The 121,896-nt window shown below is 37.4% G+C and overlaps 2 protein-coding genes across 2 annotated transcripts; one reads left to right on the top strand and one right to left on the bottom strand.

Moving 5' to 3' along the window:
• Nucleotides 1-4,841: 4,841 nt before the first annotated feature.
• On the top strand, nt 4,842-52,923 carry gdpd5a (glycerophosphodiester phosphodiesterase domain containing 5a). Its single transcript, XM_059352164.1, has 17 exons — nt 4,842-5,161; nt 20,704-20,878; nt 30,181-30,284; nt 30,549-30,642; nt 31,163-31,222; nt 31,312-31,410; nt 32,641-32,734; nt 33,734-33,879; nt 36,895-36,977; nt 38,068-38,218; nt 40,023-40,244; nt 41,315-41,460; nt 44,715-44,862; nt 47,902-47,984; nt 49,547-49,561; nt 50,390-50,502; nt 51,602-52,923. Exons 2-17 carry the CDS (start codon nt 20,762-20,764, stop codon nt 51,691-51,693), a joined length of 1,767 nt encoding a protein of 588 aa, XP_059208147.1. The 5' UTR covers nt 4,842-5,161; nt 20,704-20,761; the 3' UTR covers nt 51,694-52,923.
• A 1,771-nt stretch (nt 52,924-54,694) lies between these two features.
• Nucleotides 54,695-77,732, bottom strand: samsn1b (SAM domain, SH3 domain and nuclear localisation signals 1b). The gene is made up of 11 exons (XM_059352105.1): nt 77,666-77,732; nt 76,277-76,389; nt 75,150-75,276; nt 74,667-75,070; nt 70,293-70,370; nt 68,458-68,565; nt 64,694-64,826; nt 63,605-63,756; nt 57,226-57,426; nt 56,466-56,616; nt 54,695-55,275 (listed from the first exon to the last, which is right to left on the bottom strand). Exons 1-11 carry the CDS (start codon nt 77,730-77,732, stop codon nt 55,082-55,084), a joined length of 1,728 nt encoding a protein of 575 aa, XP_059208088.1. The 3' UTR covers nt 54,695-55,081.
• Between the last annotated feature and the right edge of the window lie 44,164 nt (nt 77,733-121,896).

Here is a 121,896-nt window from a genome sequence, read left to right as displayed (position 1 = left end):
TACAAATATAAATATATAGATTTATATTGATTCACAGAAAAACTACAATACCCATGACCACATTATATCAAATTTTAATTCACTGTAAAATAAATAAATAAAATAAAATAAAATAAAATAATATATATATATATATATATGTGTGTGTTTGTGTGCGCGCACGCACACACACACACACACACACACACACACACACACACACACACATTTATAAAAACAAATATAAATATATAGATTAATATTGATTCACAGAAAAACTACAATACCCATCATCACATTATATCACATTTTAATTCACTATAAAAAAAATATATGTATATATATTTATACACAAATATAAATATATAAAGTCTTTTGTTTCTGAGGATTGCTTCACAGAAAAACTACAATACCCATGATCACATTGTATCACAAACGTTTTGTCACTATCATCCAACAGAGAGCCGGAGAACGGTACAGAGCGTCCAGGCGCCCTCTGCTGGCTCAATCACTGACTGTCCACCGAGGAGGGGGAGTTCTCTTTGTGGCCACTAGAGGTCGACAGAGCGCTTACAATAAGAACAGCATGAAAACTGACATTCTCTTTTTACTACTGTTAGTGCTAGTTCTTGTGATCACTGTTACTACCACCATCACACTACCTAATTAAAATCACAATTCTTAACTTACACAAAGGTAAAAAATGTTTCCACTGCATTGAACTGAATTACTGATATGCATGTAAAGATGAGAAGCAGATCTGTAATGACTTATTATGTGCTGTCAAAAACTGTGTGAAGCACACAGTTTTACTGTAAAAAATAAATAAATACGTTTTTCATTTAAAATAAATGGAGAAATAACATAATGTCACATAACTACCCTAAAAATAATAGTAGACCAAAGGACCAAACTAAGGACCTAAAATGACCAAAGGAGACACAGAATTACCAAAAAAAGACACAAAATGACCAAAAGAGACATACAATTATCAAATAAGATGCAAAATTACCAAAAAAAATACATAAAAATGATCAAATAAGACCCAAGTTTACCAAAAAAAGATAGAAAACAACCAAAAGAGATATACAATTATCAAAAAAGACACAAAATGACCAAAAGAGACACAAAACTATCAGAAAAAGACACAAAATTAACAAAAAAATGCGTAAAATTATCATATAAGACACAACATTAACAAAAAGAGACACAATATGGATAAAATTGCACTAAAAGTGATTACTCAGTCTAAATGATTTTTACATTTTAATTTACAGTAGGAAAGCCACTCACTGTAATTTTTACGGTGAAGTTCTGGCAACCACAGCTGCCGGTATTTTACCGTAAATTAAACATATTTTTGTGTATAGTTGTGCTTTATACAACAAACTCTTTTCATCATCTGACCCTAGAGTCAGAAATGAAACTCCACAAAACACATTTTAATTAATTTTTAAAACGATTTTTATGTGTATACATGCACATTTTATTTTGTGCGGGCAGTGCACTTTTATTTATTTTTAGTTTTTGCTGATACTACATTTAAATTTTACAATGAGCGTGAATTGACATGTTTCCACATCGTCCACTCCTGCGGTTTTTTCTTTTCCATTAAGACACAATGACAGGCCCAGCATGCATTTCTTCAGCAGGAGAACTGGTGGTTGAGGGATCGTCCCTGCCGCTGCTAAATTGTTTGGGATTAACGGGATCTGACGTAATGATCCCAGGCCAAGGGTTAATCTCTGACTGCTGGGCCTGGAATAGATCTCCTACAAGACGCTACTCATCTGCTCTACCTGTTCGCCAGGTGTTGGTAATGCAGGGTCTCTCACAGCGAGGTGTAAATCATCCCAACAACCAATTAAAATGAGGAGTGGGAAAACTGCCTCATTATGTTACCACCAGGGGTGTGCCATATCGTATCGTTCATGATAATATCGGTATTTTTTTTTTATGGTAAAAAAAAAATGCATATCATGATATTGGCAACATTCCTACTTCTTTATGTAGTGGTTAAAGTTGTTTTAATCACAAAAAGCTACTTACTCTCTGTCGCTAAACACATGCAGCTTTCAAAATAAGAGCACGGTGTGTTAACAGAATCCACCACAGAACTTACAAGAAGACTGTTAAAATACGATGCCTTAAATAAAACATACAAGAACCTTTATTCTCCTTTACAAAATGTCATTAAAATATGCCCCCGATACCCCTAAATGGTTATTTTTTTATTATTTGCTCATACTCAAGAGTCAAGAGTAAACGTTTTTGTATTTGGCAACTGTTGAGATTTGCACTTCAAACTACATTTTAGATTTTTATTTATTTATACAGACTAAAAAAAACATATTTCTATATCTTTTTAAGTATTTCGTAAAGAATAATCAGCCCTAGTTACCACCTGGGCTTATGAAAACCTTTCAGAGCGCATGTCTGCTCTGTGGAAACTCTCGGTCACAGTATGTGACTTTATAAACCCCGTCCAAACCTCCTCACCTCCGCCCTTGGAGTTCCTCTTGGTACATTCCAGGAAACACTAGCGTTTCCTAGAGATGGGGCCAGTGCCAACCCTCCATGGCGACTTCAACCCCCTGCAGAGAAGTTTAATTAAATTATTTCTCTCTTATTCCCCTTTGATCTCCTCCTCCAGACATCTGCGCCAAAACTGGCGGCACACTTGGTTAACCCTCTGGAGTTTTTGGGGCTATTTTGTTGGTTTTTGACTCCTTTTCATTCTGTCTGTTTATAAACCACTAAAAAAGTGTTTACCATGACATGTTGGTATCATTGTTTTCAGCACAACCTCACCTATATGACCTGATTATTATTTTTTTGACTTACTGGATGTACATTTTGAACACAAAAAAAAACCACACAAGAACACACACAAAAAAAAAAATGAAAACACACATTAAAAAACATAAGAACAAAACATAAAAAATAAAAAAAAACCACACAAAAACATTATAAAAAACATAAAAAAACCCACAAAAACATAAAAAAAACCCACACAAAAACATTATAAAAAACACACAAAAACATTATAAAAAACACACAAAACATTAAAAAAAAACACACAAAAACATTGTAAAAAACAGACAAAACACAAAAATTAAGAAAACACACAAAACACAAAATATACACATAAAAACACACAAAAAATAATTAAAAAACAGAAAAAAAACAGAAAAACTAAAAATTACAGAAAACACACAAAAACACAAAAAAATTACTAAAAAACACACAGATAACACTTAAAAAAAATTAAAGCAAAATTTGAAAAATCTCTGCAACAAAAGTAAAATCATGTTACACTTGGTCAAGGTAGTTTTTACCTTTGCTGTAAAATAGTTGATGCATTAAATTGGACATGGAAACTTGTGGAAAAGCCAAAACTTTAGAGTTCAGCTGACAGCAGGGAAACATGCTGCTGAAGTTTTTACGTTGTGACGTCATGAAGAAGTCGTGCTCTGGTGATTTCGTGGTCTCCAGAGGGTTAAAACACTCTCAAAACACATGAGACACTATCATGTGTGAAATGGAACAAACAAAGCTGGAGACAGCCGACAGGAAGAGGTTCAAGTCTCAGATCACTCCAGATACCCAGTGTCTCCTCCTCCTCCACCTCCTCCTCCTCTCTACATCTATCTCTCCATCTGCAATTTTAATATCTATGGGGCTAAATTTATAGCTTAAGATTTATGTCTGCAGAAAAAAGAATGAAACTGGCTTTTGAGGCTCCACAGAGTTGCTGTGATGTTTGAGTTGAGAAACTATCTTCTCCCCAGACATTAGGTCCGATCTTGTTTCTGGAAAGTTCCTGAAGCAAATTAAGCTGTGTTGAAAAAGATGGAAACTACTATAAAAGGACTAAAAACAGACACATAACAACTACAAAGAAACAACAAAACAACTGCAAAGAGACACAAAACAATATAGGATACAAATAGACTCAAAGTGATGACAAAGACACACAAAACGACTACAAAGAGACACAAAACAACCACAAAGAGACACAAAACGATATACAAAACAAAGAGACTGAAAGTGACTACAAAGAGACACAAAACAACCACAAAGATACACAAAACAAACACAAAGAGACACAAAACCATAAACAATACAAAGAGACAAAAACAACTGCAAAGAGACATAATGATATTTTGAAAAATGAATTCAAAAATCTTCAAAATCGAGGATGCACACCTTCGTGCCATGCGCAAAACACATACGAAATCTGAGGTCAGTCCGACTAACGCACACACACACACACACACACACACACACACTCAAACATTTTTTTCTGTTTTTTTCCCAGATCTTTATTAACAATGAAGGAAATACAGGCATTCAGTATATAAACAAGACAACAACAAAATGTCAGTTACAGTATTTGAAGAATTACATATTATATTATATTATATTATATTATAAAATTATATATTATACATTATATATATGTATATATATATATATATATATATATATATATATATATATATACACACACACACACACAGACACACATATACACATATACAAGCTTTTAAAGTGTAGCAGAGTGCGTTCACATTTCTCATTTGAAATCAACTCTAAAGTTTCAATATAAAATTTCAATTCTATTGTGAAAACATTAAAGTTAGGGAGGGATTTGGAAAACTTAATCTTGTGGATTTGAAACTTACCCATCAGAAGTATAAGCATCAGTAGAGAAACTGCTGCTGAGGTGCATATTTACCTGTGACAGACACATTTTGCACACTATAAAAAGTCCCTATTTGAAAACATGATCCAGTCCTGTTTTTTTCTACACACAGATTATTTTTTACAGTGTGCTCCGCGGCTCCGCCCCCTCCGTGTCTGACGGATTACAGCTTTTAACTCTTCTATGAACAGTGAAGGTGCGTTTTTATTCCAGCAGTAACTATCCTCTGACTTGTTATCTTTATTTATAACGTCCTGTGTGTTGCGTTCAAAGCCGCTGTTCGCTGTTGGATTATTTGATGTCGCTTCACGCGTCACGCTGCCGCTACAACTAACTTCAAACACTTGTGTGAATCCGTAAAGTGCAACAGTGAAGAGACATTATGTCAGCATCCGTGGAAATAACTCACTAACTGAAAGCTACAGACGATCCGACACTGTCCAGGATTTTAAACAAGGCTGTCGTGGAGGTAAGGTGCGTGTTGGAAGGATTATCTTCATATAATCTCACTAACTGTCACTTAGCCACTGTGTTCAATGTGTTTGTGATCAATATGTGGAATTATGTTAACCCTCTAATGCACAACATATAAACACCTTCTAATGCACAACATGGGTAAAAAAAACGCATTTATTTCCCATGTTATTTCATGCTGGCTGTGTGTTTGAATCTCTTTTTTTATTATTAGGCTACAGCAGATCGTTATATTCATTTTTCCTGTCATTTTTTTTCCCTTTTCATATTTATGAAGATGTCTTATTTTTAAAGTTTAAGGCAAGGCAAGGCAAATTTATTTGTACAGCACAATTCAACACAACAGTCAATTAAAACAGGGAAATGGAAATAAAAATACAAATAAGATAAAGTTTAACTTAAAAGAGTTGTTAGAACCACCAGATTATGTTGGAAAATCACATATTTTAACATTTGAGACTTATTAGAGCCACCAAATAATAATTTCCATTGGAAAAAACACCAATTTAACAAAATAAGATAATTAATATTTGTGTCTTCTTTGTCAGGTTTTAAATTGGTGACAACATATAAACACCTTCCTATGCACAACATGGGTCAAAAAAAATGACCCGCATTCATTCCCCATGTTATTTTCTCTATAACCTTTTTTTTTATTATAAGGGATCATTACATCCATTTTTCCTTTCATGTTTTTCCCTTTTCATATTTATGAAGATGTCTTATTTTGAAGGTTTAACTTTAAAAGAGTTGTTAGAACCACCAGATTACATTGGAAAATCACATATTTTAACATTTGAGACTTATAAGAGCCACAAAATAGTAATTTCCATTGGAAAAACACCAATTTAACAAAATAGTATATAGTTAATATTTGTGTCTTCTTTGTCACTTTTTAAATTGGTGAATTGGTGACCCTTTGATGCACAACATATAAACACCTTCTAATGCACAACATGGGTAAAAAAAAAAGACCCGCATTCATTCCCCATGTTATTTCATGCTAGCTATGTGTTTGAATATATTTTTTTATTATTACAACAGATCATTACATCCATTTTTCCTTTCATATTTTTTTCCTTTTCATATTTATGGAGATGTCTTATTTTTAAGGTTTAAGGCAAGGCAAGGCAAGTTTATTTGTATAGCACAATTCAACACAGGGTAATTCAAAGTGCTTTACATACACATTAAAAACAGCAAGACACAATTGAAAACAGTAAAAACAGTCAATTAAAACAGGGAAATGGTAATACAAATAAGATAAAGTTTAACTTAAAAGAGTTGTTAGAACCACCAGATTACATTGGAAAATCACATATTTTTAACATGATTTATTAGAGCCACCAAATAATGATTTCCATTGGAAAAACACCAATTTAACAAAATATTATAGTTAATGTTTGTGTCTTCTTTGTCAGTTTTTAAATTGGTGAATTTGATGCACAACATGGGTAAAAAAAAATTACCCGCATTCATTTAATTTATTTCATGCTGGCTGTGTGTTTGAATATTTTTTTATTACAACAGATCATTATATCCATTTTTCCTTTCATATCTTATGAAGAAAAATAGTTTTTTTTTATTATTACATCAAGTTTACACATGGGTCAAAAATGACCTTGTGCATTAAAAGCGCAGTGATACAAAAAGTGATACACTAAATTAACAATTTGAGTATATGTGTCACTATGTTTGTCTTATTTTGGAGGTTTAACTTAAAAGAGTTATTAGAACCACCAGATTACATTGGAAAATAACATATTTTAACATTTGAGACTTATTAGAGCCACCAAATAATAATTTCCATTGGAAAAACACCAGTTTAACAAAATAGGATAGTTAATATTTGTGTCTTCTTTGTCAGGTTTTAAATTGGTGACAACATATAAACACCTTCTAATGCACAACATGGGTCAAAAATGACCTCGTGCATTAGAAGTGTAGTGATGAAAGAAAGTTTTTTTTATTTTATTTAAAAAGTAAGAAATGAAAACAAAAAATTAGGATGTATGATGATCAAAAACAAGTTATTTGAGCAAAACCTGCAATTCTGGATGACAAAATTAATTTATTGCAAAGATATAGAATATAAAAACTTAGTCGGGTCACTTTAGATCATGTTAACCCATCAAAGGGTTAAATGATGTGTCTTCACTGGGTGTTTTTCATAAGTTTTCATAGATTCAAATGTTATTATGTCCAGTATCAGCACAGTCTAATGAGACCTCCATTAGAGTACATACAGTAGACTATGATTGATATAAAAGATTAAAGGACAAAAGAAATGATCGATTTTCATGTGTTCTTCTGCGTGATTTTTGACTAAATAGTGAAGTCAGTGAGAGTGTTTTTGTTTGTGGAGCAGCTTCTCTGACACCTGCTGCAGCGCTGACCTAGTGTGACACACACACACACACACACACACACACACACACACACACACACACACACACACAATGTACACAAACATCAGAAATGGTTACAAGAACAAACACCAAACTGGATTATTCTGATCTGACTCCATTTCCCATCATGCATGCAATTTACGGAGATAATGAGAAGGTAATGAGATCATTTTTCTGGCTTGGTAAACACACACTAGGAGTGGTGCAATTTCAGTTCTAAATTGAAAATCAGCTTTGATTTCAATCATGGAAATCAAATGTGGGATTGGCAATCAACAACATTTTCCTTATGTGGAACATTACCAATAAATTATTTTGAAGAAGAATGTGAAACTGTAAATGACATGCCAGGGCATAAAAAAGCTGGAAAAAAAGTTGAATGGAAAATTTAATTAAGATTAAAACTTTCATCTTATCGTAGAATGGAGACACTCAAAATGAGGCTTTGTTGGAAAAGAGATAAACAACTACAAAAAGACTCTAAATAACTACAAATAGACAAAACGATATTTGATACAAATAGACTCAAAATAATGACAAAGAGACACAAGATGACTACAGAAATACACAAAACAACTGCAAAGATGCATTTAACAACTGCAAAGACATTAAATATGACAACAAGAGACAATACAAAACAACTTCAAAGGTGCTAAAATTACAGCAAAGAGACTAGAGATGATTGCAAAGTAAATAACACAACTACAGAGAGTTTTTTTAAATGACAAAATAACCACGGACAAAAACAAAACTACGAAAAGACAATTAATTTACAACGTGACACTAAAACACTACAAAGAGACACACAATTAGTTCATAAACTTGAGACAAAAACACCACAGAGAGATGTGAAAGATATTTAAAAAACAACAATCAAAAGAAGTTAAAGAACAGAACTATAAAGAACTATAAAGTCCGTGTGTCTTCCTGAAGCAACTGAAGCTGTGTTGAAGAAGAGAGAAACAACTACAGAAAGACTAAAAACAGACAACAAAACAACTTCAAAGAGACACGAAACAACCACGAAGAGACACAAAAAAACCGCAGAGACACAAAATGACGACAAAGAGACACAAACTGATATACAACACAAAGAGACACAAAACGACCACAAAGAGACACAAAACGACTACAAAGTAGGGTTGTCACGATACTAAAATTTTCAACTCGATACCGATACTCAGGAAAATATTCGATACTCGATACCATCATACTGGTGCATATTGGACAAAATATACAACAATATTGATTTGTATCAATATGTCTGTAATGTGAGATAGTCTGACGACCCAGTGTCAGCTGGGATCGGCTCCAGCCCCGGCGACCCGAGTGCGGATAAGCTGTTAAGGATAATGAATGAATGAATGAATGAATGAATGAATGAGTGTCTGTAATAACAAATAATGGCTGATAATATCGTTTGTGTGATGAATCGGTTGGACTCTACTCACTCAACAGTGAACTAATGAGGCAGACATGGCTTTATTCCATTTTTCTGAAAATATGAACTTATCATTTTATCCTGCATATATTTAAGTCCATGAAAGCTCCGGAGCACGACTTCTTCATGATGTCACAACGTAAAAACTTCAGCAGCATGGAGCCCTGCTGTGTTGTGCTGTGTCTTTTGTGTTTACTGTTTTTTATCATTTCTTTGTGTTTTTATCTGTGTTTTTTGTAATTTCTTTGTGTTTTTTTTGTAATTTTGTGTGTGTTTTTTGGTTTGTTTTTCATGTTTTATGTGTTTTTTTTGTGTTTTTGTGCGTTTTTGTGTTCAAAATGTTGATCCAGTAAGTCAAAATGAAAAAAATAATCCGGTCATATAGGTGAGGTAGTCTTGAAAACAATGATACCAACATGGCATGGTGAAGATTTTTAAGTGGTTTATACAGGCAGAATGAAAAGGAGTCCAAAGGGTTAAATTTCCCCCACATATATAGATATATATATATATATGACTGAGTGTCTGTATGTCATGGAGGTATTTAAAGGCTGAGTAATTGACCTTTAGTGGGTTTCTATGAAGCCGTGATGTCACCATCTCTGCAAAGCAAATGCATCAAGCTTTAATCACATTGGTGTGTCTTTTTGTCTCTCAGATCTGATTAGCAGAAGACATATCTGACTTCCTGTTTCCATCTGTATCTGTAGCATCCTGCAGCGCTACCTGCTGCGTCTGTCAGCCTGCTATCACCTTTAATAACCCTTCATAATGCTTCAGAAGAGGCAGGTGTTGCTTGGCTGATGATATGTAAGGCAGCAGAACATGGTCTCACTTTAACAAGCAGTGTGTCTTTTTTAAAGTAATTTAGCGTTTTTTCAGTCCTTTTGTCTTTTTTAGTAATTTTGTGTCTTTTTTTTTAGCAATTTTGTGTCTTTTTTTAGTAATATTGTGTCTTTTTTTTTTTTTTAGTAATTTTGTGTCTTTTTTTGTCATTTTGTGTCTTTTTTAGTAATTTAGTTTTTTTCCGTCATTTTGTGTCTTTTTTTAGTCATTTTGTGTCTTTTTTTTAGTCATTTTGTGTCTTTTTTTTGTAATTTTGTGTCTTTTTTTAGTCATTTTGTGTCTTTTTTTTGTAATTTTGTGTCTTTTTTTTGTCAGCTTGTGTCTTTTTTTGGTCATTTTGTGTCTTTTTTAAGTAATTTAGTTTTTTCCCTCATTTTGTGTCTTTATTTAGTAATTTTGTGTCTTTTTTTGGTCAGTTTGTGTCTTTTTTAAGTAATTTAGTTTTTTTCCGTCATTTTGTGTCTTTTTTGAGTCATTTTGTGTCTTTTTTTGGTCATTTTGATACTGCCTCCAGCGGCCCCCAGGTAATTTGACATTGCATGTATCAATATAGTTCAATTTTGCGCTGTGATCCTTGCCCCACTGAGAAAAATTGGAGTGACATTTACTAAAAATATGTTAGGCAAGTTTTTCCACATAGAAAGAGTTTGTAATCTTTACTCAGGCTGTTTCTAAGTAACATTTATTTTATAGAACCACTTGTTTTTTTTAATGAAAATACACAAGTAAATTGCAGATTCACTGATGTCCCTCAATTACATTTTACTTGGAAATATCAACTAATTAAGCCAAAGAACTGGTTTAGTGAATATTACTTGGATTCAATCAGAATCAAGCAGAAGCGAATGTCTTATGAGCACTTGATGGATTCAGGTTAGCACATAAAAACATCAGCATTCACTGAAATAAAGTCACTGGCTTCAACAGCAGCTTTGTTTCCAGTCCGTGCCCTCAAACTCCCCCTGGGTAATGGGCTCATGGCACTAATGGAAACTCTATTTTTGGCGAAATCCACTGAAAGATTAAGGATACTATTAATGCATGCATATATAAATTTCATGAAGGAATGAACGATTGAAGCCTGGAAAGAGGCGACAGTGACCGAGATAAAAGGCTAATAATAGACACATATGGCAGAGGCTCTGTGGCAATTAGTTGGCTCAGACTTAGTGGATTATTGTATTATCATTCAATGAGCACATGAATCCAACTGCAGGGACAACTGAGACACAGCGAGGGGGAGGGCTGGGCGATATGTCCATATAAAAGATATATCGATATGTTTTTAAATGTGATATGGCATTAGACCATATCGCATATAACGATATAGTTCAATTTTGTGTTTTTTTTAAAGTAATTTAGTGTGTTTTCAGTAATTTTGTGTCTTTTTTTGGGTCATTTGTGTCTTTTTTTTTTTGTAATTTTGTGTCTTTTTTAAAATAATTTTGTGTCTTTTCTTTTAGTAATTTTGTGTCTTTTTTGGTCATTTTGTGTCTTTTTTAGTTTTTTTGTGTAATTTTTGGGTCATTTTGTGTCTTTTTTTTTTTAGTAATTTTGTGTCTTTTTTGGTCATTTTGTGTCTTTTTTTAAGTAATTTTGTGTAATTTTTGGGTAATTTTGTGTCTTCTCAATCATTTTGTGTCTTTTTTAATAATTTTGTTATTTTTTGGTAATTTTGTGTCTTTTTTAAAATAATTTTGTGTCTTTTTTTTGTAATTTTGTGTCTTTTTTTAGTTTTTTGTGTACTTTTTGTGTAATTTTGTGTCTTTTTTTTGTAATTTTGTGTCTTTTTGGTCATTTTTAAATAATTTTGTGTCTTTTTGGTCATTTTGTATCTTTTTTAAACAATTTTGTGTCTTTTTTTGGTAATCCTGTGTCATTTTTTAGTAATTTTGTGTCTTTTTTTTTTATTTTGTGTCTTTTTTGGTCATTTTGTGTCTTTTTTTTTGTTGTAATTTTGTGTAATTTTTGGGTCATTTTGTGTCTTTTCTCAGTCATTTTGTGTCTTTTTTTTTTTTAGTAATTTTGTGACTTTTTTTGTAATTTTGTGTCTTTTTTGGTCATTTTGTGTCTTTTTTAAGTAATTTAGGTTTTTTTCTGTCATTTTGTATTTTTTTTAGTAATTTTGTGTCTTTTTTTTGCTCATTTTTATACTGCCTCCAGCGGCCCCCAGGTAATTTGATATCGAATGTATCGATACAGTTCAATTTTGCGCAGTAGAAATATGAAGTAGCATTAAAAATAGCATAAATACTAAGAACAACAAGAACGAAAACATGAGTAAATGTACATACAGTATAGTCATCATTTATAAATTATACAAAAAATAAAATACATTCACTGCAAATTATTTGTTTCTTACCAAGATAAAAAAAAAAATTAGATTTAGAAGTGTTAGATAATTGATCTTGGTTTAAGAGTTCATTTCTTATTTTAAGCATTCAGCATGTTTATTTTCTAGATTTAATAATCTTAATTTAAGAAATCTTGTCAAGGTAAATTATCTGTCCATGCAGCAAGATAATTTCCCTCAGATTTAGTGTTTTTATCTTGTTTATTGACACTCCTTAATCACTTACAGGATTGAAATTCAGAAAATCAACAAATAAAATATTTGATATTTATGATTTATAATAATAAATAATATTAATGTAGAATATTTCTAAAGCTTGATTTTGGAAAGCACTTGGTTTGATGAGTGTGTTTAAGCGAAACCAGAGTCATATTTATTTTTGTTTAAGATATTTATTTTTATTTAAATGTGCACTTTATTGAGCTTTGATTTAAAGAAAGGTACTCCTGTTGTTATACAGTATTTATGTTCACTTAAATAAGTGGTTTCAATAAAACTACTTGTGACACGTCATATTTAACTTTGACTGAACATTTGCTCTCACTTTGTGATAAAAAATATCTATATTTATATCATATATATGTTTTTAGTATAAAAAGTATTATTATAAAAGATACATTTAAATTTTGATAAATAAAATTATTAAAAAGTGTAGATCTTAAATAAGTGCTATAGGATTTTAAAACTCAAAATTACATGTGAACGATAAAAAAAATGAACCACCTATGTGTTGTTAGTAAAATATAAGTGCTTAAAAACAGTGAGCAAAAAAAATAGGTAAATGCCATAAAACCATTAAGTTACAATATAGACACAATAAAAAAAACACACATAAATTCTTAAAAGCAAACGTAGGTTGTATTCATTCCCTTAATTGAACATTACACTTGGGTTGTTAAATCCACAATATAATTAAGATACTACATAATTAAAAAATAAAAAAATAAATACTTTATTGAAGATTAAAAGATTGAAAGAAAGTTAGGGTTTTTATGGGTCAAACAAACGCAGGACTTTGACTGAACATTTGTGCTCACTTTGCGATAAAAATATCCAACATGGTCTCACAGGAATCCGTGAAATAGCCACCGATTTGCTTAACTCAAAATTTGTGGAATAGCCACGGAATCACTCAAATTTCCATGAAACTGACATGGATTTCATATCCCGTGGCTATTCCAACATACAAAGTGATTATGTACATTCACTGAGTGAATATTTAGAAAATAAAACATTCAAAATATTAATTTTTTCACTAAAAATGAGAGAACTGTCCGCCATGTTTTTTGTTCTGACCGCCGGAACCTTTAAAGTCACGTGACTTGGAGCAAACCAATAGGAAAAAATATTAACTTGCATTGTAGCGAAATCCGTGTCACTTTCACGTAAATTTGAGTGATTCCGTGGCTATTTCGCGGATTCCTGTGAGACCAGGTTCAAAATATCGGGATATATATCGTATATCGATATTCAGCCTAAATATATGGGGATATGACTTTTGGTCCATATCGCCCAGCCCTAGCCAGTCACCAGGTTACTTCTGGAAGCTGTTATGGAGGTGAGGAGAGTAAAGTCCTCTCAGGTGAATGATAGGTTCATGAGAGGGAACTGGTCTGAAGCCAGCTAAATGAGAGGCCACAGGAGAGAGCTTTGTTATACAAGAGGAGGTTTGTACAGGTGAATAGGCTGAGTAATATTTGGAGAGCTCTGCAAGCAGCTGGCTGGAAGTGCAACAATAACAGAGGCTTGTCCTGAAACAGTGGAGGGACAATACTGTGTGTAAGAGAAACTAAATAAAATACAATATATTCCATTAATAGGTCAGCTAACACTGCTGACTCTGTGCAGCCCACATACTTCAGCAGAAATCATTAAAACATTAAACGTACACTACAACCAAAGTGTTATCTTATCGGGTAAATCATTCAAATTCACATTCACTGAGGTCAAAAGCTCTTTAGTCTATCGTAGTCGGGATTGTCTGTGTGTAGTTCTTCACAGGGTCACTAGAACGTGTGTTGAAGATATTCCTTTAGAACATGGGTCTCAAACTTGCGGCCCGCGGGCCAATTGCGGCCCTTGTGACGATATTTTGTGGCCCCCACCTTGATATGAAAGTTTAATGTGAGTTTTATATGAATGGCACTTTACCGTGTTGTGTGTGGAAGGTCCCTTTATTGCGCAAGCAGGAACTTTGTTTCACTTGTTTCTATGACGACGTTAACAAAAAGAAAGGCAGCTGCTACCGGACCGTTTATTATCTGCTGTGTTGTTGTTACCGCAAGAAGTGGGAATGTTGTGTAATGTAATTTTTTTTCTTTTTTTGGTCATTTTGTGTCTTTTATAAGTAATTTAGTGTTTTTTCAGTCATTTTTTTTTTTTTGGGGTCATTTTGGCTTTTTCTGGCTGCTCTGTAGTTTCAGCTCACAGTCTACCGGCAGTGTGTGTGTGTGTGTGTGTGTGTGTGTTTTTTGCTGCTTTGCTTCTCCAGTTCTCGCTTTCTGCAAGATTATTTATTTTTACGCCTTATTTCCCCCTCATGTCATTCAGCCACACATCCACTGATTTTATGGTCAATAGACGAGCTGCTGGGGGTCTCTGGGGGCTCCGCTGTCCCCCGGCTCGTAGCCAGATCACCGGCGTTACAGCAGCGAGCGGTAGCGGGGCTAGTTGGTAGATTAGACTTTTGCCAAATCCTGTTGGAAGCAAGGCTAAAACATCCTTTTTGGTGGTGAAACAGGAGTGTAAAGTCAAACTTTGTTCTTCTTTTAAAATAAACTTAGGCTCTAAACTATCTAGAACACTGTCTACAGCTAGATCCAAAGAGAGCTTCGCGTCTGCTGCGGCCATGTTGGATCTGTAAGAAAACTACAAAACTACAAGCTTCCGTCTGTCCAGTAGTACGCGTCTTGCCGTCCCTCCCCGTTCTGTGATTGGATCCCTAAAACAGGGCTAAGAAATGGCCTTAGATTCAAGACCCTTTTGCAGTTCGAAATGAAATCGAGCGCGCAAGGCAGAATGGGTATACCCAGGCTAGACATTTCCATCAACTGGTTCAGATCAAATAAACAAAGCTGCATAAACTTACTTTGGTCAGAAGATGGCAGTGTGACGTGTTGCTGTAGGCTAATCCGTCAGTAAACAGTAGTAGAAGAAGAGATTGAGCAAGAGAGAAAATATAATTTAAAAAAGGTTGCTAATCGGACAACTTTGGCCACCCATGAGAGAAAATATGTCTTCGGGAATTAAATTAAATTGGGCAACTTAGAATTGTTCTTTCATGTCAGAGCGGAAATCAGTCATGAGTTAAATGTCCGCTACTTATTCTCAGAACTCATTAACTATTTCTCAAAAAAGACAACAACAACAAAACACCTCAACTGAGCGTAAGATTAAAACTTTTATGCACATTTTTGAAAGTTTTTTAAAAAAATGTTGGTGTTACCATCAAGCTTTTCTCATGCAAATCTACAAATTGTACTTTGAAATTCGTTGATTGAAACACGGCTTGTGAAAGGGTGAAAGGATCCTCTAAAACTCCCTAAAGCAAACTCTGCTTTATCTTCTTTTATACTCTGAATTGGACCATCATTTACAAAATAAACATCATGCTGTTTTGAAGAAGACTTAACCCTTTATTGGGCAAAGAACTATATTAGGGTTCAGGTAATATTTTGAGAAAAAAGTTGCAAATTTACTACATTAAAGTGGCAAAGAAAAAAAGTTGCAGATTTAAGTGATTTAAAGTGGCAAATCTGTGTGAAAGAAGTCGCAGATTTACAAGAAAAAAGTGTGAAAAAAGCAACTTTTTTCTCCCAGATTCACCACTTTAAATCTCATAAATTGCACATTTTTTTCTCGTAGATTTACCACTTTAATCTTGTAAACTTTTTTCTCAAAATATTATTGTTGTATGTTTTTTTACACATTCTGGCAGTATGTAATATCCTCCAATATTCTCTAGGGTTGAAATTTGGAAATTGCCAGTATTTCAATGAGTGCCCTATTAAGGGTTAAGAAGAAGAAGAAAACTATGGCTTGAGGCTATAAACTCATTAGGGAATTGTTTACTGAGGTAATGAGTCCAACTAGTAGTGGGGTCATTTTCTCATAGACTTCTATACCATTGGACTTATTTTTGTGCCCTGTGGCCCATTAGAGAGAATGCAGGTTTAACCCTTTATCAGGCAAAGAACTATATTTGGTAACTTCAGGTAATATTTCGAGAAAAAAGTTGCAAATTTACTAGATTAAAGTGGCAAATCTACAAGAAAAAAAGTCGCAGATTTAAGAGATTTAAAGTGGCAAATCTGTGCGAAAAAAGTCGCAGATTTACGTGAAAAAAGTGGGAAAAAAGCAACTTTTTTCTCCCAGATTCACCACTTTAAATCTCATAGATCTGCAAATTTTTTCTCGTAGATTTACCACTTTAATCCCATAAACTTTTATCTCAAAATATTATTTTTGTATGTTTTTTTTTACACATTCTGGCTGTATGTAATATCCTCCAATATTCTCTAGGGTTGAAATTTGGAAATTGCCAGTATTTCAATAAGAAGAAGAACAAAACTATGGCTTGAGGCTATAAACTCATAAGGAAATTGTTTACTGAGGTAATGTGTCCAACTAGTAGTGGGGTCATTTTCTCATAGACCATTGGACTTATTTTTGCTGCCCTGTGGCCCATTAGAAAGAATGCAGGTTTAAGGCATTTCCACATTGGCTTCATTTTTCCAAACCCAGACGTTGCTGCTTTAAAAAAAGCTTGAAATCCTGCAGCAATAGAGGAGTGAAGTGTCTCAACCTTTCTCTGGGCCTAGTTGACGTCACGATGATCCAACTCTGTGACCATAGCACCGTGTTAGAAAGCCACAGTGAGACAATAGGCCAACCTGGCTGGAATAAGGCCCCTGTGATTTCAGCTCCAGTTGGCCCTTGTTCCAGGACAAGGTCAGGATGTGAATGCTGGGAATCTGCCAACGCCTCTAACTCTCTGGCCAGGGACTTCCCATATAATAACCAATCAACAGTGAACGGATGCAGATCTGCAAGGTGGATCATAACAATTTCCCCCTTTTGAAGATTATAGATTTAAGTTACCAGTGAATCCGAAGACAAACGCTCCCACTTAACCCCTGAGAAGACCTGAATAGGAAACACTGCTCAAGTACTATACAGCATGTTGCACACAATACCCATATTGGATTGCATTTTAACACAGCTATGGAGTATGTAGACACTGAGCCAGAGAGCAGATAGAGTTAGATCAAAACCTGATGGGGTTTAGCTTGTGTTTTAGCCATATGTTGCACAAGAACCTTCCCATAAAACTAGCGTTCGTGAAGCAACCATCATTGTGAAAAGACACTTAAATTCCTTTAAAGTTATGGAGTTTTTCATTCACTCAAGCCCTCAAGCCTTGCTGCCTTAGTGCCAAACACAGACTATGTAAATAATGTACGTAGTCACCGTGACATCACCCGTTGGTTTGTGGCCCGTTGGAAGCATCGAGTTTAGCGTTACACTTGTCGCCATCTTGTTTCCGATACAGGAAGCAGACCATATTTGGACTGTGGAGGAGCAAGAGGGATCTGATCACTGACTACAGCCTCTCTACACCTCAACCTGACTGATTCATGTTAGCATTAACTGGGATGTTAGTTTTAGCAAAAACCAAAAACAAAATGTTCGTTACTTACCTCTGGAAAAAGAGCAGCGACTCCTTGGAGTGTCTGTTAGTCCAACTAAACGCTGAACAAGACATTTTTACTGAACAAAACGTTCAAATAAACTGTCATTAAGTGAAAATACAGTGAAAGGGTCAAAGTTATGAGACCAAACTGCTAAACGTCCCCTTTTATATCTATATAACATTTTATATAACTTTATTGACACGTTGCCGTGGATACACATTGTTCTGCTTCTTTCCTGATGACGGCTCGCCTTGTCAGTGACCTGTCAATCAAAGGTAGCCCCGCCCCAAATCATACAATTCTTTATCTTCTATTTTCTTCTAAATGGCGCCATTATTTACACTATTAAGATCAAATTGTCTTAAAGAAGATGTTTTTTACTAGGGATTGAATACAAAGTGCAGTCCTAAAAAAATTTAAAAAGTTTTCTCATTTTGTATTGAAATGAATGGACCCAAATGCTTCTGCGCCCCAACACCAACTGAAGATAGAAGAATAGTCAGAATGGTCATTTTCGGTTATTAATAATCCAGTAATACAGAAAACCTTAATAAAATACTGTATGAAGAAGAAAGCCCATAATTCTGATTGTGAGTACATGTTATTTCAACCACCGTTATATCTTTAAATTACAAATAATATGTTTTAATGTTGTTGTCCTATATATCAGCTTGTGAGTCAACAGTTTGTTTCCATCATTGCCTTTCTGAATCTTTGAAAATCTTAAAGTGACATGGAAACAGAGTGTTAGCTGTTAGCTGTAGACAGACACAGTCAGACACAGATTTAGCCCGGTCCCCCTGTCATGTTGTAATTTCTCGGCTCTGTGATAAGGACAAAGGGACAGTTTGTTTTGTTAAGGGCTGTTGACCAGGAAACACGACCTTATCTACCTCTATCTCACTGCTGTTCATTGCAGCCTTTTATCAAAAAAGATACACAATAAGATGTGTGACATTTTTCATTTCCTTATCCTCATTGTCCGGTCCAGGCAACTGGTGGGGCGTACTGCGCCAAATGGCTCTGTTTTCATAAGTAGTGTGAGGATCAGGGGTGGGCCTGTGAAATCATCTGGGCTTTACAAAGTCGTTGTCTCTCTGAAATGGATGAGGAGGCCTTGTGTTTTGACACAGTGCTATTGTCATTCTGACTATTTTCAAGAGTGTGTGTATGTAAATATCCATAAACGGAGGGTAAAAACTTGGAAAGTGTCCATCCTTATCTTCTCTGCCGTGTCTCTGAGTGCAGACACTGACAGTAGTGGCAGCACCATTCATGAACTAAGCTAGGAAGGCTTTCTTAAATGCACAGTGGGGTGTTCACCTGCACGTTAGCTTAAAGCCTATCAAGTATGTGTACTTAACCCTCTACTGTCAGTCAGCTATATGTAACCCAACAATGTTTAAGAAAGTCCAAAAGTCATGCTAGCAGTTCTGTGAGGATAAACTAGGGCTGCATGATAATGGCCAAAATGATAATCACGATTATTTTGATCAATATTGTAATCACGTTTATTAATCAATATTATTCATCGTGTTAGGGAAAACATCTGTATTTTTATTGCACTACTTTTAAACAAACAATAGGAACAGTTTTTAATGTGTACACAGAGTGTCCGGTGCTTGTTGTAAACAAACAGAGATCGCTAAGTGAACACCTCCTGCAGCAGCAGCACACTGTACTGCTACAGAGCTAACTGTTAGCCTGTTAGCACATACACACTGTACTGCTACAGAGCTAACTGTTAGCCTGTTAGCAATTTGCAGACTGGATGCTAAGTGGATTAACATCCCCTCCGGCTCTGCAGCTTGGAAAGACTGCTGCAGGAGGAATGTGCTTCAACTTCAACTTCTTACTTTTCGTAACGAGCCGCCGCGCCCCCGATGATTCATCCTCTGGGGACCATGAATATCTGTACAATTTATTTAAGCAATCCATACCAAATTCACTGAGGTGTTTCAGTCTGGACCACCAAAGTGGTGAAATGGTATTCCCATACATATAGAGATGCTGATAAAAACAACAACAACAACAAACCAATGATACTGTGAAAGTCAACATTATCTCAAAAGTGTCACTCCTGCAGGGCACCAACATAAAGGCGACATGCTTAGGCTGGGAGCTTTTTCCCAGTAGGCCTATCCAGCTTTATTTTTAGACTTTATATAAGTAACACACTGTAGCTTACATGAGCTTCAATTAGCCTATGTAATTCCATAAGCTACCCCAGACAGAAATGACCAAAAAATGCTACAAGAAAAGTTAAAAAAAGAAGAAAAGAGCCATAAGGGTCCCTGAAAAAAAGAGGCAAGACAGAACACCATCTCTTTCAGAGAGCCATGAAAAACAATACCTTCTGTGCCAAGACATTTTTACCTGCCACCAAGGCAACGAGCTTTTCTTAGTTTGAGAGTAACACACTGACTCCATCCTACTCTCCGCTTTGTACTGCTGTTAAAGAATCAAGTCATTCCCAAAGATAGCTGCTGCCTACCTACTGAGGCCTATTTGTCACTTTTCCCAAGTCATAAATCCTCATGACGGTAAAGCATTTACCATATTATTATGTCTGTCCCAGACATGACTCACTATTGAATACTGTGTTGACTTCCTCTCTCAGGTGTTGTGACTCCAAACAAGGCCCAGGACCGTCAACATATTCATGGTGTTTTGTGAAAATATACCTTAGCAGCAACATAGCGTGACATGGCATGTTTATGAAAAAATGTAATTGTATGTATAAAGACTGACGTAGATATCTGAAAGCTGGTTCTGTTTAGTAACTCTTTGATCTTCTCCAGGGTTCCCAGTCCATTGTGGGATGTTAACTGACTGGTGGCGCGTTGAGGCTGAAGGAGCATGGTGAAACACCAACCCTTACAGGTCTATGAGAAACAGGTCTTTGTGTCCTTTGTCACTGGGATCTATGGTTGCCGCTGGAAACGCTACCAGCGTTCGCAAGAGGAAAGCTCCAGGGTAAGACCACTGACCATTGAGTATGAATGTCATGATGATATAAAAAAAATATGACTTTCTTGGTGTACTTATATATAAACTTAGCAATACCTTTTTATTACTGTTACAACCTTATTGTATTAGTGTAGTGCTGTTATTATTGTATAGTATAGTGTATTTGTCGATGCAAGTTGTTGGATGATCAAATGATCCATCTTTGATTAAATTTGCTTGCTGTTTTGATTTTTTTTAGGTACTAGTGCTACTATTTTAGTATTAATACAATCCTGTTTTTAATACCCTACTTTGAGAATGGTCAAAGTCTCAAATATTAAACGTCTAAGCGGCCATTAAAGAACTTTGCCTCTGCACACAACAGGGGAAAAAGACATTTTTGGAATAACCAGAAGTCGCTGTTCACACAGATTTAGCCCTGATCTTCCACTTGCAGATAGTTTTTAGAGTTCCCTGACAAAAGCCCCAGAGGCAAATTGGTGTTGGCTTGGCGCTTGCAAATTGGTGCTTGAACAGTTTTAAGGATGCGAGCCCAGTCACGCCAATGCATCGCAGACATATCCAAGATATCTAGAAGGCCAAATATCTGGACCTACACAAGAAATTAGTTGAGGGGAAAGTTTGTTACAATAGAAATGTTTCTGTATGTGTTGCAGCTGAGACACGGACCAAAGTTGTTGTTGCACCAAGAGGAAACAAGTAAATCAATGGATTTCTTGAATACATATACTTCATAACAATAGGGAGTGAGAGTGGATCAGGAGCTGGCATTATGCTATGTATAGGCTAAAGCTAGCACTAGCTTAGTTAGCAAGGGATATCTGTTATGCACAATGAACAGCTGACTTCTCAGTGATAAATCAAATGAGAAGAGGGGTTATTTTTCTATTGACTTTCATACAAACTGACTTCTTTTTGTAACCAGTTGAGCCTCCCCCTGGTGGCCATTAGGTAGAATGCAGATTTAAGGCACTTCCACATTGGCCTTTCTCTTCAGGCCCAGAGGTTGCTGCTTGCTTGAACAAAAAAATATTTTTTGTGCATGGTATTGTGTCATTTCCCAGGTCACACCTGGCATGTTTTTGTGAAAAATTATAGTTTGGAGAACTCATGTAATGTGAACTAGGCATAACTCCATCCCCCCACCTCCACCCTCAAACCCCTGCACCAAGCTAGCATGTCTCCAAGCCTTTACTTTGGCCTTTAAGTGAATCAGTCTTTACACTAGACAAAGACACAGTGTCATCTTTCAACTGCTTATTACACTTCAGCTGTAAGTTTAGAAAATGGTTATTAAGTTAATCATAGCTGCTTAAGCCATATTATTTACAGTGCTTGTGCTGTTTTTGTTCACTTGAGAGGAATATAATTCACTGGGTGGACTCGTGAAGGTTGTAATGAGGAGAACAAAAAACTTGATTGATTTGCTTACAGAGGACTGCGTCTACATTTATTGTCTTAAACCTTAAGAGCAGTCCTAACAGGTATTCTCATCATTATTTCCATGTGTGCATGTTGTGTTTGGCCATGATCTTACTGTGTGTAGCAGAGCAAAACACAGGCTGACAATGACACACACAGTCCTGCTGACACTGCACTGAAACCTGATCACACCTCAGGAATAAATGAACTATTTTCTGTTCTGTGGTTCTGAAGGCCAGAAAATAGGTCAGGCTTTGTGAAAGGCAACACAAGACTACACAACAGTAGCCCAGAGTACATTCAGTCACTTTGATTATGGCATCACAGGCGCCTTTTGTGCCCCAATTTTTCCCTGACTTGTTTCTTTCCGTACCATGTCTTGTATTGTACGACTGTAATTACTTCAGAAATAGAACATATTCAGTCATTACAATCATTACAAGAGCTCATAAAGAAAGACAATTTTGTATCAAAATCAAAACTCATTAATATGAACTAATTTTGTATAACATGTATTATATATTGCACAAAAAAAACAGAAAATATCCCAGCCTTACCTTTATATATATATATTTATATATATTTATATATATATATATATATATATATATATATATAGAAGCATTGTGTTTAATCTCAATACAAACCTGATTTCTTTTTTAGTTTTATTATATATATATTTATATAATATATATATATTTCATTAAACATAATGAAATATGTATATACATATACATATATATATATACATATATATATATATATATATATATATATATATATATATATATATATATATATATATATATATATTATATATATATGTTTAATGAAATCTTGAGATTAAGAGGTAAAAATGAAACACCAAAGTACGGTTTACATCATTTCAAGTGTTAATTGTAAAAAAAAGAAAGTTTTATATATATATATATATATATATATACATATGTGTATATTAGTACAGTGTTTGCATGGTATCTAATGGATTTGTAGCTTCATTCATTTAAGCTTTTCTTTACTAATTATATAGGAATTACAGGAATAAGTACTTGTAGAATATACTTTAATTAGAAAGATTGTTTAAATCTATTAGAAGTTGATGTTATCCCTTTTTTCTTTTTTTTTTAAAACTGAATTCCTTAGTGAGTTCTCTACCAGGGCCTAGTAACTGGGGAAACCGATCCTTACAACACAGCCAGTAGCAGAAGCAGTGCAGTGTGTGGATGTGTAAAGCAGAGCCAGACACCCAGCTGTGTTGGATACCCACTGGGCAGCCACAGCTACTGCTGCTGCATGTCTTCTTTATCACAAAGAGCCAGTGGCTCTGCCGTAAATTAGACCATTTACTGAATGTGTGAGGCGGGCGCTGATGATGTGCTGACCAAGAGGAAAAAAAAAATCACACAGCAGCCTCTTTCCCCTCTCTGTCTCCATATACAAAGCTTCATGTAGTCACACACACAGTGCACAGTGCACATAAGGGAGAGGTTAGTATTCATGCACTGAAAGCTGTCTGTTTACACGGCAACACAGGGATGTGGGACTGATGGTGTTATTAAAGGCAGGCTTTTATTACAGCGGGCAGATGACAACATCGATGTGTTTTTGGGTTTCAGGCTCAATGTTCTCTTTTTATATCATGGTTGAAAAACGTAGTTGTTAATAATTAATGGCACACATGTTCAAAACGTGGCTGTTAGAAACGGGCCAATTTCTTGGGATCTGGTATTACTACTTGCAGCTTTCTTGAGAACAGCTGATACAAACTTCACACCCCAGTTCCTCAGGTCCTGAGCAATGCACCTGCCAAGACATAGTTGCATCCCGCAGCAATGCTATAGAGCCTACATGTCATATGCTAAGAGCTAGCTATTTGGGACCAGGTTATTTCCTGGAACAACAGTGTTCACTCTGAAAGTTAAATAGCTGACTTGAAATGTTTGAGTTAGTTTTCATCTGTTCTTTAGTGTACTGTAGGGAGTGGCTTAGGGTTAGGAGATAGGGTTAGGACTTAGGGTTAAGGGTTAGGATTTAGGGTAAGGAGATAGGGTTAGGAGTTTGAGTTAGGGTTAGAATTTGGAGTTAGGATTAGGTAATGGATAGGAAAGGGGTGGCAAAACAGAAGATTGTTTTGCCACGTGCATGGGCACTACCTAATCCTTATATATTTTAAAATCTCCCTGTGTGATTCGCCCATATTGTTTGGTTAAAAATGTAATAAATAAAAGGGTTAGGACTTAGAGTTAAGGGTTAGGAGATAGGGTTGGGGTTAGGAGTTATGTTTAAGTGTAAGGAGTTAGAGTTAGGGTTAGAGAGCAGTACCCAGCATGCTGTTCAGTGGTGTAACAATAAAAAAGGGACTCCTCACAATACACTACACATTATGTACATAATGCACAATTAATAAATATGTCCTGTAGATCTCAAGAGCTCACACTTGACACTGCAAGTGTATGATCACCCACCAAGTGTGAAGTCAATCAGATAAATGGTTGTTGAGAAAACGAGACAACGGAGAGACTTATTCCATATTAGTTATACATGTCACCATCCCATGAATTATCATCCCAGTGTGTCTTTATGTCCAAGCACACACAAAAATAACTCATGTTACTCAATTTCCACAGAGAACCAAATGTATAATCAGTGGTTGAATTCTACTATTTGAGTTATATTTTGCGCTACCATTGCACGTGTCAATACTCCTGAAATTACAAATGGAGGACAAACAAAAGCCAGAAAGCTTCTGAAACCAGAGTTGTGTCCTGTTGCCTACAGATTCTGCATTTAAATGCAGATGCCTGTTTGTAGAGATTACTTTAAATGTCACATATGCATACCTCATATTTGCATAGCTGCATACTCTATTCACCAATGTGAACTTGCTTAATCAGGGTCCATGTTCGACTGACACTGACCTTGTCTGAGACAGGCCTTTCTGTACATGATTTTTCACCAGAGGAAAGAAGGGATAGGGCCCTCGTACGTGACTAGATCAGGATGTATGAATGCTGTCACAGGTTGTGTAGCAGCAGTTCTAATTGGAGAGATGGAAAGACCTTTGAAGGCCGTGTAGCACTCAGGAGAAAGAGTCAGATATCACACAGCTAACCTGAACATGACTTGTGGAGAATTAAAGTCAGAGGGGCCTGCTAAAGAAGAAAAGATGATACTGAGGTTACTCACACTTGGATGAAATATGATAAACCTTCAAACAGCTTTTCTCATCGTCTTTCAAAGCAAAGATTTACAATTCTATAGATGCCATTTAACTGTGAAGTATTCCTTTGAAACTAGTGCAGTGCCGTAGGAAGTATGTATTCGTATAGTGGGAGATAAAGTAGATTTTTCAATTATGGCCAAATGAGGTTGTGTGTGAAAGTGGGATGTACAATGAGGTGAAACACTCTTGCTAGTGTAACATTAAATAACACAGAAACGCTAGCTGTCAGTTAATAAAGTTTTGTTTTTACTGTTTCCAATGGATCAAACTGATGTGGAAGAAAGGGCTTAAATCTCCGCTTAGCATGCTAATGGTGAGATAGCACATTACACAGTATGCTGCACTAAAAGTACATTAACATGAACCCAATTGGCTGATATACTATATTGCATGTAAGTATCTCATATCAAATGATTATGGGCATTACGCTAAGCAACATGAATGTCATCACTGAATTACATAGTAATGCAACATAAGAAGTGAATAAAGCTAAATCTCCGCTTAGCATGCTAATCGCACTAAAACAATGTCTGCAACTCCATAAAACACTTACTTTTCATAAGGTACCACACCATCCAGCACATACACATTGAACATTGATATTCGCTGGAAACTATTTGAATATTATTGGAAAATCAAACCTTGTAGCGCACTTTAAAACTCCTAAAGATAGGTAGGCTAATAGACTTACAGATGAGATGAGCCAGGGTGGAAATCCAGAGTGAATTGTGTTACTGACCAGGTGTAGGCCTATCACACAAGGGGGCGGAGCTCCACTAAAAGGGGGCGGAGCTCCACTAAAAGGCGTCAGATCGGAAACAATGCAATGCTGCACAACGTCCTACGTAAATAATGAAATTTTGAAAAATGAATTCAAAAATCTTCAAAATTGAGGATGCAAACCTTCGTGCCATGCGCAAGCCACATACGAAACGGTCAGAAAGATATTCTACACACACACACACACACACACACACACACGCTTCTTGCTTTATAGATAGATCTCTCATTGCATTACGCCATTCAAGCCAGTGTTCAAAATCAATGTTTAGGCCTGCTTTTATTGAATTTAGAGGATTTTTGCAACATTTTTATGAAAATGAACAGTTCAGTCTTTAGGCTTTTTATTTGTATGTCAACTTCAGATTTCACAAACTATTGTTAAAGAGTTACAGAGTTGCATTCAGTGTAATCCTTATTACCAACCATCATTCACAAGTAGTCCTTGCTGGTGGAGGCAGCATTATAGTTACATAGTTACTGAGGCTTCTCTTCACCATTTTCCTCACCAAGGAGATTTCCTCAGCCAGGGATTACTTGATCTGTTAGTCACAGCCTCTCTCTGACCCCAGCCATGACCCCGCCTGAAACCGGAATCCTAACGGGGACGTGCTCAAGGCCGAGCTAAAGTTGCCTGAGCAGCAGCCCACTCGCCCTCTTTAACTAAGCTGGTTGTTTTATTTTTGCTGCTCTTGCACGCATACAAATTACCTATATTTGCTGAAATAAGATTTAAAAGATAACCATAATTACAGTGAACTAATTTGCGATTTTTGAGGAATGAAAAATAACTGATTGTGTCATGTGTTTGTTGTAAAGTAAGGCAAGCACAGTATCAACCATAGACTGGATATAAACAATGGACATAGTCACCGTGGTGTCACCGGTTGGTTTGTGGACTGCCCATTTAAAAGCATCGAATTCAGCGTTAAGGCTGTTGCCATTTTGCTATACGTCCAATAACATCTTTGTTTTTTAAAACCGGGAGAGACCATATTTGGACTGGGGAGGCACGAGCACAGATGTATCTAAAAATAAAATGTGAATGCTTAAACAAAAATGTACTTTAGCGTTACTTACCAGAAAAAATTAACAGCCGACCTTGGAGTGTCTTTTAGTCCAACCGAACACTGAACAAGACATTTTTAAATGAACAAAATGTTCAAATAAACGTTCATGAAGTGAAAACCCACGGTAAAATGGTCAAAGTTCTGAGACGAAAACACAACAAACAGTTTAGATGTACACAGTGCAGTGGATACCCATTGTTCTGCTTCTCTCATGATGACGCCTCGCCTTGTTAGTGACCTGTCAATCAAAGGTAGCCACGCCCCAAATCATACCCCGCTTTTTCGTCCATTTTCTTCTAAATGGGACCATTATTTACACAATTAACATCATACTGTCTTGAAGAAGACTTGAAACTAGCGGCTGAGACCATACTCTTGCCAGAGGCATTTGAGGTAAAAAATCAAGTGAGAAGTAATCTCATTTTGTATTGAGATAGATAGGACCAGACGTCTTTTGCAACTGCCATTGGCGACCCCCGTTGGTAAGGCACTGCTAGGTTTGCTGCTCAGACCCGGAAGTTGTTGCCTGGTGTCAACAAAAATGCCCCAGATTTACATGGGGCAAAACACTTAATGAAGACACTGTCTGGTGGGTGTCACCTGAAATCTACCAATCTACCAAACACCTCATCTCTGAAGGAGGCATATTGATGGCCAATTTCTAATAAAAGTTAAAACAATCAAGAATTTTGTTCAATAAAGGAATGTCAGAGTTTTATAATCTGATGACTTTTTCAGAAATTCTGTGAACTACCATTTATTTTCCAGTGGTGTTCTGATTATACACCTCCATTGCAAGAACACTGTTTTCTGGTTTTTCCAACCAGCCACCACCATCAGCCCCACAAACAGTAACAAACAACAGGTGTTGTTCGATGTTCAATGTGATTATATACTGCCTTTACATGGTGTTTTCCCCTCTGACTCTCTCTTTGTGTTGCTGGTGAGCTGGCTGAACAAGAGTCTGTCAATGAGTGTTCTTGCACAGTCTGACCTATCACCACACTGCTATCACTTATCCACTGTTCAATTAGCAAAGTAAGATGAAAAATATAAATTTTTGCAATGTACTCAGCCAATCGTCCAATTGGCAAACCCTAGTGGAAACAACGATGCAGAAAACAAGGACAGAATCATATAAATTACTATGTTTAGGAAAATCAATGAACTTGCTTTAATGGGAAAAGCTGTGTTTCTGTAAATAATTGTTGAATCCATAAAACTCATATCAGGTCCACTGTTGTTTGGTGTGCAAAGTGAATGGACAATGTGACTCTGGCTCAATGCCTCATAGGCATGTACAGTCACCTGACCGCTAGGTAATTCTACAACAATTAAAAACAACCACTGGTACTTGTCATATCCATACTGGCATGTTGTTACTGGCTGCATCAGGTTAGAAGATATTCCCTGATGCATATTCATGCACTCTCCATTCCTGGCTAAAAGTGAAACCTTTCACTAGTCGCTCTGTTTAGACTCAACTGGCTCCCTCAGTGCAGCCATTTGCTCTTTACCTGCACACACATCTAATTATCTCCCAGCCTCTTACATAAGCTGCTGGAAATGGTGAGTCCAGGCACGGTGTGGCGCAAAGCTGATCAATGCTCAACAGGATCTGTTGACTGGCCTATCATACTTTACACCTCCCCTCACATGGCATTAGCTGTTAATCCTGTTAACTACTGAAGGGAAGAGTCCTTGAGTGCTGCAAAAGCTCTCCTCTGTACATTTGTTCCACATGTCAAGCCAGAAGACAGTACGGTGGGTTAGAAACCTGCCAACAAGAAAACATGAATGATGGAAAGGGATCTCTGGGAATTTCAGTGCAAAGATACCATGGTAACGATCACATATCATCACCTACTGCAAGATGTAAGCAAAAACAAGCAGATATAGAAACTGACTCCTATAAATACTATAGTTATAAATCACCATATATGCCAATTGGCATGAAAACCCAAACAGATGTCCTTTGGCTCATGACCAATCTTTCCACAAAGTCTTGTGCAAGTCTGAGAATCCATTTGGAGGGTTTGCACCTTACCATGCCCCTTTAACCAATGGGCATGAACACACACACACACACACACACACACACACGACACACGCACATACACATACTTGACCTCCATACCTAATTTTAGCCTCCTAGGGTAAAAATTGTGGCCACCAATGGGTGGGAAGTTTTGGTGCCTAAAGACTTTAAAAAGGCAGCAGAAACAAGCTGAAAACACTGTATTTACATATTGTCTCCTTATAAAAAGTAAAGTTGCCTATTTACCTAATAACAACAGTTAGAGAGCAACATTGGCATTCATTTGGAGTGTGTGACCAGTCTGACCAACTGGTGAATAGTCCAGTCCAATTTCTTCTTCTTCTTCTTTTAATCTCCTGTTTTGGTCTCCACCAACTCCAGTAGAAAGTATCTGGTCTTCAACAGCTTAATACAACATCATGTTCACCAGCTAGTTTCTATCTTTTTCTGTTGGCTGTTTGTTGCTGGGCGAGTTGCACAAAACAAACCCTCTTAGGCCGCTTTCACAACCCAAAGTTTAGTCCGTTTTTTATCGAACTGGTGTGGTTTAATCCTTCTTATGGTTCGTTTGGTTGCTTGTGAACCACACAACAATTCTACTTCTAAGAATTGTCACTAGCACTTATGTTGCACTAATGACTCTGATTGCACTATACCTTGATTGTTCCCCTTTTTTCCTGTAAGTTGCTTTGGATAAAAGCGTCTGCTAAATGACTAAATGTAAATGTAAATGCAGTGAAATCTAAAAAGGTACTCTTTGTGCTTTGTGTTTCAGTGGGAGTGTACATGGTTCATCCTCTTGTGCAGTTCTTTCTTCCTGCTTCTCTTTTGGGCCTACTTCTGGTTGGTGGCTCAAAATGATTTCAACGAGTTTAACTGGTGAGTCAGTTATCCCAATAAGTGGCTATAAGCTGTTAGTGACTAGACTATTTAATAAGGATGGAACTCAGTTGTGGCTGTAACAGCAGAATGGCAACCAGACCCACCAACATATTTTCTTAAAATGTCTAAAGGGGTAATGCCATTGTATTGTGTGTTCTTGGTGTCACCAGGCTACATATTAACAGAAAAGTTCTTTCCTTTTTGACAAGTATTAGTTTCATCATCAGCATAGATATCTTACCTGTTCCATTCACACTCCAGGTCGGTGTACAACCGCTCTGGAGAATGGAGGGATGAGACGATCCCCATCCTCGCCTCCACCACCGTGGGATTCAGCTATATCACATTCTTAATGGTAATACACTGTAAAAAATGTTTGTCGAAATTACAGTAAAACATTGTCAAATTGCATCAGAAATAGGGCGTAAAATTTAAAATTGTGTATCGCCTTAGTAGACACTTTTAATTACCTTTTAAAAACTTTTACTTTTACTGTCTTTTACTGTCTGTATAAATTTAACATTTTCATGTAAAGTTAATGGATAAATACCACTGAGACCATAGAGTCATTATGAGAACTTGAAGGTAATAAATAAAGTGAGAAGTTTAAGTTTAATGGAAAGTTAATGGATAAAAACCATGATGTCACAATGACACAATTACCCTAAAAATAACGTGAATATTCAGTCAAAATTACAGTTTTTGCTGATATTCACATTTAAATTTACGGTAGAAAACCCACTCACTGTATTTTTATGGTGAAGTTCTGGCAACCAAAGCTGCCGGTAATTTACTGTAAATGTACTAACTGGATGTTATTACCTTGCATATTGAAAAGTTCCAGTATAACTGACTTAACTGTGCTTGTTTTTCAGATTTTAGCCCTTTTCCACATATCTTTGGGCCAGCAGCTGAACCTCTACTGGGTTCACAAGGTGCTGTGATTCACATCTTACATTTCTGCCATGGACTTGCTCCACACACACTTGAAATAAAATCTGACTTCATCATTGTGTCTCTTTAGATTGGAGTGTTGGCTACGCTGCTCACCACTATTTCTGGTGTTGTTTCTGTTGATGACGTATGGGGAGATGAGTGGGACATCCTGCTGGTATCTCTGCAGGTTGGTAATCAGAATGACGTGATGTGTAACCTGTTTAGTTCTCCACTTTAGAATTTTAAAGTTTATTTCATTCTTCACAGTTTTACTTGCGTTGTTGCCACTCTTTATGCTAAGCTAACCAGGTGCTATTAACCCTAACCCCTAGCTTGGTTAGTATGCTATGTAACAGACATATATTAGAGTGTTACAGTAATCTAAAAGTCTTATATGTAAATGATTGTAAAAATCTAAACTTTGGCCTGTGAATGTCAAACACTACTGCATGGTGTATTTACTATGATAAAGCTTTCTGACTGAATCACCTACAAGATCTTTTTAACTCTATTTCTTCTGTAACACACTAAGCAGAAGCTCCGATCATCACTCTTACATATTTCTGACACATTTATTTAGTAGAAGTGGGGGAAATAAAACGATACTGTATAGTTTCACCATATTTTGCATGGCAATATTATATCGAATTATGGCCGCCAAGTGTGGGTATTTAGCGTTGCAATGGCCACCAGGCTGTCAGTATTTTCGCCTTTTTTGTTTTCTTCCGGAAGCCGTAGTGGGCTCACTTTTACGAATACACTGGAGATACTGGTATCATATGAAACTATTAGAACTAAGGAATCTTTAGGCACCTTGTGCATTAGGATATCGTGAAAAAGACACAAAATTACCAAAAAAAAATAAAATGACAAAAAAAAGACTTAAAATATAGAAAAAAATTACCTTAAATGACACAAAATGACCAAAAAAGACACAAGATAACCACCCAAAAAATAAAATGACCAAACAAAAAATACAAATACTTTAAAAATACAAAATTGCATAAAATGACACAAAATCAGGAAATCGTGTTGAGACGTTGTCGAAATAACGCTGCAAAGTTTGATAAAATGCTGCAGTTGTTGTCGTCCAACATGTTTGATATCAGTTCAGTTCAGTTTGACTGAACACTTTGTTGGTCAGTCTGTGGGTTTGACTCTCATTGTGGAGTAATAAAAAGACTGAAGTGAGATGAATAGACTGAGAATTTTCTCTTTTTTTACAAAACAATTCTTGATTTTGTGGACACAAAATGCAGTTAAACAGTTTAATCGCAATATATATTGTATCGTGACTCAAATATTGAGATAAAATCATATTGTGGGGCCTCTGGGGATTCACAGCTTTATTTTAGTAGTGCTGTAACAATAAATGACCAGTTAACACCAGTGTTGAATATTTGTGCTTTGTTACCAGGCCACAGCACCTTTCCTGCACATTGGAGCTCTGGCAACAGTCACAGCTATCAGCTGGTTGGTGGCTGGATACGTATTCCGCAGAGAGAAATCCAGTAAGTGTTGCCTTGTATTACAACTAAAGATCCCTGTCATCACTGTAGGGCAGATTCTGGCTTTATTTGGCAATACAGAGTCACTTATATAGAGGACTGGAGATCATTTTAGGATTGTATAATGAATAAAGCTCTAGTTTTAGGCACTATTACAAGGTGCTATTAAATAAAAATAATTTTTCATTTAAGGAAGGCTGGTACTCTCTGGTACTCCAAACAGATTGGCACTATTAACCAGTGGTGGATGAAGTATTTAGATCTCTTACTTCAGTAAAAGTACTAATACCACACTGTGAAATTACTCCACTACAAGTAAAAGTCCTGCATTCAAAACGTACTGGCGTAAAAGTACAAAAGTATCAGCATCAAAATGTACTTAAAGTATCAAAAGTAAAAGTAATCCTTTTGCAGAATGGACCCACACAGTTTGTTTTATATATTCTAAATATATTATTGTATTATTATTATTATTATTATTATTATTGATGTATTTGTACAAGCACCATTTTAATTTTCTCAAGATAGGGCTCATTTTAACTACTTAATATACTGTTTAGAGGATTAATTTATAATAATAATTGCTAATCACTGAAATTGATCTTTTTTTTAATGTTAAATCTTGACCTGGAAAGTAACTAAAGCTGTCAGCTAAATGTAGCGGAGAAAAAGTACAATATTTGCCTCAAAATGTAGTGAAGTACCACCACACAACAATTCTACTCCTTAAATAATTGTCACTAGCACTTATTGCTCCACTAATGGCTCTTATTGCACCAAACCTTGATTGTTCCCCTTTTTCGCGTCTTGCTAAATGACTAAATGTAAATGTAATGGAGTAGAAGTATGAAGTTACTTAAAATGGAAATACTCAAGAATAGTACCTCAAAATTGTACCTAAGTACAGTACTTGAGTAAATGTACCAAGTTACATTTCACCACTTCTATTAACCAACACGGACAAAGCTAAAACTGTCTTGTCATATTACTCGTCCCTCTCAGCCTTCCAGACGATGTTGTTGCTGCTCTACATCGTGGTCCTCCTGGCTCTCTACCTGGCACCGCTCACCTTCACCTGCCCCTGCATCATGGACCGCCACAGCCTCAGACCTCGGCCAGACATCATTGGCCGACGTGGAGCTCCCATGGTGAGTTTTGTTAATGTGCCAGATCTCCCTGTCTGATCCAGTTAAGTGTTCACTCGTGTGCGCAGATGGCACTATGTCCCCCCCAGGAACCTGGTCTCACAGGAATCCGTGAAATAGCCACGGAATCACTCAAATTTCTGTGAAACTGACACGGATTTCGCTACAATGCAAGTTAATATTTTTTCCTATTGGTTTGTTCCAAGTCACGTGACTTTCAAGGTCCCGGCGGTCAGAACAAAAAACATGGCGGACAGTTCTCTCATTTTTAGTGAAAAAAATCAATATTTTGACTTAGTTTCTGCATAAAAATGGATTTTGATCACATTTCTAGCAATAAATATATGTTTTATTTTCTAAGTATTCACTCAGTGATTGTACATAATCACTTTGTATGTTGGAATAGCCACGGGATATGATATGTTATTAACTTGCATTGTAGCGAAATCCGTGTCAGTTTCACGGAAATTTGAGTGATTCCGTGGCTATTCCACGGATTTTGAGTTAAGCAAATCCGTGGCTATTTCACGGATTCCTGTGAGACCATGTTGCCCCCAGATTCATAGTGGATTAATGTTCCGTTAGTTTATTTGTTTATTTATTAGGATCCCCATTAGCCATCACTCCGTTGTGGGAGTAATGGCTATTCTTCCTGGGGTTCGTAAACAGGACACAATTTAAATACATAGCATAAGCATACAGAGTAACAATTAGAATCTAGAATCTCTGGCACTTATAAGAAAAAAAACTACAATATTGAATTCAATAATTTACCAAAAAGTGGAATACCGATTACAATTCAAATAAATGATTAAAAACAGTTTTTTAAAACATACAAAATCAATACTTGGCTTATGAAACAGAAAAACAAAAGCTAACAAAAAAAACAAGAAGTCAGACCCTTTACATTCACATTTCTAAAGTAATCTTTTTCAGTTTTTTTTTAGTTTTTTAGTTAGACTATTTACATTGCAGCGCACATAGAGAGTCTGGCAGCTAATGGTGTGTTCAAGGTCTACACAAATGTCAGAATTTTCTAAGTTGTTCCGAGCTCCAAGATGCGACTTACGGTAAGAACGTGTTACACCCACCTTTAAAATAAAAGCAAACATGTCCCTTTCAAAATAAGAGCACATGGATGTGTTAGCAGAGTCCACAATAGAATTTACAAGAAGACTGTCAAAATATGATGCCTTAAATAAAACAGAACCCTTATTTCCTTATTCAATAATTCATTAAAATATGCAATGATTAAGATGGAATAGTGGCATTAAAATGTGCGAGAGGCACCAAATTTAGGCTTTTAGGGCAAAAATGTTCTCCAGGGGAGCGTGCCCCCGGACACCCCTAATTTATTATTATTAATAATAATAATAATAATAATAATATATTTTATTTGTAAAACAGAACCAACCAGAAACAAAATAAACAAAAGACTTAGAGAAAACTCAGACACATTCAAATCAGCAGTAGATAAAAAAGACACAGGTAATAAAGTACATTAAAGAAAACAGCTAAAGGAGGAGATTAAGGTGCAGAGACAATAATAAAAACATCTAGGGACAACCTAAAAATGTTTTGGTCCCCAATCATAGTCTCAGAAAATCCCGTGGGAAACACTGGTTCTAAAGGCTTGACAGACTGGACAGACAAGAAAATTATCCATCAGTATGTTCAGGGTAATGAAAGGAGGAGAGATGTTTTTGGGTCCTTCATTGAATCAGCTTCAAGTCAGTAAATATGTTTGGTTGCACTGGGAATTTCATGTACAAACCTATTTTTATTTACATAAATATGTTGGTTGTTGTTTACACTACAGTTCATTTAAACTTTTTTGAGTTGAAATCATTCGCTGACAGCTTCGTCCCCCCTAGTTCAAAATCCCATCTGCGCCCCTGTGTTCACTGCAGTGACCGGTTAATATGCTAGGAATTCATCTGAAGGACCGAGTGATATTTCTTATGTTCCTAAGTGCATAGACTGAATATGAGCATGACTCTGCACTATATTCCACACAGCAGAGTGGTTTCCTGCTGCAGTACATGAGCCTGCTGCTATCAGGCTCAGTGAGCTGTGAGGCAACAACACACTGAACTGTCATTTCACAGCTGGGCAAGCAAATACTGTTCCAGATGACTAGCTATAAACAAATGTACAGTGGTGTTCAGAGCTGTGTTTTCCTGCCCTCTAAAGGCACACACACACACACACACACACACACACACACACACACACACACTCATCACCTGGCTTTCACCTCGCTGCGATGTACTTCAGCTGTATGGAGGTTTTAAATAAATCATAGATGGATGTCAGCTGTTACATCTACACTGTACTATCTGAATTATTCAGATATTACTATGTTGTAGGGCTGGGCGATATGGATATATAGATATAGATATAGATTTAGGCTGAATATCAATATACGATATATATCCTGATATTTTTATCGCAAAGTGAGAGCAAATGTTCAGTCAAAGTCAAATATAACATGTCACAAGTAGTTTTGTTGAAACAGTTTATTTAAGTGAACAGCTTTAATTGACTCCATTAGCTGGCTGTTTGTCTTTTTTAATCTCAGAATCTTTTAGTATTGTGGTTACCACACATTTGACATGCTGTTTTCATTATAAATGACTGAAGCATTGTCATTTTTGGTACAAACCTTTTAAAGTCTTTTGCCCAAATCGGTCTAGCATTTTGGTTGCAAAGGCTAATTCTCCCTGTGGAAATGTTATTAGTTAAATTATCATTATTTTATTCTCTTTTGCCATACATAATTTACATAAATAAACCAAGTGAGTAGATATGCATGGTAAATAACTTACTACTGCCTTTAATGTTTCATTTTTTTTGAAGGGCAGAACCAATGGTAATCCTTCTATTTTTCTTTTCTTTTAGGTTTTTACTTATAACCATTTCCCACTAATCATGCTTTTCTATTCAAGTGTTCTTTTATGACTCTATCACTTCCACTTGATGCCTCAGTGACTGACAGTCGTGTCCTCTCTGCTCTAGCTGGCCCCGGAGAACACCATGGTGTCCTTTAACAGAGCCCTGCAGCAAGGAGCCAGCTCCCTGGAGGCAGACGTCGCTATCAGGTTATTATCCACACCTGAATAACACTTTTAATCCTGCTGGGGGATTACTCCTGAATTTAGTGTGCTCTTAAATTCCACAGCTGAGATATAGGTTGTTTGGTGGAAACATTAACATGAGATGAATGCAGCTAAATATTACCATGTGAGAAGATTATCAGCACATCTCTGCTTTTTGAATGTTAGATTTTATATAACAACATATATATATATACACAAAAACTGTCATTAAGTAAAAATACAGTGAAAGGGTCAAAGTTATGAGACTAAACCGGTAATCATCCTTTTTTACATTTATGTAGGCCTAACTTTATATATAACTTTATTGACACGTTGCCGTGGATACGCATTGTTCTGCTTCTCTCCTGATGACGGCTCGCCTTGTTAGTGACCTGTCAATCAAAGGTAGCCCCGCCCCAAATCATATGATTCTTTATCTTCTGTTTTCTTCTAAATGGGGCCATTATTAGAACTATTAACATCGAATTGTCTTGAAGAACATTTTTATTGGCAATTGAGACCATAGTGTTGTCCTTAAAACATTTTCTGAGGTAATAAATCAATTGAGAAGTTTTCAAATTTTGCATTGAAATGAATGGACAGATTTTTTTTGCAGCCAAACTTAGCGCCCCCTGCTGGAAGTTTCGGTAGAATGCAGCTTAAGTCACTTCCTGGTTTGCCTCCCTGCTCAGACCAGGAGGTTGCCGCCTGGACGAAACGTTGCGAAGAGGCACATAACCAGTCCAAGTCGGACCAGTAAAGTCTCAAGTTAGAACCTCAGGGAAGAAAAGTCAAAATTACCTGAAGCACCAAGTCACAAGTCAGAACTGCAGTAAAGAGCAATTCCACCTAAAAATGAAAGGACAATTTTTGTGAACTTACTTACCTGAACCTGAAAAGAAGGACAATTTGAACCTGAAAAAGGAAAGAAAAAATTTTAGTTACTACCTGAGCCTGAAAAAGGGCAATTTAAGTTCAGAGAGATAACCCAAATAGCCATGCTCAGGATGGCAACCGACAGACCCCTAACCCTAACCAAATCATAATTTAAGTTCTTAAGAACAACATGTTCTGCACATTTTGTCTCCTCCAGTGTGGACGGTGTCCCCTTCCTCATGCGAGACCGAACGTTGAGACGGACCACAGACGTCAGTAAGGTTTTTCCAACCAGACAGTACGACGACGCCTCTTTCTTCAACTGGACAGAGATCCGCTCTTTAAACGCAGGACAGTGGTTCTTGGAGGTACTGAAATCCACTTCACATCTACTCACCCTGAGTTCACTACATCATTCACCATATTGTCACACTGTTAAAATAATCGCCTAAGTCATTTTTTGTTAAAAGTGGGTTTTTTTTTGTCTAAATCTTCTCCTCATAGCCACCTATGGTAAAATCACCTACATCCTCAGTTGATCAGATCATGTGATTTTACCCCTTTAAGATAATGGCCTATGTCAAGTGTGTGACTTAAGCAGATTTATTATGCCTAAGTGAAAATAAAATGTGACTTAGGCAATCTTTGAACATGCCTTTTTGACTTAAGCAAGATATGGTAACACTTTATTTTGAAGGTGTCTACATAAGAGTGACATGAGCGTGTCATAAACATGACATAGGATGTGTCATGAACATTAATGACACTTTGAAGTAACATTAATGCTCATGATACTTGTCATGTCATTGTTACATATTCTGGTAAATTATAGATTTTTAAACAAATGTATATTTATTTTTATAAAGTTTATTAAATATTTATTGTATATAAATGTGGGGAAACCATGACATTTTATATCTGGATGCATTACAGTAACAAATTTGTGAATCAAAAATATGTTCAAAAATGTATAAAATATTATTTTAGCACAAAACAATGAATTGTGCCTCATTATGGCTATATTGTCCATTCATATAAAAGTGAAATATATTTAGCTTAATAAAGTATGTCCTTATAATCCTCATAGTTTAGGCTGGCTTCATGAGAATCACCCAGTTACTGTAGTTAGACTTTATAGAGCAGAATACAGAAGAATATATTTATTTGAACACAGTGTCATGTTCACTGTAAAAAAAGATAAACAATAGCTACTCAATAAAATTTAGGCAACAGATTGCACGCAATATTATTAATTAAATCTAACTATGTTACAAGTTGAGTTAATAACAACTTAACAGGAAGTGCTTGTCGATTAAAAACGGACTAATTCTATTGTGTTGGATTCATTCAAAATTCTCTTGATTTAGAATTACATACATAAAGATTATATTTAATGTGATCAAAATAAGTAGATTCTATCTCAAACATTTTTATATTAAAGTTACTTAAACCAGCTATTCTCAACCTTGGGGTCGCGAGATGATTTCTGGGGGTCGCCAAATCATTTTAGAAGTCAGCTCTGTCTCTACTGAGTTAAAGTGTTCATGTGTTTTAGTCTTTTTAGTAATTTAATGTCTTTTTTTGGTCATTGTGGTTTTTTTTTTGTCATTTTGTGTCTTTTTTTGATCATTTTGTGTCTTTTTAGGTCATTTTGTGTATTTTTTTTTCATTTTGTGGTCAATTTGTGTCTTTTTTGGTCATTCTGTTTCCTTTTTTTGGAGATTTTGTGTCTTTTTTTAGTTATTTTGTGTCTTTTTTTTGGTAATTTTGGTTTTTTTTGGGTAATTTTGTGTCTTTTTTGGTCATTTTGTGTCTTTTTCTTGGTCATTTTGTGTCTTTTTTGGTCATTTTGTGTCTTTTTTTGCTCATTTTTGTCTTTTTTGATCATTTTGTGGTCAATTTGTGTCTTTTTTGCTCATTTTGTTTCTTTTTTGGGTGATCTTAACTGTGCGTGTGAGATTGTGTTCAGTGAGGGGGGGTCACGGACAACATGCATGTTAAACTGGGGGTCGCGACTCAAAAAGGCTGAGAACTACTGACTTAAACAACTGCCTCAAAATCAAGGACACATTTCTATTTAATACATTTTATCAAATATATTAAGTAAAATGAAATGGCTACAGAATCATTTATTACAGTGTACCATCTCTGTGTGTGCCTCTCTGCTTCCAGAGCGACCCCTACTGGACAGTAGACTCCCTGACAGGGAGAGACCGGAGCCGGATAGGCAACCAGACGGTTTGCAGCCTGGTGGACATGCTGCGTCTGGCGAACCGGGCCAACGGCTCGGCGCTGCTCAACGTCCGCAAGCCTCCAGCGGAGCACCCGCGGGCCCGGAGCTGGTTCATGGACACGCTGTGGGCCGTGCAGAAAGCAGGGATTTCCCAGAAGAGGGTGAGGACTGTAGGTCCCTCCATAATAATCCTTTGATCACTTTAAATGTGCTGCTTGTAGTGCTGTAACCCCAGTAATATTATGAGTACACAAACAAATCAGAAATCTCTGCAGAAATATTTGTGTCCTCCTTTGTTTACTGTGATTATGGCTTTATGATACTTTTCTTCACTGTATAAAAGGTGTGTCTAAAAACAAGATAAAAACACTAAATCTGAGGGAAATTACTTTGCTGCATGGACAGATAATTTCACTTGACAAGATTTCTTAAATTAAGATTGTTAAATATAGAAATAAGCATGTTGAACACTTTAACTCTATGGAGTTTTATAGGGCTATTATGTCCATTTTTGAATCCTTTTCATGTCTTTTCGTGTCTTTGTAAGTCATTTTGTGTCTTTTTTGGTCATTTGTGTCTTTTTTGTGTCTTTTTTGATCATTTTGTGTCTTTTTTTAGTAATTTTGTGTCTTTTTGTGTCTTTTTTGATCATTTTGTGTCTGTTGTTGTGTTTTTTGTTGTAATTTTGTGTCTTTTTTTTGTCATTTTGTGTCTTTTTTTAGTAAATTTGTGTCTTTTTTTGGTCATTTTGAATCTTTTTTAGTCCTTTAGTCCAACATAAAATGTTGGAGACTCCAGAGGGTTAAATAACAAATTAACAAGATAAATTATCTAACACTTCTAAATCTAAAGGTTTTTTTTATCTTGGTAAGAAACAAATAAGTTGCAGGTCACTCTGCTCGGGCCAGTTCATCGCTGCTAGCAGCTTTAATTTATCTTGTTTTGAGAGTAAATTTCTTATTTTAAGCATACATCATGCTTATTTCTAGATTTAATAATCTTAATTTAAAAAATCTTGTCAAGTGAAATTATCTGTCCATGCAGCAAGATAATTTCCCTCAGATTCAGTGTTTTTATCTTGTTTTTAGACACCTTTTCTGCAGCGTTCCAACATCATATTGATATTTTAAACTCGAAAGCAGCACGATAAAAATGTAACATCTCCAGATATGAAGCATGCGCTGCAGTCTGTGTGACCAGGGTCTGTCTATGTCAAATGTGTCTCTGTCAGGTGACGTGGACCCCCGACACGGACAGGGGGAGGGTACGAGGGCTTCCTCAGACAGCAAACGAGAAGCTGTCAGTGGAAGAGATCAGGCAGAGAGGAATCACAAGCCTGACCCTCCACTACAGCCAGGCCAGCCACAGAGACATACAGTAAGAACAAAAACCATGAGGGAGATAAAAGGGAGCCGAAAGAACAAGTGAAGGAGCATTGTGGTGTCATGTTGACCTAGTTATGGGAATAGTTTCTTTTCAGTAAATTAAAGTTTACCTTTACTATTGCTGTATACACCGTAAGAAATAATCTCTTAACCTCTTAAATAGGGCACTCATAGAAATACTTGCAAATTCCAAATTTCAACCCTCGAGAATATTGGAGGATATTACATACAGCCAGAATCTGTAAAAAAAAAAACCAACGGACCTGGGGGAGGGGGGTCATATTTTGAGAAAATGAGAAAAAAGTTAAGTTAAAATTAAAGTGGCAAATCTCCGAGAAAAAAAATTAGATTTATGAGATTTAAAGTGGTGAATCTGGGAGAAAAAAGTTGCTTTTTTCCCACTTTTTTCTCGTAAATCTGCGATTTTTTTCGCGCAGATTTGCCACTTTAAAGATTAAAGTGGCACATCTACAAGAAAAAAAGTGGCAGATTTATGAGATTTAAAGTGGTGAATCTGCAAAAAAAAAGTTTTTCCCCCACTTTTTTTTCTTAAATCTGCAACTTTTTTTCTTGTAGATTTGCCACTTTATTCTAGTCAATTTGCACCTTTTTTCCTCGAAATATTACCTCCCCACGCCCGGGTTTGTATTTTTATTTTTATTCATATTTGGCCCTAATATGCCGTCATAGTCAAGTTCTCCTGGTACAAGTCTTTGAAGAATAACTCTGTTTGTACAACTGTTTCTTGCAGATTTTTTAAACCAAATTTTTCATTTTTAAATTGGAGGTCCAGGTCAATAATGTTAATATTATTATATTATTATCATACTGATTGGTCAAATGACATGGGGACCTCATTTTGATATCCACTGAAGTTACCAAATATAGTTCTTTGCCCGAAAAGAGTTAAATTTAAATTTATATCAGCAAAAACTGTAATTTAGAAGGAATATTCCCGTTATTTTTAGGGTAATTGTGTCATTGTGACATCATGGTATTTATCCATGAACTTTACATGAAAATGTTATATTTTTACAGCAAAACTGTGTGTTTCCTACAGTTTATGACAGTAAAAGTAAACGTTTTGTGCTATTCTTTGATTTATGGTAATTAAAAGTGTCTACTACCGTGATGTAATTTATACAAACATTTTTTACAGTGTATATGGAGTGATATCAAATTAACCAATCAATCTACAAGTATTAATTTATCATATTAGGTCAAAAAAAGTTGTATAAATCCCTTTGTTTCTCCACAGGGAGCTGTGAAAATGAGCCTACAACTTCTCACTTTATTTATTACCTTCAAGTTCTCATAATGACTTTATGGTCTCAATCACTAGTTTCAAGTCTTCTTCATTACAGCATGATGTTCATTTTGTAAATTATGCTCCCATTTGGATTAAAATAGATGATAAACAGGGTATGCTTGAGGGCGGGGCTACCTTATAAATGGCCAAGGTGAAAAATGTCTGGATGGTCTAAGATAAAAAACGGCCAAATAAACTAATGGGTGACATCAGTGGTTTTGACATGAAGAAGCTGATGAATCTGTGGAGATGGAGCAGTGATGGGGAGATGGAGGCAGGATGAGAATCATATTTTAAAAGTGGCAGCAGCAAGACGATAGGCTGACAGAGTAGGCGTGTCTTTGTGCTACAAGATAAATGTATGAGAAGAGCTGATATCATGACTGACAGCCCAAGAAAATGACAGCAAGGAAATTATGAGAGAGTGGCAGGATGGAGGAGAAATCAAACTATATGCAACAGAATAGTGTTCCTGACTGAACTTTCACTAGAGCGTTGTTTGTTTACAAAACAGTTGTTATTTATGGTTAAAATAAGCTAATCCACCTCATCAGAACTCTCCAGATTTTTATTAAATTACTATTACTAGTGCAGGCCCCGTAGGAAGTATGTATTCGTTATAGTGTGAGATAGGCCTGGGACGATAGCAAATTTTGCTGGACGATATATTGTCCCACAAATTATTGCCGATAAACGATATTATTGTCAACATGATAATATATCATAATAATGGACACCCTTTCAAATACAATAAACTTTTATTTCTCAGTGTTTTTTACCATTGTAATTGTAATTTTAAGAATGTTTAAATATCCTAAATAAATAAAACAAACATTTTTTTTTGTTTTTTTAAAGGGCAGCATTTATTTTGCGATGTAGCAAACTCCACTTTCTGTGAGCGCACAGCGTTTATATTTACTTTGTCGACCAGTGTTGACTGTCGGGACGAAGGCTCTGCATCTCCAGGTGCAGTTTTTTTCCCCAGCTGGGAAAACTGGGTCGGGTGGTTCAGCTTTAGATGGGCATGCAAGTTTGTTGTGGTGGCTTTTTTTGTTGCCACCACTTTTGAACAAATTCGGCATACAGGCTCGTCCGTGTGTTGATGGGCTCACCTTTTTCATTCGGTTTGAAACCGACATATTCCCACACCGGGGCTGTAGCATTTGGCTTTGCAATCATCTTTTTTCCTGGCGTTGCTCCGCACGAGGCTCACCTGCTGCACTCTGTGTGTAGCCAATGCTAGCAGCCCAGCCTTCCCCACAGAGACAAAGAGCCTGGATGACTGGCAGGAGGGTTCACTTCGCTCATTCTGCTATGGAACAAAAGCGCCCAGGTGCTGAGATCGAGCACAGAGTGAACCCTCTTGTCATCCAGCCTGCTTGGAGGCAACAGACGAGGAAAACAAACACGCATGTGCATGGCGATATATTGAGGCCGGCAAAATTATTGAGTTCATTTAATTTATCGTGCGATTAATTGATTTATTGATTATCGGCCCAGGCCTAGTGCCAGATTGTATTTTGTAGCTAATGCTAATGCTTCTTGCTGGTGTAACCTAACATAAGACAGAAACGCTATCTTTACGCTATCAACGCTGTCCGTATTATGCTTAGCTGTCAGTTAATAAAGTTTTGTTTCTACTGTTTTCAATGGATCAAACTGATGCAGAAGAAAGAGCTTAAATCTCCGCTTAGCATGCTAATTGTGAGATAGCAAAAATTAAAATAAACACACAAACAAGCCAGAACTTTAGAGTTCAGCTGACAACAGAACTCGACGCTGCTTCGTTTCTACGTCGTGACGTCATGAAGAAGTCGTGCTCCAGACTCCAGAGGGTTAAAGTGACAGTTTTTCTGTGTTGAGAGTCAAAGGAGCTTAAAGGGAGAGGACATTTATTTATTTTTCTCAGTGTTGACATGTATATTTCCTTCCCCCAGGGAGTATCTGGCCAATAACGTGAGTGTGACGGTGTACCCGGTGAACGAGCCCTGGCTCTACTCCATCCTGTGGTGTAGCGGGGTGCCTTCTGTGTCCTCTGATGCCCCCCAAGTCCTCCGAAAGGTGCCTTACCCCATCTGGCTCATGGTAAACAGCTCTCTCATCTGACACACACACACACACACACACACACACACACAGACAAGGTCAGGCAGCGAGACGAGAGGACAGCAGGAGAGAGGACAGAGACTGACGAGGGCCCAGCAAGACTTGAGGGCAAGGACGCAGAGAAATATGAGGGAGCTCAGCGGCAGACTTCAGCTCAGCGTGGTGTTGGAGAACAACAGGACCCTGGGAAAGAGTCAGGTTGAGACAAGGGCACAGATCTGGAGTCAAAAGCAGCTGTCTGGCCGGCTTTTTCCCTGAGTCAGGGCCTTGTGTTCGCTTCGGGAGGCGTGCGTGTCGATGGGGACCTCCGGTGGCTTTGACTGGAAACTACTGGTAGAAGAATTATTCTTAACTGGCTTGTTGCGTGCAACAAGAACAAGAACTAAGCGGGGTGAGGCAGCTTTTAGTTATTTATTCTGCTCCTCACCTGTGGAACAAACTACCTGTAGATCTGAGGTCAGCTCCTTTAAATCAGGACTAAAAATACTATTGTTTACTGCAGCGTACTCTTAACTTTAACACTTATCTGCTCTACTCTACTGCCCTTACTTTATAACTACACTATAACAGATTGCTGTAAGAAAACGGCCAAATTGTGACAGTAACATAATGTTTTTGATTAAAAAGGTATTATACTGTAGAAAACAATGCATTCTGGGCAATATTTGTAGGTAGCTTGCAGTTTCCCATAAAATATAAATATATATATACACTACTGGTCAAAAGTTTTAGAACACACCAACTTTTTGTGCACATTTGCAACATTTAAAATTCTTTATTGAGCATAATAGTGTTTTGAAAGTTAAAAAAAAGATTCAAAATCACATTTTATGTTGGACTAAAGGACTAAAAAAGACACAAAATGACCAAAAAAAGAAACAAAATGACAAAAAAAGACACCAAAAGACACAAAATGACTAAAAAAAGACAGAAAATGACTTACAAAGACATGAAAAGAATTCAAAAATGGACAAAATAGCCCAAGACTCCATAGAGTTAAGTTGTTAACCCATTTCTTGTTCCCTGAAAAAGGCCTACTTGTATAATTCTGAAATGTACATTATTTTCCAGTTTTGGTTAAGCTTACCTTTTTTTATTTACCTCTGGCAGTTCACCACTTACCTTTGTACCCTTTCAAGCTGTTCATTTGACTTGAACTGCTTGAATTTCAATACAAAACTGGAAAAATAGGGGTGTTCTAAAACTTTTGACCGGTAGTGTATATATATATATATATATATGATATTTTCTAAGTCTCTTCTTGTCCACATTTTTAATGGCTGTATTTTACTTAACTAACTCATTCAGTATATGGTATATTAAAATTACTGAGGTTACAGTGAAGACAGCGCTTAATTCATAGTAATTGGCTTTCAGACAGTAATATGCTCTATTTACAAAAAATGACTGCATTGTATACTGCAACAATATTGCAACTAGCTTCAGCACTATACTGTGTTTTAGTCTACTGTAAAAATAAATGAAATGCAGTATTTTACTTTAATTCAGTATGTGGTTTTATCACAGTACCATAGTGTAAAGTAGATAACAGTCAAGGAACTTTAAAAATAACAGTAGAATGCTGCCAGTATTTTACTGTTAATTAACAAGACAATTGTTTACAGTGTACACAATGTTTGATTTGTGCTCTTTATTCTTTTATCTATTTTCTTATCCTGCTGTATCTTATTTTATCTTATTTGTATTTTTATTTCCATTTCCCTGTTTTAATTGACTGTTTTTACTGTTTTCAATTGTGTCTTGCTGTTTTTAATGTTTATGTAAAGCACTTTGAATTACCTTGTGTTGAATTGTGCTATACAAATAAACTTGCCTTGCCTTCAGAGTGACCCTTCAATAAAGACAGTTGGATTCAGAGTATCAAACTTTTAAGTTGAATTTAATTAAAATCTTGTTCAAGAGGAGCGTTTAAATCATGCAACACAGCCAGTAAGGTTACAGAGAAAAAGGCTCACATGATAGTCAAAACTGTTGGCTTCTATGGCTCCTATAGTGGAGGTTTCCAACGTCTAGCTGACCTTTCTGACACAGATGATGTTATTCTCAGTTCCCCAAAGTCAAAGGTACGGTCAGCAGAAACACGTCTGGTCCGTGTCTGACTCCCCCTGTCATGTGTACTTCCCTTTATCTAACATATATTTAACCTTAACCCTTTGATGCACAACATGTAATAACCCCGATAATTTTGTGTCATTTTGTGTCTTTTTTAAAATAATTTTGTGTCTTTTTTGGGTCATTATGTAATAATTGGTAAAATTTGGGGGTAATTTAGTCTTTTTTCAGTCATTTTGTGTCTTTTTTGGTCATTTTGTGTCTTTTTTTTTTTTTAGTAATTTTGTGTCTTTTTTTGGTCATGTTGTGTCTTTTTTGTGTCATTTTGTGTCATTTTCTAATAATTCTGTGTCTTTTTTTGGTAATTCAGTGTATTTTTTCGTCATGTTATGTCTTTTTTTTGGTAATTCAGTGTATTTTTTGGTCATGTTATGTCTTTTTTGTAATTTTGTGTCTTTTTTTGGCCATTTTGTGTCTTTTTTTTCGTAATTTTGTGTCATTTTGTGTTGTTTTTTTTAGTAATTTTGTGTCATTTTCTAATAATTCTGTGTCTTTTTTTGGTAATACAGTGTATTGTGTCTTGGTTTTTTTTTGCAAAAAGGGATTTTATTCAAAAATGAATAAAGGAAAACATAAAATTAGGATGTATGATGATCAAAAACAAACTAATTGAGGAAAACCTGGAATACTGAATGATGAAAATAATTTATGTCAAAGATATAGAACATAAAAACTCAGTCGGGTCACTTTAGACCATGTTGTGCATCAAAGGGTTAACTAAGCCTGCCAGCCTTAAGCTGAAACACTGGTCTGATGTAACCCAAAGCCAGTATCTCCACACGCAGCAGGCAGGGACACATTTGCTTAATATGATTAAAACGTTGGAAAAACCCCAGATTAATACAAATTTTTATAACAACTACTTTTCTTTTTCTTCTCTTGCAGAGTCAGAATGCTTTCGACTTCATCTGGATCACTTCAGATCTGGTCTCGCTCGCTGTAGTCATAGGGATTTTCTGTTTTCAAAAGTAAGTACTGTACAGTTTGGACTGTGATCGTGATGAGTCACAGACCTGCACTCACAACTACAGACAACATGGTCTCTTTGTGTTCAGTGTTTTAAGCAAAAAAAAGTTTGGCAACAAGTTAGCTTGCAGATCCGTAAAGGATCAGTTCACCTAAATTACAAAAAAAGCAAAAAACAATGACATTCCTATCTCATTTTTATGCCTTTAGTAGTATCTAAACATGCAGATAGTTGGTTTTATTTGTCCAAATTTCACCCAAAAATATTAGATGACAATGAACCCTTCATTAGGTCCTCTTCCCCTCCTCTAGCCCAGAAATGACACATTTGTATGTGACCTGAAGGCCACCATAGTTTGTTACACACTTGGACTGATAGAGTATTCAGTTGGTTGTAATCTGCAACCTCAACACTAAATGCCAACACAGTACACCTTTAATATTTTAATTTAACTGTGTAAGTGAATAGAATTAGGGCTTAACCCTTTGATGCACAACATGGTCTAAAGTGACCCGACTGAGTTTTTATGTTATATATCTTTGCAATAAATTATTTTCATCATTCAGTATTCCAGGTTTTCCTCAATTAGTTTGTTCTTGATTGTCATACATCCTAATTTTTTATGTTTGACCCATATCCATTTTTTTAGCTAAGTAGCTTGTTAAGCTAACTACTTCTAGTTAGCTTAGCAAGCTACTAAGCCAAGTAGTTAGCTCTGTAATAATCCAAAAACTTTTTTTATTCATAAAGTATGAGAAGCAAAATGGAAATAATGATCTGTTGTTATCAAAAACAAGACATTTAAAGAATACTTGGAATATTTAATCATAAAATAAGTTGATATCAAAAGATAGAGCACAGAAACAAACAGCAGCATTAAATAACATGGGAAATGAATGTGGGTCATTTTTGACCCATGTTGTGCATTAGAAGGGGGTCAATATGTTGCATCAAAGGGTTAAAGGCACAATGAGTAGGAACACAACACAACATTCAAAGTTAGCTCCTTGACGGCTCAATGACACCAGAAAGTTTAGAGATTTTCATTCTAGCTAGCTGTTAGGTATCACATTTAATACCAGACGGAATAATTTTGTGGGGCTTTCTGAGTTCCGAGACTCAGAAAAAGAAAAAGAAAAGGGATAATACAGGCAAAATAAATCTTACTCATTGTGCCTTTAATATCCCATAGATACATATACATATACATATATACATCAACATGTTTTCTTTACCTCAATATCAATTTTACAACTTAAGCATACATTCAATCAAATATGAGAGCGCTGGCACTTATCTGAATGTATTAACAGTGGTGTTGAATGGCGTGCACAGTGTTAACAGAAGCCTCTGAGTCTGTTTCTGTTCATTCTACTCATTCTTTCTTATCTGTGTTTTGTCTGTTTTCCTACTGTCTTTCGTCTTGTTTCTCCTCCGTGCTATAACCTCTCTTTGTCCTCTCTGTCCTCTCTTTCTCTCTACCTCCTTTGGCATTTACACTTTGTCCTGTGCTCTGCCTGATCTGCATGCAACCTTCCTCCACTGCCCCCTGGCATCTGTCAGCTATCATATGATCAGGTAACTGCTGCGACTGCCTTGGCCTTTGTTTCTGCCTCCTTGTCTGTCCTTGTGCATTTTCTGCCCGACACCCCCGGGGCCCCTTCCCTCCTTTCTTCCTTACTTTCACTGCACTTGTTTACCTTGTGTTTATCAGTGTGCATCAAGGTTATTATAGTTAACGAAAACTAACGAAATAACGAAAACTAGAATTGAAAAAACATTTTCGTTAACTGAAATAAAAATAAAAATGAGAGTTTTTTAAAAAGGATAACTAACTGAAACTGTATTTTGTGGTTACAAAACTAACTAAAACTATAGTGAAAATATCCTTAGTTTTCGTCTTTGTCAACTTTTTTCGTACGTAAACCTTTTTGGTTGATATGAAATCTATTTAATCTATTTGGTTTTATGACTTAATAAACTTATTGGGGCTGAGATGGATCAGACAAAGGAAATAAAAGCAAAATTAATCGTGACCTTTCTGAATATCGCACCAAACAAATACCCCATTACAAAAAAAATAAAACTAACACAAAAACTAAACTAAAACTAAGCATTTTCCAAAAAATAAAAACTAATTAAAACTAGCAAAATCCCTCTAAAAACGAATTAAAACTAACTGAATTTAAAAACAAAAAATGACAAAGAAATTAAAACTAAAACTAATGAAAAATCCAAAACTATTATAACCTTGGTGTGCATTCCATTTAATTTATCTATCATGTTATGTGTATCTGTAACTTAAAGTCTGGCACCATAATGAATAATGAATTGTATTGACACAGTGTGAATCACTGCCTCCACATGCTTGTAATGTTATGTATGTGTGTGTGTGTGCTGTGACAGGTGGAGGATGAGTGGGATGCAGACCTACAACCCAGAGCAGATCATGCTGAGCGCTGTGACCCGCCGGGCCAGTCGGGACGTCAACATCATGAAGGAGAAGCTCATATTCTCAGGTGCTTGTTTTGTTCTGATAAACTTCCACTCTGCAGTCTAAGCAGGCCGAGGTAGCAGAATTAGATTAGAAATATAGCAAGTATGGGGATTAGGACAGGCCAAGTGACACCTGGATCTAAAAAATACCTAGGTTAAGTCATGGTCTCCTAAAAAATCTTAAAAAAAAAAAAAATGCTCTTCTCTTCTTCAACGTAAAGCACTCCTGTAGCGACTACAGATGGCTCTTAAAGTTATGTACCTACTTGATTCCTGTGGTCGAGTCTAGAACCTTCAGGTTTAATGCACTTATTGTAAGTCGCTTTGGACAAAATCGTCAGCTAAATGACATGTAATGTAATGTAAAAAAAAATGCATGCAAGTTTTATGATTCTACCACTTGGGAGTGCCAAAGTTGGAAATTTCGAAATTCTTCACATTTAGCCGGTGCCTAAATTATATCGCGCTTTTCATACATATAAATGCAACACAAAGTGTTTTACGAAAAATAAGAATAAAAACAGACAATAAAAATGACAAAACCCACCCCTCCCATCCCCACATACACATCTGTATGTACACATAGTACATAGTACAAAGTACACACTTTAGTACAAGTACTGGTCTTGAAACAGGAACCACTTCAGATTTCAACACAACACCTGTATTTTGAAGTTTGGCCACACAAGTTAGTACTGTAGGTAAATATGGTTGTTTCTCCCGCTGTCCTAGTCATTCTCTGCAAAGTCGAGCCGTTTACGCACGTTCTTCTGGGCTTTTTAATAGCTTAAGACATTTTAAATCCTGCTTAAAATGAACATTCAGCGTGCTGTTCATTGTTTGTTTACATCCGAGTCCTTCCAATATGGCCGACATCCGGGTAACTGGCTACAATGCGCTGTGTAAAACACTCTAAAAAGTGCCAGTCAGAGCTGCTCTGATTTTTCTTTTTTTAATAAAAGCCTCCTTCAAATAATAGCCTGCCCCTATTATTAGCCGGGTCCCAAACTGATTTTTTTATTAATAGAAGCCCCGGCTACTATTTGAGGAAATACGGTATGTTAAATGTGTTGAGTAGGGAGACTATGGCTTCATCAATAATGTTTCTATCATCTTTTTCAGAAATCAACAATGGGCTGAGCAGTACAGAGGAGCTGTCTCTGTACCCTGAGAACGGTTATGCCACTTACTCTCATGGACGCCTCAGTCCCTGAACACAACACGCTGCTACAGCTGCCAGATCTCCCATGTCCGTTTGATTTCAGAGCTTCACTCACTGGATGTTATTTTCCTATCAGAGTCAAAAAGGAGCACAACGACGAAAGCAAGTGAAACAGTATATTAGTAAAGTTATGACAGCACGGACACCAAATCTTGTCTAAAATATGGACAATTAAACTTATTTGGCCTATTGATTCATCACTTTTAAAGTATCCGCTTGCTTATATGCAAGTTAATGTAATATATGTATGCATGTAATATAATTTTGTATGTGTTTTTTTGAACGAGACTGCCAGTCTAAGCCACATTCCTCCGAAATAGTTCACCGTTTACCTTTAAAGTTGCTGTCAGAAGTCATTTTTCTTACTTTCAGTGTTATAAAAATCTTTACTAGGAACTCATGGCTGGCTTGTCTCTGTGTTGTCATCGTGTAAAAGGTCAGCTGACCAAAGAGAAAATGTCACATGATGCGCCCAACGCTATTTCCTCCTGAACTGAATCCATTTACCAGGTGAAACTGGAATTGGAGTTTTAAAACCATGTTGGAATCATAATTTAAATACGACATCATCATATAGTAACATGACTCCCACATTATTTCAGGCTAAATTTGGTGATATGAGTGGTGATTGGGCCCAAAATCCATTTGACTATCATGAGAACAAATCTCCGTCTGTTTGCTTGAGTGACCTTCTCAAAAGTAATTCTTGAGCTGATAAAAGCTGTAATGTTATTTTTTTCCACGTCATGTATTTCACTGTTGTTTTATAACAGGAGTAAATGGGTTATGTAGTGTTCTGTACTATAAACTGATGTAAATATGAGTTGTTTTTTTAATGGTTTGGTTATATCAATTGTATATTTCCTGTTTTCTTTCATTACTATTATTACTGATGTCTTCTTTTAAGTGCGAAACACACAATAGGGGCGACTTGGAAACTTAATTTCTTGCAGTTTTGTGGGACGTGGAGGGGTTTGGGGAGTATTTTTTGTGTTCTAATCTTTTTTTTCTGCCTCTTTTCTGTCATGCCATGATTGATTTGTTATATAGTTTTAGCTACTACAACTTTCACTTGGCTGCCTTTTTGTGAAATTCATGAACTGGGAGAATAGTTTAGGATATTTTTTGTCTTTAATTTAATAATAGGGAGATACAATTCAAGGTACAACTTTAGCTGCAGACGTGCAGACTGTTCAATAAAAGTGATCTGTCCTCTTTGAAACGTGTGCAGTTTGTCTTTTGTGGAAGATTTGCAACAAATCAGTCTACGACTCAACACTCTACCAATTCTTCCGTGTTTATTTAAGTCGACTAATCCTCCCGGAGATTTGGTCGCACATACACTAAAAAAGGTTAGCCTGGGTATACCCAGACTGCCTTGCGCGCTCAAATTTAATTTCGAACCTCCAGACGGTCTGGCAACCAAGCCAGTTTCGTAGCCCTGTTTTAGGGATCCAATCACAGAGCGGGGAGGGACGGTGAGACGATGACGCGTACTACTCGGCACTTGGAAGCTTTCCGGATCCAACATGTCTGCTGCAGACGCGAAACTCTCTATAGCTGCAGATGGTGTTTTAAATAGTTTAGAGCGAAAGTTGAAAGGCGAAAGGTCTCTCGGCGGCTCCGCTGAGATCACCGGCGTTATGGTAGCGGGGCTATTAGCGTCGCTAGCGGCTATTAGCGTCGCTAGCAGCTATTAGCGCCGCTAGCGACTAATAGCTATTAGCGTCGCTAGCGGCTAATAGCCCCCCCCCCCCCCCCCCCGCAGCAGCTTGTTTATTGCCCATAAAATCAGTGGATGTGTGTGGCTGAATGACATGAGGGGGAATAAAGCGTGAAAATAAATAATCTTGCAGAAAGCGAGAACTGGAGAAGCAAAGCAGCAAGCAACACTCTCTCACAGACACACACACAACAAACATCCATCTCTGTTGCTCTACTACGTCATCTGGTATAACTGATCTGATTGGCTAAGAGCTACCTACAGACGCTTTGATAGACATTCTAAGCGTCCAATAAACGGCTCCGGAGGATCGTAAACCACACCTCCTCTACGGAGAAAAGCATTGAAGGTGTCCAGACCTAATCTCCAATGAGATTTGGTCTGGTGTTAGCCAGGCTAAAAAAAGGTATCAAATCGTCCGGTTTTCAAATTATTCGGTAAAAACACGCCCAATGTTATCCTATGGAGAGGCTAGAGTGGATGACATCATAGCTAGAGTGGAGAGGGAGACAAAAATGTGTCAAAAGAATAAATTTGGAGACTGCGCTCGAGGCTGAAAATGCCACATTACAGAAATAATTTATAAAATAGAAACATAGGAAAATTTGTCTTCTCACTCACATTTGTCTGCTAAAGCTGTCAGAGTTACAGTTTGGACGTAGGACGCACAAATGCGCCACCAACACGCACCCACAGCCTCATAGACCGTGATGTAAAAAAAGGCGGGAAAATTTCTGGTGGAAAGCAGAGGTACCAGTTTCTTCTGATTGCTCTAAAAAAAACACACTTTTTTTCATTTTTCTTCACAATCTCCTCAAAAAATTGGAAATTGTTTCAATTTTTTCAATACTGTCTGACATTTTATACAGGCTTAACAATACGGGGCAGTTACTTTATAATGTCACATCCAAATGATCATCATCATTTATACATGTTATGATGATTCTGATGTCAGCTACAGTAAAATATCATTATGGCAAAAAGATTGATAAAATCTTTTATTTTAAGAAACGAACATCTTTCAATTTACAGACACAGCAGTGAAATTACACGTTATGATAAATTAAGCTGTTGCAAGAAATAAAAAACATTTTTTAAATATTCACAAGTCATCTCATCAGCAGCATAAGGAATAAACAACATGGTCTCACAGGAATCTGTGAAATAGCCACGGAATCACTCAAATTTCCGTGAAACTGACACGGATTTCGGTACAATGCAAGCTAATGACAGTCATATCCCGTGGCTATTCCAACATACAAAGTGATTATGTATATTCACTGAGTGAATATTTAGAAAATAAAACAGATATTTCTCGCTAGAAATGTGATCAAAATCCATTTTTATGCAGAAACTAAGTCAAAATATTGATTTTTTTTCTCTAAAAATGAGAGAACTGTCCGCCATGTTTTTTTGTTCTGACCGCCGGGACCTTGAAAGTCACGTGACTTGGAACAAACCAATCGGAAAAAATATCCATGGAATAGCCACGGGATATGACTGTCATTAACTTGCATTGTAGCGAAATCCGTGTCAGTTTCACGGAAATTTGAGTGATTCCGTGGCTATTCCACGGATTTTGAGTTAAGCGAATCCGTGGCTATTTCACGGATTCCTGTGAGACCAGGTTCGGAATAAAACAGGAGGCGTATTCTGCTCATGAAGCTGTCGTCTCAGCCTGCAGAGGGTATTCAGAGATAAAGTGAAGGTCTGTGTCCTCTGTGCTGTTGTCGGGGCTGTCAGATGGCATGTGGCAGCCGGAGTCTCTTGGGCAGTTGTTCATATCTGCCTTCGTGTTCACGCCGGGGGTCTCGGCCTCCTGATTGGCCTCATTCTCCAACTGACTCTTAGCTGTGAAGCAGAGAAGACGTGTCGGTTGGATGTACTGTCCCATAGCTGAATAGCTGAGCAGTAAGTAATCCTTTACAGCTATTATTCCCATGCATTTAGGGCTCAACAGCCTATCTGTCTGCAGCTACTATCCTTGTGTGTCCTGCTCTATTCTCAGTAACACTCTTTGGGGTTATCCTGTTAACCTTAACCTCTTCAGCTGTGGCCCGGATACCCTCCCAGTCTTATCTACTTGAGGTGCAATGTCACTTGTCCCTTTTCCTTTTATGAATTTAAATGTCTCTGCATGCACTGCAAAAAAAAGGTGCGTCTTAAAACAAGATAAAAAGACTAAATCTGAGGGACATTGTGGTGCTGCATGGACAGATGATTTCACTTTGCAAGATTTCTTAAATTAAGATTGTTAAATCTAAAAATAAGCATGTTGTACGCTTAAAATAAGAAATTAATTCTTAAAACAAGATAAATTATCTAACACTTCTAAATCTTAAGTTTTTTTAAACAAATTATTGTCAGGTCACTCTGCTCGGGCCAGTTCATCACTGCTTGAAGCTTTAATTTATCTTGTTTTAAGAGTTAATTTCTTATTTTAAGTGTACAACATGCTTATTTTTAGATTAATTTAATTTAAGAAATCTTGCCAAGTGAAATTATTTGTCCATGCAGCAGGATAATTTCCCTTAAATTTGGGGGGCAGGAGGGGGGTTGTCTACATATTTTTCATTATTATTATTATTATTTCAATTTATTTATTTATTATTTTCCTTTTTCTTATTTTTCAACACTCAATATTTTTGATATGTTTGGTTGGTAGTATTGCCATTGTTATTTATTTATTCATTTATTTATTTGCTTATTCATTTATTTATTCATTTTTTTCTTTTCTTTTCTTTTCTTTTCTTTTTTTTATTTGTTGTTTGTTATGCTACACTACCGTTTTATCTTCTTTGTTGCTGTTGCTATTATTGCCCAATTGATGCTTGCCACACCTGCTTGTTTGTTTGTTTAAAACTAAATGGAAAAAACAATTAAAAACTGATCACAAAAAGAAAAGATTTAGTGTTTTTCTCTTGTTTTAAGACACCCCTTTTTTACAGTGTGTCTTTTCTCTTTTTTTTCCCATGTCATAAAATGTGCGTGATGACACTGTCCTTGTATGACCTTTTCTGTTCAGTTTTCCCATTACATACAGTGGAGCTGCTGCAGGGATTGGACAGCGGCGAGCAGACGATGCCGGTGTTCTGGATCAGTCACATTCAGCCCCGTCAGGTGATGCTCCCTCAGCCTCATCAAGTCATCCACTGTTTGGTAACCGTTCAGCTGCAGAGACGAGAAATACTCCTGGGGAAACAAATGGGGCAAAAAAATGGCATTTAGAAACTGAGGGAGCACCCTGTTGTTTGGAAGATGATTATAAGATGATTGACATTAAACCTCTGAAGTCCAGGAGATTTTGGTTCAAATGTGTCAGCTTCCTATGCATTCATTTCTGTCTCTGTTCAGCATCTTTCAGTCTGTCCTTACATCACATGCATGGCTCCTTTTTCTCCACACAAACTTGGCTATCAGTCAGATTTTTCATTTTATTTTAATTAAAGTATAAAATTGCCAGGAACCCAAAATACAAACAAAAGACACAGGTGTCTATGGAAATGTACCTTTTTTTTTAACCATTTATAAACACAAAAACAGCAGAAAAAATAATAAATAATAAAACTACAAAACAGTGTTTGCACGTAAATTAAAAATAGTAATAGTTTTCATTGTAGAAAGAAAATTCACATTTTAAAAATGGTCTAGAAACATAAATGTCACACTATGAAGGTCCCTATGATGCACTTTCAACTGGCGTTCTCAGCTTGTCTACATATTATATATAAATAAAGTTATTACTGTAAATTAAACATGTGTATTTTCAATAAATAGATGGACTCCAGAAGGTTAAAATACCTCCATACTGAGACGCTTCAACACTTCCTGGACTGTTGATTTCTGTCTCATTCTGCACGTCTGTGTTTCCTTTGGTGTCTCAGGACTCTCCGTTGTTAGCGTGTCCACATAAATGAACTTGAAGTTTCCCATTTTGCCATTCAGCATGCCTCTCCATATTCCCATGGGGGGCTTGGCGATTATGTCAATCACATCTCCCACCTGAAAGAGAGTTTACTTTAGTTTTGTGGGGCATGTACGACACACATTCATCTTACAGGTGCATCTTAATAAATTAAAATAGGTCCCCAAGGAGGAGCTGGACGTTGTGGCTGGGGAGAGGGACATCTAGAATGTCCTGCTTAGCCTGCTGCCCCCGCGACCCAGCCCCGGATAAGCGGAGGAAAATGGATGGATGGATGGAAGTTTATTTTTGTCAGTAATTCAATTATTTAAACACATTATATAGATCCATTACACACAGAATGAAACATTTCATGTCTTAATTCGAAGAATTGAATGATTTTGGCTGGCCAGGTTTAGTCTGAATTCTTGCTTTGTTTTACGAAACTGCTGACATATCACCTGCATTTCTCCAAAAAATAAAAATAAAATTAACGCAGCAGTCAAAAAGAAAGACAACTGGCCAGTGATTATATACAGGTGCATCTCAATAAATAAGTATATCATAGAAAAATGTATTTATGTCAGTAATTCAATTAAAAAAGGTGAAATAACACATTATATAGACCCATTACTCACAAAATGAAATGAAATGAAAAATTTCATGTCTTCATTTGTTTAATTTCTTCTAATTATAATGATTATGGCTTACATTTTATGAAGACCTAAAATTCAGTGTCTCAAAACATTGCAAAATTACAAAAGACCAATTTTAAAAAGTCTGTTTAATATGGAAATGTATGTCCATCTAAATGACTCAATACTTGGTTGGGGCTGTTTGACTTGAACTACTGGAAATTGACTTTTACATCATATTCCAATGTATTGAGATGCACCTGTATATAGACAGATCGTCCACTGGTTCAGTAGTACAATTAACACAAATACAAGTTAAAAATGCAGCAAAATACAAATGCATTTTTCTTTTAGCAGCCAAGAAAAAGTAGAGTAGAACTGATATGTAAAGATAATTTATTATTGGGAGGTATCTGTGAGGAACCGTGGTGCTTTGAGCTAAATGCTAACATTCTTACCATAACAGTGCTAACATGCTGATGTTTAGCAGATAGAATCAACATCTTACCCTAGTGTGCATTACTAACATTTACTTATTAGTACTCAACTCAAAATAAAGCAGAGGATGATGGGAATGTGAGGTATTTCTAACTCTGACCTGAAGGTGGCGCCAGGGGAAAAGAAAAACAACATACTGCTATTCACCCTAATGGGGACGTGAATGTCTGTGCCACATCTCAAAACATTTCACTCAAATGTTGTGATAGTCAAATTAATCAGTCAGCTGATTAATCGGGCTGATTAATGCCAGTTATATAATCAGCATCAGCTGATGTCTGCGCTCACAGACACGTCTGCAGGCAGTGTGGCTGCTGTAGACCACTACACATCACTAACATTACTTATTTATTATTTATGTAAGTTTACAGTCCTTGTGGAGTACTCCGTGTATGAAAATACTGTTGAATCTCGAATCATGTATCATGCAAATCATTCAAGATGTATCTGAGGCTAATGTGAGTATTTGGATGTTAATTAGACAAAATAAGGGAGTATCTTCCAAGTATTTTTTTGTATAAAATGACTTATTTATTGTGGATGTATATATATACATATATATATATGTGTGTGTGTGTATGTATATATATATATATATATACATATGCATATATACATATGTGTGTATATATATATATATATATACATACACATGTATGTGTAATCATGTGTGTGTGTATGTATGTATATATATATATATATGCATATATATATGCACATATACATATGTGTATATATATATATACACATATATATGCATATATACATATGTATATATACATATATATATTTATTTATTTATTTTTTGGTCATTGTTTATTTGGTTCACCCCTTCTTTCTTTGAGAGGGAGAGAGTAGTATTTGCTCATTTTGTGTGCTTGCTTGCAAAAGCACACTAACTACTATTCACAGGTCTATTTCTTCTTTTTATTCTTCCGTTTCTTCTGTGGTGTTTTTTCGGTCGACTACTCCTCCCAGAGTTTTGGGCGCACATACACAAAAAAGGTATGAAATCGACTGGCTCGCCCATGAGAGTCTAGAGTGATGAGGTCATTACGTAGAGTGTAGAGGGAGAGAAAAAATTGTCAAAAAATACATTTGAAGACTGCAATCCAGGCCGCAAATTCCACTCTACAGAAATAATTTATACATAGAAACGTAGGAAAACGTAGCACCAACAGCCTCATTGGCTCCCATATTAAAAACGCAGGAAGATTTCTGAAAAAGGGAGATGCAACAGTTTTTTTTAGATCGCTCTAACAAAGCTATTTTTTCATTTTTCTTCACAAAAAAACATGTAGACGTTGAGGAAGAACTCAGGATGCTCAAAGTGAAGTCGGATCAATGATAGGTATTATGGTTTTGCCAAAAATGCTTTCTGTTCGTGGCCAGAAATTCCAGTCTGTCCACTTCTGGCTGCTGTCACTGTTCTGGAACATTCCGTTGATTGCTCTGCTCTGATTGGTCGACTCCACCTGGCCACCTGGTTGCTTAGCTCCCAAAGCCCCCCCCCCCCCCCCAACACGGACATTGTAACTGAAAACAGTTTGCGCTAACTGAACAGACATGTGCTGTGTTCCAATCCCCATACTTCCCGTACTCACTATACTTAGCTTGAGTATGCAGGGTGTTCCGATTCCGATCGTGGTGAAAAGAAGTGTACCTAAAGGACCCGGATGTTGTACTCATAACGGTCAAAATGCTGAGTGTGGAACGATGTACACTATACGCACTCAACGGCCGCCATCTTGTCTACGTAGCGGAGGAGGCGGAGCCAGGCAGAGCCGCTCAGCTCGAAAAAAATGTTTGTAATGGCAGCCGACGACACCGGCGCATTTTCCACATATGCTGCGTTAATGGAGCCATATTGCCGGATTGTAGAAGTAAAGATTAAACAACACAAAGGATAATTTTTTCGCCGTTTAAAGCCGGAAGTTTATTCGCGGGTGACGAGCCGCGGCGGCCGTCGCAAGCGTCATTTCCGGTAAGTGCATCACGGAGTATTAGATTTGGAACAACACTCACCTGCTGAAATCTGTGTACTTTGTGAGTGCGGATAGTGTACTGCATTTAAGTGTACTCATGGAAGTATGGGTATTGGAACACAGCAATGGTGTTTTTTCATTAAAACACGAGACCTTATAACTTGACCATACATTGTCCAATCTGCCTCAAATTTTCATTCATCACTGACAAGTTCTACATAACAATATTTCATAAAGTCCCACCCCTTATGCTTTAACCACGCCCCCTTTCATAACTAATGAACCGTTTGTCCCAGAAACTTGTATAAGGTGTCAGATTACTCGGCATAGAGTAAACTAAAAGGGGGAAAATGGGTGAATTGTACCCTTACTGACTGAACATGTATTATGTCCTGACAACCCAATAAAGATACATATGAAAAAAAAAGACTTATTTTTGTTGCTGTACTCCACTGCAGCTGAACAAGGAAACACTCAAAGGAATCACAGAGGGAATTATGTACTAAGATGACTGCAGCTTTAGAAAATATCGATATAATATTGATTTGACTAACTCAGACTGCTCAGTCCTCATATTAACTTTAAAAAACAACATTTCAATATGTTTTCAGATAGAATGAAAACTGTGATGGTGTTCCTACATTACTTGCATTGAAATCCAATCAGAGGACTTTTTTTGCCAGTAAAATGTCAATGTTACAAAAAGTCTCAGGAATCACTACAGTCAGTAGGAGTCATCATCTGCGGACCATGAATGTGGGCTCAAAGTTTCAGTTAATTAAATTCCATTCAATTTTATTTATATAGCCCAGAATAAAAAAATCACAGATTCCAACATTAATTGCAAGAAGTAATTTTGTGCATTTTTACACAGCACTTTTAAGATTTCATGCTCAAATGCATGTAGTTGTACTGAGGGCCACTTCAAGTGAGGGTGCGGGCCGTATGCGGCCCCCGGGCCTCCAGCACTTTTTTAACTTGGGGTCTTGCAACATTCTGACATTATAAAAATGTTTTTTTACACATTCTTTTTTTACACATTCTTTTTTCTCGTAGATTTGCCACTTTCAATCTCGTAAACGTTTTTCTCAAAATATTACCCCCCTCCCCCGGGTCCGTATGTTTCTTTACACATTCTGGCAGTATGTAATATCCTCCAATATTCTCTAGGGTTGAAATTTGGAATTTGCAAGTATTTCAATGAGTGCCCTATTAAGGGTAAAGAGTCTATGTGTTCAGTACAATAAAAACACAGTTCAAAGGCGCCTTTGGTGCGGATCTAGCAGGCAGGAGGCTCCCGGATCTTGGTGTGGCAGCTAAGGTGTGTCTCTGTTGACTCACTCCTTGCCAGTAGCGCCAGATACCGCGGCTCAAGCTTTAAGCAATATTTCCCCCTGCTGGCAGACACAAATGTATAAATGCACACACTTTTAACCCCTTTATTGGGCGCAGAACCATATTTGGTAACTTCAGTGGATATCAAACTGGGTCCCCATGTCTCTCTGTTTGGTCGTAGAACCACATGGATTTCTTCCAGCTAATCAGCAAAGATCAGGCTACGTCACAGACGGTGACACCATGACATCTGACCAATCAGTATGATAATAATATAATAATATTAACTTTATTGATCTTGACCTCCAACGGAAAAATGAAAAATTTTGAAAAAAAATCTCATTTTATTCTTCAATGACTTGTACGAGGAGAACTTGACTATGACGGCAAATTAGGGCCAAGTATGAATAAAAATAAAAATAAAAATACATACAAAAAATAAATCTGCAACTTTTTTTCTCGTAGATTTGCCACTTTCAATCTCGTAAACTTTTTTCTCAAATTATTACCCCTGTCCCCCGGGTCCGTATGTTTTTTTACACATTCTGGCAGTATGTAATATCCTCCAATGTTCTCTAGGGTTGAAATTTGGAATTTGCAAGTATTTCAATGAGTGCCCTATTAAGGGTAAAGAGTCTATGTGTTCAGTACAATAAAAACAAAGTTCAAAGGCGCCTTTGGTGTGGATCTAGCAGGTAGGAGGCTCCCGGATCTTGGTGTGGCAGCTAAGGTGTGTCTCTGTTGACTCACTGAAGCCTACCCGTCCCACACTCAGAGTACAGGAACAGACGGGTTCTTTTTCTCTCTTTAACGTCGACACTTATCTATCATCTGTCACTTGTTGGACAATTCACCGTGGGTGGAGTTCGGCTTCCTCCCACGGCCAAAGTCCAATCAAAAGTTTTCGAAAATGGCAAAGGTTTTAATTTTCAACATATGCTTGGTGTTGGTAAGTGCTTCCTCAGTTTGTTTTGTATCCTAATACGAAAGTATAACCGACAAAATGTAACATTTAACTGTCGTGTTAACCTCTAACGTGTGTCAATACAAATGAGTATTACTATAATGTAAGTATTTGCTATTACAGGGGCACTGTTCGTTAATTTGAGCAATCTTTGGCTCGTTAAACCTGTTTGAACTGACTTTAAAGTCGACTTTGTGCTTTAGATTTCTTCCGGTGTGGAGTCTTGTTTTATCCCGGGCGATCAGTACGCAGTTGTTCCGAGAATAATAAAGAGTGGACAGTTAATTACAACAGGTATTCACTCATTTTTTTGTCGAACAATTTATATTGTAGCTCCATTATGGCTTGAAATATTTCCAGTATTGGCTTTTGCGTAGTTAAACTTTCCATCTCTCTGTTTTCAGCTGATTTTGCCAACTGCGACACACAATCGATGCACTTCACTTTGGAGGACCCGAAGTTTATAATGTCGAATAATGGAGAAATACACTCTACGAGGGTTATGTCCGTGCCAAGACATGGGTGGAAATTTTCTGTGTTGGTTCAGGACAACAGTGGACTGAAAAGAGAGATGATCGTTCACCTTGTGCCGTAAGCTAATGCACGATTGAAACCTTTCATAGCAAGTTTATACATGTCAGACTGTAAAAGTATCTTTTTTTCTCCCTTTACAGTCGAAGAGGAATCAAGATCTCACGGAAAAACTTTTGAGAATGGAATTACAGCGTGCCTGGACGTGCTGCCATCGTCAAAGAGGAGGTTAACCCTAACCCTAACCTCATTCCAGGTATTGGGCTGTAGTGGGAACAGCCTTATAGTTAGTTGATTTAACTTCCATGAACTTTCCACACGTGTTTACCTTGAGTTTGAGGGATTCGGTGTCATACGGACTCGGCACAAAGTCTGTATGGACTCTGGCTCTGCCACAGAACTGTCTGGTGTAGGATAGATCGTCCTCCAGCCTCAGACTGTCCCTGTTACTGGAGCAGCCCGACCCACTGGTGACTCCACCTGGGGAACAGCAGACAAACAAGAAGGTTCAATAAAGGCCAAGCTCATTACTGCATTCATTTCTACTTCTACTAGTTTTCTAATTGAGTCGTCCACATGTCAATAAAAAAGTCTGAGTCGAGGCAAATAAATGGTAATGACCGGATACTAGGGTTGTCAAAAGTATCGATACTCAAAAAAGTATAGATACTAAAACGTTGTATCCGGATACAATACTCATTTTCAAAAGTATTGAGTATCTGAAGCTTGTTATCATAGTTGCAGTTCCTTTTTGCACAACTGTTTTTTATTATAAATATTTAACTCTATGGAGTCTCGGGCTGTTTTGTCCATTTTTGAATCCTTTTCATGTCTTTTCGTGTCTTTGTAAGTCATTTTGTGTCTTTTTTGGTAATTTTGTGTCTGTTGTTGTGTCTTTTTTAGTTATTTTGTGTCTTTTTTGTTTCTTTTATGTGTCTTTTTTGGTCATTTTGTGTCTTCTGTGGGGTTTTTTTTGGTTATTCTGTCTTCTCATTTTGTGTCTTTTTTGGTAATTTTGTGTCTTTTTTGGTAATTTTGTGTCTTTTTTTAGTCATTTTGTGTCTTCTAGTGTATTTTTTTTGGCCTGCTTTGTTTTCTAGTCTGGATATGATGAAGAAGTCATGCTTTGGAGCCTTTGGAGACTCCAGAGGGGTAACCTGTGGTTCTGTTAATTTTTACATGTTGCATTTTTCTTGTTGTTAAAAATTTTTCTGTTAAATTTTGGGGTCTTTGTTTTTATCCTTGTGGTATCGAAAATGGTATCGAGTATCAAATATTTTCCTGAGTATCTGTATCGAGTTGAAAATTTTAGTATCGTGACAACCCTACCGGATACCTACCGGAGTACGAACAAGGATTGCATAATAGATCATGTTGTGGTGTGAAGACGCTTGGCTGTGGGCCAGAAGGTGCTTACTTGAGGAGCTTTGTCCACTGTTGAGGCTGTAGAGGCTTTCCAGAGAGTTACTGCACCGCCTGTGTCCTTTATTAAACGCACGCCCACCACCAACTTCCCTCTTCTCTGCTTCATCTTTCTGTGTGTTTCCAATCTGCACAGAGAAAAAAAAACACCAAGTCCCATTTTCATCCTGCTTTATATGCTCTCGGTACTCTGTCATTCTTTATCTGCCGCTACAGGCAAACAAAAGAGAAAGCTAACCAACCAGAAAGCTGAGTCAGGGCCCTAAGCTGTTTGATTCCTCATGTGACGGAACAGCTCAATATCCCAGTTTATGCTGGGACACGCAGCTCCTCTGGCAGGCGAGATACTTAATCCTGCAAGAGTTGCCTTGCTTTTTATAGCTGAGACCTAGGAGGTGTGTGGTGAGCATAATCCCCAGCTACCTGTGCTCAGCTTTTAACTTCCTCTTCCTGTACAGGGACTTTCACACCACGGACCATATTTGCAGCAAGCGTAGTGTCTGAAGTGTAATATTGTGGATAGGCTGCACTTAAACTGCACAAGTATGCAACTTATAAAACACATGATGTGATTTGATTGCGTTCTGAAATTCATGGGCGGATTCTCCTCAAGCTAAGGAGACCTGGTAATAATTAGGCTTAGTTTATGAACTGAGCACAATTAGGAAAAATTAGTTGCTCATGTGTTGCTCAATCTCTTCTCTGAGATCAGTTTGAGCTTCTTATATTCGTATCATTCTGTGATCATTTGTTTCTGAATTACTTCTCCTAAGCCAGTAGTTCTCAACCTTTTTGAGTCGCGACCCCCAATTTAACATGCATGTTGTCTCACTGAACAGAATCTCACAGTTCAGATCATACAAACTCAGTTGATCCGACGAATTTTGGACAAATAATGAAGCAGACAACAACTAAAACATCTCTCTGTCTGTGCATTTATATATATATTTTTTATATTTTATTGTTACTTTTAATCTAAGTCCTTTGCTATAAGTTTAAAGGTCCATTTTGACCTCCTGAGTGTGTAACAGTCAGCTTCAAGCCAGAGACTCCTTGGAAAGTAACAACTTGATACTTTGGGATTTGTCAGAAAAGACAAAAAATTACCCAAAAAGAAATCAAATAGACCACAAAATGACCAAAAAAAGACACAATTTGACCAAAAAAGACACAAAATGACTAAAAAAGACAAAATGACCAAAAAAGACACAAATTGACCACAAAATGGTCAAAAAAAGACACAAAATGACCAAAAAAGGCATTAAATTACCCAAAAGACTAAAACACATTACCACATGAACACTTTAACACAGTGGAGACAGAGCTGACTTAAAAGTTATTTGGCGACCCCCAGAAATCATCTCACGACCCCAATTGGTTGAGAATAGCTGTCCTAAGGGACCCTTAGGAGCAAGAGATAAGCTAAAAAGAGACACTAAGACAAAGGAGGTTGAGTTGAGAAAACCATTTGAGCAATACTTGAGAAGTGGATAAACTGAGGAGATCTCATAGTTGTATATGCCCCTAATCACAATTATGTCTCTGTTATTTTAAAGGACGATTGTTTGATGGACCCGTTTGGCTCGTGTATTTGAAACACAAGAACATCATGGAGTCATCAAGTGTTGGCGTCTTGCAGCTACATGGAATCAAGTCAAAGGACCAACTCTTCAACTTTGTCTATGGGGAAATCCTGAACAGCATCCAGAAATCTCTTTAACAACTTCTAAGTTGATCCCACTAGGGTTATCGGTTGGTGCCACACATGTATTTATCTCTAAAAAACTGTTTGTAGAGAAATAAGTTAGGTCTTTGGTCTTTGTGATTGTGTTTTGTTGTATAATGGGGGTCAATCAGGGCTTGTTTTGTTCTCTTAATTTCAATTATTTGGCACCTCCACCTCGTCCCATTCCTCCCAGATTGTTTGTGAACCTTTTTCTCACATTTTCTTTGAACCATTATAAAAAATATAATTTTTTTAATTTAGACTTCACTTTGACTCCTGCATATCTTTTGGTTGTTGTGTTGCTCTCCTCTTCATCCTTTCAAACATAGACATAGAGAGACATCTCAAACAATGTCAACTTTATCATTCAATGACAGTTGTCTTGATGGTTGTATCAGTCATATGAACACCCTTCACATAAAGCGTTACCATAATATGACAGCTCACTCACTGATACTGATCTATGTCAAGATCAGTTTATACCTGTTATCAGTTAAGTTGTCTGTGTTATCTTGCAGGCAATTGTTAGAAAAATGCAGCTAAGCTAATGCATGCATGTATGGAGCAACAAGAGCTCCTAGTACAGGAAAATGTAATAGCTTTTGGGTATTTGATTGCGCACAGAAAAATTCTCCTCTTATGGAAATTCTACCAGCCGCCTTCCTTTAAATCCTGGCTACATGATTTATTATTTCTACTTAAACTGGAGAAAATCTAATTCAGCCTTAGAGGTTGTCCCGAGAGGTTTTACTTACACTGGAAACCACTACTTGGCTATGTCGATAAACTCCCTGCTACTGAAACGGCCCCCTGATTCCACTGTCCTTAGATATAATGCTACACACTCAGGCCAGTCCAGGAACGATGGGCTGATGTGTTGAACACGCAGAGACGCAGGCAGAAAACGTCCTATGTTACACTTTTTTCCCCTCTTTTTTGTGTGTATATGTATGTATGTGTGTATGTGTGTGTGTGTGTGTGTGTGTGTGTGTGTGTGTGTATGTATGTATGTATGTATGTCAGGCGGCAATCTCCGTGTCTGAGCATGGAGGCCAACCAGGAAGTGCATTAAGCCTGCAATTCACCGAAAATTCCAGCAGGGGGTGCTAAGTTTGGCTACAAAAAAAATCTGCCCATTCATTTCAGTGCAGAATTTGAAAACTTCTGACTTGATTTATTACCTCCGAAAAAAATTTCAGGTCAACACTATGGTCTCAATCGCTAGTAAAAAATCATCTTCAACACAATTTGATGTCAATAGTTCTAATAATGGCCCCATTTAGAAGAAAATAGAAGATAAAGAATCGTATGATTTGGGGCAGGGCTACCTTTGATTGACAGGTCACTGACAAGGCGAGCCGTCATCAGGAGAGAAGCAGAACAATGCGTATCCATGGCAACGTGTCAATAAAGTTATATATAACGTTATATTGATAGAAAAGAGGACAGATTAATGAAACAAAGAAAGTACTCAGAGGAAACGGCATATTATAACTAATAAATGTGTATTTGGAGATTTAAAAAAATCCTCCTTCAGCCCCCTTCATTCCCATCCTCCTTCCAGCCACCAGATCACCTGACTGCCCCGCCCATCTACTACACACCTGTTCCCACATCTGCCCTGTACTCACCTGGCCTTCCCTGCTCACCTGCATCTCATTCCCCCATCAGCCTCTCACTATATAAACCACCCAGGCTCCATTCATCTCCTGCCAGATCATCAAAGTCACATCAAAATGTCTGCAGAGAGCTCCTTTCCTTTTACCCAGCCATATTGCTGCGTTAACACAAATCTGTAGTGATTTTAAAACCAGGTCAACCAGATCTGTCAGGTGCTGCTGGACTTTTAGTGCCAGTTTTACCACCCTGTGTGTAAAAGTGATTGATAGTTTGCAGCGTGGCAGAGCAGGTGTGGTTGACAGCTGTGTCTGGGTGCTAACAGATGTTATTTCATTAGGAGGGAACCACAGTGAATGCAGGGTGAACTTAAAACAGGCTGTTTTAACATAAGCTCTGCAGAGTGAGTGACATACTGTGATGAGTGTCAGCGCTGTCTCAGGTGAGGCCTTGACGTGCTTCCTGTCACCGTGTGAGGTCTCCGTCTCCCTCTGCTGCATCAGTGTGGTCGCAGCCGGATTCTGCTTTAAAACAAAAAAACCCACTGTGAACAGAGGGTTTGGTTTGGAGGATAGATAGATGGATATATGGATGGATGGATGGATGGATGGATGGATGGATGGATGGATGGATGGATGGATGGATCGAGGGGTGAATGGATAGTTGGATGGATGGATGGATGGATGGATGGATGGACGGATGGATGGATGGATGGATGGATCGAGGGGTGAATGGATAGTTGGATGGATGGATGGACGGATGGATGGATGGATAGTTGGATGGATGGATGGATGGATGGATAGTTGGATGGATGGATGGATGGATGGATGGATGGATGAATGGGTGGGTGGGTGGGTGGGTGGATGGATGGATGGATGGATGGATGGATGGATGGATGGATGGGTGGGTGGATGGATAGAGGGGTGGATGGATAGAGGGGTGAATGGATAGTTGGATGGATGGATGGATGGATGGATGGATAGTTGAATGGATGGATGGATGGATGGATGGATGGAGGGGTGAATGGATAGTTGGATGGATGGATGGACGGATGGATGGATGGATGGATGGATGGATGGATGGATGGATGGATGGATGGATGGATGGATGGATGGATCGAGGGGTGAATGGATAGTTGGATGGATGGATGGATGGATGGATGGATAGTTGGATGGATGGATGGATGGATGGATGGATGGATGGATGGATGAATGGGTGGGTGGATGGATGGATGGATGGATGGATGGATGGATGAATGGGTGGGTGGGTGGATGGATAGAGGGGTGAATGGATAGTTGGATGGATGGATGGATGGATGGATGGATGGATGGATGGATGGATGGATGATGGATGGATAGTTGAATGGATGGATGGATGGATGGATGGATGGATGGATGGATGGATAGGTGGATGGGTGGGTGGATGGATAGAGGGGTGAATGGATAGTTGGATGGATGGATGGATGGATGGATGGATGGATGGATGGATGGATGGATAGATAGATAGATAGATAGATAGATAGATAGATAGATAGATAGATAGATAGATAGATAGATAGATAGATAGATAGATAGATAGATAGATCCCCGAAGGGAAATTCGGTTGTCACAGCAGTCTGGTATTTAAGTACAATAAAATACGGAACTAGAATAATTAAAACAATAGAAAAAGAAACAGAATAGAACAGGACACTTAAGAAATTAAAATGAAGATCAGTTGGTAGGTAAGGTACAGTGGCAAGATGATGGTAATTGTACTGATGATATGATGGTAATAATGTTATTTTGACTATATAATAACACCTAATGTAATGCTCTGCACTTCATATTTTTTTATATATTTACAATACTGTTTTAATGCATACAATGGCACTGAGTTGATGGTACAGTGAATGAGTGACATGACATGAATATACTAAGTGCTGAGATGATGTATCTTTTCTATTTACTATTTATTGATATGAGATGATGAGAATGTATCTTTTTATTTACTATTTATTATGCTTTTTTTATGAGTCCAGTATGTGAGTGCATTGAATTTCGTTGTATTTCGGTGCAATGACAAATAAATCTACTCTAATCTAATAATAGTTGTATATCACAGTATATAGTAATAATAGTAATGGCATCAACAGTATATTTTTATAATAATAACAATAGTAGTAGTAGTATTAATTATAACATAGCAATGGGAATGGATGGGAAAGTAAAGTTCCTAGATGGTCAAACTGGCAGATTGTCAGTTCTCTTACCAGAGCGTTTCCGTTATCCTGTGGCTTTGATAAAGGCGACGGCTGTCTGAAGGCGTCAAATCTCCCAAATCTGCTCAACTGTTTGGGCAAAAGAGAGATTAAAATGTGTGTTTTCTGATGACAGATGGGCACGTGTGTGTGTGTGTGTGTGTGTGTGACCCCACAACATAAACACTATGTGTTTATTGCTTGTTTATGATTTGTGTCCTGAATTAGGTTAAACCCTGGCAGCTTTCCAGCTCTTAGATATGGTGTATTTTTATATCCTGAGTCAAAATGTTATGGCTTATATTAGATGATCATATTGACGATGATCTTGTACTATTTATTTAACATAATAAACATACACTACATAAGAGTGACGTGTGCGTGTCATAAACATGACATGGGATGTGTCATGAACATTAATAACACTTTGACATTAATGCTCATGACACTTGTCATGTCATGTTTCTGACAGGCTTGTGTCACTCTTATGTAGACATCTTCAAAATAAAGTGTTACCATATCTTGCTTAAGTCACAAAGGCATGTTCAAAAAATTGCCTAAGTCACATTTTATTTCTCTTAAGTTACATAATTTACACACAGTGTTATTACTATGCCAATAGCCATCCTTTGTTACATCCTTTGTGAGTAAAATGATCAATAAATGTCATATGTTACACTTTGGGTGAAGTTTTTTGTGTTTCCTGCAAAACTTGAAAAAATGTGTTATGCGATTATTTTAACAGGGTGACGATATGTATAAAGAATTCCACCCTGCTTATTAATTATAATCTGCTGATTGATATTCTTCATTAAGGGTGAGCCTGAAAGCAATGAGTCATTCCTTCCTTGTTTGCCATTAGCTCCAGTTTAGCGGTCATTCAGCGCTGCCCTGAACATCTGCTGCACTGACTCCTGGCTCCTTCCCAACACTGACCGTTAGTCAACTGAAGCGCCAGTCACGCACCAAGTGTTGGAGGAGCAACTTTATATTGTTTCTGTCACAACTGACAAACATGAATATAATTACTATTTGTTTTGCATTGTTTCATGTTTGCCTTCATATGAAACAGGGTCCCTCTGTGACCGATGTGATGATGTCCCACAAACAGACAGGAGATTTAATTTGGCTTTTTAATTTGGTTTTTACTTGAACCATTTTTAATTATTTCTTTGCTCATGCATGTTAGTGTTACAACATCTCTTTTATTTATTTATTTGCTACTATTTATTAGTCTATTTATATACATATGTGTGTGTGTGTGTATGTGTGTGTATACATATATATATATATATATATACATATATATAGGCAACATAGGCCATCAGGCAACATACCCATTTTTGTCCTGTCAAATTTCTACAATGCATGTTTTTAAGTGATGCAATACTTTAAAAAAGAGGGAAGAGTATAGAGAACCAATAGCAACGCTTTAATTTGTCACATGACCTCCAGGCGGCCATATTGAAACCCTATTTTGCAGACTTTTCCAAAGGAAACAGTTTTGCCATTTTGCACCACAAAACATCACTCAAAACGTCATTTCCTGGCCCTTTTCCATTTGGGAAAAATATATTACTACTGATAGGTGAGTAAACCTTCATTTTTGATAGTTTCATACACTTAGACTGTTCAAGACATTAATTTCAATGGGTCGTTGGTTCAATGGTACAATGTTTCCTACAGGCAACATTCAGACAAGAAACCGGTTAAAAAAGTTCCTTTTATAATGTTTTTAAATGTAAATGTTATGTATTGTACCCTTTTGAAGCTACTGAATCTTTTACACATGTTTATTAAATAAATGATATTAAAATTAATTTTAAAAACGTTATTTTTCACTTGTGCACCGTTATGGTACAATGTTGCCTACAGACAACAAACCCCAAAAACTTCCCAAAAAAAAAAGAATTATAAAAATTCTTCAGATTATGTTTATTTAGTCTATTTTAAGACAAAAAAAAATAACTCCAAACATTTTTTTCCTAACTGCCATCATAATGCATACCATAGAGGGTTAAAAAAAAGGTAAAATTCCCCAGCCAAGTCCTTGTTCACTTTTACAGAGGAGGAGGTTTCTGCAGCATAGATTAAAACGGCCCAGAAAATCACTGGCACCAACGCCCGAGGATACTAAAAGACAATATCTACCCCAGTAACACTCTGCTGCTGTCCACCAAGCAATAGAGAAGTCTCCACAGAGACTCTAAACCCTGAACCTTGACTCATTCTCTCAGACTTGACGGAGCGAGACAAAACGGACTGGCCTTTAACTGCAGCAGCCGCTCATTTATCTTCCCTGGATCTCTTTGATGAACTCTGTCTCTGAGGGATTTCCATTATTACATGTTATTCAGGGAGAACTTCATTTTCCACTTTCAGCAGGATGCTCAGAACCAACATGTTCTCACAGGAATCCGTGAAATAGCCACGGATTTGCATAACTCAAAATCCGTGGAATAGCCACGGAATCACTCAAATTTCCGTGAAATTGACACGGATTTCGCTGCAATGCAAGTTAATGACAGTCATATCCCGTGGCTATTCCAACATACAAAGTGATTATGTACATTCACTGAGTGAATATTTAGAAAATAAAACATATATTTCTTGCTAGAAATGTGATCAAAATCCATTTTTATGCAGAAACTAAGTCAAAATATTGATTTTTTTCACTAAAAATGAGAGAACTGTCCGCCATGTTTTTTGTTCTGACCGCCGGGACCTTGAAAGTCACGTGACTTGGAACAAACCAATAGGAACAAATATCCATGGAATAGCCACGGGATATGACTGTCATTAACTTGCATTGTAGCGAAATCTGTCAGTTTCACGGAAATTTGAGTGATTCCGTGGCTATTCCACGGATTTTGAGTTAAGCGAATCCGTGGCTATTTCACGGATTCCTGTGAGACCAGGTTGGTCAGAACACACCAACATGTGTCATATCATCATATCTGTTTGGTTTTCATATGATTATGATATTATTAAACAGCTGTTTATTATGCTTAAGTGGTGCTAATGTTACCGAGGCCGACAATCAAACTAAGCTGTGAAATGTTTTCCCTAAAAGCAATAAAAACAAGTATTAGCTGGAAATTTCAATTACAGTTCAGTTAGTGTAAATGTTCCCTGCAGAGCTCTGAGGTGCAATTAGAAAGTCAGGCCATGCACGGCCCAGTTTAATGACTCTTTGGAGATCTGGGAGCAGAGAGTGAGAGACTCTAATGTTGGTTGTTACTGTATACGGTACTTCGGCACAAAACAAGCTTAACAGGTACAATCTAAATCTACATTATAGGAAGAATTACTGTAAATTAACTTTTTGCCAGAAATGGCAAAAATTGAAGCTGCTGAGTAAAGACACAAGAGTACAGATTTATACATTAAGGAAAGAAGGATACACAAAGTCTAAGCAATAAAAACCCAAAGACCTGAAAATTAGAGTAGAAATGTGTTCTAATAAGTGACTCTTTATATAATAATCACCTTTATTTTGTTGCAAAGCTAATCAATGAAACTATGATCTTTTTTGGACAAATTTGATCTTGCTTCCAAACTTTTGGCCTGTAGTGTAAATAAAATGGAAATACTCAAGTCAAGTACAATTTTGAGGTACTTGTACAGTACTTGAGTACATGTACTTAGTTACATTGCACCACTGGGTTTCTGTATACATCCAACAAGACATACCTGATCTTTAGAAATCACATATATAGCTTCATATTTAACAGATATATTTCTCACTGACACTGAGTTTAACCCTCTGGAGTCTCCAAAAGCTCCAAATAATCCAGACTTGTTGACTCCATCCAGACTAGAAAACAAAGCAGCGTGGAGCCCTACTGTAAATTTACATCTAAAGTTCTGGCTGTAAACTCCATGAGGCCAGTTTCAGTTTGATGATGATATACCAAGTAAAACTGGAGACAAGCTCAAATAGATTTAGTATAAACTGATAGAACTGGATGGAACCCTCTTATATGTTAGATTTGACACCTTTGTTCACATTTGCAACATTTAAAATTATTTATTGAGCATGATAGTGTTTTGAAAGTTAAAAAAAAGATTCAAAATCACATTTTATGTTGGACTAAAGGACTAAAAAAGACACAAAATGACCAAAAAAAGACAAAATGACAAAAAAGACACAAAATGACAAAAAAAAAGACACAAAATGACCAAAAAAAAGACACAAAATGACTAAAAAAAGACACAAAATGACAAAAAAAAGACACAAAATGACCAAAAAAAGACACAAAATGACCAAAAAAGACACAAAATGACTAAAAAACCCCACAAAATGACTAAAAAACCCCACAAAAAAGACACAAAAAGACAAAATATATAAATGGACAAAATAGAGACTCCATAGAGATAACTTACTGTGTTGTGTGAAAGCTGCAGGTCTGTGATGGAGCGGATCAGCTGTGGAGGAGACAGGTCCGACTGTTTGCTGTCCAGTTCTTGTATCAAACTCTCGAAGCGGTCCCACTCTGTTGCCCGGGGCAACGACCAGGTGCCCCCACACATCATCAGCTCGTGTCGAGGCTGCTGACAGGTGTGGTGGAAAGGCGTCCAGGGCTGCGGACACTCAAACGGGTTCCACAGATAATTCCCGAGCCGTGGACTCCAAACCCCTTCCTCTTCTGACTCGTCGTCCACGTCTTTGGCCTGTTGTTGTTGCCGTGGCGACGGAGCAGTTTTAGGGGGCTTCTTCTCCGTTCTCCTCCCCAGGCCGATGCAGGTCAGCACTGGATTGTTGTTGCTCAACATATCTGCCAAATGATCTGACGATGAGCAGATATTGTGGTAAATGATAACAGATTCGGTGGAGTTAGTTGAAGATGATCATCCACAGTAACTCACCGTGATTCTCAGAGGTCCTCCTCCCTGCTGCAGCTCCACTCGGAGGGCCCTTCTTTGTTTGCACCAGGTTCTGTATCTTCTTTAGTCTTCCTGGTTGTTGGAGTGATTCTGCTGCAGCCTCATCGCCCTGTAATAAAGACACAATATCAGCATTCAGAGTACACACACTTAGCACTTATTGCATTACAAAAACAGAGGAGCATATTAGATGGATGTTACACCAACTATGTATATAAAGCAGTTAACTCTATGGAGTCTTATAGGGCTATTTTGTCCATTTTTTAATCCTTTTCATTCTTTATTGGTCATTTGTGTCTTTTTATTGTCTTTTTTTGGGTAATTTTGTGTCTTTTTTTGGTCATTTTGTGTCTTATTTTTGGCCATTTTGTGTCTTTTTTAGTCCTTTTGTGTCATTTTTTGGTAATTTTGTGTCTTTTTTGGTAATTTTGTGCCTTTTTTAATCATTTTGTGTCTTTTTTTAGTCATTTTGTGTCTTTTTTTGTCATTTTGTGTCTTTATTGGTAATTTTGTGTCATTTTGTGTCTCTTTTGTCATTTTGTATCTTTTTTAAGTCATTTTGTGTCTTTTTTAAGTCATTTTGTGTCTTTATTTTGGTCATTTTTGTCTTTTTATAGTCATTTTGTGTCTTTTTTTTAGTAATTTTGTGTCTTTTTTTGTAATTTTGTGTCCTTTTCTTGGTCCCTTTGTGTCTTTTTTAGTCCTTTAGTCCAACATACAATGTGATTTTGAATCTTTTTTTTTCTTTCAAAACACTATCATGCTCAAAAAAGAATTTTAAATGTTGCAAATGTGAACAAAGGTGTCAAATCTAACATATAAGAGGGTTCCATCCAGTTCTATCATTTTATACTAAATCTATTTGAGCTTGTCTCCAGTTTTACTTGGTATATCATCATCAAACTGAAACTGGCCTCATGGAGTTTACAGCCAGAACTTTAGAGGTAAATTTACAGTAGGGCTCCACGCTGCTTTGTTTTCTAGTCTGGATGGAGTCAACAAGTCTGGATTTGGTGCTTTTGGAGACTCCAGAGGGTTAACAGACCTGTAAGTTTGCAGTTTGCAGTAAGTCTGTACTCAAACAAAAAATCCCCTTATCATTCCTGTACTGTGCTGTCATTTCTTGTCTGCTGTGTGGAGGAGATGGCTGTCTTGTTGTCCTGACCCTGCTCACCTATCAGTTTGGCATGAAAAGCACCAAAGAGTACAAAACGCAGGTGTTCTAAAGAACGCGGGGCAGATATACAAGGGCCTTATAAAGGAGATTAAAGATTATAAAGCAGATTAGAGGGAACCGTGAATCTGATTTGGCCGGCATACAAATAACCTCCCTCAGGTTCACTTCACATTCACTTTTACCCTCTGTAACCTCCACAGAAACACACTGAATGAGTCAACCTTAAAACATTATTGTTTACATGTGTGAGCACAGAAATCTGGCTAGACAGAATGTACTTTAACCATCTGGAGTCCAGTTTTTTGATCATTTTGTGTCTTTTTTTAGTCATTTTGTGTCTTTGTGTGTCTTTTTTTAGTCATTTTGTGTCTTTTTTAAGTAATTTTGTGTCTTTTTTTAGTCATTTTGTGTCTTTGTGTGTCTTTTTTTAGTCATTTTGTGTCTGTGTGTCTTTTTTTGTCATTTTGTGTCTTTTTTAAGTCATTTTGTGTCTTTGTGTGTCTTTTTTTAGTCATTTTGTGTCTTTGTGTGTCTTTTTTTGTCATTTTGTGTCTTTTTTAAGTCATTTTGTGTCTTTTTTTGTCATTTTGTGTCTTTTTTTGTCTTTTTTTAGTCATTTTGTGTCTGTGTGTCTTTTTTTTTTGTAATTTTGTGTCTTTTTTAAGTCATTTTGTGTGGACTCTGGAGTCCATCGATTTATTGAAAATACACGTTTTATTTACAGTAATAACTTATATAATTTATATATGATATGTAGACAAGCTGAGAAAGCCAGTTGAAAGTTCAATCATAGGAGCTTTCACAGTGTGCCATTTATGTTTCTAGACCATTTTTAAAATGTGAATTTTCTTGCTACAATGAAAACTATTAATATTTTTAATATACATGCAAATAGACTGTTTTGTAGTTATATTATGTATTGCTTTTTCTGCTGTTTTTGTGTGTGTAAATGGTTTAAAAAAAGTTACATTTTCATAGATACCTGTTTCTTTTGTTTGTATTTTGGGTTCCTGGCAGCTTTATACTTACTAATTAAAATAAAATGAAAAATCTGACTGATAGCCAAGTTTGCGTGGAGAAAAAGGAGCCATGCATGTGATGTAAGGACAGACTGAAAGATGCTAAACAGAGACAGAAATTAATGCATAGGAAGTTGACAAATTTCAACCAAAATCTCCTGGACTTCAGAGGTTTAATCTACTATCAAAGGGCCTTATAGAGGCTTTTTTATTTATTTTACACACTGTATATAATCAATTCTGTGTTTTTCTCATTTGCAGCAGCAGAAGATGAGCACAGATTAATAACCACTGACTCTCACGTGCACTAACATGTGCACAAACATCCAGGTATGTCAGGTATCTACGTGCCGATCTGGCAGCAGGCATGTGGGTACAGGATTACGAAAGATTAAATAGCTTCGCAAATAATTATCATTTGTGGTACTAAAGTGCACGTGTGAATGATTAAGTGTGCAACATATACACTACAGGCCAAAAGTTTGGAAGCAAGATCAAATTTATACAAAAAAATAATTGAATTGCTATACTTTGCAACAGAATAAACGTGATAATTATATAAAGAGTCACTTATTAGAACACATTTTGACTCCAATTATCAGGTCTTTGGGTTTTTATTGCTTAGACTTTGTTTTAAACTCTTGTTTCTTTACTCAGCTGCTTCAGTTTGATCCATTGCTGTGGTAGTTTGTCAGAGATTTGAACACAGTTGAGATTTATTGGGATTTATGTATCCAAACTCTAAAAAGCCAAAGAGCTAAAGTGAATAATGCAAACTGTGATTTTTTTTTTTTTTTTACTTTTGCACTGAAGTTGTGACTCCTCCAAATCTTCTCAAACCTAAAAATCAATGTATACCTCAAGGTAAATTGAGGAAAATGGTTCAATTCAATGAACATAAAGTATTATCATGTAGTAAAAACATCCAAAAATCCAAAGAATCCATACTGGTTTTGAAGAAAGCCATTGTAAACAGAAAATTTAAGATGCTCCCAAACTTTTGGCCTGCAGTGTACACTGTAATAAATTATTCTGTAGTCATTTCATTCAACTTAATATATTTGATAAAATGTATTAAATATAAATGCGTCCTTGATTTTGAGGCAGTTGTTTAAGTAACTTTAATATAAAAATGTTTGAGATAGAATCTACTTATTTTGATCACATTAAATATAATCTTTATGTGTATGTAATTCTAAATCAAGAGAATTTTGAATGAATCCAACACAATAGAATTAGTCCGTTTTTAATCGACAGGCACTTCCTGTTAAGTTGTTATTAACTCAACTTGTAAAGTAGTTAGATTGAATTCATAATATTGCGTGCAATCTGTTGCCTCAATTTTATTGAGTAGCTATTGTTTATCTTTTTTTGCAGTGTACATTTTTTTTAAATATACTATTGCTCTGTTTGCACTGACTCCCATCCCAAATGAGAGAATATAGAGTACATGGCTCTTGTCATATCTTCATGGTAGCTCTAGTGGAAGGTTAAACTTGCCCTGCGGGGACAGTAATATGGTTTTACCTGAGCTGGTAGATCTGTCTGAGTCCTGTCAGAGCTCAGCTCCTTCACTCTGTCATCTCCTGCCGACATGCTGCTCTGACGTGAAGCTTTGCACATCTCTGTAGGATCAATCCAGTCAGTCAGATCATACTTTATCATTCATGTATTGTCAAACATTTACACTTAGTTATTTAGCAGATGCTTTTATCAGGGTTGGTACGGGTGCTTGAAATCCTTGAAAATGCTTGAATTTAAATGTTGTATTTTCAAGGTTTAAAAAGTGCTTGGATTTTAGATAAAGTGCTTGTAAATGCTTGAAATTCTTACTGTATTTCTCTTGCAATCTGACTATATCCATCTATAGACTATAGATAATCACATGTTCAATGTAAAAAATAATGAGTAGCCTATCTGAAATGAAGACCGTTCCTCCTAAAAGTGTAATACTATACACTATATACTATAATAAGTGAAATCTCCCCCTTTTAGTATATAAGTACTCATCTAAAACATGCAATTTACAACAGGTGTAAGATACTGGAAAAGCTTGAAAATGGACTGTAAAAGTCCTTGCAAAATGCTTGAATTTGAGCACTGCTAAAGTGTACGAACCCTGTTTTATCCAAATCGACTTACAGGAAAAAAGGGGGACAATCAAGTTATAGTGCAGTAAGAGCCATTAGTGCAGCAATAAGTGCAAAATAAGGAAGAATTGTGGTGTGGTGCTAGGAGAGAAGGTGCTCTCTGAAGAGCTGAAGGGTCTTCAGGAGGTTTTTAAAGGCAGAGAGGGACGCCCCTGCTCTGGTAGGAACTGGTAGTGTGTTCCACAAGCGGGGAACAGGAAATGCCAAGAGTTTGGATTGCCTTGGGCGAACAGGTTGCAGAGTAGTCTGGGTACCACCAATTTATGTTTTCCGTAGAGGAGGCGTGGTTTACGATCCTCCAGAGCCGTTTCTAGGGCCCTATGAATGTCTATCAAAAGTGTCTGTACGTAGCTCTTAGCCAATCGTATCAGTTATACCAGATGACGTATGTAGAGCGACAGAAATTGATGTTTACATAGCCAGACTAGCCCATCTCTACTTTGAGACTAAAATGCTCAATTCTGCTTTCTGCAGCATGTTCTGACTCTGGCTGCTCTGTAGTTTCAGCTCACAGTCTACTGAGTGTGTGTGTGTGTGTCTGTGTGTGTGTGTGTGTGTGTGTGTGTGTGTGTGTGTGTGTGAGAGAGAGAGAGAGAGAGAGAAAGAGAGAGAGAGAGTGTTGCTTGCTGCTTTGCTTCTCCAGTTCTCGCTTTCTGCAAGATTATTTATTTTTACAAGGCTAAAACATCCTTTTTGGTGGTGAAACAGGAGTTTAAAGTCAAACGTTGTTCTTCTTTTAAAATAAACTTTCGCTCTAAACTATCTAGAACACTGTCTACAGCTAGATCCAAAGAGAGCTTCGCATCTGCTGCAGCCATGTTGGATCCGTAAGAAAACTACAAAACTACAAGCTTCCATCTGTCATCTTGTGTCAGGATGGAGGTTGAGTGGCATGTTGAGTTAGGTAAGGTCTGATTTTTCTGATGTTGTAAAGTGCAAAGCAGCATGACCGGGTAACTGAGGCGACATCACTGGAAAAGTTCAGTTGGTCATTAATCATCAGCCCTAAGTTTCTCACCAGCAGTTCAGTTTTTGAAAGGTTCAAAGTAAAATACAAATGAGATCTATAATACATGAGCAGTGATCTCAGATATTCTGCAAACAATGCCAGCAAACTTCACCATTTTCTATCTGAGAAGTGTTCAGTCTAGCACTTTTATTATTACCTTTTATTTGAGGAGATGAGTCCTTCTTCCTACCTGGTGACATCCAGCAGGTGTAATTAATATTTTTGTCTGCAACAGACAAAAGATGGAGGGGGAGGAGCAACAGCTGATCAGCAGTCACATTGTAACTGTATACACTAATATGAAATATAAGATTAAGGTGAGCTTGAAGTTATGAAATCTGGGAAAAAAGAAAAAAAGAGCACTCTAAATATGAACATCAGTCACTGTGATCATTTTACCAACCTAATGTTTCATTGTCCAAGGGTGATGTTGGCACACATGACCTAAAATGACAAATGATAATGACAAATATTTGAATTTTATAATGGGAAATAAGTTGATTGTAATGACTTAAATACATTTGAGACTACAGAGAAGCTTAACTAACGTACCTTCTATTATTCCTCTTTACTTTGGTGGTGCTCTGTGGGAACAAAGACAGACACAACTGTCAAGCCTTTAGAACCAGTGTTTCCCTCAGAATTTTCTGAGACTATAATGGACTATAATATAATAACCCAAACAAAGTAGGGGGGTCTGGGGGCATACTCCCCCGGATAAATTTTTGCCCTAAAAGCCTAAATTTGGTGCCTCTCGCACATTCTAATGCCACTATTCCATCGTAATCATTGCATATTTTTAAAGATTATTGTAAAGGAGAATAAGGGTTCTGTTTTATTTAAGGCGTCATATTTTGACAGTCTTCTTGTAAATTTTGTGGTGGTTTCTGCTAACACATCGATGTGCTCTTATTTTGAAAGCTACATGTTTATTTTGAAGGCTGGTTTTCTTACCATAATGCCATACGGTGTGTTCAATTTACACTGAAAGTCGGAACTTGGAGCTCAGGACAATGTCGAAAATTCAGAAATTTGTGTAGACCTTGAACGCACCGTTAGCCATACCACATAAACGCCGGACTCTATGTGCGCTGCAATGTAAATTAGTCTAACTAACGGAACATTAATCCTCTGGTTTACAGACGATGTTTGTCGCCTTATGTAGGGAAAGTGGGGGGGACGGATATTATTATAGCTACGGTTATTGTAGCAGGTGTGGAGGTCTATGGTTGCAATGTCCAGACTGAAATATCTCAACAACTACTAGATGGATTGGCATGCAATCCAGTGCAGACATCCAGGAAGCTGAGATGATTCATCTGACCTGACTTTTCATCAGGCGCCCCGAGCCAAGCAGCTCACAGTTTTCATCTATGCTGTGAAATCTCTCAACACGAAGAGAGAGGAGAAAGGCATAAAATGAGGCCTGAATAATGAATCCTGCTGGCTTTGATAATCTCCTGACTCCTCTAGTGCCAGCATGAGACTGTTGGAAAGAATTGTAATCACTTTGGTGAGTTTGTAATGTGGTGAACTTTTCATCTAGTGACGTCAAATCAAATCAAGTCAAATAGCCTTTATTGTCATTATATAGTCAACTATACAACTAGATTGGGAGTGCCACTGCTTTAGGTGGTCTTAAGAGACAAAAATATAATTAAATCGTATCAGTTTCCTGGATATAATAAAAAGAAGTGAAGTATTACACCTTATAGACTAATGTAGTTTAAATATGGAAAAACTTTAATTTTTTCTACACTTTTACTGTGCTTTTTCATCCCTACTACGCTCACACAAACTCTTTAATTAACAGAGTGGGAGTGCAAATATCACTACAAAGTAATCCTACACTTTTAGCAACACAAAAGCTAAATTAAACACATAACAGACTAAATGTTGAAGATAAATTGACTGTTTACATCTCACAGTGTGTGGCGCCATTTTGCTTTGACGTTTTCCACATATTTCCGACCTACTCGGGCTGCTTGGATCCTACCCAAATTCCCGAGTTGGAATCCCGAGTTCAAGGGCCGTTCTATTGCACTTTTCCGACTCGGAGGTCGGATCTTTGCAAGTTCCGAGTGCAATCAAACGCAGCATAAAAGGGTCTGAGCAGGGAGGCAAACCAGGAAGTGCCTTAAACTGCATTCTACTGAAAATTCCAGCAGGGGGCGCTAAGTTTGGCTGCAAAAACATTTCTGTCCATTCATTTCAATGCAAAATGAGAAAACTTCTCACTTGATTTATTACCTCAGAATTTTTTTTAGGACAACACTATAGTCTCAATCACTAGTAAAAAATCTTCTTCAAGACAATTTAATGTAAATAGTTCAAATAATGGCCCCATTTAGAAGAAAATAGAAGATAAAGAATCGTATGATTTGGGGCGGGGCTACCTTTGATTGACAGGTCACTGACAAGGCGAGCCGTCATCAGGAGAGAAGCAGAACAATGCGTATCCACGGCAACGTGTCAATAAAGTTATATATAACGTTATATAGATATAAAAAAGGACGTTTAGCGGTTTGGTCTCATAACTTTGCCCCTTTCACTGTATTTTCACTTAATGACAGTTTATTTGAACGTTTTGTTCAGTAAAAATGTCTTGTTCAGTGTTTGGTTGGACTGACAGACACTCCAAGGAGTCGCTGTTCAGTTTTCTGAGGTCAGTAACGTACTTTTTGTTTTTGTTTTTTGCCAAAATGAACATCCTAGTTAATGCTAACATGAATTAGCAGCAGCTTCTCTCAGTCAGGTTGAGGTGTAGAGAGGCTGTAGTCAGTGATCAGATCCCTCTCACTCCTAAACAATCCAAATATGGTCTGCTTCCTGTATCAGAAACAAGTTGCCGATGCAAGATGGCGATGAGTGTAACGCTGAATTTGATGCTTCCAACAGGCCACAAACCAATGGGTGACATCACGTTGACTACGTCCATTAATTATATACAGTCTATGGTTATTCTGAATGAAACATAAAGATAATTGACTTACAGAACTGATGGATGGATCCGAGCCTCCCCATTCAGTCTTGCACCTCTGCAGTGAAGGGCTGCACTGGTACTTGGGGAGAACTTCCTTGATTGATTGGCGGTATGGAGGTTCATATATGCTTTCTGTGGAGCCCTCCTGGGGAAAGACAAGTCTGCATGATGACAGCAGCCGAGTTCAGACACTACAGTGCACTTAAAGACTAAATATATCCTGTTGTTGAGGCTCATCAAGGAGGAATTGTGTAGAATCAATCATCAGTCTGACTACACAATACAAAATCAATGAAAAGCTTTACATCAGGGAGCTGAACATGTCTTCTAATCTAAAGCTCTGGCTTCGACACTGGTGTAATTATTCTGCATGTACCGCTCGTCACTGTACAATCAATATTCATCGCACTTTGGTGTACTTTCTGTTTTTAATTTGCTCAGTCTGAGAGTACTGCAGGTCAGCAGTCTGCCACCAACACATTGATTTAGTCCAAATGTCTGGCCATGTGAGAAGAAAAGGCTGGATTATGTATTGTGGGAGAAGTACTCTGCCCTACAAAGCCTAACCGCAGTAACAACACAAAGGGTAAAACTGAGAAAAACTGCTTTAACGTTTGGTAATGTTTTTTTAAACCTCTGAAGTCCAGGAGATTTTGGTTCAAATATGTCAACTTCCTATGCATTAATTTCTGTCTCTGTTTAGCATCTTTCAGTCTGTCCTTACATCACACAGTCAGATCTTTCATTTTATTTTAATTAACAAAGTCTAAAGCTGCCAGGAACCGAAAATACAAGCAAAAGAGACAGGTTTTCTGCGTATAATTTGCACTCTGCACATTCTTCATTCTTCATAATTTAAGTTTTATACAGTATATTGTATATTGTTAAATGTCTTTTTCTATTGGATTGTTTATTTTTTATCTTTACCTAAAAGGGAAATAATTTTGTGTGCAATTTTTGTGGTCCGCAGTAACAAAGAAATTTCCCCGCTGTGGGATTAATAAAGTCGAATCTAATCTATTCTTATTGTTGATATGTTTGGTTGGTAGTATTGCCATTGTTATTTATTTATTTATTGTTTGTTTGTTATGCTACACTACCATTTTATCTTCTTTGTTGCTGCTGCTATTATTGCCCAATTGATGCTTGCCACACCTGCTTGTTTGTTTGTTTTAAACTAAATGGAAAAACCAATAAAAAATTGATCACAAAAAAAAAACTGGCCAGCCAAATGAGTTACAGGTAGGTAAGTGATATGACACTTATTTCTACAAGTATTGATGATGTCATTTTAGCTCATAAATCATGATTTGACCTTTGACCCCAAAAATGTAGTTACTGCACACTGGTTTTGCTGTAAAAGGATCTAATAGTAATGCAATAACAGAGTGCAGCAACTACAATGTTGTTGTCTTCTTTCAGCTTTTATATTTTGTTTTCAGTGTAGTTAAAAGTCCTTTACAACTTTATTCAAAGATTTGTGTATAATAGACTTAATACTATAAAGTAATGCTATATTTTAGTCTTAATACAATTTTACCTCACTTTATTACTTACTCACTATCTAGATAATAATTTCCCTATCAAATAAACTCATAATGTCTATTATTCTTGTCTTCACTATTCAACACAATGAAGAAATACAAGGCTACACTGTATCAGTTAGTGAACTTACTTGCTTTGGTTTTGAATTGAATTTTATAGTTACGACAATTTTTATATAATTATTTTTCTGAAATAAAGAAAATTTGAAATCTAAAACTTCGTCACAAGATAAAACAGACATCAAGGAGTTCATTTTTTGTTATAACTCAATTTCGGCCAAAAATGTAGTTACTGCAGTTAGTCTTTGTAAGGCAGTACTGCATGCAGTATTTAAACTGAGCTCACTGGAAACCTATGGGGATGAAACACAGTATAGAAGACGTTCTGCTGGATCACAAAAGCCACTTTTTGTTTCTGCACAGAGCAGTTAGAAGTCCAATCACCTTAACCTCATGTTAACCTTAAGACTGTTGCACTGTAAGCTCTCCAGTCCACACATGTATGTGTGCAAGACATCAACTATTGATAAAAGTTTCAGCTTACATGTCTTGTATTTACAGCATCTTCCCTTATTGGGGAATTGTGCAGATTTCTCAACTTTTACTTTTACTTTTACTTTTTCATATAAAATTACATACATTTATGCCATTTTTCAACCATAACTAATGAGATCAGTTATGAAACCAGTGACACAGATCTGTCATAGTTTGTTCAGGTGAGCAGAACATCTCATGCTGTTATATTGTCACAGTTTTCAGTCCATGAGGCTGATGACATTCTGTTCTGTTTGTGTTGCTATATTTAGGGTTTTACCTGAGAGCAAAGCCCCAAACCTGGCACTGAGTGGCACAGAGAGGTATTAACAGCTACCACTACACTCTGTCACTAAGAATGAACATGTGCCTCCATGTCACTGCAATCAATGTCATCACATGCAACAACAAAGCATTTCACACTGACAAAGTCCGTTTTTTTCCACCAAACTCAATCAGCAGTAATATCTCTTCTTGTTCTATTAATTATCACATTATTGAGTGCTGTTAAGTAAATATACGTTTAAAGTAAATGTACTCTGTATCCTCTGACTGCTAGACTGTTATATGTTGTATCATTACATTACTATTACTATTAAAACATTATTAAACCTAGCACAGTGCAGTGGATGCAAGCACAGCAAAGGAAGAGTACATCTGAGGAACCTAATGAATCTTACAAAGAGGGAAAGTGTTGTCAGTTTTGTCTCGTTCCCCAGAGAAACCGTCTCAGATCCTTGTCAACAACAATAACATCAGCAGCAGTGTCTCCCACAGCGAGTTTACCAGCTCCTCTCAGGCTGCACGCACTATAAACAAGTGATACAAACTTCAAAAGTACAGCAGTTGAGAAGATCTTACCAGTGAGAAGCAGAACAGGTTCATGTCTGAAGGTCCGGACAGAGACAATAGAAAAGACTAAAAGAGGAGACGGGCTGCACACTGTGGAGGGACGCCTCCTTTCACACGCCACCCATCCTCCCGCTCAAACACACACACGCACCCTAACACACCCCTGTGATGCAAAAAGCTCAGGCAGCCCCCATGCTGTCCACAGCCCAATGGCCTAATCCGGGTTTCAAATCCCTCCCGTAATCCAATAGATGCAGTGAGCCATCGCTGTCCAGCGCCGGCCTCGGGAGGAGCCAGGCCGCCCGGGAAACAACAAGACAATAAACAACACATGTAGGCTTTGTTTGGCATGTGTCTGAAATGATTATGATAATGACTTGATAGAGATTAAGTAATCACTCAGTGAGGTTAAACTTGTGGTGAATGAGATTACCATTCACATACATTACAATTAGTCCGGGAGGTTTGGTCACATGCTGTCAAATGTGTTTCCACATGTTGAAGCTTTGCATAATACAGTTTGAAATATGTCTTCTATCTAAAGTTATGCAATCGTGTGTGTGTGTGTGTGTGTGTCACTTTTTTTCCACCTATTTTATTTGAACATACCTAAACAGTCTGAAATGCATGAATTGGGCATCACTGTAAAGCCTCACAGTAGCCGTTTCATTCTCGGGAGAGCATTTTTTGAAAGCTAATTAAAAGAATTAGTGTGATTTTTCTGTGGGTTTTTTTAATGCACGGTAAAATATGGTAAAAATTTAGCACTAAATCCGAGTAACAAGTAGAACTAGAAAATTTCCTCTGGGGAAATTCTGAAAGGGCCACGGGGGCTACTGCCGGTGTGTGTACACTATGATGAGATTCTTCAGAGATTTCAAACAATTAATACTAGTAATGTTATAATACCATATAATATACAAGGAGCACACCTACAACAAGCACTCCTTTTCAAGTATTTGAAAAGGAGTGTGCGCGCTTACGCGCACATGTGTGTACGTGTGTGTATCTGTAACTGTAATAACATCAAAGATCAAAGGCAATCAAAGCAGAGCAATCAACAGAATTAATTGCCACCAACTGCCAATGCCCGGAACAGTGACAGCAGCCAGAGGTGGACAGACTGGAATTTCTGGCCTCGAACAGAAAGCATTTTTGGCAAAACCATAATACCTATCATTGATCCGACTTCACTTTGAGCGTCCTGAGTTCTTCCTGAACGTCTACATATGGGTTTTTTTTAAAGAAATATGAAGAAATAGCTTTGTTAGAGCGATCTAAAGAAACTGTTACATCTCCATTTTTCAGAAATCTTCCTGCGTTTTTAATATGGGAGCCAATGAGGCTGTTGGTGCGTGTTGGTGGCTCATCTGTGCGTCCTACGGCCAAACTATAACTCTGATAGCTTTACCAGAGGATTGTGAGTGAGAAGACAAATTTTCCTACATTTCTATGTATAAATTATTTCTGTAGAGTGGAATTTGTGGCCTGGAGCGCAGTTTTCAAATTTAGTTTTTGACAGTTTTTTCTCTCCCTCTACACTCTGGCGATGTTGTCACACACTGTGACACGAACATTCCATGCAATACACACCCATTATAATCTCAGAATTTCTCCAAAAATGATCATGGTCATTGAACAGGGATTGATAAAAAACTATATGACCTATCGAAACGTGGATTAATACACCGATACACAAGACTTGTGTCTACTGTTTAAAGTTTAAATGGAGTCTCTAGGTGAAATTATGCCGGAGAAGTAGACGTTTAAAAATCTCCAATTATTGTTCTTTTTCGCTCATTTTTTTTTGGCCGTCCCATTCACTTCAATGCAAAATTCATGAAAGTTAACTTATATTAGTGGTATGATGAAAATGATTTGAGGTCAAAAAGGACCCCAGGACTACTCCTATCAGGAACTTTTAGTGCTATTTAAAGCCTCCCAGTTGTAATAAAAATGTTTGGTGAAAATGGCCCCTTTTCTCTAAGCTGTGGTACTTCAGGAAATATCTGTGTTTCACTCTGCAAATCCCCTAAATCTGGAACTGTAAAGCTTTTATAACAGTCATTTCTTTTCCGTCGGTGGTCACAGTGAACAGACTTCTGAAAATAACATTATTACAATGATTATTGATGTTCATGCTCCATGTTAATCTCTTCTTAAAGCCCCCTCCCCTTGTTCCTCTGCAGTCCACTTGTCTACACCTTCCCCAGCCTGCCCGCTGTCTTTCTGCCTCTCATCCGGAGATAAAGACGACCTTTCATGTTGTTGTGATCAGAGCTCCGCTACAGAATTAGGTCAGAGAACGAGAACAATATTTCTCTGGTAATAAGAAACAAAGATGCTGCTTATATTACTCAAGGGCTGTTCTGTTTTCTATCCAGCAATGCAGCTTACATTTCCATTTCTGTGTTTACTGCAGCAAGGATTTATATTATTTTACATATATCAGTGTCAATCAAATCGTATATACAGTATCTTACTATGGATGTGATTTAAGAGCTGCTCCATGCATTTTCCTTACATTACGAGATTCACAATAATAGTCAAAATGGAAAGGCATAGACTGAGATTCCAGGACATTTAGTCAATATGTGTCCAAATTCAAAAACAGCAGATTGTACACTTCCCATAAAGCAACCACTTTCATACACTTCCACTACTTCTGCACTGTTGTTATGTGTGAGATGGACAGGCGGTTTGGTGCGGCGTCAGCAGTGATGCGGGCGTTGTACCGGACCGTCGTGGTGAAGAAGGAGCTGAGCCTGAAGGCAAAGCTCTCGATTTACTGGTCCATCTATGTTCCAACCCTCACCTATGGTCATGAGCTTTGGGTAGTGACCGAAATGAGGTTCCTCCGTAGGGTGGCTGGGCTCAGCCTTAGAGATAGGGTGAGGAGCTCAAACATCCGGAGGGAGCTCGGAGTAGAGCCGATTCCTTCGCGTCAAAAGGAGCCAGTTGAGGTTGTTAGGACATCTGGTAAGGATCCTCCCGGGCGCCTCCCGTTAGAGGTGTTCCGGGCACGTCCAACTGGTAGGAGGCCCCGGGGAAGACCCAGAACCAGTGGAGGGATTATATCTCACTCCTGGCCTGGGAACGCCTCGGGGTCCCCCAGGAGGAGCTGGACGTTGTGGCTGGGGAGAGGGATGTCTGGAGTGCCCTGCTTAGCCTACTGCCCCCGCGACCCGGCCCCGGATAAGCGGAGGAAAATGGATGGATGGATGGATGTTATAGTATATATTTCCTTGTATTTATAATATTTCCTTGTATTCATATTTTATATTGTACTTCATTGTCTCTTGAACTCTGTAATTTGCAAATTCTGACTAGTTTTTAACTTTATTCTATTCTATTTTATTGTATTGGTGTTGTGCTGCTGCTGGAATTGCAATTTAATTAATAAAGTTCCTATCTATCTATCTATCTATCTATCTATCTATCTATCTATCTATCTATCTATCTATCTATCTATCTATCTATCTATCTATCTATCTGTCTGTCTCTGTCTGTCTGTCTGTCTGTCTGTCTGTCTGTCTGTCTGTCTAAAAGCACCTGATGATGATGATGATGATGATGACATCATCAGGGTTATCATATCATGTGTAAAACATGTGGAGTCTCCCTTTAAGGATAACTTTGAAATTAACTTAGATTTGCATGACGATTATTCTGTTTGCAGAAAGGATTTGTAGCATCCTATAATGTAATAATTTCCTGATAATGTAATAAAATGTGCACTTAACTTGATCGAAGATGTAATAAAACCCCAATAATATAATAACTTCAATAATGTAATAAAATATCCTGACTGATATTGTAATAACATAATTTTTGGGGAATTTATTACATTTTCAGGAGGGGTTTTTACTCTGATCAGAGCGTTGTCCCTAGCAACGGTGTGTTACACTTGGCAACGGTCTGGCAACCGAATTATTTTTCTGTTGTTGTTGTTGTTGTTGTTGTCTATCTTGATAAATAGATGGTGGTATTCTGGTAATTCTCCATATTCAATCTTTAAGTTCAGCATTCGTTTTACCATTAGGATATTTTATTACATTAATGGGTTTTATTACATTTTCGATCATGTTAAGTGCAAATTTTATTACATTTTCAGGGAAATTATCAGGAAATTATTACATTATAGGTGCTACAGGATTGATTGTGTATTGCATATTGCATTTTTTAAATACATTTTTTAATATATAAGTATATAAAAGTTGTTTATTGCATATAATAAGGCAAATAATGCATCCAGATGTACTCCACTGATATAAATAAATCAAATAAATTCTTGATGGACACCTTTTACTTTTTGTTTGTTTGTTTGCTTGTTTGTTTGTCAAGAGTCCGGCTTCCTCCAACAGTCCAAAGACATGCAGCTTAGGTTGAATTGGTGAAACTAAATTGTCCGTAGGAGTGAATGAGAGGATGAATGGTGGTCTGTCTCTGTGTGTCTCTATGCCTCTGGGCCAGTGTCAGCTGGGACCGGCTCCAGCCCCCGTGACCTGAGTTCAGATAAGTGTTTAAGAATAATGGATGATTGTTAAATCACAAGCATCACACATGTTAAATTAAAGTAATTTTTCATTCAGTGCGGTCAATTGAAAAGAAGAAATTGTTATTTTTTTGGTGATGGTGTTGCTCAAAGAAAAACCAAGAAGTGCAAAAGAAAAAGTTTACCATTGCTTTGTTATATTTGGGAGCATCAAAGGAGTCTGAAATTGTAGAAATCCTCATTCACAAGGATTTATCATTGTCAGATCTTGTGGTCAGTGTCATGTTTGAACAGTGGACTGCCCTCTGCTGGGACTGGTGAGAAATACAACATTTCACAGACTCAGCAGGCCTTACTTTAATCCTGGAATGTTCCAACCTAATAATCAGCAACGACAAAAATAGTCTCTGTTGCCTCTTTGTGTCCAGATGAGACTGAAGCGTGGATATGAAACAAGCTCTCTTTGGGCATTTTAGGACATTTTTCTCTTTCTTTTTTATTCATTTGTTGATAATTTTTTGGCTGTGTTACAGCTTGAGGTGTGCATTTTTGCAGGAACTTTTCTTTTTATTAAAATTCTTGAAATCCATTGTCATTAACCCTTTGGTAATGTCCATTGGTGCATTTTAGGGCTGCAACTAACGATTATTTTCATTATCCATTAATCTGTCGATTATTTAAACGATTAATCGATTAGTTATTTAGTCAGGCTGATATTTGCATTTTTTACGTGCGTGCGTTAGTCGATCAATTAGCCCATTTCACTGAGCCAACACCAGGCAAGGATCGTTGCAACATCTGCCATTCTCTGGTGAGCTGCTGCTGATAGCGGAAAAAAGAAAAACACATCAAATATGTGGATCATCTGAGGCGCCATCACCTCCAGGCCGATAACAACACACTCATTGCTATCCAACTGTTAATATGTTTTGTTTGTTTTTTAAAATATATTTTATTGGCCATTATTGATAGGACAGAGTGAAGGGGGAGACAGAGGGGAAGACATGCAGGAAAGGGCTCCAAGTCGGATTCGAACCCGGGCCGCCCGCTTACGAGGGCAATGCCTCTATGGTACGTGCTCTACCAGGTGTGCCACCGGGAACGCCCGGTTTTGTTTGTTTTGTTAATAAATGTTTCTTTTTTTGTTTAAATTGAGACTTGTGTAACATTTGTTATCATTGTGTCATTTTCATCATGTAAATGGAAGGAGAAAAGGTAATATCGGCTTCAAGAATCGGGGCAAAAAAATCGGCAGCACATATCGGGGATCGGTTAAGACTGATGTCAAAATAATCCGTATCAGCATCGGCCTTAAAAAACCACATCAGTGGACCACTAGTCTACTCTGATTGGTCAGCATTTCTGGGTCTTCCCCCATCTGCACAACTCTGCACCATCATTGCAGCCAGGAAATGACTGTTACATCACTGTAGCAGCACGTTCTTACAGATATCGTGACGGCTCGTTTAAAGACAGTTTCTGAATATGGGCTGTGTGCATTTGTCCATGAATTGAACATTTTTATACTTTCACAGTATTTATTGAGCACCCAGACTTGCTTTATAATGAAAAATACCACTTTTAAGAAGAATATAGTACCTTTAATATATTTGTTTGACACGTGTAAACTCATTTCTAGCTCAGTCTTATCACTTTGATCACTGTCATTCCTTACATCATTATGTGAACTGTAGTCCTAGTAAGTACAGTATGTAATAATGCTGTTTTAAGCTGCTCCTGTAGATGGCAGTGTCACACCTACTGATTTCAAAGTGGCTCAGAGCTCATGTCATCCGTCATTATGAGCTGAATTATATACTGTTAATATCAATACTTCCTCTAAGTAATGTCAATTAGAAATGTAGGGACAATTTTAAGCTTTATCTTCCATAATGTTAAATATCCTACATGTGTTTATCTAAATTATTCAATATACCTCAGCCTTGTAATAGGTTACAGTATGCAGACTCTACATTTTGAAAGAATGACCGTCATGGGATCTTATATTACTTGCATAAATTTTAAACAATGCAGCAATAGTTATTCTACAAGTTTAATTAAACGCCATAATTCTGCTTGTGACGGCCTGAATATAATATGATTCATCAGTTCCCATTACATGTCTTCCACCGTGTGTAATTATAATATTAAATCACCTTCAAGCCTTTACCTGCTGGAGGAAAAGTTTGATCTCTCGTAACACAGAGTACAAAACCTCATACATGTCCGTCCAAACAGGGGCTGGAGACCACACCTTTGACCCTGCTCCCAGCCGCCCGTTTACCCAGCATTCCTACCATGACCTTTGACCCCAGGACGCACAGAATCGGAGCCCAAAGGCTACGACCTGGTGTCCTTTATGGCGACCTCTTGAACTCTTGACACCCCCCAGTCAAAAAGTGAAACAGTTTGTCCCCTTGGAATAAATGACCTCCATTCCCCTTGTCAAAGGTATGTGAGTACGTTGACCCCGCTCAACCTTTCATTAGCTCTTCCTTTTATTACCCCGCTTCCTCCCTGCTGCCTCGTCAGCACGTCATAGAGCGGGGGGATGGTGGGAGGAGGGAGAGGTGAGAGAGAGAGAGAGGGGTGGGGAGAAGCAGAATGAGAAAGAGGAGGAAAGCAAAAGAAAGAGCAAAGAGAGGGAACGAGATAGGGATGTAAAAGGAGGGCAGGAGATAGAGCCGAGGAGAGATAGATTGGCAGCATCTGCTGCTGCGTTGACTGGACGAGACTCGGTGTCTTACTGTACCGGCAGTGTTCAAGAACATAGATTTCATATCATATGAGAGCAAAAAAAGGGGGGGAGAAAAAATGAATTACAGTTGTTGGGGTGAATAGCTGCATCAGCCGGTAAGCTCTCAGTATCAGCGAGCCTCATTTTTATTAGGGCCACGGGGCAATCGCACCGAGCACTATTGTTATACTGTGGATTTTTTCTTCTTCCTCTTCCGGACGCAATTTCGTCCCGCTACTAGTCCTACAACTTAAAGAGTTGCAGGAGAAATTATATATCAAAACGTGCGGTTTGATCGGGATCGGTGTGCTATTACTTTTCTCTACGCAATACGAATGTTTCACGAAGTAAGTTGCGAAAAACTGTCCAAAATTTTGCATTGAAATTAATGGGACGGCCGAAAAAAATGAGCGAAAAAGAACAATGATTGGAGATTTTTAAACGTCTACTTCTCCGGCATAATTTCACCTAGAGACTCCATTTAAACTTTAAACAGTAGACACAAGTCTTGTGTATCGGTGAATTAATCCACGTTTCGATAGGTCATATAGTTTTTTATCAATCCCTGTTCAATGACCATGATCATTTTTGGAGAAATTCTGAGATTATAATGGGTGTGTATTGCACGGAATGTTCGTGTCACAGTGTGTGACATCATCGCCAGAGTGTAGAGGGAGAGAAAAAATTGTCAAAAAATGAATTTGAAAACTGCGCTCCAGGCCGCAAATTCCACTCTACAGAAATAATTTATACATAGAAACGTAGGAAAATTTGTCTTCTCACTCACAATCCTCTGGTAAAGCTGTCAGAGTTATAGTTTGGGTGTACGACGCACAGATTCGCCACCAACACGCACCAACAGCCTCATTGGCTCCCATATTAAAAATGCAGGAAGATTTCTGAAAAAGGGAGATGTAACAGTTTTTTTAGATCGCTCTAACAAAGCTATGTTTTCATTTTTCTTAAAAAAAAAACATATGTAGACGTTCAGGAAGACCTCAGGACGCTCAAAGTGAAGTCGGATCAATGATAGGTATTATGGTTTTGCCAAAAATGCTTTCTATTCGAGGCCAGAAATTCCAGTCTGTCCACCTCTGTTACGGAACTTTGGCAGTTGGTGGCAGTTAATTCTGTTGATTGCTCTGCTCTGATTGCCTTTGATCTTTGATGTGATTACACTTATAGATATACACACAGCCACACATGCACGTAAGCGCGCACACTCCTCAAGATACACATGCTTCAAACACACACACACGCATGCACATACACACACACACACACACACACACTCACACATGTAACTTTATGTGATTTTAATTTCACACACACACACACACACGCACACACATACCAGTTAGGAAAAAACGTTTGTAGTGTCTTTTTGTCTTAAATACTATTTCTTTATTTCAATAGCACCTTTTCAAAATCAGAGTTACAAGGTGCTTTACAAAATACAACATCATGGAGGCAATACAACAGTTGAGAGAGAGAGAGACAGAGAGAGAGAGAGAGAGAGGGGTGGGGAGAAGCAGAATGAGAAAGAGGAGGAAAGCAAAAGGAAGAGCAAAGAGAGGCGGAGAGAGGGAGAAGGAGATAGGGCTGTAAAAGGAGGGCAGGAGATAGAGCCGAGGAGAGATAGATTGGCAGCATCTGCTGCGTTGACTGAAATGTCACCTTTAAATGGCTTCCCTGTCCTTGATGCCGGACCTCCCTATCTGATCTCCTCTCTCCTTGGGAGTTGTAGTTCTGATGACTTATGTAGGACACAAAACACATCTCTTAGAAAATACAGTACGGTTCAAGATAAGCTCTCAGCAAAAGGAAAAACAATTTCTCATGCCTCCTGTGGTTCTGTGAGTTCGACTGAAATTGACCATTTGAATGTTAGGTCAAAGGTCGTTGTGCCATGTCTGAATAAGGTAATTGGATTTTGAGGCTCGCTGATACTGAGAGCTTACCAGGTGATGCAGCTATTCACCCCCCAACAACTGTAATTCATTTTTTCTCCCCCTTTTTGCTCTCGTATGATATGAAATCTATTTTCTTGAACACTGCCGGTACAGTAAGACACCTCTGAGCACATTTACCTTAGATATGGCTGAATAGCTCAGTCAGATAGATATTTTTTTAAGTGTAGCAATGGGGATTTAGCTTTAGCTGCACTGTAATAAATTATTCTGTAGGCATTTCATTGTACTTAATATATTTGATAAAATGTATTACATATAAATGCGTCCTTGAAAAAAAAGACACAGAATTATCAAAAAAGACACAAAATCACAAAAAAGACACAAAATTACAAAAAAACTAAATTACTTAAAAAAGACACAAAATGACCAAAAAAATACACAAAATTACAAAAAAGACACAAAATGACAGAAAAAACTAAATTACTTAAAAAAGAAACAAAACAAAGACAGAAAGAGACTCAAAAATACACAATATTATTAATAAGACACAGAATTATTCAAAAAAGACAAATATGACTATAAAAGACACAAAATTACCAAAAAAAGTAATTAAAGGACCTTCCACACACCACACAGTAAAGTGCTCATTCATATACATTTTTTTAGTGTAGTCTCATTTGTGTCTTTTGTTGTGTCTTTTTTAGTTATTTGTGTCTTTTTTTGGTAATTTTGTGCCTTTTTTAAGTCATTTATTTGTCTTCTGTGTTTTTTAAAATCATTTGTGTCCTCATTGTTTATATTTTTTCCTCAGTGTGTTTTTCTCCATCAGAAAATTCAATATCTCCTTTTGAACAAAAAGAAGCAAAAATAGAGGACACATTTATTGCGTTTTCATATAAATCTGATGCAGCTAAATCCGCCACCAGGCAAGACAGCACATCCACATCGGAAGGTGGCAGATCTTGTTTACTGTCACTTGACATGAGATGCAGTTGAGCATGTGTAAGAGATAGTGTCTGTTTGTGTGTTGTTTTGGTCATTTTGTGTGTTGTTTTGGTCATTTTGTAACTTTATTTTTGTAATTTTTGTGTCTTTTTTTGTCATTTTGTCTTTTTTTCGTCATTTTGTGTCTTTTTGTGTCTTTTTTGGTCATTTTGTGTCTGTCATTGTTTGTATTGTTTGTGTCTTGTTTTTGTCATTTTGTGTCTTTATTTAGTCATTTTTTTTCGTCATTTTGTGTCTTTATTTTGTCATTTGTGTCTTTTTTTTTGTAATTTTGCGTTTTTTTTGGTCATTTTGTGTCCTCATTTGTCTTTTTTCACGAGTGTGTTTTCTCCATCAGAAAAATCTATCTAAACCTTTTGAAAAAAAAGCAAAAATAGAGGCACATTTATTGCGTTTTCATATAATCTGATGCAGCTAAATCCGCCCCAAGGCAAGAACAGCACATCCACATCTGGAAGGTGGCAGATCTTGTTTACTGTCACTTGACATGAGATGCAGTTGACATGTGTAAGAGATATGTCTCTGTGTGTGTGTGTGTGTGTGTGTGTGTGTGTGTGTGTGTGTGTGTGTGTGGGGATCCGCTGCATTTTGGGGCTCAGTCAGATCATGCTGACATTGTCTCCATGTGGTGGCTTGCCACAGGGCACAGCGGTGCCACACTTGATGTCATTTCTATCTTAAATGTCACTCTCAGTAAGCCCATCACCATCCAGTGGCTCGTGTCCCCGGGGCCACATTCACCCTTCAACCTTACAGTAATGTAGCAAAGAGGAGAGGGCAGCCAGACCTCGTCTCGGGCTCTCAAACGCTGCTGTTTACTCCTCTTTTACATAATCTACTGTGTCACTGTAGGTCGTTAAACTCAAAGATACACTGAGAAATATAATGAGCTCAGTGGACCTGAGAGGCTCCATTGTGTGAGCTAACATGCTCAGATGATGTGTGCTCACCAGTCATACCTCTGGCCCTCTGGTGACCTTTGACCTGGTGTGACCCACGGTCACGAGGTGCCCTTTCATTCCCACTGGTGTGGTGACAGAGAGGCTAATTACCCACACTGTGTGTCTGTGAGAGTCATAAAAGGAGTTATGGCTGTCGGATGACACAACACTGTCATGTTGGTGCTCATTTAGTGGAGCACTATGCTGATGAATAAGGCAGTAGTGGGAGAGCATCAACATGTCAACATGGAAGAAGAATACAATTAATGGAGAGGAAATTAATGTGAAATGTAAAACCAAATGTTTAAGTTAACCCTCTATGGTACATATTATGATGCCAGTTAGGAAAAAAATGTTTGGAGGGTTTTTTTTGTCTTAAAATAGACTAAATAAACATAATCTGAAGAAATTTTATAATTATTTTTGACCCAAAAAAGACACAAAATTATTTTAAAAAAGGGACAAAATTACCCCAAAAAAGACACAAAATTACCAAAAAAGACACAAAATTACCAAAAAAGACACAAAAAACCTAAATTACTTAAAAAAGAAACAAAATAACCACAAAAGACACAGAATTATCAAAAAAGACACAAAATCACACCAAAACCTAAATTCCTTTAAAAAAGACACAAAATGACCAAAACAACACAAAATTACTTTAAAAAAAAGACACAAAAATTACCAAAAAAGACACAAAATTACCCAAAAAGACACAAAAAAACTAAATTACTTAAAAAATAAACAAAATAACCACAAAAAAGACACAGAATTATTTCAAAAAACACAGAATTATTCAAAAAAGACACAAAATTATTATAAAAAAGGGACAAAATTACAAAAAAAGACACAAAATTACAAAAAAAAGTAATTAAAGGGACCTTCCACACATAACACGGTAAAGTGCCATTCATATAAAACACATGACACATGACACAACACTGTCATGTTGGTGCTCATTTAGTGGAGCACTATGCTGATGAATAAGAACACCAACACATCAACATGGAAGAAGACTACAATCAATGGAGAGGAAATTAATGTGAAATGTGAAACCAAATGTTAATGTTAACCCTCTATGATACGCATTATGATGCCAGTTAGGGAAAAAAAGTGTTTTTTTTTTGTCTTAAAATAGACTAAATAAACATAATCTGAAGAAATTTTATAATTATTTTTGACCCAAAAAAGACAGAATTATCAAAAAAGACACAAAATGTTTAAAAAAGACATAGAATTATTAAAAAAAGACAAAAAAAAAACTAAATTACTTAAAAAAGAAACAAAATAACCACAAAAAAGACACAAAATTACAAAAAAAAGACACAAAAATGACCAAAAAAGACACAAAATTACAAAAATAGACACAAAATGACAGAAAAAAATTAAATTACTTAAAAAAAAAAAAAAATAACCAAAAAAAAGACACAGAATTATTTAAAAAAGACACAAAATTACCAAAAAAAGACACAAAATTACCAAAAAGTAATTAAAGGGACCTTCCACACACAACACGGTAAAGTGCCATTCATATAAAACTCACATTAAACTTTCATATCAAGGTGGGGGCCACAAAATGTCGTCACGAGGGCCGCAATTGGCCCACGGGCCGCGAGTTTGAGACCCATGATCTAGATAAAAATTTCCCTATCAAATAAAGTTATGATTTCTATTATTCTTGTCTTCACTATTCAACACAACGAAGAAATACAAGGCTACATGGTTTTATGTTTAAATTCATATATATAGCCAAAGCAGACTGTGGTATAAGTGCAATTACTGAGTTGGATTTTGTAGTATCATTATTTCTCTGAAATAAAGCAAAATTAAAATCAAGGAGTTCATTTTTATTTATAACTCAATTTTGACCAAAAAATGTAGTTACTGCAGTTAGACTTTGTATGGCAGAATAGCTGGTTCATTTATGATGTGATGCTAAATAATGATCTGTATTCTGGAGATATAATGTGAAACAAAATATCACAGCTTAATAACAACAACAAAAAAGAGTCAAAGACACTCTGTTAGAGTGAAAATAATTTGTTCCCTCCTGTGTGAGTGTGTATGTGTGGCCCATGGGTGCTCCACCACCCACTGTAAGAAGGGAGCATCATGATATATGGTCACAATTTCCAAAACCCCTATTATAGAGATGTTTCTTTTGCCTGAAAGCGATTCCAGGAGCAGATTACCTTTCTGCAACACAGCGCTCTTTATGACAGAATGGTAGTAAGTATTGAATGTTTTCTTAATTATCAGCACATCTTGGCTGGATAGACACAGTTCCCTTTTCTTCAGTCAATATCTTTCTCTAAGCAGGCTGACATGAAGTGACAGAGTTTACTTTTCTCCTCGTAAAAAAAACTCAAATCAGAAGAGTTTCTGTGTTTTCATTTCATGACTTAAAGCGTCCTGTGCACTGCAGCAGCACCACTTTATCAAAGGAACAATAATGAAACGCTTCCTTACAACGTCTAAATTACTTAAATATTACCTGGGGGCCACTGGAGGCAGTATCAAAATGACCAAAAAAAGACACAAAATGACAAAAAAAAGGACACAAAAATGACCAAAAAAGACACAAAATGACCCAAAAAATACACAAAATTACTAAAAAAATACACAAAATGACCAAAAAAGACATAAAATGACCAAAAAAAGACACAAAAATGACCAAAAATAACACAAAATTACTAAAAAGACACAAAAAATACCAAAAAAGACACAAAATTACCAAAAAAAGGACACAAAAATGACCAAAAAAGACACAAAATGACCCAAAAGAGACACAAAATGACTGAAAAACACTAAATTACTTTAAAAAGAAACAAAATAACCACAAAAAAGACACAAAATGACTAAAAAATGACACAAAATGACTAAAAAAGACACAAAATGACCAAATAAAGTAAATAAAGGGACCTTCCACACACAACACGGTAAAGTGTCATTCATATAAAACTCACATTAAATTTCATATCAAAGTGAGGGCCACAAAATATCATCACAAGAGTTTGAGACCCATGATCTACATAATAATTTCCCTATCAAGTTATGATTTCTATTATTCTTGTCTTCACTATTTAACAACAACGAAGTAATACAAGACTACACGGTTTTATGTTTAAATTCGTATATCTATCTTTCTCTAAGCAGGCTGACATGAAGTGACAGAGTTTACTTTTCTCCCAGTAAAACTCAAATCAGAAGAGTTTCTGTGTTTTCATTTCATGACTTAAAGCGGTCCTGTGCTCTGCAGCAGCAGCAGCACCACTCAGCCACCACTTTATCAAAGGCACAATAATGAAACGCTTCCTTACAACGTCTAAATATAGAACGCAATGAAAGTGGTGTCAAAAAACAAACAAACACAAAATAGATAATCCATTTGTGACCCATTTCTGTCCCAGTGTGAGCTCCATTGTTTGGAATAATAATAATAAAAAAAATGTTCTCCCCAGGCATGTAAATATCTACAAAGCCCCAGTCTCTGACAAAGGGTTTGTCACTGTGGGACCATGAGGAAATTAGGACTCCTGAACAAGAGGCTTGTACAACAACCAACACCCTACTTTAAAAAAAAAAAAATAAAAGAGAGGAACTGTCACTTGTTATACCACCGGTGTGATCCCACTTCTAATTTTGTGATTCCCACCCCTGTGTGTGCATTCAAGTGTGTGAAGCCGAGAGCATTAGTGCTGCCGCTCTGATCGCACGGCGGCACAGGAAGGACATTGTCGCCATGTGTGTTTTTAATAGGATAGCAAAATAAACCTGTTTTCTGGTCAGCAATTACACATTCTTCTGGCACGGTGTAAATTAGGAGAAGCTGCAGAAAAGAGGCTTTGAAGGCTGCAGCGCGGAGGGGAGGACATAGACAGGATCTCAAATTAAGACCTGGTTCATTCTTTATTACTATGACTTACACTACAAGCTCCAGAGAGTCCCCTTACCTCTCCATGAACTGTGCTGCACCCGCCACCGCTCCCTCTACACAGAAAAAAAACTAAATGACATAAAAAAGACACAAAATGACAGAAAAAACACAAAATTACTTAAAAAAGAGACAAAATTACTAAAAAAAGACACAAATGACAGAAAAAAAATTACTTAAAGAAGAAACAAATTACCAAAAAAGACACAAAATTACTAAAAAAGACACAAAATTACCAAAAAAAAGACACAAAATTATTAAAAAAAGACACAAAAATAAAAAAAGACACAAAATTTTATTAAAAAAGACACAAAATTACCAAAAAAAGTAATAAAAGGGACCTTCCACACACAACACGGTAAAGTGCCATTCATATAAAACTCACATTAAACTTTCATATCAAGGTGGGGGCCACGAAATATCGTCACAAGGGCCACAATTGGTCCACGGGCCGCGAGTTGGAGACCCATGCTCTACACGTCTATGTTTCTCTTCTCATCATTCCACGTGATGTCGTGTTATCAAATGTGTTTGCTGGCTTTGTGTTTTCAGTAGCGGTTATGCTGCTGGCAGGGAGGAAATCAAACACCTTTTTCTCAATGCAAACCACAGAACAGACCCCCAACCCCCCCCCCCAACCCAACCCCCCCTGTTTGAACCACAGTGCTGACTGTCAGAAGAGCTCAGACGAAACACAGAATTATGGCTCCAGTCAAGTGGCGTGGACGATCATTTCATCGTTTGGGAAGCAGTTTAAAGCAAGCTACGTCTCCAGGGCGATGAAGCCGGATGTGAAAGGTTCTCCATCAGCCGCCAAACTAGAAACGTGAACTCAGGAGAGTGCAGATCTCTGCCAGATGTTCAGACTCTGATCGAAACCAAACCCCATTCACAAAACCATTTGAAAAATTATCTTTAGACTTTTTACACATCTGCATCATAATGTTGATATTGCAGCTTCCTTTTGATCCAATTATTGCAATTAAATCACAGCAAAATCAGTTTATTATAGGTATACTAGTGCAGTGCCCGTAGGAAGTATGTATTCGTACATTACATGCCACAGTAGACATTCCTAAATGTACAAAAAAAATATTAAGCTGAGTGACAGACAGACAGATACGTACACACACAAATGTAACAGAGTTATTGGGTGATTCCACTTACCATGATTTAATCAACCAATACCAACACGTTGTATTGAAGTTCTGTATTTTGATTGGTCAGTGAGCATCTCCTCTGTAAATATTTACCCTTGTACTTTATTGTAATTATATTTAATTTTCATACAATGTTGATGTGATAATGCATATATGCTCCCGTGTAATGTAGCAACACTATTTACACTGTCAGAAATGCTAATTCAATCCAATGTACAGAAAGTGCTTTGATCATGCTAGTTAGCTTAGCATGCTAGGGCGCTAATTTGCTTTTATCTGTGATTAGGATGACTGAATGTGTGCAGTGTCTGTAATTTTTTATTTGCATCAAACCTTTTGTATTCCTATTTATACTGTTATACATGCATTTGAGCATGAAATATGTTAAGTTACTGCACTGTAAACATATTTAAAATTGCGGTTTCATTACATCTGGTTAAGTGCACGGTCCTATGTGTGGCCCTGTGGTAGTGAACATGAAACATTGTGGCCCCCTGCAGCATTTAAGTTGCCCATCCCTGATCTACATTCTTCAAACACAACGCAGAGTCTGCATAGGTTACACAAACACACTCTACCAAACACATGATCCCCTCCAGGAGATAATAAGACCATTGCTCAAAGGCAACTGGACATAATGTAGGTGATGTATGTTACTTGTACAGTGTTGGGATGGAGTTTGTTCATAAAAGTGAAGGCGGAGTGCATATAGAGGCCTCAGGGGCAGCTGATGTGCAGCTGTGATGCCACCTGACATCTTCCTCAGAGGTGTTTCAGGCAACAAATAGCAGGTCTGTCTGCTGTCAGCCTGCAGGCCACCTGGGGGGTCAGGCCTGACACTCTGTGTCCTGACAGCACAAGCATCCCGCCCCCACCGACCTGCTCCCAGTGCAGGGCCGAGCCCCACAATGCACCGGGAGCCGTCACGGCCGATGAGGAGTGACGCCGGTGAGGAGGGAGAGAAATCCCTCTTTCCTTAAGGTGCAACGAAAGGTCAGGAGACCGGTATTACTGGGAGAATTACTCACCACGCCGCCTGCCTTGAAATCAACAGAGAGGCGACCTGCGGGGAGCGAGCGAGGACGAGACGAGGGGAGAGAACAGGTGGAGGGCTGGGGAGCGGTGGCAGATAGGTGGTGAGGGAGTAATGAGTGGAAGGGGGGAGGATGGGATGACAGGGTCAGGGGGAGGTGGAGAGGCAGGTTGAGGTAATGGGCTATAGGGAGCATGTATGTGTGTTCTGGCATTTGAAATCCCAGCATGTGTGTGTGTGTGTTTGAAGTGGAGGCGAGGGAGGGGGGGGGGGTCGTTGAAGACGTCTTGCCCTTGCAGCACTTCATCACATTCAGTTTTTTATCCACGCTTCCTGAACTTCCACTGCCTTTTCCGCTCCAGTTGGCTCTCAGCGGACAATGCGATCAGAGTGTCCCTGCATGTGCATTATGCAAGCATGCTCCGCTCTATAGTTAAGTTGTCAATGGTGCGTGCACCTCCCCAAGGTCAACACACTAATGAGAAATCTCCAGGGACAACAGCAATTATCAAATAACTAAATGCAAAAGCCAGCCAAAGTGTGATAATTGTTCCTGAGCCCACCGGTGATGAAAGATTGGATTGCATTCTCTCTGCTTTGGCTTTAAGAGACTTTTTTTTTTCCCCAGAATTCTTCTTCACCAAGTCTGAGAGGAAATTTGTTACTGCTAGTTAGCTTAGCATGCTAGGTCGCAAATTTGCTTTTATCTGTGATTAGGATGACTGGGTGTGATTGTTTATTGTAATTATATTTAATTTTCATGCAATGTTGATGTGATAATGCATATATGCTCCCGTGTAATGTAGCGACACTATTTACACTGTCAGAAATGCTAATTCAAGCCAATGAACAGAAAGTGCTTAGATCATGCTAGTTAGCTTAGCATGCTAGGTCGCTAATTTGCTTTTATCTGTGATTAGGATGACTGAATGTGTGCGCTGTGCGGTGTCACCAGGAATGTCTCCTTTTGTGTAACCAGAATAAATCTGACCTAAAGACAGCAAGTATGGATTCTTCAACACCATTTACACTGTCAGAAATGCTTATTAAATCCAATGATCAGAAAGTGCTTAGATCATGCTAGTTAAACAAACAAATAACTAAATGCAAAGCCAGGCAAAGTGTGATTATTGTTCCTGAGCCCACCTGTGATGAAAGATTGGATTGCATCCTCTCTGCTTTGGCTTCAAGAGACTTTTTTTCCCAGAATTCTTCTTCACCAAGTCTGAGAGGAAACTCGTTGATGCTGGTAGCCTGTCAGTCGTAGTCAGGGCCTGCCACATTTGAATTCTGGGACCATCTGCTACTTCATACATCCCCTCTAATAGCTTTCTTTTTCCATCAGGGCTGTCTCTCTATCTGACATAATGTAGTTAAACACAAGACTTTCGCTCAATATTCAACAAAGCGCACACTATCTGACTGCACGGCTGTGTGGCATTCTCTCAACCTGCCCGCACATAACAAGAATTTAAGCACATGAGCACTTGGTATTTGACTGCTCCAGAGTCTGAATAGCGCGGAGGAGAACTGAGTGGAGGATTGAGATTGATCAGCGGTGAGACAGTGGCTGTGCCGCTCGCTGAGTGTTTCTGATTTTTTAAGGTCACCCTCACTAGAGCCAAAAGGGCACATCAATTTTAGAGCCCTCATGAGGAGGCACCGCGTCTCCTCCTCGATCACTCAGCCCCCTGTGGAGAAACGACATCTGAAGGTGCATTTGATTTGTGTGAAACCCAGTACCGTGCATGATCGGAATAGAAAATAAACAGACACAACCTGGGTAAACAGATGGATAGCGCCTCAACATGTGGCGCTAGACAGCTTCAGAGAACTTGTGACAACTGGAAGGCAACTGATTAGCAACTTGGCAGTTGTCAAAAACAATATGGTGCTCTATAAGTCGTACGTAACTGTGCATTGCCATAGTAGAAGACAAAGTATCAGACTAGAAAAGTAAAGTACAGCTCTTCATCAGAGGATGAGAATCTTCTGCTTTGCAAAGCTTTAATCGCCCTGAACTCTGTTAAAAAAACAACAACATGAATTTGGTAGAGTGGTTACCCACCGACCGGAGGGTTGGTGGTTCGATCCCTGACCATGGCAGCCTACATGTCGAAGTATCCTTGAGCAAGATTCTAAACATGGAATAAAAAGTGAGAACACAACGCCACGTTCGCGTCTTCTGTCCAGATCGTCTCCATCTAAAAGGGCCTAAAAGTGTTTGCTTATCGTCTTGCTGTATTCACACTTTTTACACATCAGCATCATGTTGTATACTGCAAAAAAGGTGTGTCTAAAAACAAGATAAAAACACTAAATCTGAGGGAAATGATCTTGCTGCATGGACAGATAATTTCACTTGACAATATTTCTTAAATTAAGATTATTAAATCTAGAAATAAGCATGTTGAACGCTTAAAATAAGAAATAACTCTTAAAACAAGATAAATTATCTAACTCCTAAATCAGTTCATCGCTGCTTGCAGCTTTAATTTATCTTGTTTTAAGAGTTAATTTCTATTTTAAGCGTACAACATGCTTATTTCTAGATTTAATAATCTTAATTTAAGAAATCTTGTCAAGTGAAATTATCTGTCCATGCAGCAAGATCATTTCCCTCAGATTTAGTGTTTTTATCTTGTTTTTAGACACACCTTTTTTGCAGTGTAGTTATTTTGGCATGCTTTTTATTTATTTTTATTGTGATCGATTCTCAGTTTTCAGTTTATTTTGGTACAAACTGGTGTGGTAATGGTGTACCAGCAGTCATCCAGACACAGTTCCTAGAGCAGGTGATGAAATTCACTGAGCTGTGTGCACCTATAACTAATGTAGACTTTTGTTTTGTCAAGAATCCACACTTGCTTTTCTTTTGTCTGATTTATTCTAGTGAACAAAAAGGGATTATCCTTGTTAGCCACGTTGGACACAGCAACACACACCCAGTCATTCACAGGCACGCTTCTCATGCACTGACCCACCTATAATCAACGGACTTCTGCAACTAACTTGTCATAAAATGGCAATAAAAATACAATATGTACATGGCGATCAAAAAGGGATAATTCTGGTCAGCCACGTTGGACACAGTGCACAGTCATTCTAATCACAGATGGATAAAATTTGCAAAATTAGCGAACTAGCACGCTTAGCTAACTCACATGACCTAATCACCTTTGGTACATTGCATTAGATAAGCATTTCCGACAATGTAGATATCGTCGCTACATTACATTTAACACAAATTCCTGTAATCAATCTCTGAGGTCAGCCCAATTGACGGGCCTTGGGTATGTAACTGAAGCAGCTGTTGATCACTTGAAACACCTACCAGCCAGTCAAAAGAAGTGAGGAGTCAGCAGTCAATAGTGATATAAATGAGAATATAAAAATTGGTCCAGTAGTATGAGTAATAAGCTGACAACAGACAGACAGACTGATTGATATATTATCATGTCTGCTCAAACACAAACACACAAACAAACACTAACCTAAGATTTCCTAGTGGAGATTGAAAAAAATGTCTGTTGAAACATAATCAAAAGATGTAAAAAACAGCTGAACTTTTCCCTCCAAATACTCTCTGTGATAGTTCAGGGCAACAAGTTCAGCTGTCAGAAGCATAAACAAAGTTATGTCTGTATTTTAAGAGAAAAAAAAGGAAGTAGAAGACAAACATGAGCTCATGAACTGGGAACAAACAGCCTCTAATAATAAAACGTCATAAATGAAACTGAATTTGCACTTATTCAAAGGGGGAATTTGGAATTGCAAATAGTGTAAATGGCCTCGACATGACCTCTCCTCCCCTCCGTAAAAACAAAAAGGTCATGCAGAGTGTGAAGCTGCTCAACATCCACATCCAGAAATGCACTTTTGGAAAGCAGTGCAAGGACAAAAACAATGAGGCGTTCATCCCTGAGACAGCTTCAGGGAACAGCAGTGAGTGGGAGGAGAGTGAAAAGATAACATCACAAAAAAAACACAGACAAGGAGAGGGAGAACGAGGGAGCGAGCAGGAGGAGGAGAGCCATCAGAGATCAGGGTGACCCTGCGCCACTCAGGAACAAGTTCTGCCTATAAGCTAAAGGAGAAGCCTAAAGTTTGCCACTGAGTAATCTCTCTGCTGTCAACATCCTGGAGACTCGGCCTTGACTGTGACCATGTTCCGGCATCGCAGGGCCACGCTGCTCTCAAACTGCCTGACATGGCTGAAACGTGTTTTGGCGAAATGTTAAGCCAAGTCTCACAGAGAGAAAAAATATACACCTGCTCTTAACCTTCGTACAGTGGGAGTTATTAGAGACAATGGGCCCCACAACACCTCCTACATGTCTCTTTGTAGTGACACTCCTCTCTGTGGTGTCTTTTGGGGCTCTTTGTGTCTCTTTGTAGTTTTTTGGTGTGTCTTTGTGCCTCATTGTGTTCATTTTATATGTTTCTATCGGCGTGTTTCCACTCAGTACTTTTTGGCCCACTTGTTATTTCCTCTCGGCCTCTGTTCCCATACACCTACTTTTGTAGCGGCTAACCAACAGAGTTCGAATGTGACAACAGACCGACGCGGCAAGCAGTGTTGCCAACTTAGTGACTTTGTCTCTACATTTAGCGACTATTCAGACTCCCTAAAGACTCTTTTTCAAAAAAGCGACTAGCGACAAATCTAGCAACTTCTCCTGGTGTTATTGGAGACTTTTGAAGACTCGTTCCTACTCTTCTTAACGAGTAGCAGGTGCCGTCCCAAAGCACTCACAAGCGGCCCAGCCCTCCTGCAGCAGTCTCTCCCAGCTGCAGTCAGCAGAGCAGTAGATGTTAACCCCTCAGCGTCCAGTCTGTAAATGAATCACGCATGCGCGAAATCAACGCTTCGAACATATCCAATCACCGTCGACTAGTTAGTAGTGTCTCAGAAAGTACCTACCTGAGGCAAGTACTTTCTGAGCCGCTACCTGAGCTGCTAACTGGTGAAGTTGGGCGGATCCTCTCACCCAAGCCACACCCATAGCGGTTCACTAGAGGGAAAAGTACTTGATGGAAACACACCTGGTGTGCCAAACTGCTAGCATGTCTGAAGACTGATGATCCTTCACATGTAACTACATCAGCTGTGCAGAATGAGTTTTATTTCTAGTCTAAGAGAGGTAAAGCACTCACAAGCAGCCCAGTCCTCCTGCAGCAGTCTCTCCCAGCTGCAGTCAGAGCAGGAGATGTTAACCCCTCAGCGTCCAGTCTGCACCAGTCTGACAATTAATCACGCATGTGCGAAATCGGCGCCTTAACCGTATCCAATCACCATCGACTAGTGGATGGTCTCGTCTTAAGACCCATTTTTATTCCCTGGCTTTTTAACTTTGCGTGAGTTTTGTGGTCCTCTGTGTCTTTTATTTATTTTACTACTTTTAACTACGTCTCTTACTTATTTTACTATGCTTATCTGTTTGATTGTATTGTTTTATTTATAGCATCATTTTAGATTCATGGGTCAATGACGTATAAGGATTTTCAACAGGCCAAATTTTAAACACAAAAAAATAGCATATCTATTGTAATTGTTCAAACATTCTGAATGTTGTGCACACAGAAATTAAAATAAAAAAATGAAATGAAGCGTTTTTAGTGTTTTTTTTACCCATATGAATCGGCCATGGCCTTAAAAAACGTCATGTGGTGCGACCGTGATTTATCTTAAAATTAGTTATTTTCCATAATGTGCTTAACTTTTTTTTTACAAGTTCTCAGTTATTTAAAGTGTTTAGAAACAAGTATTTAAACTTCTTTTGATATTTTGTCAATAATGATTTCATATTTTTGTTCCATAATGTTACAGTCCCGTTCTTCATTGTGCTGACACAACTATAGTTCTTCTAAATTTCATTATACTGATTTAAAAAAATAAAATCTACCAGTCACCTAAGTATACTGTATCAGTGATTAATATTCCAGCTACAGAAACTAGATATTATATTTTGAATTCAATACAGTTACTGCTTTTATTGGTCGCACCACATGATGAGTGGTCGCACCAAATGACATGAAGATATTATATAATAAATATAGGTCAATAAACAGGTCAATAAACAATACTTTTAATACAAAACATAGCATTTCATGTGATAATAAGGACATTACAATAATAACAATACAAATAAAACAATTTAATTACATTTTCAGAAACATGAAAAATCTCAAACATAAACGCACTGTGTTTTGAACAAACATTTCATACTTTACAATAAAGATCTGAATGTGCACCACATTGCCTTGGTGTCCTGAAATGTTTTTTTAATAACATTTTTAAAAGTAAAACAATCTTAAACACAAGTGCACAAAAATTGGATTTGTTTTAAACAAAGACTTCATAACCATTTTAATTTTTTTTATAAATCCATCAAACATACAGTAACTGCAGTAACTTGACAAAAGAATTAATCAATTATGTTTATCATACTATTTTCATCAGAACCTTGTATTATAGTAAATCATGTAATCATTCACAAAGCCACAAATGTGTGCTTCTATTAAAACAGTTTGTGATGATGCATAATGATTTCATCACACTTGAAAATCATAACATGACTTCTGGGTATTTTAATGCATATGTCAAAGTGGGGATATATTGTTAACTGCAGGCAGTTTTTAGCCCAGGCATTCATTCCTTTCTCTGTAAGCACAAGATGCAGCCCTCCATTTCTCTTTTTGTTTAGTTTTCTCTCTCTGTGGCAGATCATCTGACTTTATATATAGAATCTTTCCTTGTTGTTTTCTTCTCTGATAGCTTTCTTTTCTTCTAGCAAGGTACTCCTCTCTTACCACTGGGTCAGTTTTTGTTTTGCTTGACAGTGGCATCTGGTAAAATAGATTAAAACAGTAAATAAATGACAAATGACTAATGAATACATAATTACCACAGTGAAATTGCATGCTCCATCTTTTTTTACATTTTTCTCATGATATTGTACAAAAAACTAAATGTTAAATTTCATTTCTGAAATACTGAGAAAACAATACTCAAATTGTACAAAAAACTATTCCAAAAAATGTTAACATAAAGTATTTTTTGTATGTTAGTCTTAAATTAAATATAAAAGCACAATAACTGCCTATCTAGGACATATATCTATTATCAAAAACACTCTACAATGGTCGCACCACATGATACCTGGTCGCACCAAATGATATTTTCATGTTCAGTCAACATTTACAGGCAAATAATTAGAATCCTTAACAAAACAATCTAGCTTTACACAAAAGGCAAGTTTAAATTTTCTAATCAAAATATATATTTGTAGAAATAGTTTAATATTCATAATTTTTTGGAGGTCATACCACATGACATCCAGATATGGCAACTACATACCAACCGTTAAAAGCGATATGTTTTATCAAATTTGAGAAAGATTAACAAACCTGCTTGCTGTCTCCAAGGGTTCTTGGCAAACTGTTGGATGATGCAACTTCCTGTCTTGGTCTGGATTTCAAAGTTAATGTCCCAAAGTGGTAATTTCTTGATGGTCGCACCACATGATATTTCATAAAATGGACATCCTCGGACAAAGTTTGCTTGTATGTTATAATGGAACTATAACTACAAATGCCTTGAAAATTTGTACAGGACGAAAAAACACTTTGAAAATCATGCCAAATGGGAAAGAAAATATATTTGAACAGATTTAGGGTAATTTTATAGACGTTTTCCAAACAAAAATGAAGGCCGGACAGTCGCACCACATGATATTTTGACACTTTAAAGAGCACAAAAATTGCCAACAACTAACTGTTTTTGAAAGGTTAAAGTAGGTTTATATGTGGGAGATATACTGCATACCTGTGGTTTCTTTTTACGAGTTTAAACCTTTTTTTAACTGTAAAAAATACAGTCGGACAAAAAATTTGGGCGTCACGTCATTGACCCTCATGCACTTATTATTTATTGCTGATTGTTATATGGAATTGCTTGTTTTATTGTTGATTCTATGTACAGCACTTTGGAGACGTTTTTGTTGTTTAAATGTGCTATACAAATAAAGTGGATTGGATTGGATTGGATTAGTCAATAGCGGCTCAGAAGTGTAGCTACCTGTGGCAGGTACTTTCTGAGCCGCTACCTGAGCCGCTAACCAGTGAAGTTGGGTGGATCCTCTCTCCCAAGCCACACCCATAGCGGCTCACTAGAGGGGAAAGTGCCAAATGGAAATGCATCTATTTGTGATCACTTTAAGTATCTTCCTGGTCGGTATGTGTCTCTTTCAGTGACATTTTGTAGATAAAGGCCAGAGGGTGGTGGGGATGTGGCAGACACTTTGGGCGGTTGGGCCCATGCCCGTTCAGTAATCCATCCCTGGAGACACTACAGACTGAAGAATTCTCCAAAACTTACTTCATTCTACATGTTGGTGCCAAAACAGTGGAGACTGAGGCAGCAGACTCACAACAACATCCCAGCAGATGGTGCCTTGCTTTGATATATGTCAGGTTTAATGGAGGCTACCTACCATCAAAGCAAAACAAAGTATTTTCTTAAATGGAGTGAGTCTGATCAAGATGTGCATTAGTCTGTGGCATAAAGGACAGGCCTGTCTCTGGTCGCAGGAACTTAAAAAATGTTAACAATTAGGCAGAAGTTCAGCTTGTCCTCAATAAATCACCATAAATACAACCCAAACAATAAAACCTGATAACATCAACTGGAACATCTTCAGAAGGAAGAGTGAAACATTTAACAAAGACCAGCGAAAAGTAAACAAATAGAAGTCATGGTAGCCTCTGGCAAAGTGACAACATTTTTCTCTTCCACATAATTAGCATAGCTAACCTCAAAACACATTGCCATGCTGGCAACCACTGCAAACAACATCTCTGGAACAGAAGTCCAAACAAATATGCAGAAGTTGATTTTAGTATTTTTAGTAGACATGAGAAGTGACTTCTCGACTGAAATATCTTAACAGCTATTAAATAAAACACTTCCTCAAACCTTAAGCTTTGTTGCCAAGGATTTGATTTAAAAAAACAAATATGATTGTTCCATTTCCCGCTGCGGAACAGTTGTAGTTATAAACATGCGGTTGACATGGTGAAACTGAACTTGGTTGGTTTAAGAAAATATTGTTTGGGTTAAATAACCACATGGCCTGATTACGCTGTCAAAATGCTGACATGACATGAACAGCAGTCTTTTTTTCCCCCCTCCTTCTCCTCTTTTTCCCCTTTTTTTATTTTTTCTTCCCTTTCCCTTTCCTTTTTTTTTTCTCCCTTTTTTTATATAAGAATGAGAATGTGCTCGGCACCGGTGTAGTAGTTACATGAACAGCAGTCTTATAAGTACTGTGTTTGTTTGACATCCAACCAAACCATCAACCTTTGCAGACTTTGTCACTCTTTATACGACATCACCTGACTTCTTACTTTGCTCCCTTCATAATAGTTACAGCCACAAGAGGTCTTGGCCTAAAAAAACAAAAATATGGATTGTTTTCAGTGTTTGTCTGACAGTGAAGAGACACACTAGTGTCTAGTTCAGTGAAACTAGTTTTTCCAATAATTGCAACACCACATGAATGCCGCACAAATGCTCAATCTTTCTGTGTTAGTATGTATTCATATAGTGTGAGATTGTATTTTGTAGCTAATGCTAATGCCTCTTGCTAGTGTAAATGACACAGAAACACCATCTTTCCATCCGCTTAGCTGTCTTACTGTTTTCAATGGATCAAACTGATGCGGAAGAAAGGGCTTAAATCTCCGTTTAGCATGCTAATGGTGATATAGCACATTACGCAGTATGCTGCACTAAAAGTACATTAACATGAACCCAATTAGCTGATATACTATATTGCATGTAAGAATCTCATATCAAATTATTATAGGCATTACGGTAAGCAACATGAATGTCATCCCTGAATTACAAAGTAATGCAACAAAAGACGTGAATAAAGCTAAATCTCCGCTTAGCATGCTAATCACGCTACAACAACGTCTGCAACTCCATAAAACACTTACTTTTCATAAGGTACCACACCATCCAACACATACACATTGAACATTGATATTCACTGGAAACTATTTGAATATTATTGGAAAATCAAACCTTGTAGCGCACTTTAAAACTCCTAAAGATAGGTAGGCTAAATAGACTTACAGATGAGATGAGTCAGGGTGTAAATCCAGAGAGAATTGTGTTACTGACCAGGTGTAGGCCTATCACACAATGGGGCGGAGCTCCACTAAAAGGCGTCCGATCGGAAACAGTGCAATGCTGCAACACGTCCTACGTAATATTTTGAAAAATGAATTCAAAAATCTTCAAAATCGAGGATGCACACTTTCGTGCCATACGCAAGCCACATACAAAATCTGAGGTCAGTCTGACTAAGAGAGATATGCCCTAGACACACACACACTCCCCTTTTTGCTTTATAGATAGATTCCAACACCACATGCAGCATGAATGCTCATTCTCTTTGTGTTAGTAATAATGTGTGTATCCGCCCCGTGATTCAGAGACACTCCTAAATTTATAGGGTTTTTCTTTGGCCCACGCTAAACTCTTCCACAAAGTTTCATGAAAAAAGTTTTTCAGTAATTCTGAAGTCAAAATATAACCCTTTTGGCAGAGACTCCAAGAACACTTTTAATATATAAACGTACTATTGTGCACTCGTATCCTCACACAGAAACAATATTCTTGAGCTCCTCTTAGATCTGATTGTTTTTTGTACGTCATTGAAATTCAATATTTGTATCTGCATTTAATGCCCTTTTCATCCCACTTCTCGGACCGACTGTTGCATATTTATTCTCTTCCTCAAAGCAATATTTTACCATGTCTGATAAGTATATTAAAAGCTTACTCTCTTCCAAAACATAACCTCATATACTTCATAGTTCACAGCTGCAGTACCCTCCCCTCTGCTCTTATGCAAACTAATAAAGCTACAAAAAGCTGAACGAGAGCATCTTGAAATGGATAACCCCACCAGAAATGACTGGCCCATAATGACCCCATACATAAACAACATGGGTGCTGAGACCTGGGGACATGCTGAAATCTGTCTGCTTAGGATTTAATGTGCCAGCTATCCCTCCTTTGCCTGACCCTTCTGAAACACTCCTGACCTCTCCCTTAGGTCCTTTGTTAGCACAGCAGCTCTTCAGTGTATACAGTCATTTGCATTTTAGAATTGTTAAACAAATACCCACCCATGGCTCCTTCTCCCTGCCACCCACTGTGACCCTCCACCCACTCTCCTCTCAAGCCAGCCAAAGGTAATAACAGGCATACGGTGAAGTCTGCTCCAAATGTTAGCCAGAGAGAGCGGGGTCAGAGGTCGAATCGTTCGTATCAGCGAGTGGAAGAAACTCAACAAAAGGGATAAAGTTTAACTAGCTTTGCAGCATCATCAACATGCCAGAGACTCTTCAACTTGATGGTGAATGAATCAATTCAAATGGAGCCATTTTGTTTAATTTATTAAAAAGGCTCACTGCACCATTTTGTAGAGCTGTAAAAGTATTACATTACATTAGATTATCGAACAGGAGCTCGACATGACGTTGTCTGCAGTGCAAAAAACATGAAGCTTACCAAGTATTTTCTTTAATATAGTATCTTAATTATATTGTTTTGAGTATAATTTACCTACTGACCATAGCTTTATGTGCTTATTTAATTATTAGTATTATTATTTTGTGCTTATGTAATTATCTTATTGTTAAAGACTTCTTTTTAGGATTGACATTGTGAGCTTTTTCATGCTATTCAAGCTATTCAACTGTTGAATATGATGAGTTGTTACATAAAATATTGTTTCCAATTGAGAGTTTTAGTTGCATGCACTGCAAAAACCAACTGACAATAAATACATAAATAAATAAATATCACCAGACAAATACACAAAATTAGGCAGCTTTGAATATCTCTGTTAACAAACAATAATGAAACATTAGCACTGGCAGAATTTTAGAGATATTGAATGAATGAATGAATGAATGAATGAATGGTTAATCTTGGTGATACATGATGAGAATAGCATTCAACATACTTATTTCTAAATTAAAGCTGCAAGCAGCGATGAACTGGCCCGAGCAGAGTGCACTGCAAATTATTTGCAAATTATTACCATACCACATTTCCAAAATGTGAAAAGTGGCGAAAATACACTGCAAAAAAGGTGTGTCTAAAAACAAGATAAAAACACTAAATCTGAGGGAGATTATCTTGCTGCATGGACAGATAATTTCACTTGACAAGATTTCTTAAATTAAGATTGTTAAATCTAGAAATAGGCATGTTGAATGCTTAAAATAAGAAGTTAACTCTTAAAACAAGATAAATTAAAGCTGCAAGCAGCGATGAACTGATTTAGGAGTTAGATCATTTATCTTGTTTTAAGAGTCATTTCTTATTTTAAGCACTCAACATGCTTATTTCTAGATTCAACAATCTTAATTTAAGAAATCTTGTCAAGGTAAATTATCTGTCCATACAGCAAGATAATCTCCCTCAGATTTAGTGTTTTTATCTTGTTTTTAGACACTCCTTTTTTGCAGCGTATTTTCGCCACTTGGCATTTTGGAAACGTGGTATGGTCCGCTGCTGTCACAGCGTGAGCGTGTAGGCCTGCAGATCAATAACCAGCTATTGGGTAGACAGTGGCAGTGTGCTGCAGTGCAATCTGGGAGTTTCCTCTGGGGAGGAATAGGTCAGAGGGGGTACGGCACGTCGGGCTGCTCGTGTTGTTTAAGATGGGAGTACAGGCTGGAGCTGTGTGTTTGTGTTGCAGCTGCTGATGCGTGAAATGGAACTCAGGTAGCTGGGCGGGCCTCGGGCCTTCGCTGTATCTTCCGCCAAGTGATTACTTTACTCCATTGATTTTTCTCCCTCCTCCACTGATCTGAGAAGATCACTGGGAAGAGAGAGAGAGAGGGAGAAAAAGAGAGATGGATAGAGAGAGAGAGCGGAGGAACCATTGATTGACCTAGTACCGAGATTCAACGATTGACAGCAGAACCTTGAGTGGCAATGCTCCCTCTTAGCCCGCTAATCTATGACTGGGATCCCTGCTACATTCAGGGACTACTGTTTTATAAATCCTTACAGATAGAGGCCAAATCTTTTCCTATCCAAACATGTTCAGACGTTCAGGGGGAGAAAAAAAAAAATGGAGGTGTACTTGTGAAAACCCATCGCTGTCACATTGAATACGCTGTTAGGAACATCTTAACCACGTCTAATACGTCTCCTTATTAGGAATATATTCTCCTCACAGCACATTATGGTTTGCTGTGCACGCGGTATGTTTGTTTCTTTCATGGTCTTATCAAGGTTTGTTGACCCGGCAGGGCTGAGTAAATATATTCATGAGTTTCTGAATGGTTTATTTTATTCCATAATGCAGTGCATCTTTCAGACAGCATGACATCTCGCAGAATCAAACCATACTTCTTTACCTCCCAGGTAGATAACATAAATGCATATGCAAAAGGTGCATTTCATTACCCCTCAGTTACTGTGAGTTTGTATGTGTAACGGTGTAAAGTGTCTATTAAAAGATAATTGCATTTTATTTTTGTCATTACTAGTGCAGTGCCCGTAGGAAGGATGTATTCGTATAGTGCGAGATTGTATTTTGTAGCTAATGCTAATGCCTCTTGCTAGTGTAACCTTAAATAACACAGAAACACTATCTTTCAGTCTGTATTATGCTTAGCTGTCAGTTAATAAAGTTTTGTTTTCACTGTTTTCAATGGATCAAACTGATGCAGAAGAAAGGGCTTAAATCTCCGCTTAGCATGCTAATCGTGAGATAGCACATTACGCAGTATGCTGCACTAAAAGTACATTAACATGAACCCAGTTAGCTGATATACTATATTGCATGTAAGTATCTCATATCAAATGATTATGGACATTATGCTAAGCAACATGAATGTCATCCCTGAATTACATAGTAATGCAACATAAGAAGTGAATAAAGCTAAATTTCCGCTTAGCATGCTAATCACGCTACAACAACGTCTGCAACTCCATAAACACTTACTTTTCATAAGGTACCACACCATCCAGCACATACACGTTGAACATTGATATTCACTGGAAACTAGTAGACTAGAGACTAGCTCCCCTAAAAGGGGGCGGAGCTCCCCTAAAAGTTGTCTGATCAGAAACAGTTCAGTGCAGTTCCGCAACATGTCCTACGTAAATAATGATATTTTGAAAAATGAATTCAAAAACCTCAAAATCAAGGATGCACACCTTCCTGCCATGTGCAAGCCACATACGAAATCTGGGGTCAGTCTCACTAACGGTCAGAGAGATATGAACTAGACACACACACACACACACAGACGCTTCTTGCTATATAGATAGATGCATATGGTGGGGGGTGATCATCTGTCAAGACTTAGAGGTGGAGTTCAGTCTGATGAGTCAAAGAGCCTTCTGTTAGAGTGTCTAACACAACGAGTTCATTACAAGGCATGCAAACAACTTGATACATCTTGAAATACATAAATACTCACTGTTGAGTTGGCACAGCAGCACTTTGTCAGCAATCTGTCTGACATTATTAACCACACGTTTTATTCAATGTAAAAAATGTTTGTAGAAATTACATTAAAACACATAGGAAATAGGGCATAAAATTAAAAAAATTGTATTTCATCATAGTAGACAATTTTAATTACCGTAAATCAAAGAATAGCACATAACTTTAACTTTTACTGTCATAAACTGTAGGAAACACACAGTTTTGCTGTAAAATATATAACATTTTCATGTAAAATTAATGGAGAAATACCATGATGTCCCACTCAGCTGCCGATATTTTACCATAAATTAATCTCATTATTTTTTACAGTGTTCTTACATTTTAAAGGACGTGTCTGGTAATATTCTATATTATTGTTGTTGTCAACCCAATCCCATGGTAAGAGAACACAAACAAGGACTTGATCTTAATAATAACGTGTCTGCCGTAGCCTGATATATGTTATTCCTCTGTGTCTGTGGTGCACACTGTTACACAGTGGTGGAAGAAGTATTCAGATCCTTTACTTCAGTAAAAGTACTAATACCACACTGTGAAATTACTCCACTACAAGTAAAAGTCCTGCATTCAAAACTGACTGAAGTAAAAGTACAAAAGTATCAGCATCAAAATGTACTTAAAGTATCAAACGTAAAAGTACTCGTTATGCAGAATGAACCCACTCAGATTGTTTTTTATATTCTCAATATATATTTTTTTGACATCCGGGTAACTGGCTACAATGCGCTGTGTAAAACACTTTAAAAAGTGCCGGTCAGAGCTGCTCTGATTTTCTTTTTTTAATAAAAGCCTCCAAATAATAGCCTGCCCCTATTATTAGCCGGGTCCCAAACTGTTTTTTTTATTAATAGAAGCCCCGACTATCTGAGGAAATACGGTATTTCAATGTCATTATTGATAATGAACACAAAGGTATCATTTGAATGTTGTAGCTAGTCATAGTGGAGCTAATTAAAGTGACATTTACAGTTTTAAATTAAAATATTTGACTTTGAAATGCAATAAAGTACAAATTGTACTGCTGTACTTGTCTATTTAGACTTTGTTGTTTCCTCCAGGGGTTAGGTGCCTTGCCCAGCAGCATTGACGCAGAACATGCAGCTTCAGCAGGGGTCAAATGTGACGTAGGAAAGTACACAACCTTCCTTTGACATACAAGTTACTTTGTCAACAATGTCACCCTGACACCTCTCAGGATCTCCACTGACAGAGGGATTGAGCTAAACCCTGTAAGCAGATACGACACCAAGGAGACACATAAAAGATTAAATAACAAGAACGTGCAACATATAGGTCAAACACAGGTCAGTTCTGTTTATAAAATTATTGAACAGTAAAATATCGTCCTGTGGAAGAGGAACGGCTCCTTGGTCTGGCCTCGCTGATGGGGAAGGTCAAACGCTGCGCTGTTATTGGAGCATCATTAGGCGGAGGAAGCATGTAAAGGCCACCGCCGTAATTAAGACCTGAGACCTGCGCTTAACATTGGCACACTCTGGGTCTGGAGAGTGATAAGTGCTTGATCCTGATCAATAAGATGCACAGCCCCGTTGCCACTTGCAAAATCAATATTGTTTTATTTGCTGTTACAATAGGCTTGTCTGGTTGCAAATGAGGTCTGAGCTGCAGAGTTACTTTGGAAGTGGAGACCTTAGCCCAGACTTCTGCCCCGCTCCGCCTTAATGAATAGGCCAATAAGTGTCTGCACTGGTGACCTCTCACGCTGGAGGCCTGAGGGAGGGGGCTGCAGGAGGGATCCCCAAAGGAGGCTGTTATTATCTTTACTAGTGCACTGCCCGTAGGAAGTATGCATTCGTATAGTGGGAGATTAGGTAGATTTTTCAATTATGGCCAAATGAGGTTTTGTGTGAAAGTGGAATGTACAATGAGGTGTAATACTCTTGCGTAGTGTTAATATACAAAGTGTATATTGGGTAATACATGGATGTACATTGAGATATAAAGAGATAATTTTAAGAAAAATAAACTTAAATATAAACACCTTCTAATGCACAACATGGGTCAAAAATGACCTGCATTCATTTCCCATGTTATTTAAAACTCCTAAAGATAGGTAGGCTAAATAGACTTACAGATGAGATGAGTCAGGGTGGAAATCCAGAGTGAATTGTGTTACTGACCAGGTGTAGGCCTATCACACAATGGGGCGGAGCTCCCCTAAAAGGGGGCGGAGCTCCCCTAAAAGGCGTCCGATCGGAAACAGTGCAATGCTGCAACACGTCCTACGTAAATAATGATATTTTGAAAAATGAATTCTGACTTTACTCTAGATCTAGCAGTGTACATATTGGGTATAGTCCCAGATAATATTATCGATGGGAACTTGACTTTGTTACTGAGAATTCTGCTTTTAATAGCGAGGAAAACAATTACAGCCTCTTGGTTTAAGCCACAAGCCCCCAGTATAACAGAATGGAGAGAAAGAGTAAAAAATGGTTTGAACAAAGATGGCTACCAGTTAAACAGACAATGTCAGAACTTGAAGATAGGATGTGAGGGCATGACTATATGTTAGAACTGAAACTGTTATAGCATCTCCTTATGTGTGTTATTAATGTTTGTGTTGTGTGTATGTATATGTTTGTCATCTTGTGAAATAAAGAAGTGAGTTTAAAAAAAGGAAAATGAATTCAAATTCAAAAATCTTCAAAATCGTGGATGCACACCTTCTTGCCATGTGCAAGCCACATACGAAATGGTCAGCGAGATATGACGCACACACACACACACACACACACACACACACAGATGCTTCTTGCTTGCTATTAGTGTTGTGTTTAGCAATATCTAGGCATACAGTAGCTGGAGTAGTACTTGCAAAGGGAAGTTAATTCTCTAATGTCAAGGTTGGAAAAAGTATCACCTTCTAGCATTAGGACTAACTGCAGCGATTAAGGTCTCGCTAATGTTAATTCCTTCTGACACAAGACAGTCTCTAATATAATGGAGTGCATTGTATCCATTAATCCTCCTCATATGTTCCATAGATACAGAGGTGGGATGAGTTAATCTGGATTTAGCAAACACGAATCCAAGCATTGAGCCTAATTGTCATGATAGAGTAAAGATGGGGATAGGAACAATGATTTATAAGATAGGAATCGGCCGAGTTATGGATGGTGCTGTGCAGTTCAGATAATAGAGGAAAAAGGTCTAGAATAGAAGGTCATTAATAGACTCAACAAATCTATTCATTCTGTGGAAATGTACTGTGTCCTTCCACCAGTCCAATCATAGATCATGCTAATGCTCTGGCAGATTCCACCTCCCATCTTGCTCTCCGCTGTTTAATTTGGGATGATATCAGTTTCATCAGCTCCACCGACACACTCTTACATGTGATGGTTTGAAGGGGGATTTGTTTATGTCTTTTGCTATTCAGGACAGGGCCGCAGATGGGATTTTTGAACTGGGGGGGACCAAGCTGTCAGCAAATGATTTTAACTCAATGAGTTATTTTCCACTCCACGCCTTAACCAAAATATGTTTTATTTAAACATTTTTAAATGAACTGTAGTGTAAAAAAAAAAAAAAACATATTTACATAAATAAAAAGAAGTTTGTACATGAAATTCCCAGTGCAGCCAAACCATCTCTCCTGCTTTCATCACCCTGAACATACTGCTGGGAAATTACTTGTCTGTCAGGATTTTCTGAGACTATGATGGGG

Source organism: Centropristis striata, chromosome 15 (assembly GCF_030273125.1).
Source record: "Centropristis striata isolate RG_2023a ecotype Rhode Island chromosome 15, C.striata_1.0, whole genome shotgun sequence".
In the NCBI taxonomy this organism is placed as follows: Eukaryota; Metazoa; Chordata; class Actinopteri; order Perciformes; family Serranidae; genus Centropristis; species Centropristis striata.
This window is presented reverse-complemented; position numbering and strand designations above follow the sequence as displayed.

Excerpts from the sequence above, each read along its gene's own strand:
- gdpd5a (XM_059352164.1), top strand. The coding sequence starts at position 20,762 with ATGGTGAAACACCAACCCTTACAGGTCTATGAGAAACAGGTCTTTGTG. Across the intron at positions 38,219-40,022 it reads CAGGACAGTGGTTCTTGGAG|AGCGACCCCTACTGGACAGT; the intron begins GTACTGAAATCC and ends CTCTGCTTCCAG. Across the intron at positions 41,461-44,714 it reads GCCAGCCACAGAGACATACA|GGAGTATCTGGCCAATAACG; the intron begins GTAAGAACAAAA and ends TCCTTCCCCCAG.
- samsn1b (XM_059352105.1), bottom strand. The coding sequence starts at position 77,732 with ATGCCTGCTGCCAGATCGGCACGTAGATACCTGACATACCTGGATGTT. Across the intron at positions 75,277-76,276 it reads AGACAAGAAATGACAGCACA|GGCGATGAGGCTGCAGCAGA; the intron begins GTACAGGAATGA and ends TCTTTATTACAG. Across the intron at positions 57,427-63,604 it reads CCGAATCCCTCAAACTCAAG|GTGGGAGATGTGATTGACAT; the intron begins GTAAACACGTGT and ends ACTCTCTTTCAG.